The sequence below is a fragment of the Rutidosis leptorrhynchoides genome, chromosome 2, assembly GCF_046630445.1.
Source record: "Rutidosis leptorrhynchoides isolate AG116_Rl617_1_P2 chromosome 2, CSIRO_AGI_Rlap_v1, whole genome shotgun sequence".
NCBI lineage: Eukaryota > Viridiplantae > Streptophyta > Magnoliopsida > Asterales > Asteraceae > Rutidosis > Rutidosis leptorrhynchoides.
Window position 1 is genome coordinate 69,505,435 of NC_092334.1, and position 144,179 is coordinate 69,649,613.

General features: G+C 32.4%; 1 pseudogene; it reads right to left on the reverse strand.

The window, feature by feature from the left end:
* Positions 1–46,475: 46,475 nt before the first annotated feature.
* LOC139887960 (uncharacterized) lies at positions 46,476–97,675 on the reverse strand (annotated as a pseudogene).
* Positions 97,676–144,179: the final 46,504 nt, after the last annotated feature.

Consider the following 144,179-nt stretch of genomic DNA (forward strand, 5'->3'; position numbering starts at 1 on the left):
GGCTGATTGGTTGATCCATTCCGGTCACACTACTTTCGGAGCTGGAGTGGGATTCCATTTCGAAATCCGAGGGACTTGAACTAATGACGAATTCCATTTCGTATGATTGAATATGGGATTTTTCGATATGAAATGAGTTTCCGGCTATAAGATGGTATTCTAATTACATAGAATATATATATATATATATATATATATATATATATATATATATATATATATATATATATATATATATATATATATATATATATATATATATATATATATATATATATATATATATATATATTTATATAGCAAAAGATTTCGTGGATTATGGAGGAATTTACGAAATATGTCAGGCAAGGTTTACAGTAACAGATACGCTAAGATATGAATTATTAGATACGCTAAGATATGAATTTTTGTCTATACACTATTAATGCAATCAATGCAGTAAGACGTGTCTAGACTAAGAATGATAGGTAGATATTTTTCGACATAGAACTGTAAGCAAAACTTTTGACATGCAGACCAGGTTCAAGTTCAGACTTATTAATATAACCTAACAACTACTAGGTCGAAGTCCAGACTCATTAATGCATCCTAACAACTCCTAGTTAGACACACTAATGCAAGACTTGGTTCGCTACGACCACCGCTCTGATACCAACTGAAAGGACCCGTTCATATACATTATAAACGATTCACAATAGTTGATTACATCGCGAGGTATTTGACCTCTATATGATAAATTTTACAAACATTGCATTCGTTTTTAAAAGACAAACTTTCATTATAACAAAAATTGACAGTTATGCATACCAATTTATAATATCCAAACTATAGATGACCTAATATGTCATTTACTTAATAATAATCTTTATTGAACTCAACAACTTGAATGCAACGTCTTTTGAAATATGCCATGAATGACTCCAAGTAATATCTCTAAAATGAGAAAATGCACAGCGGAAGATTTCTTTAATACCTGAGAATAAACATGCTTTAAAGTGTCAACCAAAAGGTTGGTGAGTTCATTAGTTTATCATCAATATTCATTTCAATTATTTTATAGACCACAAGATTTTCATTTCCATTTCTCATAAATAAACATCCCATGCATAGAGATAAAAATCATTCATATGGATTAAACACCTGGTAACCGACATTCACAAGATGCATATAGAATATCCCCATTATTTCGGGACTCCCTTCGGACATGATATAAATTTTGAAGTACTAAAGCGTCTAGTACTTTGGATGGGGCTTGTTGGGCCCGATAGATCTATCTTTAGGATTCGCGTCAATTAGTAGATCGGTTTACTAATTATTAGGCTACCAAGCAAAAAGGGGCATATTCGATTTCGATCATTCAACCATATAATGTAGTTTCGATTACTTGTCTCTATTTCGTAAAACATTTATAAAAGCAGCGCATGTATTCTTAGTCCCAAAAATATATATTGCAAAAGCATTGAAAAAGGGAGCAAATGAAACTCACCATACTGTATTTCGTAGTAAAAATACATATAACGTTATTGAACAAGTGCAAGGTTGGCCTCAGATTCACGAACCTAAATTAATTATATATATTTATATGTTGGTCAATATCTGTCTATCAAATTAGGTCAAGTCATAGTGTACCACAATCCTAATGCTCGAGACTAATATGCAAAAGTCAATTTGACTAAAAATGATTTCCAAAATTTATACATGATTATTATATAGTTTAAATATCGTCGTTTTATATTTTTAAATATTTTTAAAAGATTTTATTAGAGTAAATAATATAATTCATTTATTATAATAAAAATATACTTTTATATATCTAAAGTAATAAAATTTATAAAGTTCATTTAATATCATAAAAAATAATAATATGATAGGTAGTATTAATGTAATTATATTACACTTAGAAAAATATCTTTGTATTACATATTTATTTGATAAAATAATATCGATAATAATAATAGTAAGGAAAAGTTGTATTATTTTGTAATAATAATAATTATTATTATTCTACTAATAACAATATTTATATTTACGACAAATGGTATTATGATAAAATGATAATTCTTATTAATAATAATAATAATAATGAATTTTTATATTAACAATGATATCCTTATTAAAAATAATAATTTTTATAAAAATGATAGTTTTAGTATTAATAATACTTTTAATAATAATAGTGATAAAAATAATGAAAAACGATAATTTTATCAAAATCAATATCTTACGATATTTTAATTTCATCATGATACCCATACTCATTATTTCCTAATCGATTCGTTTAATAGCTTTTAATCGTCTTTTATATCGCGTTCATTTTAATGATGATAATAGTAATCATAATAATTAAGTGTTACTAATATTAATTTTAATTATAATAATGCTAATAATAGTAAATATTATGATAATGATAATACTAATAACTATTTTTAATGATAATAATAATAATAATACTAATTATAACTTTAACGATAATAACGATAGTAATAATAATAAAAATAACAATTTTTAATGATAATACTTTTTATTCATAATGATGATAATAATAATAATAATAATAATAATAATAATAATAATAATAATAATAATAATAATAATAATAATAATAATAATAATAATAATAATAATAATTAGATAAAAATTAGAACGGCGATAATAACGACAATAATAATAATCATTTTTACAAAAATTCAATTGACTATAACTTCTAATCCATTCATCGAAACCATTCGATATCTAAATGAAAAGTTCTTAATTTTTTGCTAGCTTTCCAACGACATACATATCTTATACCTTATCTCAACCGCAGGTGTAACTAAATCAAGATTCAACATAACCTATCTAATGACAATATCAAAAGTACAAGCATGCATAATCCTATACACTCGAGCACTAGTCAAGGATACACTATTAATATGTAAAAATTAAATTATAAGTACTCACGTATCAATATTGAGATTCAATATTGCAGGAAAGGTACGTAAACGCAACGGAGATGATAAACACTAGATTGACCTCACGAGCATACCCATGAACCATACCCATCACTTCCATAGCTATAACCCATAAATTCCTTAGCCCTATTCTACTCGAAAACCAGTTTTGAAAATAACTCACTTATGACCTCGTCGTAGTATTTTATGTATAAATAATAATAATAACACTCCTAAATAATTTTAATTTGAATAATAATAATATTAATACTAATATTAATAATAATAATAATAATAATAATAATAATAATAATAATAATAATAATAATAATAAATATATAAATATAGAGAGAATACGAGATAGATAGATGATGAAAAATGAAAACTGAATCCAGATCGAGCGAAACTTAAGTACCTCTCCTCACCAAATCCCCCATGCGATCGCATGGGGGCTCTTTGATAATGTCATGCGACCGCATGACCAAACATTCCAGCTGGTATCCATTTTGTGATTCTGCCGAAACCTTTTTAATTAATAATAATAATATATATTAATAATTAATAATCTATATAATTATTTAAATATTATATTATATTTATGTGCCTAGTTAAATTGTAATTTTTGTTCGAATGACTCGTACGTTGTTACTCGACTCATGTACCACTTTTGGTTTTTCGAACGCACTTTCGTACGTTTAGAAAACTAGCATTTTACGTTATGCGACGTGTACCCTTATTAATAATTTGACTTATTCATAAATAAATTACCTTATAAAAAATGTAACTTATAAGATTGAGCATTGTGGTCATTTGCTTCTATAAATCAATGACTCGTTGTTTATCAAAATATATAATTTTAAATCCGGACGTTTTATGACTAAGTTAAAATATATATATATATATATATTTTTATTTAGAATTGTACATTTGTACATAATATATATGTTTGAAATATTTGTCTAATGATATAATATTTAGTCTTTCAAAACCAATTACATTTCAAAGTTCGTTTTATATAATTTAACTCGTTTTAAATAATAGTAGTTATTTTACCAAATAATGTTTTTAATATGAAAACTAAATAGTTGATTTACCAAGAAACGCGAGTTTATCAAAGTAAGGTACACTTTTGAAATTTAAACGGAAATGATTACTAACTTTTGACTAACTCTCGTTAATGAAACTTTTGTAAATTACTTTTACCAAATATTCAGGATACCGTTAAAAAGGAAAGGTTTTCTAAATCAAAGTGGGCCTCTTAACAGAGACTCGAAATCATAATTCAATGCAACTGTTAAATCAATCATTTGACAACATCTTCTAATTCCATCGATAATTATTTGAATATATATTTCGAAACAAATAAGTTTATGTAAAGTATTATACGTCTAATACTTTGTTAATGTTTTCAAGTTATAATATATACAAATACATTTATAATCATATCCATTTATATAACAGTTCGTGAATCATTGGAATTTGGTCAAGGTTAAATGAATGTATGAACATAGTTTAAAATTCTTGAGATTCAATTTAACAAACTTTGCTTATCGTGTCGAAATAATATAAAGATAAAGTTTAAATTTGGTCGGAAATTCCCGGGTCGTCACATAATCCAACGACGAAAAGGTAGACCTTCAAAATCTAAACAGAAAAAGGAATGGGAATTACTACTACTACACATGATACTTCAAGATTTGAGTATGTTGAATCCTTAAGGTCACCGGTGAAAATAATATAGGGGCAGGAGGTGTGAAACGACCCGTCCATATTACTATAAACGCAATACGTTATTCATTGGTCCCATAGCGAGGTATTTGACCTCTATATGATACGTTTTAGAAAAATATTGCATTCATTTCATAAAAAGCACACCATTATTATACATATTGCATATTTTAAACAAGTGGATGATTATTTAAGAAATAATCCCCATGATACATCGGTTTCCAAATACTACACACGTGACATAACAGTCGAATATAATACATGACAAAGGTTTTATTGAATGCAACACTTCATTTAAACAAAAGCATGAGACTCCATACACAGCTTGCTCAGATAATGCAACAGCGGAAGACTTTCTTAAGGACCTGAGAATAAACATGCTTAAACAATCAACACAAAGGTTGGTGAGATATATAGGTTTAAAGCTAGCATCGATAGAAATATAGACCACAAGATTTCATAGTTACAAACATTTCAATAAAGATATTCTATAAGTTGTTGAGTGCTCCGGTAACCATACTAAACCATTAATGTGACATATTCCCTTTATTATGAAATCTCCCTACACTGTACCAAGTGTAGTAAAAACGAAGTACTATGCAACCGTTTACGATACTAGAGCAACTAGCCCGGTTGGGGTTGTCAAACCCGATAGATCTATCAATAGGATTCGCGTATACATGTTCTTACAACATGTAAATATTAGTTACCAAGCTGTTAGGGAAGATATGCAATGTGGTACAACTCAACGTAGAATATATTTTAAGTACTTGTGTCCATGGCGTAAAACATAAAATGCATGTATTCTCATCCCAAAATATTTTTAGAGTTTAAAAATGGGACTATATACTCACGGTAGTAAAAGTATATTAATAATAAGTTTCCAACTTATTAAAAATATGGCCGTCGTCCTTGGATTCACGAACCTATAACAATAATAACGATTCAGATAATAATACGACATATGAAAAAAAACAAGTTCATAGAATACTTATATAATAATTTTTAACATTTTATGTTAGTAGTCCATTGTTAGTAGTCCAAAATAGTCCGAAAAGTCCAACAGTCCAATAATCGGTATATATATATATATATATATATATATATATATATATATATATATATATATATATATATATATATATATATATATATATATATATAATTTTAGAATTACCCCACGACATATTGTATACGTATTGTATTTGCATCAACCCAGAGATGTATTATATACATATTGTCTTAGAATTAACTAAGACGTATTGTGTACGTATTGTCTTAGGATTTATCAAAATGTATTGTATACTTATTGTGTTAGGACGTACCAAGAATATTATTATACATATATACAATCACAGAATTAATCAAGATTATAATATTTTGTTATACTACTGATAACATGTCCAAATATATATAGGATATAGGAAAAGTTAGCAAGGATATGGTTAATATAGTTTTTATAATATAAATTTTGTCCATACAACGTTAATTTTAGCAGATTTTATTTTGCTCGCCAAATATTCATTACAATTCCGTTTAAAGTGAATCGAATTTCTACGGATTCCTTAAGAAGTAAGTTTTACAAAACCAATTCGAAAAGTTCATCCCAATTAGTAATTTTTAGAGCTTTACCCTCTTTTGTATCGGTGGACAGATTTGGAAAAATCCCGGCATCCACCCAATATATGATTTTTGATAAAATACTTCCACTATATCTAAAATCATGAAAAAAATACTGAAAGTCTTATTTACATATATTAAAATATTTCCAAAGTCTTAGCCTCGAACTCAAAGACTAAGATAGGTTTTTAATTCCCAACCTAAAACAACCCGCTTTTTACTGAATGGAGATTAAAGGATATATGTTAAGTTTCAAGGTGTTCTTCATATGTACAAGTTATAAGTTCTTATATTAACTTAATATAACATCATAATACATATAAATAAGTGTTATTAGAGTTAAGTTAGAAAGATTAGATTAGTTTTTCAAACAAGTTTAGAATCAACTAAACTATGTTCTAGTTTATAAACTCTTATATAGATAGCTATAAACATATGAATTGAACAAGAGTTGAAGTAGAGTTTTTACCTCAAGTTTAGAATGTAAAGTTGCGAAAAAGAAGTAGTAGAACAAAACTTGAGAGAGTTCTTGCAAGTGTGTGTGAAAATTGGAAGTAGAATTTGGAAAATGAATGTGTAAAAATGAGTTAGAAATGGTGCTTATTTATAGGCTTGAAAATTTAGTTTTTAGTGAAAGTATCTAAGATAAGTTAAAATGTATTAAGTCATGGATGACATATTAAATTGATTAGGTCATGGATGACATATTACACAAATAATTGCAGATTTCTATTGGTATATACCAATAGTAAATACTTCTAGAAGCTATGTATAATACGGGTAAAAATACCGTATGAATGCGAGTAGAATTCTTGAGAAAATTGAACGAAAATACGAGTATAGCTATCCTTTATATGTATTGGTATATATGAAGTGTATTCAATACTTGTAAGGATGTATTTACACTCGTAATACATTATAGGTAAATACATTTTAACATAAGTTTATTACGTCGCTTAAATAGTAACATATATATTGTTCAAAAACTCTTTAAATTAGTAGTATGAAAATATATATATAATACTTTGTTAATATACTTATTGAGATATTTAATTATCATATTTTCAAGTTAAATCTATATATATATATATATATATATATATATATATATATATATATATATATATATATATATATATATATATATATATATATATAATTAATACAAGTTATGACGTTCGTGAGTCGTAAGAATAAAAGGGTGGTCAACTGCTTGTGTAAAATTCTTTCCGGAGGTTCAAGACTTATTAAAATTCATTGCTTATCAAGTCAAAATTATTAAATCATGTAGATAGTATAATCAAGTAGTCGGAAAAATTCGGGTCATCACAGTACCTACCCGTTAAAGAAATTTCATCTCGAAATTTGAAGTAGTACCTATTTAATGGGCGGTGTTTGTAAATAGATATGGATACTTCTATTTCATCTGGTCCTCTCTTTCCCAAGTGAACTCAGGACCTATTCGAGCATTCCAACGAACCCTAACTATAGGTATGCTGCTTTGCTTGAGCCGTTTGACTTCACGATCCATGATTTCGACAGGCTCTTCTATAAAATGCAGTTTCTCGTCGATTTGGATTTCTTCAAGAGGAACAGTGAGGTCTTCTTTTGCAAGGCATTTCCTTAAGTTCGAGACGTGAAAGGTATTGTGTACTCCAGCAAGTTGTTGTGATAGCTTAAGTCGATAAGCCACCGGTCCAATATGTTCGATGATCTTGAATGGTCCTACGTATCTTGGGTTCAATTTATCTTTCTTACCAAAGCGTATCACACCTTTCCATGGTGACACCTTTAACATAACCATGTCATCAACCTAAAATTCTAACGGCTTCCTTCGAACATCAGCATAGCTCTTTTGACAACTTTGGGCGGTCTTCAATCTTTCCTTGATTTGTACAATATTTTCAGTAGTCTCCTGTATGATTTCGGGACCAGTTAGTTGTCGGTCTCCTACTTCATTCCAATAGATAGGGGACCTACACTTCCTTCCGTAAAGTGCTTCAAACGGTGCAGCGTTAATACTCGTATGGTAACTATTGTTATACGAGAATTCTGCTAATGGTAGATATTTATCCCATCCATGTTTGAAATTGATCACACATGCTCTAAGCATGTCTTCAAGAGTCTGAATGGTCCTTTAACTTTGCCCGTCGGTCTGACGATGATATGCTGTGCTCATATCCAGACGAGTCCCTAGAGCTTCATATAGTGATTGCCAAAACCTTGACGTAAACCTACTGTCGCGATCGGATATAATGGAGATAGGTACTCCATGTCTTGAAACAACTTCCTTCATGTATAATCGTACCAATTTCTCCATCTTATCCATTTCTTTCATAGGTAGGAAATGTGCAGATTTGGTGAGACGATCGACAATTACCCAAATGGTGTCGTAACCCCATGCAGTCTTTGGTAGCTTCATAATGAAATCTATGGTAATACATTCCCATTTCCATTCTGGGATTTTTGGTTTTTGAAGCAGACCTGACGGGATGTTCCGCCTTGACTTTGGAGCAAGTCAAACATTCTTCGATGTACGTTGCAATATCAGCTTTCAAATTTGGCCACCAAAAGTGTGCCTTAAGATCTTGATACATCTTTCCAGCTCCGGGATGTATCGAGTATCTCGTCTTATGTGCCTCATCCAAAACCAATTTTCTTAACCCTTTAAACTTCGGTACCCAAATGCGTTCATTAAAATACCGGGTTCCATCTTCTCGTATCTCAAGTTGCTTGTCTAAACCCTTGAGCATCTCATTTCCAAAGTTTTCTTTAGTAAGAGCTCCTCGTTGAGCCTCCTTTATTTGTGTAGTGAGGTTTGTATGAATCTTCATATTCATTGCTCGTACTCGAATCGGCTCTCTTTCCTTCCTGCTTAAAGCATCTGCTACTACATTTGCTTTCCCGGGATGATAGCAAATTTCACAATCATAGTCGTTTATCAGCTCGACCCACCTACGTTGCCTCATGTTTAGTTGTTTTTGGTTGAAGATTTGTTGAAAGCTTTTATGGTCGATATACACAGTACATTTAACCCCGTACAAGTAGTGTCTCTAAATCTTTAATGCAAACACCACTGCTCCCAATTCTAGATCATGAGTCGTATAATTTTGTTTATGAATATTCAGTTGTCGGGATGCATATGCAATAACCTTCTTTCTTTGCATGAGGACACTACCAAAACCTTGTCGCGAAGCGTCACAATAAATTACAAAATCATCTTTTCCTTCAGGTAATGATAGAATATGCGATGTAGTCAACTTCTTCTTCAATAATTAAAATGCGGCTTCCTGCTCAAAAGTCCATTCGTACTTCTTCCCTTTGTGTGTTAATGCTATCAATGGTTTGGCTATCCGAGAAAAATCTTGAATAAACCTTCTGTAATAGCCAGCAAGACCAAAAAATTAGCGTATTTGCATTGGAGTCTTTGGGGTCTCCCACTTTTCAATGGCTTCAATCTTGGCTGGATCAACCTGAATTCATTCACTGCTGACAATGTGACCAAGGAACTGTATTTCCTTCAGCCAAAAGGCGCACTTGGATAACTTTGCATATAACTGTTCTTTCTTTAACAGTTCCAACACCAACCTTAAATGTTGTTCATGTTCAGCTTCATTCTTAGAATAAATAAGAATGTCATCAATAAAGACGATAACAAACTTATCTAAGTATGGACTGCATAACCTATTCATGAGGTCCATGAATACAGTTGGTGCATTTGTCAGCCCGAACGGCATGACTAAAACTTCATAATGACCGTAGCGTGTCCGAAATGCGATTTTCAGAATATCTTCTTCTTTGACACGCAACTGATGATAACCCGATCTCAGATCGATTTTGGAGTAAACACATGATCCTTGCAGCTGATCAAACAAGTCACCAATTCTCGGTAATGGGTATCGATTTTTGATAGTTAACTTGTTTAATTCACGGTAATCTATACACATTCGGAAGGATCCATCTTTCCTCCTGTCGAATAAAATTGGAGCTCCCCATGGTAAAGTACTCGGTCGAATAAATCCACGATCTAGCAATTCTTGCAACTGGCTTTGTAGTTCTTTCATTTTTGATGGTGCGAGTCTATACGAAGCACGAGCCACCGGTGCAGCTCCCGGTAGTAGATCTATTTGAAATTCTACAGATCTATGCGGAGGTAATCCCGGTAATTCTTCTGGAAACACTTCGGGGAATTCTCTTACCACAGGAACATCGTTGATGCTTTTCTCTTTCTCCTTCGTTTCGACTTTATTAACATGTGCTAAGATAGCATAGCATCCTTTCTTCGAGCACTTTTGGGTTTTCAAGCAGCTAATGAGTTTTAGCTTTGAGTTACCCTTCTCTCCGTAAATCATTACTGATGTTTTATCCTTACAAGGAATGCGAATTGCCTTCTTGGCACACACAACTTCAGCTCCTATTTTGGACATCCAGTCCATGCCGACTATTACATCAAAACTTCCTAATTCTACGGGTATCAAATCAATTTTAAACGTTTCTCCGGCTAAATTTATTTTACAATCACGGCAAATTTTATCGGATTTAATTAGTTTACCATTAGCTAACTCAATCATGTACTTAGCATCTAGAGGTAATGATGAACAATTCAATTTAGCGTAAAAGTCTCTACACATGTATGTAGTGACCCGAACTTTTTCATGTTTATATATATATTAAATGAAATTGTTATTTACATGATTAAGTGTTTCCAACATGTTAAGCAATCAAACTTGTTAAGACTTGATTAATTGAAATAGGTTTCATATAGACAATTGACCACCCAAGTTGACCGGTGATTCACGAACGTTAAAACTTGTAAAAACTATATGATGACATATATATGGTTATATATATAGTTAACATGATATTATGATAAGTAAACATATCATTAAGTATATTAACAATGAACTACATATGTAAAAACAAGACTACTAACTTAATGATTTTGAAACGAGACATATATGTAACGATTATCGTTGTAACGACATTTAATGTATATATATATATATATCATATTAAGAGATATTCGTACATCATAATATCATGATAATATAATAATTTAAATCTCTTTTGATATTATAAATATTGGGTTAACAACATTTAACAAGATCGTTAACCTAAAGGTTTCAAAACAACACTTATATGTAACGACTAACGATGACTTAACGACTCAGTTAAAATGTATATACATGTAGTGTTTTAATATGTATTCATACACTTTTGAAAGACTTCAAGACACTTATCAAAATACTTCTACTTAACAAAAATGCTTACAATTACATCCTCGTTCAGTTTCATCAACAATTCTACTCGTATGCACCCGTATTCGTACTCGTACATGACACAGCTTTTAGATGTATGTACTATTGGTATATACACTCCAATGATCAGCTCTTAGCAGCCCATGTAAGTCACCTAACACATGTGGGAACCATCATTTGGCAACTAGCATGAAATATCTCATAAAATTACAAAAATATGAGTAATCATTCATGACTTATTTACATGAAAACAAAATTACATATCCTTTATATCTAATCCATACACCAACGACCAAAAACACCTACAAACACTTTCATTCTTCAATTTTCTTCATCTAATTGATCTCTCTCAAGTTCTATCTTCAAGTTCTAAGTGTTCTTCATAAATTCCAAAAGTTCTAGTTACATAAAATCAAGAATACTTCCAAGATTGCAAGTTTACTTCCAAGTATTCTAAATCCATTACAAGTAATCATCCAAGATCAAGAAACCTTTGTTACTTGCAGTAGGTTATCTTTCTAATACAAGGTAATAATCATATTCAAACTTTAATTCAATTTCTATAACTATAACAATCTTATTTCGAGTGGAAATCTTACTTGAAATTGTTTTCATGTCATGATTCTGCTTCAAGAACTTTCAAGCCATCCAAGGATCCTTTGAAGCTAGATCTATTTTTCTCATTTCCAGTAGGTTTATCCAAGGAACTTGAGGTAGTAATGATGTTTATAACATCATTCGATTCATACATATAAAGCTATCTTATTCGAAGGTTTAAACTTGTAATCACTAGAACATAGTTTAGTTAATTCTAAACTTGTTCGCAAATAAAAGTTAATCCTTCTAACTTGACTTTTAAAATCAACTAAACACATGTTCTATATCTATATTATATGCTAAATTAATGATTTAAAACCTGGAAACACGAAAAACACCGTAAAATCGGATTTACGCCGTCGTAGTAACACCGAGGGCTGTTTTGGGTTAGTTAATTAAAAACTATGATAAACTTTGATTTAAAAGTTGTTATTCTGAGAAAATGATTTTTATTATGAACATGAAACTATATCCAAAAATTATGGTTAAACTCAAAGTGGAAGTATGTTTTCTAAAATGGTCATCTAGACGTCGTTCTTTCGACTGAAATGACTACCTTTACAAAAATGACTTGTAACTTATTTTTCCGACTATAAACCTATACTTTTTCTCTTTAGATTCATAAAATAGAGTTCAATATAAAACCATAGCAATTTGATTCATTCAAAACGGATTTAAAATGAAGAAGTTATGGGTAAAACAAGATTGGATAATTTTTCTCATTTTAGCTACGTGAAAATTGGTAACAAATCTATTCCAACCATAACTTAATCAACTTGTATTGTATATTATGTAATCTTGAGATACCATAGACACGTATACAATGTTTCGACCTATCATGTCGACACATCTATATATATTTCGGAACAACCATAGACACTCTATATGTGAATGTTGGAGTTAGCTATACAGGGTTGAGGTTGATTCCAAAATATATATAGTTTGAGTTGTGATCAATACTGAGATACGTATACACTGGATCGTGGATTGATTCAAGATAATATTTATCGATTTATTTTTGTACATCTAGCTGTGGACAACTAGTTGTAGGTTACTAACGAGGACAGCTGACTTAATAAACTTAAAACATCAAAATATATTAAAAGTGTTGTAAATATATTTTGAACATACTTTGATATATATGTATATATTGTTATAGGTTCGTGAATCAACCAGTGGCCAAGTCTTACTTCCCGACGAAGTAAAAATCTGTGAAAGTGAGTTATAGTCCCACTTTTAAAATCTAATATTTTTGGGATGAGAATACATGCAGGTTTTATAAATGATTTACCAAATAGACACAAGTACGTGAAACTACATTCTATGGTTGAATTATTGAAATCGAATATGCCCCTTTTTATTAAGTCTGGTAATCTAAGAATTAGGGAACAGACACCCTAATTGACATGAATCCTAAAGATAGATCTATTGGGCCTAACAAACCCCATCCAAAGTACAGGATGCTATAGTACTTCGACATTTATATCATATCCGAAGGGTGTCCCGGAATGATGGGGATATTATTACATATGCATCTTGTTAATGTCGGTTACCAGGTGTTTACCATATGAATGATTTTTATCTCTATGTATGGGATGTGTATTGAAATATGAAATCTTGTGGTCTATTGTTACGATTTGATATATATAGGTTAAACCTATAACTCACCAACATTTTTTGTTGACGTTTAAAGCATGTTTATTCTCAGGTGAATACTAAGAACTTCCGCTGTTGCATACTAAAATAAGGACAAGATTTGGAGTCCATGTTTGTATGATATTGTGTAAAAACTATATTCAAGAAACTGATTTCGATGTAACATATTTGTATTGTAAACCATTATGTAATGGTCATGTGTAAACAGGATATTTTAGATTATCATTATTTGATAATCTACGTAAAGCTTTTTAAACCTTTATTTATGAAATAAAGGTTATGGTTTGTTTTAAAAATGAATGCAGTCTTTGAAAAAAGTCTCATATAGAGGTCAAAACCTCGCAACGAAATCAATTAATATGGAACGTTTTTAATCAATAAGAACGGGACATTTCAATGTAACTTCTATCGGCACCAGTATCAAATATAATAGATGCTGATAAGTCATTAAGGGTAAACGTACCCGTAACAAGCTCCGAGTCTTCACACGCCTCTCCAGCATTAATAATAAATGCTCTTCCATGTGCAGGTCCGTTATTCTTCTCTGGATTTGGGCACTGGCTCTTAATGTGACCCTGTTTTCCACACCCATAACAAGTAACATTGGTCAGGGCAGTTCTATTTGCATTGGTGGCAGGAGTCTTGGTGCCATTTGTATTTGTAACGGGAACCCAATAATCTTCAGCAAGATGACCCCTTCGATTACATTTGTTGCACACCACATTTGCAAAAACTAGTGTGATGTTTGTGACATCTGTTACATAAGGGATTTCATCCTTTGTAACTCGAGCTTGAACCACTGCCCGCACCTTGCATGGTTTACTGTTTCTTAATAGATTGTTGTTGTTGACCTCGATCACGGTCTCCATCCCACTTTCTTTTGTTATCCGATACCTTAGCATCGGTATTTGATGCGTTCTTATCCAGGATGATCTGATCCATTAGCTCGTTTGTCATGGTGATAGCTTCTTGAATTGTCTTGGGTTTGGATGCTGTAACATTGGCCTTGATGTTCTTTGACAGACCATCTTTGTATAATTCAATCTTTCGCTCTTCCGTTGGTACCAATTCAGGACATAACAAGGCTAATTCCATGAATCGCCTATTGCAGTTAGTAAGTTCCGTGCCAACAACTTTCAGATTTTGTAGCTCGGTTTTCATCTTCCTGACCTCATTTCTTGGGCAGTATTCAGTGATTAGCATATGTTTCAACTCCTCCCAAGGAGTATCATATGCTTCATCACCCCTACAGCTTTTACATAGTTTTTCCACCATGTAAGTGCACCATCCTGTAATGTGCATGAAGCATACTTCGTCCTATCCGCTTCCGCACAACCACTAATTTTAAATACGGACTCCAGTTTTTCGAACCATCGGGTTAAACCGACTGGTCCCTCTGTTCCACTGAATGATGAAGGTTTGCAACCTTGAAATGCTTTATATGAGCATCCAACACGAGGGTTTGTGCTGTTTGTTGCTGCTCTTGCCGCTTCGACCCAAAGCATACGATCGTTTACGCGTTGGTTGATAAGCTCCTCAATTTCTTGTTCCGTCATTCAATTTAATCGAGCCATGTTTCTTCAATAAACATATAAGATAATTAATCACATAGAATATTATAGATGTAGTGAGTAATTAATGGTACGTCGTGGCATATTAATAATATGAACCAATTATTATAAAAGTCTTTTCTTCTTATTAGCATTTTATAATTGTAGCTCGGGTAGTACCTACCCGTTAAAGTTCATACTTAATAGCTAGTACACAAATTAACTACTACAATCATGATAATATTCTATTATGAAAAACTTAATGTATTAATACTTCATGCTTATTCTTTTGGTACAATATTTTACAATAATTCAATACCACTATTTTACATAAAATATATGTAAGATGAAATATAGCACACGATATATTATTATATAAGGCATGAAGTCGAATAGCTGCAAAAACAGATTAGAAACAACGGGGCTTTCTTGGGAATTCAAAGAAATCTGAGAAATCATAGAATTTTCGCTTCCCTACTGTCAGAGTGCGTATTTCAGCGGTAAGTCTAGGTTTTGGTTGGGGTTCAGTAGATGACATTTCTGTAGTATTGGTGAGACATGGTTGACTAGGTGTGGTAGTATCGGGAGCACTTGGTACAATAATTGTTTTATTAATTTCCAGATTTGGAAATTCTGGTTTGGTGACCATAGGTTCCTTTCCCTTTTTAAATTCTTTCTCAGTAATCTCTTTTACTTCCTCATCAGGATTGTTTTCAGGTTCTTTCACTTCCGGTTCTTCTGGAAATTGTGAATCTTCCCAAAATGCATCCGACTCCAGGTAATCATCGTCATCAGTTATATAGATGATTGATACACCTTCCGTCGGGCCTTCATCGTTATCAGATAAGTCGATGATTGGTACTTTTACTGGAGATTCAACTTCGGAGTCGCTGAATGTGATAATGAGATTGGTGCTAGAAGTAGACATCTATCACACATTAACTACCACATTAGTGATATATTACATAATATTTTCATGTTAAAATATTCAATTTTTGACCAAAAATGATAAGTAATGGTTTTCAAAAACAAGTTCGGTCAATGTCCAGACTCACTAATGCATCCTAACAAATACCGGTCAGACACACTAATGCAATTTATGGTTCGCTAAGACCTCTGCTCTGATGCCAATTGAAACACAGTGGGGACGCATCTCACTCAGTGCCTTCCCAGCTAACCGCCTGGTGACCACTGAGCGTACCTCAGAGACACTGATTTTACAGCCCGCCTCTCGACGAAAGCCAACCATAATCGTTCCGCGAGGAGTAAGAGCCAATGCTTCGTCACAGGTAACACTGTGAGAACCCCCTCTACGATTAAGCAGACGAAACAGCTTAAACCAGCTCTGATACCAATTGAAACGACCCGTCCATATAACTATAAACGTAGTACGTTATTCATTGGTCCCATAGCGAGGTATTTGACCTCTATATGATACGTTTTAGAAAAATATTGCATTCGTTTCATAAAAAGCACACCATTATTATACATAATGCATGTTTTAAACAAGTGGGTGATTATTTAAGAAATAATCCCCATGATACATCGGTTTCCAAATACTACACACGTGACATAACAGTCGAATATAATACATGACAAAGGTTTTATTGAATGCAACACTTCATTTAAACAAAAGCATGAGACTCCATGCACAACTTGCTCAGATAATGCAACAGCGGAAGACTTTCTTAAGGACCTGAGAATAAACATGCTTAAACAGTCAACACAAAGGTTGGTGAGATATATAGGTTTAAAGCTAGCATCGATAGAAATATAGACCACAAGATTTCATAGTTACAAACATTTCAATAAAGATATTCCATAAGTCATTGAGCGCTTCGGTAACCATACTTAACCATTAATGTGGCATATTCCCTTTATTATGAAATCTCCCTACACTGTACCAAGTGTAGTAAAAATGAAGTACTATGCAACCGTTTACGATACTAGAGCGACTAGTCCCGGTTGGGGTTGTCAAACCCGATAGATCTATCAATAGGATTCGCGTATACATGTTCTTACAACATGTAAATATTAGTTACCAAGCTGTTAGGGAAGATATGCAATGTGGTACAACTCAACGTAGAATATATTTTAAGTACTTGTGTCCATGGCGTAAAACATAAAATGCATGTATTCTCATCCCAAAATATTTTTAGAGTTTAAAAATGGGACTATATACTCACGGTAGTAAAAGTATATTAATAATTAGTTTTCAACTTATTAAAAATATGGTCGTCGTCCTTGGATTCACGAACCTATAACAACAATAACGATTCAGATAATAATACGACATATGAAAAAAATAAGTTCATAGATCTAATAACCCGTCCTAATCCATCCGGACGAAGTCCATATTGGTTATAAACGAATCACAATAGTTGGTTACATTACGAGGTGTTTGACCTCTATATGATACATTATACAAACGTTGCATTCATTTTTAAAAGACAACCCTTTATTACATCAGAAATTGACATGTATGCCTACAATTTCATAATATCTAAACTATAAATGACCTAATCTGTCATCTACTTAATAATAATCTCTAATGAACTTCAGTGACTCGAATGCAACGTCTTTTGAAATATGTCATGAATGACTCCAAGTAATATCCTTAATATGAGCTAATGCACAGCGGAAGTTTTCTTTCAAGTCCTGAGAATAACATGATTTAAAACGTCAACATAAAGTTGGTGAGATATAGGTTTAATGCTAGAAGTATTATAACTATAGACCACAAGATTTCATATATATATATATATATATATATATATATACATAATACACTCGCAAGTGTATGTAAAGCATTCTAAGTGGTTGAGCACTTGGTAACCATACTTAACTATTAATCAACGTCGCATATTCCCTTTGTTATGAAATCTCACTACACTGTACCAAGTGTAGCCTACAAAACGAAGTACTGTGCAACCGTTGAATACTGGTCGTCCAGTCCGGTTGGGGTTGTCAGGCCCGATAGTTCTATACCCATGTAAATAGTAGTTACCAAGCTACAGGGAAATATGCCAGTGGTACAACTCAACGTAGAATGTATTTTTAATCACTTGTGTCCATAAAGTAAATCATAAAATGCATGTATTCTCATCCCAAAATATTTAAAGTTAAAAAATGGGGCTATATACTCACTTTTGCCTTGAAGATATTTAACACGACTTGGTCTCCGATAGATATCACGAACCTAACCATATATAATATATATCAACATATTTTCTTTTCCAATAATCGTTACTTATATACTTATAATACTTTTATTATCTATTAGTCCGTAGTTAGCAGTCCGATGTTAGTGGTCCACAATTAGTTGCTTAATAAGATAAAGACCCCATCGTATTCGTATTGATCAGAATTAATCTTGACCCACGGTACCGTGTTGTCAAATGACGTATTGCGTACATAAAGTAACGTGTTGTCAAATGACGTATTGTGTACAATCATGAGGTCTTATAATTAATCTTCTCGTGTTGTTTACGGGTGGTCCTGAAATATGTAAAATCAAATCATGAGTAAATATATATAAAATATCATGTTAATTAGCCAAGATATGATTAGTTTGATTTTAGTCAAAATATTTTCGTCGCTAAACTGGCTTCGGATACCCGATTTTGTTTTAGCCGTAGTTTCTTTAATACAACTCCGTTTTTGTTGGTTCAACTTGCTACTTCCTTGGATCGAGTCATTATTTAAGAATATGAACTGTAAATACCTTGGTTTGTATTTGAAATCACAGGTTATAGGTCAAACTTGGGTGAATCTTACGAAAGTGATCATTTCCGTCATAAAAACAACATCTAGATGATCATTTTTATAAAAATAGTTACACTTTGAGTTAAACCATGAAATTTTTATGTGTTAACATATTCATAAAAAATATCATTTTTCCAATATATGAACTTCCAATTCAAAGTTTAAAATGGTTTTTAGTTATCCAACCCAAAACAGCCCCCGGTTGCACTCTGACGACGTAGATTCAGTTTTAAGGTGTTCTTTGTAAAAACAAGTTGTATCTTGTTAAGTTAGTATATCATTATGATATATTATAGGTCTTGAAGTGTTTTAAAAGTCAAGTTAGAAGGATCTATTTAGTTTGCGAACAAGTTTGAAATCATTCAAACTATGTTCTTGTTGTTATAATTTTATAACTCAAAATAAGATAGCTTTATGAATATGAATCGAATAAGATTATGAATAAGGTTACTACCTCAAATTACTTGGATATAGCTACTGGAAAGGAAATATAATTCTTGATCTTCAAAGAGTTTTTGAAATAGGTTCAAAAGATTAAAAGTATAAACTTGAAATGGATGTTCTTCATGAAGTGTTCTTGAATGATTATTATGAGATGATTAGGGCTTGATTCTTGAAGTAGTTTTTGAAGATGATGAAGATTAATTTTGCTGGAATTTAGAGTGTTCTTGAGTAGGTGTTTAAAGAGGATAGATTTTTAAGAGAATTTATGAAGTAATGATGGAAAAATAAAATGAAGATACATGTATATGTAATATCACAATTTTGGAATGGAATCAAAAATAGATTTTCAAGTTGTAATTTAGCTAAACTACTTGACACTAAAGGTTAAACTTTGTCTAAACATGTTCCTCCATAATTAAAAAAAAGTTGAAAATGATGTTTTACTATTTGTATATACGAATAGTAAATACATCTAGAAGCTGTGTATTATACGAGTATAATACGAGTATAAAATGTCCTTGTCTTGATGTCTAAAGATGTCTCATGAGTCATATGTAATAACAAAGATGTCTTTTTCCATGATAAAAGGTTGAAAATGATGTTTTCCTATTAGTATATTCCAATAGTAAATACATCTAGAAACTGTGTATTAATACATCTTAATACAATACATATATATTTATTTTAACTTAGAAGTTATAACGTCCTTAAGTTAGTAGTCTCATTTTATGTATATAATCCATTGTTAATATATTTAATGAGATACTTAATTATCATATATTCAAGTTATATATAATCCATATATATCCATATTAATACAAGTTATGACGTTCATGAATCGTCGGATAAATGGATGGTCAATGGGTAATTGATTACATGAATATAGTTTCAAACTTTTCGAGACTCAACATTACAAATTTTGCTTATCGTGTCGGGAACATATAGAGATTAAAGTTTAAATTTGATCGGAAATTTATGGGTCATCACAGTACCTACCCGTTAAAGAAATTTCATCCCGAAATTTGAGTGAGGTCGTCATGGATAACTATAAAAATGTTTTCATGACGAATATGAGTTGATAATAAATTTTTATCATCATTGGGTAATATAGATAAAACAATTTGATTACACGAGGAGTATAAGCGAAGCTATCGCATAAGAATGAATAAATGCAGATTTGACTTAACCGGTGGCATAGTCAAGATTGATTTCCGGAATTCAAGGAATTTAGAAGAAATCTTCATAATAAGATTTGATTCTTCGCTAACTAAGGAGATTTAGATCTTCTTTGGTTAAACGCGATAATCTGCTTCGATTGTTCTGTCGGATATTTCCCTATAAATCCACACTCTCCATTTCTATACAACCCACACCTTCTATTCTTTCTTACTCAATTCATACCTTAAAGCATTCGTTAATATGCTCCATCCCATTCTGATCCTTGATATACTCTTAACTTTCATATCTGTCATTCTTCTCTTTCATCTACCGCTGGAAGAATCTATTCACTTCTATTATTTCCTTGGGATTATAATGTTTTTAATTCTCCCGTGTCTTTACATTGCAATACGTATTGATATACACGGTTTGTAATTTATGTGCTATTGTCGAGCTTTATATTTTCTTTTATATTCAAGAGTTATATACTTTTGTCTCCTCTTTCCGACTTCAAGTCAAGCGAATAATGGTCTGGAATTTGTAGGTATAGATTTTGAATTGAACATAGTTAATGTTCTAAGGAGGGAATCGTAATGGCATGATCTTGATTTGTCAAATTACCAGTATATCCAGAAGGATAGGACTATCAAGATGATATGTTCTTAATATGTTTGGAGATTGGATAGAATGTAAGAGTCGTGTAATATGGCACATGATGATGGTACTGTGAATCATCACATTCTATTAGAAACTCAACATGACTTACTGTAATATAATGACGTTGATCAAGTGTCATTATATTATACTAATTCATGCTTCAGTTCCCAACACTACTTCAAAAACATTCATACTTCAATTTCGAAGGTTTCAGATTTTAGAAACTAACATAGTTTCTTTTATGATGTAGGACAGATATTATGGAGAGATAAATGATCTCAGATAAGAATAGTTGTGAAAATATCTCCAAAAATATGGAGAATATGTATAATGAAAGATGCGAAGATATCTTATAATATTTAAGATAAGATGATGATGAAGAATATCATCTGGAAAGGTTTAGAATAAGAAGTGACGTGTTTGCTAACGATTTCAGCAGACACTGAATCATTTGGATCCTTTGAAGGTAGGTTTAGTCTTTGTGATTTATCTACAGCCTCTTTCATACTTTGCTCAATCTGTTTTCCTGTTCTAAACCTTCTCTTTTTCTGAGCTTTACCAACACATTATACTTTTTCATCAAACTTTTGACTGTTAAAGTCGTTTACAGTTTTTGCTGCTTCATCAGCATTTCAAGAACTAGTTCGTAGTTCAGGGTGTTTTTCAGATACTTCACATTCGAAGTCTGTAAGTATTTGAGTTAAGCATTATATGTATACATATAACTGTTGGCGTAGAATCGCTGCAAATTTTCAAAATACTGATTGCTGATTCCCGGTAATTGGTACGTCAATTCTTGGTACAAGATGTGGGTGAATATACGGTCAAGTTTTAACGAACAATTATAATGGCTTTTCAGAAAGACTTAAACCATTGAGTAATGGAGTTGTTGGTAATTTTACTGCTGATGTGGTAGAATATGAAAGGTTCCCTAATAACGATGGTGAAAGGGCAATGTGTCTATCAAGGTTAGAATAAGGCTAGTTGAAGTTGACTTGCTAGAACTGTGACAAAAACTGGCTACTTTGAAACGGAATCGTAAAATTATTTTTGATAATATCAATGCCAATGAATCTGGCACAGATACGGGTTAAATATTTACTTAGTTTCTGAGAGCTTTTCAGGTGCATAAATATATGCAAAAATCTTTTCTTCCGTAGATGAGGTGCGGTTGGTTCATTCTCCCGATTGAGATGTTTTCAAGAATCATGAAAGGTTTGAACGCAGATTGTATTCATCAAGATACAAATGAGGTTGAAGATGAAATCAAGTGGCAAGCTTGAAGAAGTGTTTAGTTTCATATGTTATAATCAATATTTTAATTCGTTTTAATTGTCCAATGTTGATAGTCCACAGTTAGCAGTGCGTATATAGAATTAATCGACGTATCGTGACTCATTGTACAACGTATTGTCTCAGAATTAATCTGACGTATTGTGTACATGTGTCCCGATTTTTAAAGTGCGTAAAGTAAATAACAAAAATTAAATAACGATAAATAAAATTGAGAGAATATAAATTGCGATAAATAAAATATAATCAGTTAGCTAGGAACAGTTAGCTAGGAACAGTTAGCGTGGAATCTTAACAAAATTCTTCTCATAGTTAGACTGTTTGTTTCTAACAAATTTTATCCAATGTTTTCTTCATTATGCCACTTGTTGGATTCTGATAGGTCAAAACCCAAATATGAAATTGAATGAAAATGGTTATTCTGTGGTGTACAGATTCATATATCGGTGAATGTAAACAGGGTAATAGATGATCATTGAATCAGATTTGAAGAATGTACAGTGTAACTTATTAATGTGAAATCTAAATATTCCTCGGGTATTACCTACCCGTTAAAATATTCTCATCATTAACAGTTTGTGCAAAAGAATTTTTAGTTACAATCTTTATGAAAATATATATACATATATATTTTCTTCAGATTTAAAAATGGATTTAATGAGTCAATAAGATATTAAACTCATTTGATTTATCGTTAGTACTAGATTACATGATCTCTAAAACATTAGAGATTACATAATTGCCATGTCGAACGAAGATAAATGAGGTAGAACGATACGTAAAGCAAAGATAATCGATGTAGAACGATATGTAGAACGAAGATCATACTCGAAGTACAGATGGTGATATTGAGGCGTGTGTTGTTGATATCCAAGGTACAGATTGTGATGTTGAGGTTTACGACGCGGTTGTGGTTGGGGGTGATAAGGGTACTGTTGGCGTTGATGATGGTGGTGCTGATTATGCTGCTGGTGCTGCTGCTGGTGTTTGTAACCTTCGCACCATATTCTCTAAAGCCACTACCCGAGTGCGAAGTTCGTTAACTTCTGCTAGTACACCGGGATGATTGGTGGTTGAAGCGAGCGGATGAATAAGATTCATAATATGGGATAGTATATAATCATGACGAGATACTCTAAAAATGAGAGAGAAAATGGTTTCTCGAACAGGTTCACCGGTAAGTGCTTCGGGTTCATTGCCAAGAGAGCAATTTGGTGGATGGAAGGGATCGTCTTCTTCTTGTCTCCAGTGATTTAGTATATTACGAATCCATCCCCAATTCATCCAGAATAGATGATGGGAAATTGGTTGATCCATTCCGGTCACACTGTTGTTGGAGCTCGAGTGAGAATCCATATCAAAATAATTGTCGGGATAGGAGGAATTTGAACTAGATGCGGAATCCATCTTGTATAATCAGGGGAAGAAATATATTATAGGAGATAGATTTGGTATTCTTCAATACATAATTTACATATGTATATATAATACCAAATCCCATAAATTACGGAGAATCTTTGAAAAAAATATCAGTCAAAGTTCACAGTAACAGATATGCTAAGATAAGAATTCGTCTATACACTATTATGCAATAAATGCAGGAAAACGCGTCTAGACTTAAGATGATAAGCAGATAATTTCCTAAGGATGATAAGTAGATGAATTCCGACTAGAAATGATAAGCAAAACTTTTGACATGCAGACACGGTCGAAGTCCAGACTTACTAATGTAACCTAACGACTCTCTGTTAGACACACTAATGCAAGACCTAGTTCGCTAAGACCACCGCTCTTATACCAACTCTAATAACCCGTCCTAATCCATCCGGACGAAGTCCATATTGGTTATAAACGAATCACAATAGTTGGTTACATTGCGAGGTGTTTGACCTCTATATGATACATTATACAAACGTTGCATTCATTTTTAAAAGACAACCCTTTATTACATCAGAAATTGACATGTATGCCTACCATTTCATAATATCTAAACTATAAATGACCTAATCTGTCATCTACTTAATAATAATCTCTAATGAACTTCAGTGACTCGAATGCAACGTCTTTTGAAATATGTCATGAATGACTCCAAGTAATATCCTTAATATGAGCTAATGCACAGCGGAAGATTTCTTTCAAGTCCTGAGAATAACATGCTTTAAAACGTCAACATAAAGTTGGTGAGATATAGGTTTAATGCTAGCAGCGTTATAACTATGGACCACAAGATTTCATATATATATAAACATAATACACTCGCAAGTGTATGTAAAGCATTCTAAGTGGTTGAGCACTTGGTAACCATACTTAACTATTAATCAACGTCGCATATTCCCTTTATTATGAAATCTCACTACACTGTACCAAGTGTAACCTATAAAACGAAGTACTGTGCAACCGTTGAATACTGGTCATCCAGTCCGGTTGGGGTTGTCAGGCCCGATAGATCTATCAACAGGATTCGCGTTTACAATACCCATGTAAATAGTAGTTACCAAGCTACAGGGAAATATGCCAGTGGTACAACTCAATGTAGAATGCATATTTAATCACTTGTGTCCATAACGTAAATCATAAAATGCATGTATTCTCATCCCGAAATATTTAAAGTTTAAAAATGGGACTATATACTCACTTTTGCCTTGAAGATATTTAACACGACTTGGTCTCCGATAGATATCACGAACCTAACCATATATAATATATATCAACATATTTTCTTTTCCAATAATCGTTACCTATATACTTATAATACTTTTATTATCTATTAGTCCGTAGTTAGCAGTTCGATGTTAGTGGTCCACAATTAGTTGCTTAATAAGATAAAGACCCCATCGTATTCGTATTGATCAGAATTAATCTCAACCCACGGTACCGTGTTGTCAAATGACGTATTGCGTACATAAAGTACCGTGTTGTCAAATGACGTATTGTGTACAATCATGAGGTCTTATAATTAATCTTCTCGTGTTGTTTACGGGTGGTCCTGAAATATGTAAAATCAAATCATGAGTAAATATATATAAAATATCATGTTAATTAGCCAAGATATGATTAGTTTGATTTTAGTCAAAATATTTTCGTCGCTAAACTAGCTTCGGATACCCGATTTTGTTTTAGCCGTAGTTTCTTCAATACAACTCCGTTTTTGTTGGTTCAACTTGCTACTTCCTTGGATCGAGTCATTATTTAAGAATATGAACTGTAAATACCTTGGTTTGTATTTGAAATCACAGGTTATAGGTCAAACTTGGGTGAATCTTACGAAAGTGATCATTTCCGTCATAAAAACAACATCTAGATGATCATTTTTATAAAAATAGTTACACTTTGAGTTAAACCATGAAATTTTTATGTGTTAACATATTCATAAGAAATATCATTTTTCCAATATATGAACTTCCAATTCAAAGTTTAAAATGGTTTTTAATTATCCAACCCAAAACAGCCCCCGGTTGCACTCTGACGACGTAGATTCAGTTTTAAGGTGTTCTTTGTAAAAACAAGTTGTATCTTGTTAAGTTAGCATATCATTATGATATATTACAGGTCTTGAAGTGTTTTAAAAGTCAAGTTATAAGGATCTATTTAGTTTGCGAACAAGTTTGAAATCATTCAAACTATGTTCTTGTTGTTAAAATTTTATAACTCAAAATAAGATAGCTTTATGAATATGAATCGAATAAGATTATGAATAAGGTTACTACCTCAAGTTACTTAGATATAGCTACTGGAAAGGAAATATAATTCTTGATCTTCAAAGAGTTTTTGAAATAGGTTCAAAAGATTAAAAGTATAAACTTGAAATGGATGTTCTTCATGAAGTGTTCTTGAATGATTATTATGAGATGATTAGGGCTTGATTCTTGAAGTAGTTTTTGAAGATGATGAAGATTAATTTTGCTGGAATTTAGAGTGTTCTTGAGTAGGTGTTTAAAGAGGATAGATTTTTAAGAGAATTTATGAAGTAATGATGGAAAAATAAAATGAATATACATGTATATGTAATATCACAATTTTGGAATGGAATCAAAAATAGATTTTCAAGTTGTAATTTAGCTAAACTACTTGATACTAAAGGTTAAACTTTGTCTAAACATGTTCCTCCATAATTAAAAAAAAGTTGAAAATGATGTTTTACTATTTGTATATACGAATAGTAAATACATCTAGAAGCTGTGTATTATACGGGTATAATACGGGTATAAAATGTCCTTGTCTTGATGTCTAAAGATGTCTCATGAGTCATATGTAATAACAAAGATGTCTTTTTCCATGATAAAAGGTTGAAAATGATGTTTTCCTATTAGTATATTCCAATAGTAAATACATCTAGAAACTGTGTATTAATACATCTTAATACAATACATATATATTTATTTTAACTTAGAAGTTTATCAGAGCCACTCATGTGCCGTTGGGGGTGGTGGGGAAAAATCTCATCGAGGACGATGAGTCCCTGAGGGGGGTGAATGTAACACCTTAGTCAAATCCCACATCGCCCACAGACATGAGTGATCATGGGATTATAAGGTAATACTCACGCTTAAATGACACAACGCGTTTTGGGACCACAGGCAGAGCGGGTGTGCGAGTACGTTGTGGTTAAGCGTGCTCGGGCGAGAGCACTACCAGGATGGGTGACCTCCTGGGAAAGTGCTATATATATATATATATATATATATATATATATATATATATATATATATATATATATATCGTTTCGAAGTCCTTAAGTTAGTAGTCTCATTTTATTTATATAATCCATTGTTAATATATTTAATGAGATACTTAATTATCATATATTCAAGTTATATATAATCCATATATATCCATATTAATACAAGTTATGACGTTCATGAATTGTCGGACAAATGGATGGTCAATGGGTAATTGATTACATGAATATAGTTTCAAACTTTTCGAGACTCAACATTACAGATTTTTCTTATCGTGTCGGGAACATATAGAGATTAAAGTTTAAATTTGATCAGAAATTTCTGGGTCATCACAATAGAATACTTATATAATAATTTTTAACATTTTATGTTAGTAGCCCATTGTTAATAGTCCTTTATTAGTAGTCCAAAAAGTCCAACAGTCCAATAATCAGTATATATATATATATACATATATATATATATATACATATATATATATATATATATATATATATATATATATATATATATATATATATATATATATATATATATATATATATATATATATAAAATCTTAGAATTACCCCACGACATATTGTATACGTATTATCTTTGCATCAACCCAGAGACGTATTGTATACGTATTGCCTTAGAATTAACTAAGACGTATTGTGTACATATTGTCTTAGGATTTATCAAAACGTTTTGTATACTTATTGTGTTAGGACGTACCAAGAATATTATTATACATATATACAATCACAGAATTAATCAAGATTATAATATTTTGTTATACTACTAATAACATGTCCAAATATATATAGGATATACGAAAAGTTAGCAAGGATATGCTTAATATAGTTTTTATAATATAAACTTCGTCCATACAACGTTAATTTTAGCCGATTTTATTTTGCTCGCCAAATATTCATTACAATTCTGTTAAAAGTGAATCAAATTGCTACGGATTCCTTAAGAAGTAAATTTTATAAAACAAATTCAAAAAGTTCATCCCAATTAGTAATTTTTAGAGCTTTACCCTCTTTTTGTGTCAGTGGACAGATTTTGAAAAATCCCGGCATCCACCCAATATATGATTTTTGATAAAATACTTCCACTTTGTCTAAAATCATGAAAAAAATACTGGAAGTCTTATTTACATATATTAACATATTTCCAAAGTCTTAGCCTCGAACTCAAAGTCTAAGATAGGTTTTTAATTCCCAACCCAAAATAACCCGCTTTTAACTGAATGGAGATTAAAGGATATATGTTAAATTTCAAGGTGTTCTTCATATGTACAAGTTATAAGTTCTTATATTAACTTAATATAACATTATAATACATATAAATACGCGTTATTAGAGTTAAGTTAGAAAGATTAGATTAGTTTTTTAAACAAGTTTAGAATCAACTAAACTATGTTCTACTTTACAAACTCTTATATAGATAGCTATAAACATATGAATTGAACAAGAGTTGAAGTAAAGTTTTTACCTCAAGTTTAGAATGTAAAGTTGCTGAAAAGAAGTAGAAAAAAACTTGAGAGAGTTCTTGCAAGTGTGTGTGAAAATTGGAAGTAGAATTTGGAAAATGAATGTGTAAAAATGAGTTAGAAATGGTGCTTATTTATAGGCTTGAAAATTTGGTTTTTAGTGAAAATATCTAAGATAAGTTAAAACGTATTAAGTCATGGATGACATATTAAATTGATTAGGTCATGGATGACATATTACACAAATAATTGCAGATTTCTATTGGTATATACCAATAGTAAATACTTCTAGAAGCTGTGTATAATACGGGTAAAAATACCGTATGAATACGAGTAGAATTCTTGAGGAAATTGAACGGAAATGCGAGTATAGCTATCCTTTATATGTATTGGTATATTATAAAGTGTATTCAATACTTGTAAGGATGTATTTATACTCGTAATACATTATATGTAAATACATTTTAACATAAGTTAATTACGTCGTTTAAATAGTAACATATATATTGTTCAAAAACTCTTTAAATTAGTAGTATGAAAATATATACATAATACTTTGTTAATATACTTAATGAGATATTTAATTATCATATTTTCAAGTTAAATCTCTCTCTCTCTCTCTCTCTCTATATATATATATATATATATATATATATATATATATATATATATATATATATAATTAATACAAGTTATTACGTTCTTGAGTCGTAAGAATAAAAGGGTGGTCAACTGCTTATGTAAAATTATTTCTGGAGGTTCAAGACTTATTAAAATTCATTGCTTATCAAGTCGAAATTATTAAATCATGTAAATAGTATAATTAAGTAGTCAGAAAAATCCGGGTCATCACAGGGTGGCAGCCGCCCCAAGTGGATTTGCACTTTTTTGTGCAAAAATTTTAGATTTTTCTATTTTTCCCCTAGTGAATTTTTTACATTGCCCAAAAGCCTCCATATTTTGCTTCAAAACTTCCATATTTTGTCCCCAAACCTTAATATTCTGCTCAAAACTCTCCAAATCTTGTCCAAAAGCCTCTATATGTTGCCCCAAAACTTCCTTATTTTGCCCAAAAAATTTGTTACGCTCTTAAAAAAAATTCGCCACCGGTGAAGAAAATTTCCGCTTCCGCCACTGCTTACGGTCACAAACAGTGGCGGATCTAAGATTTATGGTCACCGGTAGCACATAATAATAATTACTCTGTAATGAAGTGACGGACGACATTAGCATTATCCATTGTGAAAATAATATCATCAATTTAAATATTTTTCATGATCTTTCAAGTGACATATTTTGCTTATTTTGCTAGTATTGTGATGAAAATTTCTTAGGTGTTAAGTTTTTGGTATTTTTTTTTCTTCTGTAAACAATGAGACAGTAGCTTCGTACTACTATTCCAATTTTAATTTTATGCAATCTCACTACTTTTTTCAGTTTTAATTTTATGCAATCTCCTGGCTATTATTTCTTATTTATGCAATCTCATGGATACTTTTAATGGGTGTTGATATGTAATGCATGGGTTTGATTTATAAGAGTTTTAAGGTGAGTCTTGGAAAAAAAGTGACAGCTTGAAAGATGAAAACTGTTTAAAACTTTAGTTAAATACTTCTTGCAAGGTTAACATGCAGTAGCGGAGCCAGGGAGGGGACAGGGGATGCTCAGCATCCCCCAATGGGCCTAATTGCAATGAAAAATTAATAGGTTTTGATTAATTATTTTTCTTAAGCCTCCCTCAAAAAGGTGATGCTTCTTTTGCTCTCACGCACTTAATGTCATTTGATTTTGTTATTGTTATGCACTTGATGAAGAAAATAATGAAGAAAACCGATAAGCTTTGTCAAGCTTTTCAACGTAAATCTCAAGATATCGTTGTAATGCTTTATCTTTGGTTTCCACTACAAAGACATTAATTCAAAATCTAATAGATCAAGGATGAGAATCACTTCTGATTAAAGTTGTTTCTTTTTGTGAGGGTGATAATATTCGAGTCCCTAAAATGTCTCGAAGTTACAAAGACGTAATTCGTTCTCATTCTAAAGAAGACAATGTGGCTGTTGAGCATCATTATCGAGTTGAGGTATTCTTTGCTGCCGTTGACCCTAAAAAGCCCTTCAATAAATTTGATATTTGCAACATTATGAGCTAGATGTGCCTAATCATCCACAATTAAAAAAGACTAGTACGATTGCAGAGTTGTGTAGAGGCCTATAAGAAACTGGGAAGAACGAAGTCTATCCGCTGTTTGACAAGTTGATCCATCTTATATTAACTCTTCCAATTTCAATTGCAACAAGTAAAAGAGCTTTCCCAACAATTAAAATTGTGAACACTAGACTTCGTTGTAGCATGGGTGATGACTTTTTGAAAAGTTGTTTGCTACTATATATTGAAAGAGTCATTGCTGATATCTTTACTACGGATGAGATAATTGATGCTTTTGCTTCTCAAAAACGTCGACGTGTCCAACTTATACCACACAAGGTACAATTCCTTTAATATACTATATTTTACCATATGTTTATTAATATTTAACAAATTTCGACTTTGTAACTATTACTATTGACAGGTTACTTCGTGAAAAATATGGCTTGGCGTGAGCAAAATTTGTTTAGTTTTTGCATATTGTTTTTGACATCACTTATGTATTTGTTTTAACTTGTATGTTTTTTTATATAAAATGGTCATCGTTGTTTACTTATCTCAAGATGACACTTTATTATTGTGGTTATCATCTAATTCTTGAGTGAGCCACCCTTATTGTGAAATCTTGGCTCCACCCCTGCTAACATGTGTTGATAAACTGGGTTAACTTTTGTTTCCAAATGTTTCACAAGCTTTAAATTAAATAATAATAATAATAATAAAGAAGCAACATCATCATCATGGTGATGATGATAATAATAATAATAACAATAACAATAATACAAAAGTATTAATAACAATAACAATAACAATAACAATAGTAAAGTAATAATAACAATGACAATACAATACTCCAGGTAGTAATAATAATAGAAAAAAAATTGGGAAGAGACAAAATAGAGAGTAAATGGTGGTGCTTGATGGTACAAATAGGTAAGCTAGGAGTACAAGTGTGTGAAGCTTGTGGGTGGGCTACTTTTTTTTATAGCAAAAAACATATTATTATAAATAAATAAAAACAAAGATCCGGTGATCTAGGCCGTTACATGAAGTATTACAAATACAGATACCGAATCTATTTGAAAGTAAATCTAATGTTCAACATGAACTTGATTCAAATAAACTATAACATCTATATAGTCATATAAAGCTTTAAATAATGATGTCATCATTAAGCTAATTACTCTTTATTTTTCATAATAATGATATCATAATTATATATTAATGTAATTAAAAAAATAATATGAAATCTTTTATAAAAGAAAATATTAATTTCTTCTAAATTGTAATTTTAATTTGCTAAAAAAATTAAAAGACATTTATTATTACTAATAATAATAATTATTATTATTAAAAATATAAATATAAATACTCAACTCTGAGCGAACTTTATTATTATTATTTACTTTTAATATAATAATTATAATTATAATAATTATATTATTAATATTCAAATATAGATTCTTTTTACGAAATTAATTACGTTACATATGTATGCGAAAATACATGTTTCTATATATTTGTAAAAACAACGACAAGCTTCTTAGTCAAACGGGTCATTAAAATAAATGAGTTTAGCATTTACATTCACTTAATACCTAAAACATGCCATTAAATTGTTTCGTTTAAACAAAGTCCTGATTTCACGGGTTATTTCACTAGTTGATTGATAAACACCAAGGGCGAAGAACCCCAAAACAACCTCTAGCCGATACCGAGAAGCTACTTCTTCCATGAGAAGTAACCGCCACCTATAACACTTAATCCTAAAAAAGTCCTCACCTGAACCGAAGTCTGCAGCAGTGTACCTCAATCCACAAGCCCCCGCAACCAACTGTATCTTCCCCAGGCCCGTTAATCTGTAACCCATCCATTCGTTGGGTAACCCAAGAACACCCGCATCGAGACCGCATCAATCAGAGAACCAGAACAAAACCCCCGTTAGCTAGCATATCCTAGAAAACCCCCAAACAGCAGTCAACCCAGAAACCCTAACCCGTCGAGCCCCTACCCATCGGAAGGTCGGGAGACAACCGAGAACAATATTCCAAAAAAACCAATCTTTTGGCGCTTAATAACCCTAGAGTCGCTAAGGCGGCAACAACACCGACCGTTCCGAACCGAATCTGGCAATGAGGAAGATGGAGCGAGAGGGCAGGAACAAACAAACATCGTAAAGAAACCACAGACCTAGAACCCACACACCAATAAGCCCCAAACAAGCTCACCAAGTGACCCGGCCAAAACATCCAAATAGGACCACCCAAATAACATCAGCAAGCCCTAAGAGGCTACGGGGACGATGAGAAAAAATTCACCGTTTTGAAAAATGATAAAGAAAAGCTCCGGCGAAGCCGCCGGAGAAAAGAACCCGCACCTCCAACAGATCGGAAAAAAACGCGATGAGCAAGTACAAAAACAAAAACAACCACTTACCAACAAGAACCCAGCACAGAGCCCTGAAAGGCTCGCCGCCTGCTCCTAGATCTCGCCGGATACAACTGTTCAACATTTTCTCCTATTAGTAAAGTGTGACAACCCAAAAATTTCCAACCAAATTTAAACTTTAATCTTTATATGTTTCCGACACAATAAGCAATATTTGTTAAGTTAAATTTCAAGAATTTTAAACTATGTTCATACATTCATTCAACCTCGACCAAGTTCCAACGATTCACGAACCATTAAACGAATATGATTATATATGTATATGTGTATATATATTATAACTTGAAACGTAAACAAAATATTAGATTAAATACTTTATATGATTGTATCTGTTTCAAAATGTTTATCAATAGAATTAGAAGATAAGATCAAATGATTGAATTATCAGATATATTAAATTATGATTACAAGTCTCTGTTGAAAGGCCCACGTTGATTTGAGAAATCTTTCCATTTTAACAATATTCAGAAAATGGTAAAGTAATTTATAAATAAGAACAAATTGTCAATCATTGAGAACTAGACAAAGGATAGTGGAAGATTAAATCTCATAAAGACTCGATTGATCTATTTAGTTTCAAACGCACAAAAACGTTTTCAGTTTAAAAAGAACTTTATTATTAAAACGTATATAACTTTTATAAATATCTAGAACCACTTTTGACAACTCATTACTTAACTAGTATGACAAAGATAACGATATTTATATTTTATTTTATTAAATATATATAACGATTTAAATTAATGTTATATATATTTATACGCGTATAATACGTACATAGTTTTATACTTTTACTATACTTAAACTTTACCTTTACTTTATTTTTACTTTACTTTAACTTTAATAATTCACTTTAATAATTCATACTTTAATAATTCACTTTAATAATTCATACTTTAATAATTCGTTTTAATAATTCATACTTTAATAATTCACTTTAATAATTCATACTTTAATAATTCACTTTAATAATTCAAAAATCTATTATAAATAGAATTCAATAGGTTTCATTATTTCATAGAAACTTGAAAATATTTTTCTCTAAACTCTCTCAATCGATTTACATATATATATTTACTCCGTATTATTTCAAGATATTATTAGTATACATAAAATATTACGACGGAGTGCTGTCCGAGTGATTTCGAAATTGTTTTTCGAGTAGGATAGGATTAAGGAAATTATGGGTTATAGCTATGGAGGTGATTGAGTATGGTTCATGGGTATGCTCGTGAGGTCAATATAGTGTTTATCATTTCCGTTGCGTCTACGTACCTTTCCTGCAATATTGAATCTCAATATTGATACGTGAGTACTCATAATTTAACTTTTACATACTAATAGTGTATCCCTGACTAGTGCTCGAGTATTTAGGATTATGCATGCTTGTACTTTTGATATTGCCCTTAGACAGGTTAGGTTGAATCTTGAATTAGTTACACTTGCGGTTGAGATAAGGTATAAGATATGCATGTCCTTGGAAAGCTAGCGAAAAATTAAGAACTTTTCCTTTAGATATCGAATGGTTTCGATGAACGGATTAGAAGTTATAATCAATTGAATTTTCGATATTTTTATTAAAAATGATTATTATTATCGTTGTTTTTATCGTCGTTCTAGTTTTATCTTATTATTATCATTATTATTATCTTTATCAATAAAAGGGATTTATCATTAAAAATTGTTTTTTTTATTACTATCGTTATTATCGTTATTATCGTTAAAGTTATAATTAGTATTATTATTATTATTATCCAATTATCATTATTATTATTATTATTATTATTAGTATTATTATTATTATTATCATTATTAATATATATATATATATATATATATATATATATATATATATATATATATATATATATCATTATTTAAAAATGGTTATTGTTATTGTTATTATTATTATTACTATATTATCATTAAGATAATTATTAGTATTATCATTAATAATATTATAATAACTATCATTATTAATATTAGTGTAATTAAAACAAATAATTGTAACACCTAAATATTTTGATTACTATTATTATCATTATTATGAACACGATATAAAAGACGATTAAAAGCTATTAAACGAAACGATTAGGAAATAATGAGTAAGAGTATCATGATGAAATTAAAATATTATAAGATATTAATTTAGATAAAATTATCGTTCTTATTATTTTTATCATTACTATTATTATTAAAAGTATCGTTAGTATTAAAACTATCATTTTAACAAAAATTATCATTTTAATAGAAATGTCATTGTTACTATAAAATATCATTATTATTATTATTTTAAATAGAATTATTATTTTAAAGATAATATTAAAAATTATCGTAAATATTAAAGTTATCATAATTAGAATTATCGTTTTATCATAATGTCATCTTAGTAATTATAAATATTGATATTTTTATAATAATAATTATTATTACAAAATAATACAACTTTTACTTACTATCATTATAGATATTATTTTATCAAATAAATATGTGATACAAACATATTTTACTACGTGTAATAACTTACTTTAATAATACCTATCATATTATCTTTATGATATTAAATGAACCCTATAAATTTTATTACTTAATATATATAAAAGTATATTTTATTATATAAATTTAATATAAAATTTTATTTATTAATAAATAAATTATATTATTTACTCTAATAAATCTTTTAAAAATATTTAAAAATATAAAACGACGATATTTAAACTATATATTAATCATGTATAGATTTTTGGAAATTATTTTGAGTCAAATTTACTTTTGTTGACTTTTGCATATTAGTCTCGAGCATTAGAATTGTGGTACACTATGACTTGACCTAATTTGTTAGACAAATATTGACCAACAAATAAATATATATAATTAATTTAGGTTCGTGAATCCGAGGCCAACCTTGCACTTGTTCAATGACGTTATATGTATTTTTACTACGAAATACAGTATGGTGAGTTTCATTTGCCTTTTTACCCTTTATATTTTTGGGCTGAGAATACATGCGCAACTTTTATAAATGTTTTACGAAATAGACACAAGTACGTGAAACTACATTCTATGGTTGAATTATCGAAATCGAATAAGCCCCTTTTTATTAAGTCTGGTAATCTAAGAATTAGGGAACAGACACCCTAATTGACGCGAATCCTAAAGATAGATCTATTGGGCCTAACAAACCCCATCCAAAGTACCGGATGCTTTAGTACTTCGAAATTTATATCATATCCGAAGGAGGATCCCGGAATGATAGGGGATATTCTTATATGTATCTAGTTAATGTCGGTTACCAGGTGTTCACCATATGAATGATTATTTTTGTCTCTATGCATGGGACGTATATTTATGAGAATTGAAAATGAAATTCTTGTGGTCTATTAAAATGATGGAAATAAATGATTATGATAAACTAATGAACTCACCAACCTTTTGGTTGACACTTTAAAGCATGTTTATTCTCAGGTGTTAAAGAAATCTTCCGCTGTGCATTTGCTCATTTTAAAGATATTACTTGGAGTCTTTCATAGCATATTTCGAAGAACGTTACATTCGAGTCATTGAGTTCATCAAAGATTATTATTAAATCAATTTATAGTTGGATAGTGGATATTATGAAATGGTATGCATGCCTGTCAATTTTCGATGTAAAGAAAGTTTGTCTTTTAAAAACGAATGCAATGTTTGTAAAATGTATCATATAGAGGTCAAATACCTCGCAATGTAATCAACTATTGTGAATCATTTATAATATATATGAACGGATCCTTTCAGTTGGTATCAGAGCGGTGGTCTTAGCGAACCAGGTCTGCATTAGTGTGTCTAATTGATAAGTCGATATGATGCATTAGTGAGTCTGGACTTCGACCGTGTCTGCATGTCAAAAGTTTTGCTTATCATTTTGTGTCGAAAATTAACTACTTATCATCCTCAGGAAATTACCTGCTTATCATTTTTAGTCTAAGACACGTCTTGCTGCATTGATTGCATGAATAGTGTATAGACAAAAATTCATATCTTAGCATATCTGCTAAATCATATCTTATCGTATCTGTTACTTTAAACTTTGCCTGACATATCCCGCAAAGTCCTTCGTAATCTACGAAATCTTTTGATTTAGATATATATATATATATATATATATATATATATATATATATATATATATATATATATATATATATATATATATATATATTCTATGTAATTAGAATACCATCCGTTAGCCAAAATCATTTCATATCGAAAAAAAAATCCTTTATCCAATCATACGAAATGGAATTCGTCATCAGTTCAAGTCACTCAAATTCCGAAATGGAATCCCATTCAAGCTCCGAAAGCAGTGTGACCGGAATAGATCAACCAATCAATCATCACCTATTCTGTATGAATTGGGGATGGGTTCGTAGCCTCCTCAATCATTGGAGACAAGAAAAAGGTGATCCCTTCAATCCACCACATTGCCCTCTTGATGAAGAACCTGAAGCACTTACCGGTGAACCTGTCCGAAACACCATTTTCTCGCTCATTTCCAGAGTATCTCGTCACGATTATATATTACATCAAATTTTAGATTTTATTTATCCGCTTGTCCGAACCGACAATCACCCCGGTGTAATAGAAGAAGTCAACGAGTTTCGCGCTCGGGTAGTGGCTTTGGAGAATATGGTGCAGAGATTACAAACACCAGCAGCAGCATTAGCAGCATAACCAGTACCACCATCATCAACGCCAACAGTACCATTACCACCTCCAACCACAACCGCGTCGTAAACCTCAACTTCACAATCTGTCCCACGAGCATCAACGTCATACGCACCATAGATATCAAGGAGTACCAACAACAATAACTGACGAAGTATTAATTCATAACTTCATTGGAAAAACATTCCGCGGCGATTATGTAATCTCTAAAGTCTTAGAGATTATCTAATCTAGCCCTAACCATAAATCAGTTAAGCGAACCAAAATGATGGAAGGAAGAGTAGAAACCCTGACAAAAATGGTGTGTGATTAACAAGCTAAACTTGCTTTACCAACAACATCAATAGTACCGTCAGCGTTACCAGCATCGTCAGTACAGTCAACATCCGAATCAACAACACCGATAACATCACAAACTCCGTCAGGTCAAGAATCACTATGGACATCATTACGAATCAATAACGTTTATATTGTATCAACGAGTTATGAAGAATTAACTCATTTCCTCTGAAGAAATTATATGTATATTATATATATATATATATATATATATATATATATATATATATATATATATATATATATATATATATATATATATATATATATATATATATATATGTATATATATATATATATATGTATATATATATATATATATGTATATATATATATATATATATTTTGAAATAAATCTTTCAGTGCTAAGCTATTGTGTGTGAATCTTAACTACTCGGTTAATTCATATTACAAATATGCAATAATGTACGTCCTTCGGCCGCAACTTAACTACAATCTCTGTCGCAATTCAACAAATTCCAATTCATAATAAATCAAGTATATATTTGATTTTATACTTTCATCATCAATGTACCCGAAACTTTTCAGATAACATCATTCGTACTTTGCGAAATTCACAAGAATTCCACGAACCGAACACCATACATCAACAAATAACGAAGTATTGATTCATAATTTCAATGCCATTATAGAAATACTGCGTAAAAGTTATGTACTTTTTAAAGCCTTTAGGGATTATTCAATTCTAGTTTCAACCGTAAATCAAATGAGTTTAATTTAACATTAACTCATTAAATCTATGTTACATCTGAAGAAAATATACATATATATATATATATATTTTTTCATAAAGACTGTAATAAAATTCTTTTGTACAAAATATTAATTGTGAAATTTTTTTTAACGGCTAGGTAATACCCGAGAGATATATAAATTCACAATTAATATGTTACATTCTTCGAATCTGATTCAGCAAATCATCCATTATACTCCCTACTTTCACAACAATATACATTCTTTTATAGAAATCAAAACAACCATACTCATTCAAAATTTAATTACATATTCTGATTTTGAAATCTCAAAATTTAACTTGAGATATGACCAAAATCATCACTCTTAGATCCTTACATCTTTCACAAGCTATATTTTGACTTCAAAACTATGTTAGAACATCAAATGTATGTTAACGATTACAATCTATGTTCAAACCCTTCGAAAATTTCTGAAGACACTTTGAATGATGAGCAATCGAGATGATGATCCAACCACATGTTACCCACAGTTATGTACCCGAAAAACTCTTGAAACCAAAGTAAAAGTTTAAACAACATATCCGCGTCAGATTCTTTGACATTTATTAGCAAAAATAACTTTGCGACTCCTATTCAAAGTAGCCAGTTTTGTCACAGCTCCAGCAAGTCAACTTCGACTTTTCAGTCAGACTAACCTTATTATAACCTTGAGATATACACCATCGTTACCAGGGAACCTTTTACATTCCACCATATTATTAGCAGATGTACCAACAACTTCATTACCCTTTGACTTTAGCCTCTCCAAAAAGTCATCATAATTATTCATTGAAACCCCATCATTTACTCATTCGCATCTTGTAATGAGAATTGCCATACGAATCATTGGGAATTAGCAATCAGTATTTTGAAATCTTGCAGCATGTCTGCGCCAACAGTTGTATGTGTATATATAACGTCTATCTTCTGGACTTAATTTGAATGTGAAGTTTCTGAAAAACACTCCGAACTACGAATTGGTTCTCTGAAAATGGAAAAAATGCTGATGAAGCAGCAAAAACTATAAACGACTTTAAATGGTAAAAGCTGGATGATAATGATGAAGTGTGCTGGCAAAGCGCAGAAAAAGAGAAGTTTTGGAACTGGAAAACGGATTGAGCAAAGTAGGAAGGAGGCTGTGGACAAATTATAAAGACTGAACCTGACTTCAAAGGATCCAAATGATTCAGTACCTGCTGAAGTCATTAACGAATACCTTGCTCCTGACTCTAAACCCCTGCGGACAATATTCTTCATCATCCTCTGATATTAGAAATTCTAAAATATCATCATATCTTTCATTATAAATATCCTCCATATTTCTGAAGATATTTTCTTAATTTTTCTTATTTGAAATTATTTACCTCTTCGCGCTATCTGTATTACATCATAAAAGAAACTATTTTAGTTTCTAAATTTTGAAAGATTCAAGTTTAAAATAGGAATATTTTGAAGTAGTGTTGAGAACTGAAGCATGAATTAGTATAATATAATGACACTTGATCAATGTGATTATATTACAGTAAGTCATGCTGAGTTTCTAAATGGAACGTGATGATTCACAGATCATAACATCATCATGTGCCATATTATACGACTCTTGTATTCTATTTAACCTCTAAAATATCAAGAAAATATTTCTTGATGATTCGGCCTTTTCCAAGGTATTCTAGTAATTTGACAAGTCAAGATCGTGCCATCACAATTTCCTTCCTAGAACATTAACAATGTTCATTCCGAAATTCATATCTGTGAATTCTGGACCATTACAAGCGGTGCTTAATCGCAAGAAGAAGAAACGAAAGGACAAAACTCCGAAATAGAAATTGGGGTATAAATTGCAGCAAATAAAAGAGAGCATTAACTATGAATGATAATGATTATAGAAGACAGAAGCAGAGACTTTGAAATATAAGGGAACATATAAAGCCCAACGACAAACCAGAAATTATAAACCATATATCGATATATATAGTAATATAAAGACACGGGAGAACTAGAAACACTATAAACCCAAGAGTATAGTAGAAGTAAATAGATTCTTTCGGCGGTAGATGAAAAAGAAGAATGACCGATATGAAAGTTAGAAGTATATCGAGAATCAGAGCTGGATGGAGCATATTGATGAATACTTTAAAATATGAGTTGAGGGAGAAAGAATAGAAGGTGATGAAACATGACTATGAACTTAGAAATCAACAGATTTAACTCACACAATGGCAGAATAAGTGAATCAAACCCTCTAGTGAATAGGTTAAGTTTTTTGTTTTTTTTGATTAATTTAGTCAAACCACAACTAAATCAAGTGTGATTAGATCAACACCTAGAGCTATTATTCACCACCTGGGTGATTTGGACTGAGAGAGAATCAGAGGAGCTCACTAGATCTGAGTGTGTGTAACAAATGAGAGGCTTAACCTAAAATGAAGAACATAAGACTTTATATACCCCTGCTGTTGACTCACCCATATGATTCATTCATCACACGTACGAGTTGGCTTCATCAGCCGTACGGGTGATCACTCACTCGTGTCTTCTCATTTAGGTTGTAATTATGACTTAGCTCAGCATCAACCGTGCATATGAGCCTGTCAGCCGTACTAGTGAGGCTTCACTCGTATGTCTGACTAAGTCTAACATATTTAAACATCTAAATCTCGTTCCTGCAGTTCCTGTAACCACATACAAACACGGATAGGATAATAATGAGCAATCATGGTGGCCTGTAAACTGTTGTACCTGCAATGGACGTGGGTAGATGTCTAGGGACTTGCATAAAATGCATCAACGGAAGGTGTGAGTTGTAAGGAAATGAAGGAGGTGAATTTATAAGAAAATCTCCGACAGAATAATTAAAATGGACGATCGCATTTAAAGTGGATCCTAATTCGCTTGATTACCGGAGAGTCAAATCTTATTAAGAAGATTTTCTTCAAATCCCTTGAAATCTGGGAATCAATCATATCTACGTCAAATGATAAGATGAATCTACACTTACTCATTTCACTCTTCTATGTTAGCTTCATTCGTACTCTTCATATAAATGGATTGTTTATCCAAATTATTCGCTGATGATAAAACTCTAATTTTTAGCCCGTATGTATCATGAAAACATACTTATTATCATTCACGACCTTTCCACTTAAATTTCGGGATGAAATTTCTTTAACGGGTAGGTACTGTAACAACCCGGAAATTTCCAACCAAATTTAAACTTTAATCTTTATATGTTTCCGACACAATAAGCAATATTTGTTAAGTTAAATTTCAAGAATTTTAAACTATGTTCATACATTCATTCAACCTCGACCAAGTTCCAACGATTCACGAACCATTAAACGAATATGATTATATATGTATATGTGTATATATATTATAACTTAAAACGTAAACAAAATATTAGATTAAATACTTTATATGATTGTATCTGTTTCAAAATATTTATCAATGGAATTAGAAGATAAGATCAAATGATTGAATTATCAGATATATTAAATTATGATTACAAGTCTCTGTTGAAAGGCCCACGTTGATTTGAGAAATCTTTCCATTTTAACAATATTCGGAAAATGGTAAAGTAATTTATAAATAAGAACAAATTGTCAATCATTGAGAACTAGACAAAGGATAGTGGAAGATTGAATCTCATAAAGACTCGATTGATCTATTTAGTTTTAAACGTACAAAAACGTTTTCAGTTTAAAAAGAACTTTATTATTAAAACGTATATAACTTTTATAAATATCTAGAACCACTTTTGACAACTCATTACTTAACTAGTATGATAAAGATAACGATATTTATATTTTATTTTATTAAATATATATAACGATTTAAATTAATATTATATATATTTATACGCGTATAATACGTACATAGTTTTATACTTTTACTATACTTAAACTTTACCTTTACTTTATTTTTACTTTACTTTAACTTTAATAATTCACTTTAATAATTCATACTTTAATAATTCATACTTTAATAATTCACTTTAATAATTCATACTTTAATAATTCATACTTTAATAATTCACTTTAATAATTCATACTTTAATAATTTACTTTAATAATTCAAAAATCTATTAAAAATAGAATTCAATAGGTTTCATTATTTCATAGAAACTTGAAAATATTTTTCTCTAAACTCTCTCAATCGATTTACATATATATATTTACTCCGTATTATTTCAAGATATTATTAGTATACATAAAATATTACGACGGAGTGCTGTCCGAGTGATTTCGAAATTGTTTTTCGAGTAGGATAGGATTAAAGAAATTATGGGTTATAGCTATGGAGGTGATTAAGTATGGTTCATGGGTATGCTCGTGAGGTCAATATAGTGTTTATCATTTCCGTTGCGTCTACGTACCTTTCCTGCAATATTGAATCTCAATATTGATACGTGAGTACTCATAATTTAACTTTTACATACTAATAGTGTATCCCTGACTAGTGCTCGAGTATTTAGGATTATGCATGCTTGTACTTTTGATATTGCCCTTAGACAGGTTAGGTTGAATCTTGAATTAGTTACACTTGCGGTTGAGATAAGGTATAAGATATGCATTTCCTTGGAAAGCTAGCGAAAAATTAAGAACTTTTCCTTTAGATATCGAATGGTTTCGATGAATGGATTAGAAGTTATAATCAATTGAATTTTCGATATTTTTATTAAAAATGATTATTATTATCGTTGTTTTTATCGTCGTTCTAGTTTTATCTTATTATTATCATTATTATTATCTTTATCAATAAAAGGGATTTATCATTAAAAATTGTTTTTTTATTACTATCGTTATTATCGTTAAAGTTATAATTAGTATTATTATTATTATTATCCAATTATCATTATTATTATTATTATTATTATTATTATTATTAGTATTATTATTATTATTATCATTATTAATATATATATATATATATATATATATATATATATATATATATATATATCATTATTTAAAAATGGTTATTGTTATTGTTATTATTATTATTACTATATTATCATTAAGATAATTATTAGTATTATCGTTAATAATATTATAGTAACTATCATTATTAATATTAGTGTAATTAAAACAAATAATTGTAACACCTAAATATTTTGATTACTATTATTATCATTATTATGAACACGATATAAAAGACGATTAAAAGCTATTAAACGAAACGATTAGGAAATAATGAGTAAAAGTATCTTGATGAAATTAAAATATTATAAGATATTAATTTAGATAAAATTATCGTTCTTATTATTTTTATCATTACTATTATTATTAAAAGTATCGTTAGTATTAAAACTATCATTTTAACAAAAATTATCATTTTAATAGAAATGTCATTGTTACTATAAAATATCATTATTATTATTATTTTAAATAGAATTATTATTTTAAAGATAATATTAAAAATTATCGTAAATATTAAAGTTATTATAATTAGAATTATCGTTTTATCATAATGTCATCTTAGTAATTATAAATATTAATATTTTTATAATAATAATTATTATTACAAAATAATACAACTTTTACTTATTATCATTATAGATATTATTTTATCAAATAAATATGTGATACAAACTTATTTTACTACGTGTAATAACTTACTTTAATAATACCTATCATATTATCTTTATGATATTAAATGAACCCTATAAATTTTATTACTTAATATATATAAAAGTATATTTTATTATATAAATTTAATATAAAATTTTATTTATTAATAAATAAATTATATTATTTACTCTAATAAATCTTTTAAAAATATTTAAAAATAAAAAACGACGATACTTAAACTATATATTAATCATGTATAGATTTTTGGAATTATTTTGAGTCAAATTTACTTTTGTTGACTTTTGCATATTAGTCTCGAGCATTAGGATTGTGGTACACTATGACTTGACCTAATTTGTTAGACAAATATTGACCAACATATAAATATATATAATTAATTTAGGTTCGTGAATCCGAGGCCAACCTTGCACTTGTTCAATGACGTTATATGTATTTTTACTACGAAATACAGTATGGTGAGTTTCATTTGCCTTTTTACCCTTTATATTTTTGGGCTGAGAATACATGCGCAACTTTTATAAATGTTTTACGAAATAGACACAAGTACGTGAAACTACATTCTATGGTTGAATTATCGAAATCGAATATACCCCTTTTTATTAAGTCTGGTAATCTAAGAATTAGGGAACAGACACCCTAATTGACGCGAATCCTAAAGATAGATCTATTGGGCCTAACAAACCCCATCCAAAGTACCGGATGCTTTAGTACTTCGAAATTTATATCATGTCTGAAGGAGGATCCCGGAATGATAGGGGATATTCTTATATGTATCTAGTTAATGTCGGTTACCAGGTGTTCACCATATGAATGATTATTTTTGTCTCTATGCATGGGACGTATATTTATGAGAACTGAAAATGAAATTCTTGTGGTCTATTAAAATGATGGAAATAAATGATTATGATAAACTAATGAACTCACCAACCTTTTGGTTGACACTTTAAAGCATGTTTATTCTCAGGTGTTAAAGAAATCTTTCGCTGTGCATTTGCTCATTTTAAAGATATTACTTGGAGTCTTTCATAGCATATTTCGAAGAACGTTGCATTCGAGTCATTGAGTTCATCAAAGATTATTATTAAATCAATTTATAGTTGGATAGTGGATATTATGAAATGGTATGCATGCCTGTCAATTTTCGATGTAAAGAAAGTTTGTCTTTTAAAAACGAATGCAATGTTTGTAAAATGTATCATATAGAGGTCAAATACCTCACAATGTAATCAACTATTGTGAATTGTTTATAATGTATATGAACGGGTCCTTTTTCATAAAGGATACTACTGTTCACCGTTTTTACCTTTTAGTAAAGCATAAAATATACAATGACCAACAAAACAAATTAAATAGAAAACATAGATATTGCATCTTCAATAAAGGTTAGGTTGGATACATAGTGATGCGTGAGCTTTATTTGTTTGGATCAAAACCGTGATACGACACATAAAAACCCAAAAAAATATGTCACCTACTCGTAAGGTACCTCGACAAAAAAAAATTGGACCGTGTTGACTAACTAGAGCTCGGCTCATTACAAATAGTCATTTGCAAAATCCGAATATAATACAAGTATAGTCTTGATTCGGAAGGACGGGCAGTTTTATATGTTACATTTTATGTCCTATCACCAGGCAGATTTGAATACACAAAAGCTGCAAACAGCATATTAGTGTTAATAATTTGTATCAAACGCTACTTGCTATATTAAAGAATACAACTTAGTATATTATACTGTAAAACTTCAAAGGGTAAGATGATCTCTTACATTCAACGATGAAGCTTTTGTAAGCATATATGAATTCTATTTATTGCCTACTTGTAACATGAGATGTCGATAACTGCGTCCCCTTACAACTCGGTGCCACTCGAAAAGTAAGGAATTTTTTAGGTTCATTTGAATTCTCTCCTGGACAAGCCTGCAGTAAAAAAAAGGATTGCCAGCTTATGGTAACTTTTTGCTGCATTGAAAGTTAACTCAAGATAAATATGCATTTTTTTACCATCTCACAATACATCTCTGAATAGCCCGAGATATTGGGCGAAAAAAGGATGGATCTCGTTGGACATAAAGTAAACCAACCTGTATATTCAAAAAAATAAGAAGAGGTAGAAAAATGGACATTATGTTTGTTTAATATTAACATATACTTTAAGATAATATAGTGAACCAATTGTGACATTTGACATGAATCCATGTAGACAACACAAGTGAGTAGCACACACCAACATAAATGATAGGACCAACTTTGCAAAGAATAAAAGGTTACCTCGATCATTGCATTTACAGAAGGATCGTCAAATATTTCAAGACTACAATCAGCGAAATAGTTAAGGAAAAGAAGATAAATTACCCTGAACTCTGCATTGACTAAACAGAATAAAATCCATAAGTTGAAGCTTAGCCCATTCTGAACGCTGTAACGGGTCATCCTTCTTTGGCGGATGCCTCCATGGAGCCCCAAATCTTAGTTTATCTTTTGGAATTTTTCCCTTTTGAGCGTCATATGCAAACTTTTGCAATAGTAAAATTGCTCTATCCATGGCAGGATTCACAACAGTTACTTATAAACAGAGATTTCAACAAATGGGTCAAACACAACTTTAAATTCTTAACTTGATGGATGATCATTAACAATTTGCACATGGTTTCTAATAGATCAAATATGGTCTGAATCTTACTTGCAAATATGCCAGATAGGCATCTATGATGTCCTCGAATGTACTTTCTTTATCATTCATGAGCCTACATAGAGAAATACATATTACATATACATATGTATATAAAAAGAGTGTTCAAATGTTTATGCAGAATTTGCATATAGTTATACAATACTTATGCTTGGTAACAATTGCTCTGTTTAAGTGCATATATCTCAAAAAGATGTCGTGCATTGGGACCAAGGACCTCAATAATCAAATCCCACTACAAAGAAACGAAAAAACAACTATTAATTGTTCAGATCTAAATACTTAAGCAACAGAAGCTTTCTATAACAGCACAAGGAAATAGTCAAAGAGATAATATATGAATTCACCTCTGACTGGCTAAAATAATCTGGAACCATATGTACTTTTGCTTGTGGCGGGGTCCATCCAAATGTCTGCAATATATAACAAATCATACAATATATTTAAAGATTGCTGGGAGCAAGCTCCTATAATCAAAATATGTGCTAGCACTTGATTATTCATGCCAATCAAACCAATAATCTCTGCAAAATGTACCCATTTGAAGAAATACTATTCTAAATGAGGGAAAAACATATAGATAAGTAACTAACCATCAATGATACTTTTCATATGCTTCCATTTTACATTTACAATATAAAAAATGAGAAATCAAAAACCCAAAGGCATAGATGGAAACACTTAAGGTTACCTCGCGGGAAATGAAAATATCGGGAAATCCATATAACCTGCATATGAATAATAGCTGCAAAATAATTAGAGAAAAAATATGAAGCATGGTGTGTAACATATGCATACTTCAACAAGTCGAAGAGCCTATAGAGAATGCAACTATCTTGTAACATATTACATGAAATTTAATGATTCGATCCATCAGCCCGATGATACTCTACTATACAAAGGCGTGAATTACTGTTATGAACTTAGATTGTAAGTAATCTTCGTGCCTGAAATGGAACCAACTCTGGATTGATATTTGAATCGTGTGAACACTTTCCTAATCGAATATTTCGACCCAATTAGCCAAGGGTTACACGAAGTTTCGATTGGGATAAGACAAAGACTAGATTGTTGTCTTGGCTAAAAGAAAACAATCAAACAATTGCAGAGATTTATCTTCTAATTGTTTAAGTTGAAAGTGTGTGTAAAAGGTTAAATTTCTGAAACCTTTCTCAAATACACAAAGGGTGTATTTATAATGAGTCAAAAGGTTTCTTGAAAAGTCACAACCTTTGATTCATACCCATTAGTGTCTTGGAAGTTTACATTCATGTATTTAGACTTAAAATGGTCTAAAAACATGAAAAAACGCAGGTAAAATGCCCTGGAACAACCTCAAAACGTTTGGAGTTCGAATGTGCCTTTTGGGTTGAAAAGACACCTTTTCAGCGTGCCAGTGTTAAGCCGCGCCGCGGGCTAACAAAGGAAAACACTCCCAAAATTGCAAAAGTCTCAACATGAAAATCATTCCTTAAGCCGCGCCGCGGGCCCAGGAGCCGCACCGCGACTAAAGCTACTACACACTAAAAATTTTGTTTAAGCTCTTTTTCAAGTGTGTTTAGCCTTTCAAGTCCCGTTTCGCATTCTTTCAAGTCCAATTCGCATTCTTTAAGTTCCAAACATTATTTCCAAGTCTAAAGGAAACCTCAAACCATCTCACGTTTTACGAACGTGTACTCCACACTCTCCGAATTCGTGTAACGTATCAATGGTTCGAAAACACTTTCAACATAGTAATCCAATCCTAAAATGAATGTTGGATCATGCTAAAATCACCAACAAATCCCCCCCCCCCCCAATTTAGTATGATCCTTGATTATTGAAATACCAACAATTAGAAACTAATGCATAAGTGTAAATGTCACATGGATTGAATTTACACATAGTATATTACACGTGCAAGAATTCAAAAATCAGGGTGCTCTAATAGTTTGAACCCATCAATTCATTTGAAAACCTGTCGATAATATACACACTAGTTCCATAATCTCTAACAATACAAACTTGACACTATTAGGAGCCATGTGTCCCAATCCAATCATGAACATATAGAAAACTAAGTCCAAAGCTTTCTTGAAGAGGCTCAACTTCATGTTCACTTAGGTAGCCCTCTTCAATCTTGCTCCTACAATGCAATTTTTCAAGAGAACTATTAAGAAGTCATAAACTTCAATCTCACTTTATCTTGTAGGTCCGAACACATACCTTTGGGATTATATGAAAAACATGTGTTCCAATCTTCTCAAAATAGGCTTTCCTCATTGAATTCAGCTCCTAGCGTTGTACTAGAAGGGAATTAGGTATCCCACTTTAAAAGATTTAGATGGACTTCAATCCCACACCAATAGCCGACTTGTGCACCGAGTCCCTGGCTAGTCCCTTGGTCAAGTGATCTGCTAGATTTTGTTCCGATCTAACAAAATCAATGGAGATCACTCCATTCGTGATTAATTCACGAACCATGGAATGTTTAACACCCAAGTGTCTAGACTTACCATTATACATGTGACTATAAGCTTTAGCCACCTTTGAAGCACTATCACAATGCATACCAATAGGAGGAATGGGCTTTGTCCACAAAGGAATTTCATATACCAAATTCCTTAACCACTCAACTTCATTACCAGCCGCAGCCAATGCAACAAATTCCGACTCCGTTGTCGAATTTGTAATACATGTTTGCTTCTTGGAAGCCCATGAAATTGCCCCTCCACCAAGTAGGAATATCCAACCAGTAGTAGAAGAATGATCTTCCATATTGGTTATCCAACTTGCATCCGAATAACCTTCTAGAATAGAAGGGAAACCGGTATATGTGATACCAAAGTTCTCGGTTTGCTTCAAGTACTTAAATACTCTATTCACAGCTTGCCAATGGTGAGAACCCGGGTTACTAGTAAATCTACTCAATTTACCCACCGCATAGGCAATATCCGATCTAGTGCAAGTCATTAAATACATTAGACACCCTATAGCACTCGAGTATTTAAGTTGATACACAGCCGAACCCATATTGGGTAAGAGCTTAAGAGTAGGATCAATGGGAGTGCTCACCGGGGAGGTATCCTCAAGATTGAACTTCTTGAAAATCTTCTCAATATAATGAGATTGAGTTATCGTGATACCATTGTCACCACGAATGATCCTTATCCCAAGAATCACATCCGCAACCCCCATATCCTTCATCGAAAACTTAGATGACAAAAATTGTTTGGTCTTATCAACTTGATCTTGGTTAGTGCCAAAGATCAACATGTCATCCACATACAAGCAAATGATCACACCATTTCCCTTGTGATCAAATTTGCTATACACACACTTATTCGATTGGTTGATCATAAAGCCATGAGAAAAAATGACATCATAAAACTTTTGATGCCATTTCTTTGGTGCTTGCTTAAGTCCATACAAGGACTTAATCAACTTGCACACCTTCGTCTCTTGTCCCGGCATGACAAATCCTTCCGGTTGTCTCATGTACACCTCCTCCTCCAAATCACTGTTAAGAAAAGCGGTTTTTACATCCATTTGGTGAATAACAAGATTATGAATCGACGCAAGCGAAATCAACAATCTAATGGTGGTGATACGCGCAACCGGATCATAGGTATCAAAATAGTCAATACCCTCCTTTTGCCTAAAACCTTGTATGACCAAACGTGCTTTAAACTTGTCAACCGAACCATCAACTTTCATCTTCCTTTTGAAGATCCACTTGTTGCCCAAAGGTTTACAACCGGGAGGCAAATCAACTAGAACCCATTTATTATTTTCCATGATAGAGTCTATCTCGTCACGAATTGCCTCTTTCCAAAAGGCAACATCACGAGACCTCATGGCCTCATCATATGTCCTCGGATCCTCCTCAATATTATAACAATAATGAAGTTAAGATACATCACTATCTCTAGTTCCTTCAACCAAGAATAGTTGAAAATCCTCACCATATGATTTAGGAGTTCTTTTCCTACTCCCTCTACATGGCTCATGAGTCGCATTTGGAATTTCTTCCAATTGAGCACCATAGGAGGTACTTGCAATAGGTGTCATATCCTTTGGTTTAGGTACAGATGAGAACCTAGATTCATCAAATATTGCATCTCTAGATTCAATCACGGTGATAGTGCTCCAAATGAACATATATTTAGCAGCAATATCCTTCCAATATGTAAAGCTTTTAGTTGCAATTGTTCTATTTTTATGTAATATTCGTTTAAATAAATAAGTGTGAAGACAAGAGGCAAAAATGAAGATTCAAAGACAAAAACGTCCAAAAAGCTCAAATGTACAAGATACAATCCAAGTGGTTCAATTTATTGATGAGAAACGTCTCAAAATGACAAGAGTACAAGTTACAAAACGCAAAGTACACGATATAAAATAATACGCAAGGGCGTTCAAAAATCCGAAACCGGGACATGAGTCTACTCTCAACGCGCGACGCAATGGTGCAAAAATTACAAGTCAACTATGCACATAAATAAAATATAATATTTAAATAATTCTTAAAATTATTTATATATTATATTATTATTTAATAACGTCGACAAGCAAAGATCCAAAATCATGTGAGCTGGAAATTCAAACTCCGCGACTCGTGAAGTTTGAAGGGTAAAAGTGCCGCAACTCGCGGAGTTTGAAATTTCAGAAATGTCCTATAAATATCAACGTTTTCTGCCGAGTTTTAAACACATAAAAAATAATAATAATACTCTGTAATAAATAATAAATAAATATATATATGATATATATATATATATATATATATATATATATATATATATATATATATATATATATATATATATATATATATAGTATAGGGTAGTTTTATATTAGTTAGTTTGGGTTATGTAACGGTTATTTACGGGTTTTTAAGCCGGAACTCTGTCCGTGTAACACTACGCGTTAAATAATCAATGTAAGTTATGTTCTCCCTTTTTAAATTAATGTCTCGTAACTAAGTTGTTATTATGCTTATTTGAACCAAAGTAATCATGATGTTGGGCTAAAAATATCTAAAATTGGGTAATTGGGCTTTGTACCATAATTGGGGTTTGGACAAAAGAACGACACTTGTGGAAATTAGACTATGGGCTATTAATGGGCTTTATATTTGTTTAACTAAATGATAGTTTGTTAATTTTAATATAAAGATTTACAATTGAACGTCCCTATAAATAACCATATACACTCGATCGGACACGATGGGCGGGATATTTATATGTACGAATAATCGTTCATTTAACCGGACACGGGAATGGATTAATAGTCTATGGAATTATTAAAACAGGGGTGAAATTATGTACAAGGACACTTGGCGTAATTGTTAACAAAGTATTAAACCTTGGATTACACGCAGTCGATATCCTGGTGTAATTATTAAACAAAGTATTAAAACCTTGTTACAGTTTAAGTCCCCAATTAGTTGGAATATTTGACTTCGGATATAAGGATAATTTGACGAGGACACTCGCACATTATATTTATGACTGATGGACTGTTATGGACAAAAACCAGACGGGCATATTAAATAATCCAGGACAAAGAACAATTAACCCATGGGAATAAAATAAAAATCAACACGTCAAACATCATGATTACGGAAGTTTAAATAAGCATAATATATTTTATTTCATATTTCCTCGTACTTTTATTTATTGTCATTTTAATTATTGTTATTTATTTTATATTGTTAGTTAAATATAGTCATTTACTTTACGCTTCGCTTAAAATATAAAATCGACAAACCGGTCATTAAACGGTAAAACCCCCTTTTATATATTATTAATATAATATATTTTGTACGAATATAATTGTTTAAAATATAGTGTGAAATAAGCCAGCTCCCTGTGGAACGAACTGAACTTACTAAAAACTACACTACTCTACGATTAGGTACACTGCCTATAGTGTTGTAGCAAGGTTTAGGTATATCCCATTTGTAAATAAATAATTAAAACTTGTGTAAAATTGTAGCATATTTAATAGTATTTTCTTGTAAAATTTAATAGTATTTTATACCCCTTAGCTTTAACATCACACGGTATTAACCGAAATAGCATCATTTGGCTCAATGACAAAGAATCTATACGCCTTGGAATCCTCGGCATATCCATTAAAAATGCAATCAATACCCTTTTTACCCAATGTTTTACTTTTGGGTTTCGGAAGTCTCACGACTGCCCTACATCCCCAAACTCGTAAGTAATGCAAGTTTGGACGTTTGTTAAACCAATGTTCATATGGAGTCTTCTTCCCATTCTTATTGGGAACCCTATTCAAAATGTAACAAGCCGTTAACATGGCTTTCCCCCAAAATCCCTCACTCAAACCGGAATAAGACAACATGGAGTTAACCATCTCTGTAAGTGTCCTATTCTTCCTTTCGGCTATGCCATTTTGTTGTGGCGTATAAGGAGCCGTGGTTTGGTGAATCACTCCTATCGATTGGAAATATTCCGGGTCATAATACTCGCCACCTCGGTCGGTACGCAATGTTTTAATTGAACAATCAAGTTGCAATTCTACTTCAGTTTTATAGATTTTAAATTTGTCTAAAGCTTCATCTTTAGAATGCAAAAGATACACATAGCAATACCTAGTGATCTTTGTTAGCATACAAGTTTTACATTTATCTAAATGTTTATCAAAACTTGGTATTAAGTCATCCTTAGACATTTCATACATTCTTTTGTAATGTACATGACATAAACGAGCATGCCATAAACCGGAATCACAAGTACTAGAACTAATCATGCAAGTAGAATTAATGGCCCTATGAACATTTTTGAGATTAAGCATGAACATTTCATTATTATAATACCCAAAACCAACAAACACACCACACTTAGACAATATATATTTGTCACTTTCAAACACTTGTTTATACCCACATTTATTCAACATGGGACTAGATATAAGATTCTTATGTAAGTTAGGTACATACAATACATTATAAAGAGTAATAGTTTTTCCGGAGCTAAACTCCAATACAACATTTCCATAACCAACAACACTAGCAATAGATTCATTGCGCATGTGCAAAACATCCTTTTCCGGTACAAAAGTCTTGAACCATTCACGGTCCTTGCAAGCATGGCAAGTTGTACCCGAATCTACCCACCATCCAATTGTATCATCCTGTACATAGAATGCATCAGAAATATGTGAAACATAGTTCTTAATTAGAATAGTCACAAAGTCAGAAATTTGACCTTGATTAGGAGTAGGATCCTTTGATCCTTGGCCCGCACCCGATGTGCTTCCTCCTTCTTGCATCTTTACTTTGCAATCCCGCTTATAATGACCGGGTTTGCCACATCTCCAACAAGACTTCTTGTCCTTCTTATTGGACGCATTCTTGTTGCCATCAAACTTTCGTTTCTTGTTGTTTGATTTCTTGTTGTATTTGTTTCCATGGGATTTATCTTCAATCATGTTAATTGAAGAAGATCCCACTCCTTTACCCTTCCCCTTGCCACTATCTTGTGCCCGAATTGATTCCTCAATTCTCAAGTGACTACCCAACTCATTCAAATTCATATCTTCCTTTTTGTGTTTGAGTGTGTGTTTGAAATCTTGCCATGAAGATGGCAATTTATCAATGATGGATGAAACCGAGAAAGTTTCATCCATACTTATGTTATGTTGGGTAAATTGCCCTAAGATCCTAAGGATCTCATGGAATTGTTCCATGATGGGCCTAGTATCAACAATCTTGTAATTGTTGAAATTGCTAACAAGAAACTTCTTGCAAGACGCATCCTCAGCCATATACTTTCTGACAACCCGGAAATTTCCGACCAAATTTAAACTTTAATCTTTATATATTTCCGACACGATAAGAAAAGTTTGTAAGTTGAATCTCAAAAATTTTAAACTATGTTCATACATTCATTTAACCACGACCAAATTCCAAAGATTCACGAACCATTATAGGAATGGATATGATTATATATGTATATATTATAACTTGAAAACATTAACAAAGTATTAAACATATAATACTTTACATAAACGTATTTGTTTCAATGTGTTTATTGACGAAATTAAAAGATAATATCAAATGATTAAATTATTAGATACATTGAATTATGGCTACGAGTCCCTATTAGGAGGTCCACTTTGATTTAGGAAACTTTCCTTTTTAACGGTATTCGAAAAATGGTAAAGTGATTTACAAGTAAGAACAAAAGTGTCAAGTATCGAGAAGCTAGTCAGATTGGTGGAAATTCCTATTAAGTTCCAATACATGCCTTACAATAATTACCTCGTGACTTTTGATAAGATAAATTAATTAACCTTCATATTATGTATTGTGAAAGTGAAATTAGGGAATATAGGTAAATTAGGAAATAGATATTGACAAGTTAAATAGATCGACATTTTACATTAAGATGATTCCATACGTTTGATTTTTCCTTTAAACTTAATCCTACGAGTCATGATTAAAAATGGAAATTTAAAACCCTGAAACCTGATATGATTCATATATGATTGTACTTTCTTAAACGAAAACGCCTTTTCGATATAATAGACTTTTATTATTAAAAACGTCTTATGACATAAACAACTTCTACTATTATAACCTTAGTAATAAAATGATTTTTGAATATAAAATAATTTGGTTATTAAAACGTTTTATGAATGTTTTTAGATAAATGAACTATATCATTTTAAAACTTTAAAAATACAAATGTTACGAAATAGTAATTTTTAATATTTAAACGATTTTTAAAAATATAAGTTTTGAATGACATTAGTTTTGAAAGACTATATCAAGTAAATAGTTCAAATTTATATTTCGAAATGAAAATATAAATATATAACTAAGTCATAAAACGTCCTGATTTAAAATAATATATTTTGATAAACAACGAGTCACTGATTTATAGAAGCAAATGACCACAACGCTCAAATTTTATAAGTTACATTTTCTATAAGGTAAATTATTGATGAATAAGTCAAATTATTATTAAGGGTACACGTCGCGTAACGTAAAAGGCTAGTTTTCTAAACGTACGAAAGTGCGCTCGAAAAACCGAAAGTGGTACATGAGTCTAGTGACAACGTACGAGTCATTTGAACAAAAATTACATTTTTACCATGAACGTAAATATAATATAATATATAATTAATTGTATAGATTAAATAATAATTTATAATTAATATATTAAATCAAAATATGATGTCGGCATGGATAAGAATTCAAATCTACACGTTTTCTTTTTGTTTTATTTATTTATTATATTAATATATTATATTATTATATTATTATTATAATATTATAATTCTTATATATATATGAGATCAAGTGAAGTTTTTTTTTTTTGACACACATACAATTAGGAGTGCATACACACTCCATAATATTTATTATTAATTAATATTATTATTATTATAATATATATTATTATTATTATTAAGATTAACATTATTATTAATATTATTATTAGTGGTATTATTATTATACATAAAATATTACGACGAGGTCATGAGCGGGTCATTTCAAGACAAATTTTGCGAGTAGGATAGGGCTAAGGAAATTATGGGTTATAGCTATGGAGGTGATGGGTATGGTTCATGGGTATGCTCGTGAGGTCAATCTAGTGTTTATCGTCTCCGTTGTGCCTACGTACCTTTCCTGCAATATTGAATCTCAATATTGATACGTGAGTACTCATAATTTAATTTTTATATACTAATAGTGTAACCCTGACTAGTGCTCGAGTATATAGGATTATGCATGCTTGTACTTTTGATATTGCCATTAGATAGGTGATGTTGATTCCTGAATTAGTTACATATACGATTGAGATAAGGTATAATATATGCATGTCGTTGGAAAGCTAGCGAAAAATAGTTGAATTTTGGTTTAAGAATCACTTGAATCCAAGTAACGGTTAGAAAGTTATGAAATAAACAAATTGCATAATTAATTTCGTAATTAAAATTGCTGATGATAATTAGTGAACTAATTTTCTGGGTTATAAAAAGTAGTTATTTGGATTCTACTCGTCGAGTAGATGAATTTTCATATAAAGCACGTCTCGTTTCGTTGAACGGTTGTCAAGTTATGGACAAAAGAAGTTTTGCAAATTTTGATGAAATGTCGAAACGGGAACTGAAATTCTCGCTGATCTGCGTTGTTTCATATATAAAAAAAATACCACTGAATTCTTTACTGTAAGGTCTAACAAACGACTCTGGCCGTTTGTCAATTCGAGTCTCGATGATTTTTCTAAAAATCGTCAAAGTTGACGGTTTGGTCACATTTTAAAATTCTAAAAAGAGCTGAAACTTTTTTTTTTATTTAAAAATGTCAGTTTTGTATCAGTTGTCATGGTCGGCCTGATATGTGTTTACTTTTGCCAAAAATCATGTTATATCTTTGTGGTAACGAGAATTTGCAGGCTTTAACCGTTTGTCAATCCGAGTTTCGAGGAATTTTCTAAAAATCTCCAAAGTAGGCTACTCGGTCACTTTTGTAAATTTATTAAAGCTGAAAAAATTAACTTTGAAACGCCGAAAAGGCGTTGGCAACTACGTGTTGTCTAGGTTTAGTTTACTTCTGTAATATTTATGCTTAATCTTTTTGTTAATGTGTAACTTTTATCTTTGGCCGTTTATCAATCGGAGCTCCGATAATTTTTCTAAAAATCGCTGAAGTGGCCCGTTTAGTCATGTTTGACCGAAAATCATTTTTGTATAAGTTATTGTATATTTACATGCGACCTCATTTTTACTTTGACCTTTGACTTTTGACTTTAACCTTTGACTTTTGACTTTGAACTTTGACTTTTCCCGTTAACTTTTCAGTTAACTTTTTGTGTTGATTTTCTCTATAAAAAAAAACCTAAAATACTATTTTATGATTATGAAACCATTTGTGTTACGTTGTTTCACACGTCACTTTTTACTAGAATCTTAATTGAGCATGAGTAATATAACATGTTACTATACTGTAGAGTCAGACTCGAGCTATAGGATAGGATTACACTATGACCTGACCTAAATTGCTATACAAATATTGACCAATATATAAATATATATAATTAATATAGGTTTGTGAATCCAAGGCTAACATTGCACTTGTTCAATGACGTCATATGTATTTTTACTACGAAATACAGTATGGTGAGTTTCATTTGCCTTTTTACCCTTTATATTTTTGGGACAGAGAATACATGTGTGATGACCCGGGAATTTCCGACCAAATTTAAACTTAATCTTTAAATGAAATTCGACACGATAAGCAAAGTCTGTAACGTTGAAGTCTCAAAAACTGTGAACTGTGTTTATGTATTCATTTGACCGTTGACTGTGCTTGACGATTCATGTACTGTTGTTTGTAAATAAATATGTAAATACATATGTAAGTACAAAATAAATTATATATATATATATATATATAATATTTTGAATTAGTAAAATACCTTTAATCAATTTGAAATTTAAAATTATAAATTAATAATTAAGTTATTATTAATATGGATATATATATATATATATATATATATATATATATATATATATATATATATATATATATATATATATATATGTATGTATAATATTATTATGAATATATAAAGTTAAAAATATATATAAATGATTCTATTAAATATTATTATGTTGAAACATATATAAAATTTGTAAATGTTAAACATTTAATAGATGTATTTATATAATATAAGATATAGTTATTAGATATTACAAAATTAATATATTGTAATATTAAATGTATGTACAAGTTTAATTATAGATATTATTATATTGTTACATTCAATATTAATATTAATATCAGTGTTATTAATATTAGTATAATATTGAAAATTGATACATTAAAATTATAATATCTATTAATATTATGGTTGTCATTGTTAATGTCGTTATTATTATCTATATTATTATGATTATTATTAATATATTATTATCATTAGTATTATTATAAATATTAATATAACTAGTATTAATATTTATTAAAATCATTATTTTAAGTATTGTTATGAAGATACAATTTACTATTATTATCATAAATGTTATTATTATAAATATTGTTATTTACAATATTTTGATTATCATTATTAGTATCATTATTAATAGTAAAATTATAATTACTATTATAATTATTAAAAGTATTATTATCAACTTGATTACTAAAAATATCATCTTTATTTTTACTAGTATTATTATGAAATTAATATCATTATTATTTCTATTGTTATTATTATTAGTTTCATCATTTTATAAATATTATTTAATATTAAATTTTAATGTTTATATTGATATGTTCCCTTATATATATAATGTACAGATGCTGTTATACTATACATGTATTTATACAGAATACATTTACACATATACGGTTATATAATTATATATAATTACTTTTTATGCAAAAATTAAATAGAGAAAAATTGTGCATTATGTTTTCAATCAGTTTCACTCTTTATCTAAAGTGATTCTGTATCTAAACAATTGTACAATTCACGACTTATGTGCCACTAGTATCCAAAGTCAGTTGAGAGTCCCAATCGTGTTTTTATTTTTTATTTTTATTTATTAATTATTTATTTTGTTATTTATTCCCTTAATCGAATCATAGAGCTATAAGACAAAGGAATTACACTGAAATATTACGACCTTCAATCATCATTACATCCTCAATATCATCTATCATTTCTTACTGCGTTTATTTGATCAAATTAAATCAAAAACATCGAAGAACACAGGCACTGCCCTGTTCTTGATGTTTTTTCAAACAGATCGAATTTCTAACGAATTTCAAAAATTGGTAATGCAGTGTTGTTAATAATATTGTACTCCAACTATACTGAAAGTTTCAGACTTCAATTTGTCGAATTGAGATCAAATTTTAAGAGTCAAAGTTGTTTTCAAAAAGTCAATCAGTTTGTTTTTGAAGGAAATTCGTGTTCGTGTTCAAGATTTTGATGAAATTGATTATCCAAAAAGGTTTTATGATAAATTTGGAACCATTTTCATTTAGAAAACGTGGTCTAAAACAAATTGGAAATCGAGTTTGATGATTGAGTTATAGAGTTCATCAGCGAACTCTTTTACTTCTTTTATTTTTTTTTATATTATTTGTTTTAATTAGATTAATTATCCATTAATTGTTTTCTGTAACAATTACAAATCATAAAATTTAATACTTGATTCGTTGTTTGATGGTTGAGCTCTGGTCGACTTATCTCAGTGAAGGAGGAGAGAAACAGAATTACATACGGTTTATATTTATATAAAGGTGGAATATTGCAGATAAAACGTGTATGGAGGAATGGTTAAGGGAGTGTCGGGTGTTCGAGAGGTTGTGGGTTCGAGTCTCGGCCTGGGAAGTTTTATTAACTTTTTAGCCTTAAAGGTAGTTTTTCATTTTTATTATTATTATTTTTATTTTTATTATTATTATTATTATTTTTATATTTGTTGATGTTATCCTTATTAGAATTATAATTATTATTATTATTATTATCATTTTCATTATTGTTATTTTGATTATTATTTTTAATTATTATTGTTAAATACCATTATTATGTTAGTTATTAGCATTAATTATATGATTATTATTATTATTATTAATGTAACTTATGATATTATCATAGTTATTATTAGTATTATCACTTAAGAATTATTAGTATTATCATTACAAAAATTATTAATATTATTGCTATTATCATTGTATTATTATTGATAGTATTATTATTATTATAAAGATTGTCATTTATATTTAACATGAGCTTTCAATATTAGTATTGTTATTACTAAAAGTATTAACATTAATATTAATTTTTACTAAAGTTATCTCTTTGAAATTCTTAAAAGATATCAATATGATTATTATAATTATCTATATTATTATTATTAAAATAATCTATGAACATAAAAATGAAAGTTTTATTTATATCGTTGAAACTATATGTATAAACCTAAAAATTCTTATATATATAAAAATATCTTTAAATTACATAAGTTAACTATATTAAATCTCTATTTATATAAAAAGAAAATATATAAATAAATAATGAAACTTATAACTTATTAAATATATAATTTACATCACTAATAATAATATACATATTTATTCGATTACGATTATATATATATTAATGAATATACAAATGATATAGGTTCGTGAATCCGAGGCCAACCCTGCTTTTGTTCAGTTGTTTAATGTCGTTATATGTATTTTTACTACAAAATACATTAGGTGAGTTTCATTATTCCCTTTTTAAATGCTTTTGCAATATATATTTTTGGGACTGAGAATGCATGCGCTTTTATAAATGTTTTACGAAATAGACACAAGTAATCGAAACTACATTATATGGTTGAATGATCGAAATCGAATATGCCCCTTTTTATTAAGTCTGGTAATCTAAGAATTAGGGAACAGACACCCTAATTGACGTGAACTCTAAAGATAGATCTATCGGGCCCAACAAGCCCCATCCAAAGTACCGGATGCTTTAGTACTTCAAAATTTATATCATGTCCGAAGGAGGATCCCGGAATGATGGGGATATTCTTATATGCATATAGTTAATGTCGGTTACCAGGTGTTCAATCCATATGAATGATATTTTTGTCTCTATGTATGGGACGTATGTTTATGAGAATTGGAAATATGAAATCTTGTGGTCTATTAAAATTATGAAATGATTATTTATGCTAAACTAATGAACTCACCAACCTTTTAGTTGACACTTGAAAGCATGTTTATTCTCAGGTATGAAAGAAATCTTCCGCTGTGCATTTGCTCATTTTAGAGATATTACTTGGAGTCATTCATGACATATTTCAAAAGACGTTGCATTCGAGTCGTTGTGTTCATCAAGATTATTATTAAGCCAATTATAGTTGAATATATTATGAAATGGTATGCATGTCTGTCAACTTCAGATGTAATGAAAGATTGTCTTTTCAAAATGAATGCAATGTTTGTAAAATGTATCATATAGAGGTCAAGTACCTCGCGATGTAATCAACTGTTGGGAATTGTTTATAATCGATATGGACTTGGTCCGGATGGATTAGGACGGGTCCTTTCAGTTGGTATCAGAGCCACTCATGTGCCGTTGGGGGTGGTGGGGCAAACCTCATCGAGGACGATGAGTCCCTGAGGGGGGTGAATGTAACACCCTAGGCAAATCCCACATCGCCCACATACATGAGTGATCATGGGATTATAAGGTAATACTCACGCTTAAATGACACAACGCGTTTTGGGACCACAAGCAGAGCAGATGTGTGAGTACGCTGTAGTTAAGCGTGCTCGGGCGAGAGCACTACCAGGATGGGTGACCTCCTGGGAAAGTGATTCTCGTGTGTGGTCGCCAAGAAAAAGCCGTGCGCCTGCGGGCAAAACGGACAATATTGTGGTCATGTTAAGCTGGGGTGTTACAGAATGGTATCAGAGCGGTGGTCTTAGTGAACCGGGTCTGCATTAGTGTGTCTAACTGATAAGTCGTTAGGATGCATTGGTGAGTCTGGACTTCGACCGTGCCTGCATGTCAAAAGTTTTGCTTATCATTTTGTGTCAAAAATTATCTGCTTATCATTCTTAGAGAATCACTTGCTTATCATTCTTAGTCTAGACACGTTTTACTGTATTGACTGCATGAATAGTGTATAGACAAAATTCATATCTTAGCGTATCTGCTACTTCATATCTTAGCGTATCTGTTACTGTAACTTTGCCTGACAACTTCCGTAGATTCCTCCGTAACTTATGGGATTTTAGTATTATATATGCATATGTAAATTATGTATTGCAGGGCACTAATCTACATCCCATAATCTATTTCTTATCGAAAATCCTTCATCTGATCGTACGAGAAGAATCCCGCAACCAGTTCGAGTCCCTCATATTCCGATAGCTATTCCGATAGTTATTCTGACAGCTATTCCGACATAGATGTTCACCTAAGCTCCGAAAACAGTGTCATCGGCATGAATCAACCAATCAGCCATTATCAATTCATTTGATGGGTTCGTAGTTGACTTAATTAATGGAAATGCGCAGAAGGCAATCCCTTCCACCAACCGAATTCACCTCACAATGAACCTGAAGCGTTTACCGGCGAACCTGTTCGAGACACCATTTTCAGTCTCATTTCCAGGGTAACTCGACAAGATTATATTCTATCCACAATTCTGAACCTTATTCATCCGCTCGTTCCGATCGACAATCATCCTGGAGTAATAAGTCAACGAACTTCGCGCTCGAATAATCAATTCGGAGAATATGGTGCAAAATGTACCAGCTTCAGCAACATCACCGGCACCAACAGTACCATCAATAACAGCACCAGTACCATCAACAATCCATGCTTCAATATCATCATCTGTACTTTGAGTATGATCTTCATTCTACGTATCATTCTACCTCATTTATCTTCGTTTGACATGGTGAATATGTAATCTCTAAAGTTTTAGAGATTATTTATTCTAGTTCCAACCGAAAAGCAAATGAGTTTAATATCATATTAACTCATTAAATCCATGAATACATCTGAAGAAAATATATATGTATATATTTTTTCATAAAGATTGTAATTAAAAATTCTCTTGTATAAACTGTTAATGGTGAAAATATTTTAACGGATAGGTAATACCCGAGGAATATTTAGACTTCACATTAATAAGTTACACGGTACATTCTTCGAACCTGATTCAACGGTCAAGTACCATCCTACTTATATCTACAGATATACGAATCTGGTTCACCACAGAATAACCATATTCATCCAATTTCATATTTGGATTTTGATTTATCAGAATCCAACAAGTGGCATAATGAAGAAAACATTTGACAAAAATAAAATTTGTTAGAAACAAACAAATTAACTATGAGAAATTTTGTTAAGAATCCACGCTAACTGTTCCTAGCTAATTGTTCCTAGCTAACTGATTACATTTTATTTATCGGAATATAATTATCGCAATTTACATTCTCGAAATTTTATTTATCGTCATTTAATTTCTGTTATTTACTTTACGCACTTTATTTATCATCATTTATTTTCTGTTATTCATTTTACGCACTTTAAATATCGGGACACGTATACAAGGTTTTGACATATCATATCGACGCATCTATATATATTATTTGGAATCACCATAGACACTCTATATGCAGTAATGATCGAGTTCTCTATACAGGGTTGAGGTTGATTCTACAATAATATATATAGTTTGAGTTGTGATCGAGTCTGAGACAAATATGGGTCACGATACGTATTAATTAATTCGAATATTATATATTAAAATGTATATGAATTATTGAATTGCTAACTGTGGACTATCAACTGTGGACTACCAACATTGGATAATTAAAATGAATTAAAATATTGATTATAACATATGAAACTAAATAATTCTTCAAGTTTGCCACTTGATCTCATCTTAAACCTTAATTGTATCTTGACGATTCCAATCTGCATTCAAACTTTCATAATTCTTGAAAACACCTCAATCGATAGGATGAATCAACCGCACTTCATCTACGGAAGGAAAGATTTGTGCATATAGTTATGCACCTGAGAAACTCTCGGCAACTGAGTAAAAGTTTAACACGTAGCCACGTCAGATCCTTTGGCATTTATTAACAAAAATAACTTTGCGATCCCTTTTCAAAGTAGCAAATTTTGTCACAGCTTCAACAAATCAACTTCAACTTTTCGTTCGAAACAACCTTATTATCACCTTGACTTACATGTATGTTATTTTATTGTTACCGGGGAACCTTTTATATTCCACCATATTACCGTCAGCGTTTAATCCTCTAAAAACACAATTCTCTTAAAATCACCTCGGATCGATAATTAATGATTCAGATATGGTAGCAGTAAATGTAGAGGAATCGGCAATCAGTACTTTGAAAACTCACAGCATATCTACATCAACAGTTATATGTATAACATTTATCTTTTAGAATAATGATCTTCCATTCTGAAATTTTGAAAAGCACCCAGTCTACGAATTAATACATTGAACTTTGAAAAAGCTAAATGAAGCAGCAGAAACTGTAGATAATCGTAAACAACCTTAACCGTCGAAAGTTTAATGATAAAGAATGGAGGATTGGAAGCACTCAATAGAAAATTTAGTACCAAAAAGCGGATTATGCGAAACTATGAAGGAAGCCGTGGACAAATCACAAAGAATAAGTTTGACTTCAAAGAATCCAAATGATTCTGTTTCTGATGAAATCTTTAGCGAATACCTTACTTCCGAATCTAAACCCTTACGGATAAATCTTCTGCATCATCCATCGATATTAGAAATTCCAAGATATCATCGTATCTTTCATTATAAATATCCTCCATATTTCTGAAGATATTTTTTATAACTATTCTTATCTGAAATCATTAATCTCTTCGTGCTATCAGTATTACATCATATAGAAACGGTTAGTTTCTATATTCTGTAAACTTTCGAACTTAAAATATGAATGTTATTGAAGTAATGTTGGGAACAGATGCATGAGTTAGTATAATATAATGACACTTGATCAACGTGATTATATTAAAGTAAGTCATGCTGAGTTTCTAATGGGACGTGATGATTCACAGAATCATAACATCATCACGTGCCATGTTACATAACTCTTTTATTCTATTTAACTTCTGAACATATCAAGAATGTATATTCTTGATAGTTCTATTCTCAGCGAATCTAGTAATTTGACAAATCAAATCGTGCTATTACGTTCCTCCCTATTTAGAACATTAACAGTGTTCATTCTGAAACTTATATCTGCGAATTCTAGACCATTACAAGAGATGCTAAATCGCCAGAAGAAGAAACGAAGAGACAAAGCTCTGAAATAGAAATTGGAGTATAAATCGCAGCAAATAGGAGAGGGTATTAACTGGGGATGACACTGATTGTAGGAAACAGAAATAAGGACATTGAAATATAAGGGGAGAAATAAAGCCCAATAACAACACGAAAATTACAGACCGTGTATATCAATGTTTATCCAAAAATAAAGACACGGGAGAATTAAAAACACTATAACACTAAGGGCGAAGTAAAAGAAAACAGATTCCTCTGGTGGAAGTTGGAAAAGGAGAATGATTGTTGCGATAGTAAGGATGAGAACAAGTATCAGAACTGGATTAAGCATTTTCAGAATCTTTTGGATGTATGAAACAAGTAGGAAAGTATATGAATGGTGAGAATAATGGAACGGAAGAATTTAATTTATAATGGAAATATCAGACAGTGTAATCGAAGCAGATCACCGTATTTAATTAGAGAGATCTTAATTTTTTTCATTCGCCGAAAAATCAAATCTTTAGATTTTGAAGATTTTCTCTAAATCCCTTGAATTCCGGAATTCAAGCAAGACAACGTCAAAAGCTAAGACACATCTTATTTTCTAAATTCAACCCTGACTATGTTAAAAGTTAAATCTCTATCTCAACCTGTTGTGACAGCTTCATTCGTACGCTTCACTTAATCGAATTGTTTTATCTATATTACTCAATGATGATAAAACTCTATTTATTAACTCATATTTGTCATGAAAACATTTTTATTGTTAACCATTACCACATCACTCAAATTTCGGGACGAAATTTCTTTAACGGGTAGGTACTGTGATGACCCGGGAATTTCTGACCAAATTTAAACTTAATCTTTAAATGAAATTCGACACGATAAGCAAAGTCTGTAACGTTGAAGTCTCAAAAACTGTGAACTGTGTTTATGTATTCATTTGACCGTTGACTGTGCCTGACGATTCACGTACTGTTGTTTGTAAATAAATATGTAAATACATATGTAAGTACAAAATAAATTAAGTATATATATATATATATATATATATATATATATATATATATATATATATATATATATATATATATATATATATATATATATATATATATATATATATAATATTTTGAATTAATAAAATACCTTTAATCAATTTTAAATTTAAAATTATAAATTAATAATTAAGTTATTATTAATATGGATATATATATATATATATATATATATATATATATATATATATATATATATATATATATATATATATATATATATATATATATATATATATATATATATATATATATATATGTATAATATTATTATGAATATATAAGTTAAAAATATATATAAATGATTCTATTAAATATTATTATGTTGAAACATATATAAAATTTGTAAATGTTAAACATTTAATAGATGTATTCATATAATATAAGATATAGTTATTAGATATTACAAAATTAATATATTATAATATTAAATGTATGTACAAGTTTAATTATAGATATTATTATATTGTTACATTCAATATTAATATTAATATCAGTGTTATTAATATTAGTATAATATTGAAAATTGATACATTAAAATTATAATATCTATTAATATTATGATTGTCATTGTTAATGTCGTTATTATTATCTATATTATTATGATTATTATTAATATATTATTATCATTAGTATTATTATAAATATTAATATAACTAGTATTAATATTTATTAAAATCATTATTTTAAGTATTGTTATGAAGATACAATTTACTATTATTATCATAAATGTTATTATTATAAATATTGTTATTTACAATATTTTGATTATCATTATTAGTATCATTGTTAATAGTAAAATTATAATTACTATTATAATTATTAAAAGTATTATTATCAACTTGATTACTAAAAATATCATCTTTATTTTTACTAGTATTATTATGAAATTAATATCATTATTATTTCTATTGTTATTATTATTAGTTTCATCATTTTATAAATATTATTTAATATTAAATTTTAATGTTTATATTGATATGTTCCCTTATATATATAATGTACAGATGCTGTTATACTATACATGTATTTATACAGAATACATTTACACATATACGGTTATATAATTATATATAATTACTTTTTATGCAAAAATTAAATAGAGAAAAATTGTGCATTATGTTTTCAATCAGTTTCACTCTTTATCTAAAGTGATTCTGTATCTAAACAATTGTACAATTCACGACTTATGTGCCACTAGTATCCAAAGTCAGTTGAGAGTCCCAATCGTGTTTTTATTTTTTATTTTTATTTATTAATTATTTATTTTGTTATTTATTCCCTTAATCGAATCATAGAGCTATAAGACAAAGGAATTACACTGAAATATTACGACCTTCAATCATCATTACATCCTCAATATCATCTATCATTTCTTACTGCGTTTATTTGATCAAATTAAATCAAAAACACCGAAGAACACAGGCACTGCCCTGTTCTTGATGTTTTTTTCAAACAGATCGAATTTCTAACGAATTTCAAAAATTGGTAATGCAGTGTTGTTAATAATATTGTACTCCAACTATACTGAAAGTTTCAGACTTCAATTTGTCGAATTGAAATCAAATTTTAAGAGTCAAAGTTGTTTTCAAAAAGTCAATCAGTTTGTTTTTGAAGGAAATTCGTGTTCGTGTTCAAGATTTTGATGAAATTGATTATCCAAAAAGGTTTTATGATAAATTTGGAACCATTTTCATTTAGAAAACGTGGTCTAAAACAAATTGGAAATCGAGTTTGATGATTGAGTTATAGAGTTCATCAGCGAACTCTTTTACTTCTTTTATTTTTTTTATATTATTTGTTTTAATTAGATTAATTATCCATTAATTGTTTTCTGTAACAATTACAAATCATAAAATTTAATACTTGATTCGTTGTTTGATGGTTGAGCTCTGGTCGACTTATCTCAGTGAAGGAGGAGAGAAACAGAATTACATATGGTTTATATTTATATAAAGGTGGAATATTGCAGATAAAACATGTATGGAGGAATGGTTAAGGGAGTGTCGGGTGTTCGAGAGGTTGTGGGTTCGAGTCTCGGCCTGGGCAGTTTTATTAACTTTTTAGCCTTAAAGGTAGTTTTTCATTTTTATTATTATTATTATTATTTTTATTATTATTATTATTATTATATTTGTTGATGTTATCCTTATTAGAATTATAATTATTATTATTATTATCATTTTCATTATTGTTATTTTGATTATTATTTTTAATTATTATTGTTAAATACCATTATTATGTTAGTTATTAGCATTAATTATATGATTATTATTATTATTAATGTAACTTATGATATTATCATAGTTATTATTAGTATTATCACTTAAGAATTATTAGTATTATCATTACAAAAATTATTAATATTATTGCTATTATCATTGTATTATTATTGATAGTATTATTATTATCATAAAGATTGTCATTTATATTTAACATGAGCTTTCAATATTAGTATTGTTATTACTAAAAGTATTAACATTAATATTAATTTTTACTAATGTTATCTCTTTAAAATTCTTAAAAGATATCAATATGATTATTATAATTATCTATATTATTATTATTAAAATAATCTATGAACATAAAAATGAAAGTTTTATTTATATCGTTGAAATTATAAGTATAAACCTAAAAATTCTTATATATATAAAAATATCTTTAAATTACATAAGTTAACTATATTAAATCTCTATTTATATAAAAAGAAAATATATAAATAAATAATGAAACTTATAACTTATTAAATATATAATTTACATCACTAATAATAATATACATATTTATTCGATTACGATTATATATATATTAATGAATATACAAATGATATAGGTTCGTGAATCCGAGGCCAACCCTGCTTTTGTTCAGTTGTTTAATGTCGTTATATGTATTTTTACTACAAAATACATTAGGTGAGTTTCATTATTCCCTTTTTAAATGCTTTTGCAATATATATTTTTGGGACTGAGAATGCATGCGCTTTTATAAATGTTTTACGAAATAGACACAAGTAATCGAAACTACATTATATGGTTGAATGATCGAAATCGAATATGCCCCTTTTTATTAAGTCTGGTAATCTAAGAATTAGGGAACAGACACCCTAATTGACGCGAACTCTAAAGATAGATCTATCGGGCCCAACAAGCCCCATCCAAAGTACCGGATGCTTTAGTACTTCAAAATTTATATCATGTCCGAAGGAGGATCCCGGAATGATGGGGATAATCTTATATGCGTATTGTTAATGTCGGTTACCAGGTGTTCAATCCATATGAATGATATTTTTGTCTCTATGTATGGGACGTATGTTTATGAGAATTGGAAATATGAAATCTTGTGGTCTATTAAAATTATGAAATGATTATTTATGCTAAACTAATGAACTCACCAACCTTTTGGTTGACACTTGAAAGCATGTTTATTCTCAGGTATGAAAGAAATCTTCCGCTGTGCATTTGCTCATTTTAGAGATATTACTTGGAGTCATTCATGACATATTTCAAAAGACGTTGCATTCGAGTCGTTGTGTTCATCAAGATTATTATTAAGCCAATTATAGTTGAATATATTATGAAATGGTATGCATGTCTGTCAACTTCAGATGTAATGAAAGAATGTCTTTTCAAAATGAATGCAATGTTTGTAAAATGTATCATATAGAGGTCAAGTACCTCGCGATGTAATCAACTGTTGGGAATCGTTTATAATCGATATGGACTTCGTCCGGATGGATTAGGACGGGTCCTTTCAACATGCGCTTTTATAAATGTTTGACGAAATAGACACAAGTAATTGAAACTACATTCTATGGTTGAATTATCGAAATCAAATATGCCCTTTTTTATTAAAGTCTGGTAATCTAAGAATTAGGGAACAGACACCCTAATTGACGCGAATCCTAAAGATAGATCTATTGGGCCTAACAAACCCCATCCAAAGTACCGGATGCTTTAGTACTTCGAAATTTATATCATGTCCGAGGGAGGATCCCGGAATGATAGGGGATATTCTTATATGCATATTGTTAATGTCGGTTACCAGGTGTTCACCATATGAATGATTATTTTTGTCTCTATGCATGGGACGTATATTTATGAGAACTGGAAATGAAATTCTTGTGGTCTATTAAAATGATGGAAATAAATGATTATGATAAACTAATGAACTCACCAACCTTTTGGTTGACACTTTAAAGCATGTTTATTCTCAGGTATGAAAGAAATCTTTCGCTGTGCATTAGCTCATTTTAAGGATATTACTTGGAGTCATTCATGGCATATTTCGAAAGATGTTGCATTCGATTCATTGAGTTCATCAAGATTATTATTAAGTCAATTATAGCTGGATGTATTATGAAATGGTATGCATGCCGTCAACTTTAGATGTAAAGAAAAATTGTCTTTTAAAAACGAATGCAATGTTTGTAAAATGTATCATATAGAGGTCAAATACCTCGCGATGTAATCAACTATTGTGAATCGTTTATAGTGTATATGAATGGGTTCTTTCAGTTGGTATCAGAGCGATGGTCTTAGAGAACCAGGTCTGCATTAGTGTGTCTAAACTGATAAGTCGTTAGGATGCATTAGTAAGTCTGGACTTCGACCGTGTCTGCATGTCAAAAGTTTTGCTTATCATTTCTAGTCGGAAATCATCTGTCTATCATCCTTAGGAAATTACCTGCTTATCATTATTAGTCTAGACACGTCTTGCTACATTAATTGCATGAGTAGTGTATAGACAAAATTCATATCTTAGCGTATATGCTAATTCATATCTTATCGTATCTGTTACTTTAAACTTTGCCTGATATATCCCGTAAATTCCTCCGTAATTTACGAAATCTTTTATTCTATATATATGGATATTCCATGTAATTAGAATACCATTCGTTAGCCAAAATCATTTCATATTGAAAAATCCTTTATCCAATCGTACGAAATGGAATTCGTCATCAGTTCAAGTCACTCGGATTCCGAAATGGAATCCCATTCAAGCTTCGAAAGCAGTGTGACCGGAATGGATCAACCAATCAGCCATCATCTATTCTGGATGAATTGGGGATGGGTTCGTAGCCTCCTCAATCATTGGAGACAAGAAGAAGGCGATCCTTTCCATCCACCACATTGCCCTCTTGATGAAGAACCTGAAGCACTTACCGGCGAACCTTTCCGAAACACCATTTTCTCTCTCATTTCCAGAGTATCTCGTCACGATTATATATTACATCAAATTTTAGATTTTATTTATCCGCTCATCCGAACCGACAATCACCCCGGTGTAATAGAAGAAGTCAACGAGCTTCGCGCTCGGGTAGTGGCTTTGGAGAATGTGGTGCAGAGATTACAAACACCAGCAGCAGCACCAGCAGCATAACCAGTACCACCATCATCAACGCCAACAGTACCATTACCACCCTAACCACAATCGCGTCGTAAACCTCAACTTTACACTCTGTCCCATGAGCACCAATGTCATACGCCCTGTAGATACCAAGGAATACCAACAACAATAACTGACGAAGTATTAATTCATAACTTCATTGGAGAAACATTCCGCGCAGATTATGTAATCTCTAAAGTCTTAGAGATTATCTAATCTAGCCCTAACCATAAGTTAGTTAAGCAAACCAAAATGATAGAAGGAAGAGTAGAAACCCTGACAAAAAATGGTGTGTGATTAACAAGCTAAACTTGTTTTACCAAAAGCATCAACAGTACCGTCAGCGTCACCAGCATCGCCAGTACAGTCAACATCAGAATCAACAACACCTATAACATCACAAACTCCGTCAGCTCAAGAATCACTATGGACATCATTACGAATCAACGAGTTATGAAGAATTAACTCATTCCCTTTGAAGAAATTATATGTACATTTTATATATTTTGAAATAAAAATAAATCTTTCCGTGCTAAGCTATTGTGTGTGAATCTTAACTACTCGGTTAATTCATATTACAAATATACAATAATGTACGTCCTTCGGCCGCAACTTAACCAGCGTTAACTACAATCTCTGCCGCAATTCAACAAATTCCAATTCATAATAAATCAAGTATATATTTGATTTTACACTTTCATCATCGATGTACCCGAAACTTTTTAGATAACAACATTCGTACTTTGCAAAGATTCACAGGAATTTAACGAAAACCAACATCACGCCTCAGCAAATAACGAAGTATTGATTCATAATTTCAATATTATTGAAGAAATACTTATGTAATCTCTAAAGCCTTCAAAGGATTATTCAATTCTAGTTCCAACTGTAAATCGAATGAGTTTAATTTATTATTAACTCATTAAAATCTATGTTACATCTGAAGAGAATATATACATATATATTTTCATAAAGACTGTAATAAAATTCTTTTGTACAAAATATTAATTGTGAATTTTTTTTTAACGGGTAGGTAATACCCAAGATATATATATATATATATATATATATATATATATATATATATATATATATATATATATATATATATATATATATATATATATATATATATATATATATATATTCACAATAAATATGTTACATTCTTCGAATCTGATTAAGTAAATTATCAACTATACTTCCTACTTTCACAATAATATACATTCTTTTATAGAAATTAAAACAACCATACTCATTCAAACCCAATTACATATTCTGATTTTGAAATCTCAGAATTCAATTCGAGATATAATCAGTATCATCACTTTTAAATTCCTACATCTTTCAAAGTTATACTTTGACTTCAAAACTGTGTTAGAACATCAAATGTATATTAACGATTACAATCTGTGTTCAAACCCTTCGAAAATTTCTGAAGACACTTCAAATAATGAACAATCGAGATGATGATCCAATCACATGTTACCAACAGTTGTATACCTAATAGAATCTCGAAACCAAAGTCATAATTTGAAACATATCCATGTCAGATCCTTTGGCAATTACTAGCAAAAATGACTTTTCAATTCTGTTTCAAAATAGACAGTTTTGTCACAGCTCCAGCAAACCAACTTCGACTTTTCAGTCAAAACAACCTTATTATAATCTTGATATATACGTTGCCCTTTCATCATCGTTACTGGGGAACCTTTCATGTTCCACCACATTAGCAATAAACTTACAACAACTTCAATTATCTTTGACTTTTCGAAGAATCGTTATATTTATCGAACTCCCATCATTTACTCATTCGCATCTTATAACGAGAATTGCCATACGAATCATCAGAAATTAGCAACCAGTAGTTTGAAATCTCGCAGCATGTCTACGCCAACAGTTATATGTGTATGTATAACGTCTATCTCCTGGACTTACATATTTCGAATGTGAAGTTTCTGAAAAACGCCCTGAACTGCGAACTAGTTCTTGAAATGCTGACGAAGCAGCAAAAACTGTAAACGACCTTAACATTAAAAAGTTTGATGATAAAGAATAGTATGGTGGTAAAGCTGAGAAAAAGAGAAGGTTTGGAAATGGAAAACGGATTGAACAGACCATGAAGGAGGTTGTGGACAAATCACAAAGACTAAATCTGCCTTTAAAGAATTCAAATGATTCAGTGCCTGCTAAAGTCATTAACGAATACCTTACTCCTCATTCTAAACCTTTACAGACAAATCTTCATCATCATCTATCAATATTAGAAATTCTAAGATATTATCATATCTTTCATTATAAATATCCTCAATATTTCTGAAGATATTTTCATAACTAATCTTATCTGAAGTCATTTATCTCTTTGCGCTAACAGTGTTACATCATATAAGAAACTATTAGTTTCTATATTCTGTAAACCTTCGAGTTTAAACTATGAATGTTTTTGAAGTAGTGTTGGGAACTGATGCACGAGTTAGTATAATATAATGACACTTGATCAATGTGATTATATTACAGTAATTCATGCTGAGTTTCTAAATGGAACGTGATGATTCACAGACCATACCATCATCATGTGCCATGTTACACGACTCTTGTCTTCTACTTAATCTCTAAAATATCAAGAAAATATTTCTTAATGATTCGACTTTTTCCGAGGTATCCTGGTAATTTGACAAGTCAAGATCGTGCCATTACAATTTTCTTCCTAGAACATTAACAATGTTCATTCCGAAATTCATATCTGCGAATTCTGTACCATTACAAGCGGTGCTTAATCGCAAGAAGAAGAAACGAAAGGACAAGGCTTCGAAACAGAAATTGAGGTATAAATCACAGCAAATAAAAGAGAGCATTAATTGGAGATGACAATGATTATAGAAGACAGAAGCAGGGACATAGAAACATAAGGGAAGATATAAAACCCAACAACCAACCAGAAATTATAAACCGTATATGTCGATGCATATAGCAATATAAAGACACGGAAGAACTAGAAACACTATAAACCCAAGAGTATAGTAGAATTAAATAGATTCTTCCGGCGGTAGATGAAAAAGAAGAATGACCGATATGATGGTTAGGAGTATATCAAGAATCAGAACTGAATGAAGCATATTAACGAATGTTTTAAAGTATGAGTTGAGGGAGAAGGAATAGAAGGTGTGAGTTGTAAGGAAACAAAGGAAGTGGATTTATAGTGAAATATCCGATAGAGAAATCAAAACAGATGATCGCATTTAAAGCGGATCCTAATTCCCTTGGTTACCGGAGAATCAAATCTTATTACGAAGATTTTCTCCAAATCTCTTGAACTTGGAAATCAATCCTATCTACGTCAAAAGATATGACAAATTTATACCTACTCATTTCACTCTTTTGGTGATAGCTTCACTCGTACTCTTCACAAATTCAAATGGTTTTATCCTTATTACTCAATGATGATAAAACCCTAATCTTTAGCATATATGCATCATGAAAACATATTTATTGTCAGCCATGACCATCCTAATCAAATTTCGGGACGAAATTTCTTTAACGGGTAGGTACTGTGACAACCCGGAAATTTCCGACCAAATTTAAACTTTAATCTTTATATATTTCCGACACGATAAGCAAAGTTTGTAAGTTGAATCTCAAAAATTTTAAACTGTGTTCATACATTCATTTAACCACGACCAAATTCCAAAGATTCACGAACCATTATAGGAACGGATATGATTATATATGTATATATTATAACTTGAAAAAATTAACAAAGTATTAAACATATAATACTTTACATAAACGTATTTGTTTCAATGTGTTTATTGACGGAATTAAAAGATAATATCAAATGATTGAATTATTAGATACATTGAATTATGGCTACGAGTCCCTATTAGGAGGTCCACTTTGATTTAGGAAACTTTCCTTTTTAACGGTATTCGAAAAATGGTAAAGTGATTTACAAGTAAGAACAAAAGTGTCAAGTATCGAGAAGCTAGTCAGATTGGTGGAAATTCCTGTTAAGTTCCAATACATGCCTTACAATAATTACCTCGTGACTTTTGATAAGATAAATTAATTAACCTTCATATTATGTATTGTGAAAGTGAAATTAAGGAATATAGGTAAATTAGGAAATAGATATTGACAAGTTAAATAGATCGACATTTTACATTAAGATGATTCCATACGTTTGATTTTTCCTTTAAACTTAATCCTACGAGTCATGATTAAAAATGGAAATTTAAAACCCTGAAACCTGATATGATTCATATATGATTGTACTTTCTTAAACGAAAACGCCTTTTCGATATAATAGACTTTTATTATTAAAAACGTCTTATGACATAAACTACTTCTACTATTATAACCTTTGTAATAAAATAATTTTTGAATATAAAATAATTTGGTTATTAAAACGTTTTATGAATGTTTTTAGATAAATGAACTATATCATTTTAAAACTTTAAAAATACAAATGTTACGAAATAGTAATTTTTAATATTTAAACGATTTTTAAAAATATAAGTTTTGAATGACATTAGTTTTGAAAGACTATATTAAGTAAATAGTTCAAATTTATATTTCGAAATGAAAATATAAATATATAACTAAGTCATAAAACGTCCTGATTTAAAATAATATATTTTGATAAACAACGAGCCACTGATTTATAGAAGCAAATGACCACAACGCTCAAATTTTATAAGTTACATTTTCTATAAGGTAAATTATTGATGAATAAGTCAAATTATTATTAAGGGTACACGTCGCGTAATGTAAAAGGCTAGTTTTCTAAACGTACGAAAGTGCGCTCGAAAAACCGAAAGTGGTACATGAGTCTAGTGACAACGTACGAGTCATTTGAACAAAAATTACATTTTTACCAAGAACGTAAATATAATATAATATATAATTAATTGTATAGATTAAATAATAATTTATAATTAATATATTAAATCAAAATATGATGTCGGCATGGATAAGAATTCAAATCTACACGTTTTCTTTTTGTTTTATTTATTTATTATATTAATATATTATATTATTATATTATAATATTATAATATTATAATTCTTATATATATATATGAGATCAAGTGAAGTTTTTTTTTGACACACATACAATTAGGAGTGCATACACACTCCATAATATTTATTATTAATTAATATTATTATTATTATAATATATATTATTATTATTATTAAGATTAATATTATTATTAATATTATTATTAGTGGTATTATTATTATACATAAAATATTACGACGAGGTCATGAGCGGGTCATTTCAAGACAAATTTTGCGAGTAGGATAGGGCTAAGGAAATTATGGGTTATAGCTATGGAGGTGATGGGTATGGTTCATGGGTATGCTCGTGAGGTCAATCTAGTGTTTATCGTCTCCGTTGTGCCTACGTACCTTTCCTGCAATATTGAATCTCAATATTGATACGTGAGTACTCATAATTTAATTTTTACATACTAATAGTGTAACCCTGACTAGTGCTCGAGTATATAGGATTATGCATGCTTGTACTTTTGATATTGCCATTAGATAGGTGATGTTGATTCCTGAATTAGTTACATATACGATTGAGATAAGGTATAAGATATGCATGTCGTTGGAAAGCTAGCGAAAAATAGTTGAATTTTGGTTTAAGAATCACTTGAATCCAAGTAATGGTTAGAAAGTTATGAAATAAACAAATTGCATAATTAATTTCGTAATTAAAATTGCTGATGATAATTAGTGAACTAATTTTATGGGTTATAAAAAGTAGTTATTTGGATTCTACTCATCGAGTAGATGAATTTTCATATAAAGCACGTCTCGTTTCGTTGAACGGTTGTCAAGTTATGGACAAAAGAAGTTTTGCAAATTTTGATGAAATGTCAAAACGGGAACTGAAATTCTCGCTGATCTGCGTTGTTTCATATATAAAAAAAATACCACTGAATTCTTTGCTGTAAGGTCTAACAAACGACTCTAGCCGTTTGTCAATTCGAGTCTCGACGATTTTTCTAAAAATCGTCAAAGTTGACGGTTTGGTCACATTTTAAAATTCTAAAAAGAGCTGAAACTTTTTTTTTATTTAAAAATGTCAGTTTTGTATCAGTTGTCATGGTCGGCCTGATATGTGTTTACTTTTGCCAAAAATCATGTTATATCTTTGTTTTAACGAGAATTTGCAGGCTTTGACCGTTTATCAATCCGAGTTTCGAGGAATTTTCTAAAAATCTCCAAAGTAGGCTACTCGATCACTTTTGTAAATTTATTAAAGCTGAAAAAATTAACTTTGAAACGCCGAAAACGCGTTGGCAACTACGTGTTGTCTAGGTTTAGTTTACTTCTGTAATATTTATGCTTAATCTTTTTGGTAATGTGTAACTTTTATCTTTGGCCGTTTATCAATCGGAGCTCCGATAATTTTTCTAAAAATCGCTGAAGTGGCCCGTTTAGTCATGTTTGACCGAAAATCATTTTTGTATAAGTTATTGTATATTTGCATGCGACCTCATTTTTACTTTGACCTTTGACTTTTAACTTTAACCTTTGACTTTTGACTTTGAACTTTGACATTTCCCGTTAACTTTTCAGTTAACTTTTTGTGTTGATTTTCTCTATAAAAAAAAACCTAAAATACTATTTTATGATTATGAAACCATTTGTGTTACGTTGTTTCACACGTCACCTTTTATTAGAATCTTAATTGAGCATGAGTAATATAACATGTTACTATACTGTAGAGTCAGACTCGAGCTATAGGATAGGATTACACTATGACCTGACCTAAATTGCTATACAAATATTGACCAATATATAAATATATATAATTAATATAGGTTCGTGAATCCAAGGCCAACATTGCACTTGTTCAATGACGTCATATGTATTTTTACTACGAAATACAGTATGGTGAGTTTCATTTGCCTTTTTACCCTTTATATTTTTGGGACTGAGAATACATGCGCTTTTATAAATGTTTGACGAAATAGACACAAGTAATTGAAACTACATTCTATGGTTGAATTATCGAAATCGAATATGCTCTTTTTTATTAAAGTCTGGTAATCTAAGAATTAGGGAACAGACACCCTAATTGACGCGAATCCTAAAGATAGATCTATTGGGCCTAACAAACTCATCCAAAGTACCGGATGCTTTAGTACTTCGAAATTTATATCATGTCCGAGGGAGGATCCCGGAATGATAGGGGATATTCTTATATGCATATTGTTAATGTCGGTTACCAGGTGTTCACCATATGAATGATTATTTTTGTCTCTATGCATGGGACGTATATTTATGAGAACTGGAAATGAAATTCTTGTGGTCTATTAAAATGATAGAAATAAATGATTATGATAAACTAATGAACTCACCAACCTTTTGGTTGACACTTTAAAGCATGTTTATTCTCAGGTATGAAAGAAATCTTTCGCTGTACATTAGCTCATTTTAAGGATATTACTTGGAGTCATTCATGGCATATTTCGAAATATGTTGCATTCGATTCATTGAGTTCATCAAGATTATTATTAAGTCAATTATAGCTGGATGTATTATGAAATGGTATGCATGCCGTCAACTTTAGATGTAAAGAAAAATTGTCTTTTAAAAACGAATGCAATATTTGTAAAATGTATCATATAGAGGTCAAATACCTCGCGATGTAATCAACTATTGTGAATCGTTTATAGTGTATATGAACGGGTTCTTTCATACTTGACCTCCAATTTATCCCAAAGTTCCTTTGCCGATTCAACCGTATTGTAAACATCAAATAAAACATCGGACATACCATTTAGAATGTGGCAACGACACATCAAGTCATCGTTGTCCCATTTGCTCCTTAACCGGGCATGTTCCATTGTCTCGTCATCCAATTCAGCGGGCCTTGGAGTTGACAACACATAAACCAATTTCAGTGTGGTCAAAAGAAATTGCATCTTCTTTTGCCATCTCCTAAAATCTGCCCCTTCAAATTTCTCCAATTTGCAAACCTTGAAGTCATTTCTTTCACCGTTTCACCGGACATGGTGATCCAAATATTCGATTACAATGTTATGAACTTGGATTGTAAGTAATCTTCGTGCCTGAAATGGAACCGACTCCGGATTGATCTTTGAATCGTGTGAACACTTTCCTAATCGAATATTTCGACCCAATTAGCCACGGGTTACACGAAGTTTTCGATTGGGATAAGACAAAGACTATATTGTTGTCTTGGCTAAAAGAAAACAATCAAACAATTGCAGGGATTTATCTTCTAATTGTTTAAGTTGAAAGTGTGTGTAAAAGGTTAAATTTCTGGAACCTTTCTCAAATACACAAAGGGTGTATTTATAATGAGTCAAAAGGTTTCTTGAAAAGTCACAACCTTTAATTCATACCCATTAGTGACTTGGAAGTTTACATTCATGTATTTAGACTTAAAATGGTCTAAAAACATGAAAAAACGCAGTTAAAATACCCTGGAACAACCCCAAAACGTTTGGAGTTCGAATGTGCCTTTTGGGTTGAAAAGGCACATTTTCAGCGTGCCCAGTGTTAAGCCGCGCCGCGGGCCCAAGAGCCGCGCCACGGGTTAACAAAGGAAAACACTCCCAAAATTGCAAAAGTCTCGACATGAAAATCATGCCTTAAGCCGCGCCGCGGGCCCAGGAGCTGCGCTGCGGCTTAAAGCTACTGCGCACTAAATTTTTTGTTTAAGCTCTTTTTCAAGTGTGTTTAGCCTTTCAAGTCCCGTTTCGCATTCTTTCAAGTCCAATTCGCATTCTTTAAGTTCCAAACATTATTTCCAAGTGTAACAACCCGTCCTAATCCACCTGGACGAAGTCATCAACATCTGGTCTCATTGCGAGGTACTGACCTAAATATGCCATGAATGACTTCAAGTAATATCTTTAAAATGAGCAAATGCACAGCGAAAGATTTCTTTCATACCTGAGAAATAAACATGCTTAAAAGTGTCAACCAAAAGGTTGGTGAGTTCATAGGTTTATCATAACAATCATTTCAATATGTAAATAAACCACAAGATTTCCGTTTATAAATATGTGTACACTCGCAAGTGTATAAAAGTATTCTATAAGTTGTTGAGCGCTTCGGTAACCATACTTAACAATTAATGTGGCATATTCCCTTTATTATGAAATCTGCCTACACTGTACCAAGTGTAGTAAAACGAAGTACTATGCAACCGTTTACGATACTAGAGCGACTAGCCCGGTTGGGGTGGTCAAACCCGGTAGATCTATCAATAGGATTCGCGCTTACATGTTCTTCCAATATGTAAATATTAGTTACCAAGGTATTAGGGAAGATATGCAATGTGGTACAACTCAACGTAGAATATATTTTAAGTACTTATGTCTATTTCGTCAAACAGTTATAAAAGTAGCGCGTGTATTCTCAGCTCAAAAATATATATTGCAAAAGCAATTAAAAAGGGAGCAAATGAAACTCACTCTACAATATTTTGTAGTAAAAATATTCATACGACGAATCTGAACGCAGGGTTGACCTCGAATTCACGAACCTATATCATTTATATATATATATTAACACATATAATTGTAATCGAACAAATTTACATATTAATAGTGATATATATGTTATCTTAATTATGTGTTTCATTAAAAATCTACTTAATTATATTTATTAATATTTATTATAAAAATATTAATGTATTTATGTTATATGTAGTAAATATAGTTTTAAATAATTAGTAATTATTTGATAAAATAATATTGATAATAATAAATAAAAAGCTGTTTTATTTTATAATAATAATAACAAAAATGATAATTTATAAAAATGATACTTTTAAAAATTATTATATAAACGATAACTTTTAATAATAATGATAGTTTTAATGATAATAATAATAATAATAATAATAATAATAATAATAATAATAGAACTACCTCAAAGAATAAGTTCCAAAAAAAATAAGTGCCCTTGCCCGGACTCGAACCCACAACCTCACATTCACAGACACCACTCCTAACCATTTAACCACTCAAAATTTTCTTGCAGTTACATGTAGGTTTAATTATTTCATATGTACGTATTTATTTTTCATATATTCGCCTTCGATCTCGATCATTATTCCTAGTTTATCATCTCCTTCGCTTACCCATATCATCATCTATAATTTCACCACCTTATGTAATCATAGTCCTCCTTCGCATCCTCATTAGAACTCGACAGACTAGTAACCGTTGTAATAACTTACACGTGATTAATTTGGCCTAACACCAACTGGATCTTTAGCCCACAATAAAATAAACTCACGGCTCGTTATAAGGTTGAATATGTGGCAGCCCAATATAAAATAAAAAGCCCGGCAGCAAAATGATCCATGAATAAAGTAAAACATTTCGGTTGGAACAATTTGGGAGTTGGAAAAGTGGGGTTTACTTGTTAACATGGTTGTCGGCCACCATGGGAAAAAGACACACAAAAACACTTTTGAACTAGCACATTATCATATCCATTTTCATTGTGTCCGTAATAAAAAAAAAAAAAACATGGGTTCGGTTTAAATTAGAAAACGAGAGCATGCAAGTGGTCTTCAATGGTGATGATTTATTATTTTATTTTTTTACAGTAACATATACAAGCGAGTGAGTGATGTTTTGCAGCTGCGATGGAAACTGAATAGTGACAGTAACAGTTTTTGAGGAGGGTTATGTTGTTGGGTATTATCGAATAGAGACAAAATCAAGTAGTAGCGAAGAAGTAATAGAAGGTGGAGGTTATATGGTGGGGGTTTAGGGTGGAGGTGGCGGTTGATATGGTGATGGAAGGTGGCGGCGTGAGGGTGGTTCAAACAATATTGAGTGATCGAACCGTGGGTCGTATCTTCCTTCATTACCCATAATATAGTCATCATCATCATGATACAAGTATAATTAACATTCAAAGAGTTGTTTGTATGAACCCGAATCAAATTCGCTTATTTAGCAACATGTTTAAGATAGAAATATATCACATAAATGTCATTGGAGCTCCCACATAGCTTGATGCTCGACAAAGACAGTAACGAAAATAGTAACATGATTTAAAAGCTTCAAGTGAGAATGAAAGGTGGTTTAAGCAAGATAGTGGTGACTTTCATTGAAATAGAAGCAGAGAAGATATTTGATGATAATGGTAGAATTAAATAACAGAAAGGAAATAAGTGGGTATGTGTTTAAGAGATACAAGTAGTATATATATATATATATATATATATATATATATATATATATATATATATATATATATATATATATATATTCATGCTAGTGGAAATGATTAAAATAGGAAGCATCAATTAAATAGGGACACAAAGTGTATATGCGTTTGTATATATAAAGATAGAGAGACAAATTGATCGAGCTGTAATACCTCTGTCACCAACTTCCTTCTCAATTGTGGACCCAGCTAAAGTGATATATATATATATATATATATATATATATATATATATATATATATATATATATATATATATATATATATATATATATATATATATATATATATAAAAGGTTGCAAAATTCGCTATTCGGAGATTAATCGGTCGAGACTTTGGAAGGATTAATCGACAATTCGGGGATTAATCGGGGATTAATCGGATCGTACTGTATACATTTAAATATCAAATTTCATAATTTATATGTGTAAATATAGAATAAAAATCATAAATATAAAAATAAACTTTAAAATAATTGTCTAAAATTGTTCATTTTGCTTCAAAACTATAAAGTTCTAGTTTAAATTCATGCTAAAATGTTAACCATTTTTTACTTTGACCGACTTTCATTACCAAATTCGATTTTGACCCATTAATTGACGTTGACCGTTTAATTAAACGAAATTTTGGAAATCGGAACGGATTGCTCTTAATAATGATTAATCGGAGATTAATCGGCGAGTAATCGGGTTTTTTACAACACTGTATATATATATATATATATATATATATATATATATATATATATATATATATATATATATATATATATATATATAATGTAGTGGTGCAGAGGAATTAAGAAATCAACTCACACAGTAACCAATTTATCTTATTGCTAGCAAAGTCGTATAAACATAAAATGGGTATATATTAAAACAAACACAGTATAATTACCTAATAAACTATAAAGTAAAAAGTTGAGAAAGAATCATATAAACGTGGATTAAAGTTTAGCAGTCTTTCCTTTGTCCTAATTTACCGACAGTTTTAATATGAATATTATATCGTACCCCGTTGATAATTAGTGGCGAATAAAAGTTCTCGGAAAAATCCCTAATTTTTAGATTAACTATATTTATTTATTTTGGTCATTATAGTATAAGATTCGATCCTTAATTTGTTAAATATAAATTACATCAACTGTCTCTCTCATTTATGTGTAAAATATAAAAAGTGTTAAAACTTAACAAATAGTTCCTAAATACATTTTTAATAACCCTAAAATTTATAGAACTCATTTTCGTATCACCGTTTATTTTAAAATTACATAAGTTTGAATTTAACTCGCTTAATATCAATCGGAACATCAAACGAGTATTACAATCATTTAATATTTATTTTTTTAATATACTTTATTTATATATATATATATATATATATATATATATATATATATATATATATATATATATATATATATATATATATATATATATATATATATATATATATATATTTTAAATAATAATTATTATAATATCCTATTTTTATTTTAATTATAACAACAACATATAATACTTCAAATTGTAATTCGAATTATTATTTATATATACATACACACATACCTATTTACAATTAATTGTTCGTGAATCGTCGAGAGCAGTCGAAGGTCAATTGAATATATGAAACAGTTCAAACTTTTTGAGACTCAACCTTACAGACTTTGCTTATTGTGTCAAAGATAGTAAATCGTATCGAGAGTTTGGTTTAAAATTAGTCGAAATTTTCCGGGTCGTCACAGTACCTACCCGTTAAAGAAATTTCGTCCCGAAATTTGATCGTGGTTGTCATGGCAAACAATAAAAAATGTTTTCATGACGAATATGAGTTGATAAATAGAGTTTTATCATTATTGATTAATATAGATAAAACGATTCGATTATTCGAAGCGTACGAGTGAAGCTATCACAAAAGTGTGAAATGAGTAAATAGTGTTTCGTCAAATCTTTTGACGTAGATATGGTTGATTTCCAGAATTTACGGGATTTAGAGAAAATCGTTGAGATCTGAAAGATTTGATTCTTTGGTGAATAAAATCTCTTTAACTAAATGCGATTATCTGCCTTAAATTCTTTATCAGATATTTCACTATAAATTAACTTCTTCCGTTCCATTACCTTTATCACTCCTATACTCAATTTTCAAATTCAAAAGATTGTGAAAATGCTTAATCCAGTTCTGATTCTTGTCCTTATCCTTACTATCGCAACAATCATTCTCCTATTCCAACTTCCACCGGAGGAATCTGCTATATTCTACTTTGCCCTTGGGGTTATAGTATTTTTAATTCTCCCGTGTCTTTATGTTGCGATAAACATTGATATACACGGTTTGTAATTTATGTGTTGTTATCGGGCTTTATATTCTCCCTTATATTTCGGAGTTCTTTGCCTTTTTTTTATTCTCTTCTCGACCTCTAGTAAAGCGAGTAATGGTTCAGAATTCGTAAGTATAGAGTTTCGAATGATTATAGTATTCTAAGCAGAAAGGAATGTATTAGCACGATTTGATTTGTCAAATTACCAGAATCCCTGAGGATGGAACTATCAAGAATATATTTTCTTGATATGTTCAGAGGTTAAGTAGAATGAAAGAGTTATGTAACATGGTTCCTGATAAAGGTATGATCTGTGATCCTTTATCACGTTCCATTAGAAACTCAGCATGACTTACTGTAATATAATCACGTTGGCCGAACGTCATTATATTATACTAACACATGCTTCAATTCCCAACACTTCTCCACAATTCATTCATAATTTATACTTAGATTTTACAGAAGTTTCCAATATAATGGAATACAGAAAACACGAAGAGGTAAATAATTTCGGACAAGAATATTTATGAAAATATCCTCGGAAATATCGAAGATATTTATGATGATATTTTGGAATTTCTAAGTTCGAAAGTTGATGAAGAAAGATTTTTCGCAAGACTTTAACATGACTTCGGAGAATGATATACTCTAAAGATTTCATCGGATTCAGAATTACTTGAATTCTTTGAATATAGGGTTTGGTCCTTGTATTTGTCCTTGGTCTCATTAATGGTTAGCTCAATTCATCTTTCAGTACCAAATTTTCTATCGGGTGTTCCCAACACTCCATTTTTTTTATCATCACTTTTGGCCATTAAGACCATTTACTACATGCTGCTTCGTCAGCATTTTCAAATTTAATGGATCTGGATCATTGGTTATCAAACCGAGGGGTTTCAAGAGAATTGTGTTTTTAGATGATTAAACGCTGATGATAATATGGTGGAATATAAAAGGTTCTCTGGTAACAATAAATGAGCACGCATATATATCAAGGTTATAATAAGGTTGTTTTGAGTGAAAAGTCGAAGTTGACTTGCTGGAGCTGTGACAAAATTTGCTACTTTGAAAAAGAACTGCAAAGTTATTTTGGGTAATAATAACACTAAAGGAATTAGCACAACTATTTGTTAAACGTTTACTCAGTTTTCGAGAGATTTTCAGGTGCATAACTATATGCATAAATCTTTCCTTCAGTAGATGAAGTGCGGTTGGTTCATTCTCTTGATTGAGGTATTTTTAAGAATCATGAAAGGTTTGAATGCAGATTAAAATTGTCAAGGTACAAATGAGGTTTAAGATAAAATCAAGTGGCAAACTTGAAGAATTGTTTAGTTTCATATGTTATAATCAATATTTTAATTCATTTTTAATTGTCCAATGTTGATAGTCCAATAATCGGTTTATATATATATAATCTTAGAATTACCCCCACGACGTATTGTATACGTATTGTCTTTGCATCAACCCAGAGACGTATTGTATACGTATTGTCTTAGAATTAACTAAGACGTATTGTGTACGTATTGTCTTAGGATTTATCAAAATGTATTGTATACTTATTGTGTTAGGACGTACCAAGAATATTATTATACATATATACACTTTGTATACGTGTCCCGATATTTAAAGCGCGTAAAATAAATAACAGAAATTAAATAACGATAAATAAAATTACGATAAATAAATTGTGAATAATAAAATGTAATCAGTTAGCTAGGAACAGTTAACGTGGATTCTTAACAAAATTTCAATTAGTTAATTCGTTTGTTTCTAACAAATTTTATTTTGTCCAATGTTTTCTTCATTATGGCACTTGTTGGATTCTGATATGTCAAAATCCAAATATGAAATTGAATGAAAATGGTTATTCTGTGGTGAACAGATATGTATATCGGTGATTGCAGGTAGGATAGTAAATGACTGTTGAATCAGATTCGAAGAATGTACAATGTAACTTATTAATGTGAAATCTAAATATTCCTCGGGTATTACCTACCCGTTAAAATATTTTCACCATTAACAGTTTGTACAAAAGAATTTTTAATTACAATCTTTATGAAAACATATATACATATATATTTTCTTCAGATGTAATCATAGATTTAATGAGTTAATATGATATTAATCTCATTTGCTTTTCGAGTTGAGCTAGAATAAGTAATCTTTAAAACTATTAGGAACCACATATTCTTCGCAGAATATTAATGAAGTTATGGATCAATAATTCATCGGTTATTATTGTTGGTACTCCTTGGTATCTATGGTGCGTATGATAAAGATTGTGATGTTGAGGTGTGGGATGCGGATGTTGATGTTGGTACTGGTGCTGCTGGTACTGATGTTGATGGTACTGTTAGTGCCGGTGATGCTGCTGGTGCTTGTAAGTTTTGAACCAAATTCTCCAAGGTTAGCACTCGAGCTCGAAGTTCTTTACCTTCTTCTACTAACCCTAGTTGGTTATCAGTGTGAGGTAGAGATCGTATATCTTCTCTAGTTCCGTTAATGGTAGTCTCAAGACGAAAAATTCTCGCAAAAAGGGTATAAACGGTGTTGCGAAAAGGTTCGCCGGTGAGCGGGTCGAGTACTCTAAGGTTAGGCGGTAGATTCGGTTCATGATATGGAGTACCTTCTTCCCTTCTCCATAAGGTAAGTATGTTGCGTACTCACCCCCATTTTCTCCGGTAATCACGGTAGTTGATTGGTTGGTGTGCTCCCGTCACACTGTCTTCGGAGTCCGGGGAACTTGGACGATTCGTAGAGGCCATCTTTCGCGATCACAGAAAAATATTTTTGGTATGAAACGTTTAGTGACAGCAATTGATAGTTGGATGATATTCTCAATGCATAATATGCATAGATATATATATAGTACCAGGATTCCTTAAATTACGGAGAAATTTACGGGAGATATCAGGCAAGGTTTACCGAAATAGATACGCTAAGATATGAATTTATCTGTACACCATCTATGCAATAATTGCAATAAGAAGTGTTGAGACTGACAATGATAGGTGGATATTTTTCGACAAGAATGATAAGCAAAACTTTTGACATGCGGACCAGGTTCAAGTCTAGACTCATTAATATAACCTAATAACTACTAGGTCGAAGTCCAGACTTACTAATGCATCCTAACAACTCATAGTTAGTCACACTAATGCAAGACCTGGTTCGCTACGACCACCGCTATGATACCAACTGTAACAACCCGTCCTAATCCACCTGGACAAAGTCATCAACATCTGGTCCCATTGCGAGGTACTGACCTAAATATGCCATGAATGACTTCAAGTAATATCTTTAAAATGAGCAAATACACAGCGGAAGATTTCTTTCATACCTGAGAATAAACATGCTTAAAAGTGTCAACCAAAAGGTTGGTGAGTTCATAGGTTTATCATAACAATCATTTCAATATGTAAATAGACCACAAGATTTCCGTTTATAAATATATGTTCACTCGCAAGTGTATAAAAGTATTCTATAAGTTGTTGAGCGCTTCGGTAACCATACTTAACAATTAATGTGGCATATTCCCTTTATTATGAAATCTACCTACACTGTACCAAGTGTAGTAAAACGAAGTACTATGCAACCGTTTACGATACTAGAGCGACGCCCGGTTGGGGTGGTCAAACCCGATAGATCTATCAATAGGATTCGCGCTTACATGTTCTTCCAACATGTAAATATTAGTTACCAAGCTATTAGGGAAGATATGCAATGTGGTACAACTCAACGTAGAATATATTTTAAGTACTTATGTCTATTTCGTCAAACAGTTATAAAAGCAGCGCGTGTATTCTCAGCCCAAAAATATATATTGCAAAAGCAATTAAAAATGGAGCAAATGAAACTCACTCTACAATATTTTGTGGTAAAAATATTCATACAACGAATCTGAACGTAGGGTTGGCCTCAGATTCACGAACCTATATCATTTATATATATATTAACACATATAATTGTAATCGAACAAATTTACATATTAATAGTGATATAATTGATATCTTAATTATGTGTTTCATTAAAAATCTACTTAATTATATTTATTACTATTATAAAAATATTAATGTATTTATGTTATATGTAGTAAATATAGTTTTAAATAATTAGTAATTATTTGATAAAATAATATTGATAATAATAAATAAAAAGTTGTTTTATTTTATAATAATAATAACAAAAATGATAATTTATAAAAATGATACTTTTAAAAATTATTATATAAACGATAACTTTTAATAATAATGATAGTTTTAATGATAATAATAATAATAATAATAATAATAATAATAATAATAATAATAATAATAATAATAATAATAATAATAATAATAATAATAATAATAATAATAATAATAATAATAATAGAACTACCTCAAAGAATAAGTTCCAAAAAAAATAAGTGCCCTTGCCCGAACCCGCAACCTCACATTCACAGACACCACTCCTAACCATTTAACCACTCAACATTTTCTTGCAATTACACGTAGGTTTAATTATTTCATATGTACGTATTTATTTTTCATATATTCGCCTTCGATCTCGATCATTATTCCTAGTTTATCATCTCCTTCGCTTACCCATATCATCATCTATAATTTCACCACCTTATGTAATCATAGTCCTCCTTCGCATCCTCATTAGAACTCGACAGACTAGTAACCGTTGTAATAACTTACACGTGATTAATTCGGCCTAACACCAACTGATCTTTAGCCCACAATAAAATAAACTCACGGCTCGTTATAAGGTTGAATATGTGGCAGCCCAATATAAAATAAAAAGCCCGGCAGCAAAATGATCCATGAATAAAGTAAAACAAAATTTGGGAGTTGGAAAAGTGGGGTTTACTTGTTAACATGGTTGTCGGCCACCATGGGAAAGAGACACACAAAAACACTTTTGAACTACCACATTATCATATCCATTTTCATTGTGTCCGTGATAAAAAAAAACATGGGTTCAGTTTAAATTAGAAAACGAGAGCATGCAAGTGGTCTTCAATGGTGATGATTTATTTTTTTTTTTTTTTTACAGTAACATATACAAGCGAGTGAGTGATGTTTTGCAGCTGCGATGGAAACTGAATCGTGACAGTAACAGTTTTTGAGGAGGGTTATGTTGTGTTGGGAAATTACGGTCTCACTAATTTCCACCACCCAGCCCAACAATAATAGTAAAGAAATAAAAATAATACACAACACAAGATTTAACGTGGAAACTCCAAAACAGGAGAATAACCACCGGCCCCCAAAGAGAGAAAATACACTATATCACAAATTGTTACAATGATATAGACGACTCTCTTAAGCCAACTACACTCTTCAAAATATTTAACTAATACAACTCTCAAACAAGGGTAAGAAAGAAAGAAATAATCAAATACTTAAAGTGTATTGATTGGTGCAATTTGGAATGAAGACTTAGCCCCTCTTATATAACCAAGTCACTCACCCCTCACACTCCTCCCACCAATGTGGGATAAACATATCTTCTACTAGCCAAAATAAACCAACAAATCTCCACCTTTTGGATAGAAGAAGATAACCATGCTTCCACATTGCAAGGATAACCGATGTAGACGCTTCCTCGACGACAACTTCAAGATCCTCATCTTCATGCCGTTGACATTATCTCCCAAGAGACAAAACTTGCATCTTCATCGAACATTGTCTAAACCGACAATCATTGTCATCACAGACAATCATAACTCTTAACAAGAATTATCATACTCCACCATTAAGAGTATAGCACTTAGAATATCACATTCCAAGCATTTCACCTCGGCACATGTTGTTGAACAACCAGCTGAAACTTTATGGTGCAACTTTCCTGTTTGGCTTTCCCGAAAGTCCCATCAGCTACAACATCAGTTTCCACCACACAACCTGCATCAACGCCAAACCAATGCCCATGTGTAATTGTGGAACCGCTAACGAACATCCCTTTCCACGGTGGCGCGGACACACCATGAGGATGACGTGACTTCAGAGGAATTCGTCACTCTCCGTAACAACGGAGACAATGTTAGCGTCTTTGGAGCCATTTGCCGGATTAGCTCCACCGGGACAATTAACCCTTACATGTCCAGTCTTCCCGCACTTCCAGCATGTCAGATTCTTTCTAGAGTTTCTCTTCTGCCTATCCGAACACAACACTATCGTATCTCCTGATGAAGAGACCCCGTTACCTTCCAGTCTTTTCTCCTCGGATAGGAGCTTGCTAGTAACGTCTTCAAACTTCAGAGTTTTCTTCCCATACATCAAAATAGGTTTCATGTGTTCATAAGACGATGATAAAGATAATATCAACCTCAAAGCTTTATCTTCATCATCCGTTTTAACTCCAATAGCCTCCAGTTCTGAAACAATACCGTTAAGAATACTTAGATGATCTGAAATCTTTGAACCCCCATCCATACGCAGAGTATGAAATTGTTCTTTAAGACACAACCGATTTGAGATGCCCTTACCCTGGTACAACTTCTCTAGTTTAACCCAAAGCTCCTTTGTCGTTGATAACCCGTGCACATTTGCAAGCACGTTCTTCGCAAGACACAAACGAATCGCACTTGCTGCCCTCAAATCCATATCATCCCATTCTTCTTCATCGAACTTACTGCTAGAATCACTGCCAGGAACAAGGGTGGGTTTACCCTTCAAAGCCTTGTGTAAACCGGACTGAATCAACACATCCTTGACTTGAACCTGCCATAAGCCAAAATTGATCATCCCATCAAATTTCTCTACATCAAACCTCATTGGACTGAACTTCGACATCGTATCCGTATCCTATAAACAACACTTTCTCTAATTTTGCTCACGTTTCGAATAGCCAAAAGATGTAGCAGGTAGCCAGGACCCTTTAAATCGGAAATCCACAACTCGCCACTAACAAATCCAACTATTACTACGAATCAGAAAAAATATTGTCTAACCAGATACTCTATACGATCAATAGAACTCGTTTCTGATGTGGACGATCCACTCCCGTGGCAACCACAGAGCATACTCCGACTCCTATAACCAAGACCCCCGTCAAACCTAACGCTCTGATACCAGTTTTTGGGAAATTACGGTGTCACTAATTCCCACCACCCAGCCCAACAATAATAGTAAAGAAATAAAAACAATACACAACACAAGATTTAACGTGGAAACTCCAAAACAGGAGAAAAACCACCGGCCCCCAAAGAGAGAAAATACACTATATCACAAATTGTTACAATGATATAGACGACTCTCTTAAGCTAACTACACTCTCCAAAATATTTAACTAATACAACTCTCAAACAAGGGTAAGAAAGAAAGAAATAATCAAATACCTAAAGTGTATTGATTGGTGCAATTTGGAATGAAGACTTAGCCCCTCTTATATAACCAAGTCACTCACCCCTCACATCTTCCTCCCACCAATGTGGGATAAACATATCTTCTACTAGCCAAAATAAACCAACATGTTGTTGGGTATTATCGAATAGAGACAAAATCAAGTAGTAGCGAAGAAGTAGTAGAAGGTGGAGGTTATATGGTGGGGGTTTAGGGTGGAGGTGGCAGTTGATATGGTGATGGAAGGTGGCGGCGTGAGGTTGGTTCAAACAATAGTGAGTGATCGAACCGTGGGTCGTATCTTCCTTCATTACCCATAATATAGTCATCATCATCATGATACAAGTATAATTAACATTCCTTCTAAATGCTATCTCAAAGAGTTGTTTGTATGCACCAGAATCAAATTCGCTTATTTAGCAACATGTTTAAGATAGAAATATATCACATAAATGTCATTGGAGCTCCCACATAGCTTGATGCTCGACAAAGACAGTAACGAAAATAGTAACATGATTTAAAAGCTTCAAGTGAGAATGAAAGTTGGTTTAAGCAAGATAGTGGTGACTTTCATTGAAATAGAAGCAGAGAAGATATTTGATGATAATGGTAGAATTAAATAACAGAAAGGAAATAAGTGGGTATGTGTTTAAGAGATACAAGTTATATATATATATATATATATTCATGCTAGTGGAAATGATTAAAATAGGAAGCATCAATTAAATAGGGACACAAGACTAGTAGCAGTGTATATGCGTTTGTATATATAAAGATAGAGAGACAAATTGATCGAGCTGTAATAACTCTGTCACCAACTTCCTTCTCAATCGTGGACCCAGCTAAAGTGATATATATATATATATATATATATATATATATATATATATATATATATATATATATATATATATATATATATATATATATATATAATGTAGTAGTGCAGAGGAATTAAGAAATCAACTCACACATTAACCAATTTATTTTATTGCTAATAAAGTCGTATGAACATAAAATAGGTATATATTAAAACAAACACAGTATAATTACCTAATAAACTATAAAGTATAAAGTTGAGAAAGAATCATATAAACGTGGATTAAAGTTTAGCGGTCTTTCCTTTGTCCTAATTTACCGACAGTTTTAATATGAATATTATATCGTACCTCGTTGATAATTAGTGGCGAATAAAAGTTCTCGGAAAAATTCCTAATTTTTAGATTAACTATATTTATTTATTTTGGTCATTATGGTATAAGATTCGATCCTTAATTTGTTAAATATAAATTACATCAACTGTCCCTCTCATTTATGGGTAAAATATAAAAAGTGTTAAAACTTAACAAATTGTTTCTAAATACATTTTTAATAACCCTAAAATTTATAGAACTCATTTTCGTATCACCGTTTATTTTAAAATTACATAAGTTTGAATTTAACTCGCTTAATATCAATCGGAACATCAAACAAGTATTACAATCATTTAATATTTATTTTTTTAATATATTTTATTTATATATATATAGATATATAGATATATTTTAAATAATAATTATTATAATATCCTATTTTTATTTTAATTATAACAACAACATATAATACTTCAAATTGTAATTCGAATTATTATTTATATATACATACACACATACCTATTTACAATTAATTGTTCGTTAATCGTCGAGAGCAGTCGAAGGTCAATTGAATATATGAAACAGTTCAAACTTTTTGAGACTCAACCTTACAGACTTTGCTTATTGTGTCAAAGATAGTAAATCATATCGAGAGTTTGGTTTAAAATTAGTCGAAATTTTCCGGGTCGTCACACCAAGTCTAAAGGAAACCTCAAACCATCTCACGTTTTACGAACGTGTACTCCACACTCTCCGAATTCGTGTAACGTATCAATGATTCGAAAACACTTTCAACATAGTAATCCAATCCCTAAAATGAATGTTGGATCATGCTAAAATCACCAACAATTACTTATTTATCAAAATATAAAGGCTATGCACAACATGTAGCTGATTATGTGTTTAGATATTGAATCTAACCAGTCAGAAGTTACGAGAATAACAGGCAAACACATCTCATTTGCGCCTAAAGCTATCAATCTCCATATCAAACTGTCATGATACATAGATGCAGAAACTGATGAATTATCCAGCAACACAGCTTTTTTCAGGGCATCAATATTGTTTATTACCAACTTTGGCTGTTCCATAAGCAATAAACAAATAGATAGAAAACAAATAATCATCAGCATATGCATTAAAAAACTACAAGTTGTTTAGTAGTAGCAATTGGGGGCGTTTTTTGAATGAACAAATCACTGAAAACCTAAAAAACACAAAATTTGTTCAAATGTAGCTTTTCCCGAAAAAGTTCATTGGAATATAAAACCCAATTTTGTACAGGAGTAGTAGGTTAATAAAACAAACTTTGAATCATGATATCATATATAATTCAAAAGTTAGAGACTATTGTTAACTCAAATCAGAACTTGGGACTTGACAAAATAAGAACTTTAGATCAGTCTAACACAGAGTAGAAGCTCTTTATTCACATAATTGGCTTTGAATTTGGAGATGAATTCATATTGTCATCCACCTAGAATTGTAATATAGTCCGGTGGTTTTGCCCTAAAATATATCAAACACATCAAATGCATTGCCGTTTGCAATATCTATCAATTCATGGCACAGAGCATCATTCAAATAGTCGCATCAATTAAAGTTTAGATATTTAATTAGTAACTAAGCTTATCATAATTCAATTAGACCTGAAATTATTCAGCTTGAGAAGCTCCAGACAATAACTCCAACGACAAAAGAGGTCAGTCAGTATTCAGACAAACTTCTCGAAAACCCTCCAGTCTTGTTGAACCATGATCACCTCTTTAGCCAATTTCAAAGCAACTAATCCTTCCTTATGATCCAATCCCACTTCAACACTCTCTTGAGAATTTAATCGAACACTTAACGTGCATACTGCCTTATCCCACAAATCCACCAGATACTCCTTTTTCGACAAAGCCCGTTTCGCCAACCTCACATTCACCTTATCATTTTCACCAACTATCTGTTTCAAATTAGTATCCAAATTATGCCATTTACCCAGTGTTCTTACAATCTGGTGACAACTAATAGTTCCTAATTCCAAACCTTTTTCAACCATGGATTCTAAACACTCCTCGAGCTGCATTCGAAGTGTTGGTAAAGCAGGTTCCAATCGGTAGTCGTGTTAGTGGTGATGGTCAGGGGCGGAGCCAAGATTTCACAATAAGGGTGGCTCACTCGAGAATTAGATGATAACCACAATAATAAAGTGTCATATTGAGATAAGTACACAACGATGACCATTTTATATAAAAAAATACAAGTTAAACCAAATACATAAGTGATGTCAAAAACAATATGCAAAAACTAAACAAATTTTGCTCACGCCAAGCCATATTTTTCACGAAATAACCTGTCAATAGTAATAGTTACAAAGTTGAAATTAGTTAAATATTAATAAACATATGGTAAAATATAGTATATTAAAGGAATTGTACCTTGTGTGGTATAAGTTGGACACGTCGACGTTTTTGAGAAGAAATTGCATCAACTATCTCATCCGTAGTAAAGATATCAGCAATGACTCTTTCAATATATAGTAGCAAACAACTTTTCAAAAAGTCATCACCCATGCTACAACGAAGTCTAGTGTTCACAATTTTAATTGCTGGGAAAGCTCTTTTACTTGTTGCAGTTGAAATTGGAAGAGTTAATATAAGATGGATCAACTTGTCAAACAGCGGATAGACTTCGTTCTTCCCAGTTTCTTGTAGGCCTCTACACAACTCTGCAATCGTACTAGTCTTTTTTAATTGTGGATGATTAGGCACATCTAGCTCATAATGTTGCAAATATCAAATTTATTGAAGGGCTTTTTAGGGTCAACAGCAGCAAAGAATACCTCAACTCGATAATGATGCTCAACAGCCACATTGTCTTCTTTAGAATGAGAACGAATTACGTCTTTGTAACTTCGAGACATTTTAGGGACTCGAATATTATCACCCTCACAAAAAGAAACAACTTTAATCAGAAGTGATTCTCATCCTTGATCTATTAGATTTTGAATTAATGTCTTTGTAGTGGAAACCAAAGATAAAGCATTAACGATATCTTGAGATTTACGTTGAAAAGCTTGACAAAGCTTATCGGTTTTCTTCATTATTTTCTTCATCAAGTGCATAACAATAACAAAATCAAATGACATTAAGTGCGTGAGAGCAAAAGAAGCATCACCTTTTTGAGGGAGGCTTAAGAAAAATAATTAATCAAAACCTATTAATTTTTCATTGCAATTAGGCCCATTGGGGGATGCTGAGCATCCCCCTGTCCGCTCCCTGGCTCCGCTACTGGTGATGGTTGCATATTGGGCGATTCAATGAAGTCAGTTTATTTATGTTGGATTAGATCATGAAGCCCATTGGGCTTTAAACTAAGACTATTGCTAACTGGGCCGACTTTATCACACAAAATCATGTGTTATCCTTATTTTTTGAAAATTGTAAATTTATTCCACTCCACACAAGACGCAAAGGGATTCTTGTGTCTTTTGTGTCACCCTACAAGCAAGTTAGATCTCACTAACTTCTAACCACGACTCGAAAATGACCTTCACGCAAACCCTAAGCGCAAGAAGAAGGTATCGACTTCCATTTTGCAGCATGTTGCACTATAAGCATGCTCAGTGGCGATTCTAGGATGCAAATTCAATGGGGTCTTATACAATTTGAGTGATACATTGTAATTTTTTTTCTAAAGAGTGACTATTGACTTTCATAAAAATCACTAATTTTAAAAATATATGGGGTCTTATCTATAAATTTAGTGGTGTCCTATAATATGTTATTAGTATTTTATACATATATAAAAAAATTTAATGGGGTCCTTTGACCCCACTTGCTGCCATATAGAGTCGCCATTGAGCATGCTCGATCCCTCTAACTTTTAAATGTGAAACGTAAAATATAACACAAACATAAATGTGAAACCAATAATTGTAAAAGATAAAAGGTAAAACATATCGTAAACGTTTATGCAAGACATAAAAGAAAAATCTAAATGTTAATGTAAGCATAAACGTAAAATGTAGATATTCACATTTTAGAGACGCTTTACATTTTATATGCACGTAAAACGTAAATGTATACAAGTAACAATAAACAACAAAAAACAATATGCAAAACATGCAACTCATGATCCTTGCGTCTTGTGTATTACGTCTTACCACTTTTTTCTCTTTATTCAAATTATTAGATCTCGCAAAAGGGTGATTTGTTTGAATCTTAATTCTGCAACCCTTCTTTGATATTTATATATCGTTCAGATATAAAATATTGCTTATATTGTTTTACTCTATAATATACTCCGTAATTCTTCAAAACCTACTTTGTAGAATCACCTCTCATATTTACACGAGCATGAGCATTTGACTTTAGTGCGATAGAGTGGGTTTAAGAATCAGTGACTACAAACTTACTTTGTAGAATCACCTCTCATATTCAAATTTACAATTCCGATGAAATTCTGAACAAATTTCGATTGCCTCAATTGAAATTGGTCACTTAAATACTATATTACTTACTCATCGAGTAGATTAATCATCTGATTGTTTAAATTTCTTGCGGATCCAAATTCCAATCGAGTTTGCACGACTATCGGAGATTAAACAAGTGGATCCAACGTTTTCTCTCCCACATATTTGCACTCAAATTATTATTTCGGGTAAAATAATAGGTTTGATCACCAATAGATGATAAGGTAATAATTACTAATTGTACGAGCTCTAGCAACTTTTTAGGACATCAAAACTTAAACAATTCAAACTTCACTTGCAAAACTCATTTTCATTAAGTTGGAACTTCTAACAATATTAAGACATAATTACGCCGGTCATCCCTCAATTTGTAATCACATTTTACAAGTTGTCCTTAATCTTTCTTTTTTTGCCTGACTCGTCTCTGAAGTAGTACAATTTAATGCTGGTTGTCCCTCCTTCTAACAGACGTCTAAATTTTTCGTTAAACTAAAGCATGTGTCAGACAGGTGAGGGTATCCTTATCATTTTAGTTTTGTTCTTCCCTTTTCATTTCTTCTCCACCTTTATTTCTTCATCCTTCCCATAATAATAAACCTAATTCAGAAACCCTAAACTTTGATCTACCCATAGGCAGCCTACACATAATATTGTTAACTAGAGTATTAAAGATCATATTCAATTGTCATCATCAGATTATAATAAGATTACTAAATAATGTCATCGATCATGTTCAACAGCTACAGCCACGATTCAATCGTATTAAAGCATAAAAAAACAAAAAAAAAACAATAACATTACTACAAATCGAAGACACCCCGATCTAATTTATAATGAAAAACACAAAATTGTTCAACTTCAAGAATGTAGAACGAGAAAAATGTAGAACATAAAATTATTCGAACACAATGAAAAATTTGTGTTTGAACTCAGAATGCAGAAAAACAAAATTGTTCGAATTCGAATTTGTAGAACATAAACTTGTTCGAACATACACAAAATTGTTTGAATTGAGCTTTTTTGTTCGACTTCAGGATTTGTAGAACGAAAACAATGTGATTTCATATGCATCGCCTAATTGTTCAACCAACTTCAAAATTATTCGCACGTGTCATTTATTGTTCGACTTCATAGTTCTTTGAATTCTCTCCAATCAAGTAGTTCTCAATGGTTCATTTCAATATATATATATATATATATATATATATATATATATATATATATATATATATATATATATATATACCACAACCCGCATGCGCATTGTATACGTATGCGGTAATCGTTAGCATGCGTATGCATGTACTTCGTATGCGGTATGCGGCATGCGGTGGCGCGTTGAAAGCCTTTGTTCTCGGTACGGCGGTTACTTGATCATCAAGTCGAGATCTTTTCCATAATTACATCTGTGATTCGGGGGAGTTTGTTATGGAAGAGATTACCATTATCTCGGACGGTTCTAGAACTAGGGCTTGCCTATATATACTAACCCTAATTATCATTCGAGGGACAATCACGTTACGTAGCCATCGTTTACTCAACTTACGTAACCAGCATCATCATCTTTCATCTTCTCAAGGTTAACAGGTTAGTTCCTTATTAACTAGCACCTACAACCTTACATGGGGCCTTCAGATCAATGAACGTTATCGAAGGTGGACTTAATCACTTAGCCACCCCGCCGACATCATCATGTCGGCCAGGGTTATTCACTGTAGCCGGACCGGAGAGCTAAGTTCTAAGATCCTTAACCCCCCCTTTAACGTATTGAATGTGTATATAAACCTCTCGGAAAATATACGTATGATCAAGTGGTGCTTTCATTGAGAGTCGAACTAATTCAAGACGAGTTTAGTTGTTTTTTCTATTAAAGTTTTGAATTATAAGGCTCATTATTTACAAAATTTCTGAATTTTTTGTTTCCTTAACAGTGTTATGGCTTCCGAAGGATCATCGGAACGTACTCAAACCGACAATCAGAATACGTCGTCTGGTAATCAGCAGACGCAAGCTATGACTTCGGGGGCGGGAATCACGCTTTACCCTCCTCCTATATCCGGCGAACATTTTCAGAGGTATAAGCCGATATACCCGGATGGAATCACACCGCCAAGGGCAAACTCGCCAGTCACAACTACAAGGCTGGATTTTTCCGCAGTGGATCCAAGGGTTATCTCTGTAGGCACGGGCGGAGAGACTATGGGGTCGCATGTGGTATTTTGCAGCCAGATGCCTATCTACAGCACTACGGTTTCAATCCCCCTGCAGACACAGAGTGGTCAGTAAAATTCATCGTTTACACCGTTGCAGCCTTGGCAGCCGCCGCGTCCAGTTTCACAGTTTCTAACCCCTGCGGATGCACAAGCTTTGCTTAATAGTTGGGGATTCGGTGTTATTCCAGACGCAAACTCTCATTGGACGCCAGTAACTGCGGAACAGCAAAGCACTGCGCGTACGATAGGGCTATTAACACCATATCCTCAGGTCTCGCAGATATCTGCGCCACAGGTTTCGGTTCCTTTGCAACTACCTGTATACTCTACGCCAGCAAGTCTTCCTTCTTTTCCAATGCAACAGCCTTAGTTATACCCGCAGACGCCGGTGCAACCTTGGCAAAATATTCAGGGACAGGCAAATCTTGCAGGTCAATTTATGCAGGCCGCACCTCCTGACATGGTTCACTTATTTTCACAACTTGACTTTGTTCAGGATATGATGAAGCGTTTCTTTGCGGGGTTAAAAGGGGACCATGTTAAACCACCTTTTGAGCTCTCAACCACTTTTGATAAATTTCCTCCGCATATAACTGCATATCCATTTCCATCAGCGCCAAAGATACCTCACACGTTGGGAACTTACAATGGCTTAACTGATCCAGATGACTTCCTCCAGCATTTCGAAGGCGCAATGCGCACCCAAGGTTGGGTGGATCCGGTTGCGTGTCAGATATTTTCCATGACGCTGCAGGGCATTGCCCGCGAATGGTTTAATAAACTCCCAGCAAGAAGCGTATCCGGGTTCATGGATCTGCGGACGAAGTTCTTGCTGCAGTATCAGAATCAGAGGCCACGCAAACGCACTCATATCGAATGTCACGATATTGTGCAGAAACCCAAGGAATCTTTGGGTGAATTTCTCACAAGGTATACTAATGAGTGCCTGCGCATACCAGATCTTAAGCCAGAGCAGCAGATTTCTGGGCTCATACATGGTATAAGTTCGGAACGCCATCCAACGTTGGTAAAGCGTTTGCGCCACACGGTGCCAACAACATATGCTGAAGCGCTTAATGAATGCCATGATTATATGCGGAGTGGTGAAGATAATGACGTTCCGACAGCTAACTCACGCAATGAAAGGAAAGATGATGATGATCGTTCGCGTGATCAAAATTGCGGCAACAGCTCTCGCGGAAGATACCCTAGTGGTGGTCCTATAAGAAATGACAAAGGACGAACAAGTAGTGGTAATTATCTAAACAATAATCAGCGCGGCATTAATAATCAGAACTATGCGCTGCTCAAAAGCCTGTCTAAGACACCAAAAGAAATTTTGGCAACCTAGCCAGTCTGCGCAACCTTTGCGGTTCCAACCGCTAACAGAATTTGGTAAGCGGGATAAAACAAAGTATTGCGAGTTCCACGATGATCACGGTCATGACACCAATCGGTGTAAAAACTTAATGGAACGAGTGCTGGAAGCGCTGCGCGCAGGAAAGTTGGATCACCTGAAACCACCAAAGAAGGATAAGGGAAAAGCTGCGGAAGAGGGGTCAAAGGCTAAAACTTTATAATGGCAAAAGGTAGATAAACCCAAAAACGCCGATATGACCATCAACATGGTTGACGCAGAGAAAGTTATCCAGCGAAGGAAATACAACGACTCTCGGGATTGGGAACTACTCCCAATCACTTTCCCTCCTGTAATGTCAATCGGCACGGTTAACGAGCCTATTATCATCAAGGGTCGCATTCCTAATTGTGGAATACATATTAAGCGCATGCACGTTGACACCGGAAGTGGAGTTGATATTATGTATGAGCATTGCTATCGTTTCCTTCCCGCAGTAGTTAAAGCACAGTTACGCCAACCCGATATTACGCTATCAGGCTTCTTTGGAGAAAGCTCATGGCCGTTGGGACGGATAGAGCTAATAGTAGAGCTTGCGGATGATAAGAATCTGCAGTTAGTCAGACACGAGTTAGTTGACTTTTATGTGGTTCGTTCGACTTCGCGTTTTAATGCGCTACTAGGGAAAACTTCATACAGCGTTTTAACATTATACCATCGGTGGTGCATGGCTTGATTAAGTTTCCTACAATGGGAGGAATTGCCACGATTGCGTCACATCAAAAAACCGAGTTATGTGGCTCAGTTATGCCTGCAAGCATTCCTAGCGTGGGAGAACAACTTGCAAGCAGTACGGTCATAGCTAACCGTTTGCATCCGGATAAGCGAATCAAAATCGGCGCAGGCTTGTCAGCCGAAACTAAGGCCAAATTGCATGGAATATTATCCGCTAACGCGGATGTTTTCGCATGGCATGAATCAGACATGACTCGGGTTCCGCGTGATATCGCGGAACATAGGTTGAATGTTAATCCATCACTCACGCCCGTTAGACAAAAGAAGCGTATATGGCTCTTGAGCGCAGTGATTGGTTGTGCGCAGAGGTAGATAACCTTTTCAAAGCGAACATTTTGCGGGAAGTGAGGTACTAGACATGGGTTGCTAATCCTGTGTTGGTGAAGAAGGCTGACGGTAATTGGCGGATGTGTGTCAATTTTAAGGACATTAATAAAGTGTGTCCCAAGGACAACTACCCTCTCCCAGAGATAGACTGGAAGGTAAAATCATTATCAGGTTTTCGGTACAAGTGCTTTCTGGATGCATACAAGGGTTACCACCAAATTTTAATGGCTGCGAAAGATGAGGACAAAACTGCTTTTCATACGCCGCAGGGTATTTATTGTTATATGAAGATGCCTTTCGAATTAAAGAACGCAGGTGCAACCTATCAGCGCGTAATCGACGCAGCCTTCAAGCACCAAATTGGTAGAAATCTTGAAGCGTATGTCGATGACTTGGTAATTAAAAGTAACACCGAAGAAGAAATGCTCGTGGACATCCTAGAAACGTTTGCGTCTTTACGCAGGATCAACATGAAGCTCAACCCGCTTAAGTGTAGTTTTGGGGAAGAGGAAGGTAAGTTTCTAGGCCACGTGGTGACGGCGCGAGGAATCAAGGCGAATCCCAAAAATATTGAGGCCATTGATAGTTTACCATCTCCAAGAACAAAGTAGGATGTGCAGAGCCTAACAGGGAAGCCCGCGGCGATTACGCAGTTTCTGTCAAAAGCCGCAGAGAGGCAGCTGCCATTCTTCAATACTTTGAAGAATTGTTTAAAGAAAAAAGACTTCGTATGGACTCAGGAAGCAGAATCAGCTTTTCAGGAGATGAAGAAGGTGCTTGCTGAATTACCAACACTTACTGCGCCAATAGCAGGCGAAACGCTCACGATGTACCTTGCGGCGTCCAAAGAGGCTGTCAGCTCGGTCCTTATTGCAGATCGCGGAAAGGTAATGCATTCTATTTTATTTATACGTGAATTATTTATTTCGTGGTCAAATAACACTGAGGTTTTCTCAGACGCAAATGCTAGTCTACTTCGTAAGCAAGACGCTGATAGCAAGCGAAGTAAACTATTCACCAATTGAGAAGCTAGTGTATGCGCTAGTTCACACAGCGTGACGTTTACGTCGGTACTTTCAAGCGCACCCAGTTGTAGTTCTAACCGATCAGCCGATCAAACAGGTTGGTAACTACCTAACTTGCGACAATGTCCGGGAATACCGCATTGACTAACGCAGTAATTTTTCTTTCAGGTGCTATATAAGCCTGAGATTTCTGGCCGAATGGCTAAGTGGGCAGTCGAGTTAGGAGAACACGAAATAAATTTTTCCTCGCGAAGCACGGTTAAGGGTCAAATATTTGCGGATTAACTAGCAGAATTGCCTGCGGATGTTGAGGCATCGGCTGGGTGTAAGGATGCGCCTGCACCACCTTTGTCACCATGGGAGTTATACACCGATGGTGCCTGCAACGCAGCTGGCGCGGGTGCAGGTGTAATTTTAACTGGCCCAGATGGCGAAGAGCACACATATGTGTTGCGGTTCAATTTCGCTGTTACGAACAACGGAGCAGAGTATGAGGCTTTGTTAGCAGGTATGCGTATTGCGTATAAATTAAATGTTAAAATTCTGCACGCTTATGTGGATTCAAAGCTGGTATGCAGTCAAGTCAGCGGAGAATTTGAAGCGCATGACATAGCCATGCAGCAATATTTATCACTTGTTCTTAACCTCGCTGACCAATTTGAGGCTTTTCAAATCTCTCACGTAATGCGGGGGCAAAATAAGAAGGCGGATGCGCTTAGCAAATTGGCTGCTTTGGCCTTTGATCATCTGGGGAAGAAAGTTCTTATAGAAGAACTACATGCAAAATCCTTTGTTATGATACCTTTAGTGGCACCCGTTGAGGAATCCAGCTTAACGTAGATGACACCCATCATTGCTTTTCTGCGGGACGGCACCTCACCTACGGATTCCGTTGATGCAAAGAAAGTCCGCATTAAGGCACCGCTGTATGCCCTTGAGGGTGACGTCCTATATCGAAAAAATTATTTAGGGCCGCATTTAAGGTGCGTTGGTCCGAAAGAGGCGGAGGAAGTTATACGCGAGGTGCATGAGGGTGCATGCGCTCCTCATTCGTGGCACAGGACTATTGTGTCAAAAATTATGCGGCTAGGTTATTATTGGCCCACTATGTACGCAAATACAGCGCGCATAGTTAAACAATGAGAATCTTGCCAAATACATGCACCTATCAGCAGAGCACATGCGCATCCAATGATCTCAGTCTCATCACCATGGCCATTCTGCAAATGGGCGATTGACTTAGTCGGACCATTTTAAAAGGGCCGAGGTAATATTGTCATTTATTTTATACCATATGCTACTTATATCAATATCTTACGCATACTCTGCACACTCAGGAAATATCAAATTCTTGATTGTTGCAATTTACTACTTCACGAAGTGGGTTGAAGCACGACCGAAGGCAACAATTTCAGGAAAACGGGGGCAAAATTTTGTATGGGAAAACATTATCTGTCGGTTCGGCATACCAATCGAAATCGTTAGTAATAGGTACGCAGTTTGCAGGGGACCCTTTTCACAGTTGGTGCGCGAAGCTTAATATTAAGCAAACTTTTACATCCGTTGCGCATCCGTAGGCGAATGGCCAGTGCGAAGTCACCAACAGGGATATAGTGGAATTAAAGCTAGATTGGGCCATGGTCGCATCGTTTGGGTAGACGAACTACCAAAGGTTTTATGGGCGCATAGAACAACACCCAAAGCGAGCACTGGAGAGACTCCGTTCAGTTTGGTTTATGGGTCAGAAGTTGTTGTACCCGTAGAGATTGGGGTACCAACATTCCGCATACAGGATTTCGACGAGCAGAAAAACTCAGAAGCTTTGGGGGGAAATCTTAATTTGCTGGAAGAACACAGACTCTCTGCGGCGATAAACGAAGCCAATAATAAGCCAAAAATTTCAAAGTACTATAATCAGCGTGTGCGTTCGCGCTCTTATAAGTGCGGGGACTTAGTTTGGCGTTAGAATGACGCAAGTCATGCGGAAGATACGGGGAAATTGGGCCCCCGTTGGAAGGTCCATACAAGGTAGTGGGAGCAACCAACACCGGGGCATACCATCTCGCAACATTAGATGGGAAACCTGTGAAACGCACTTGGCACGCGACGTTGTTGAAAAAATATTATATGTAGCTAGACGGACCTGATCACTCCAATATATTTTAGCGCATTATTTTTTCTATGTAATTTCCGTCCGTTTGGATGTGTCGCGGTTGTAATCATGATTAATGCCAATTAAAATATTTACTTGCGCATACTTTAGTTGTATATATCTCTTTTTGTATGCGGTTCCTGCCTACTTAAGGGGAGTCCTCTAGCCCCCGTGCGGCAAAAGCCTGTTTGGTTACAAGGCTAGACACTAACGGCAGGTGAAGGGAATTGGTTTTCCCCTAACCAAGCGCCACGCAGACTAGATGGCTGCCAAGTCGACTTAAAAATACAAGCATTGGTTTGCTTGTGCGTAATTACTCTCGCATTGGTTTGCTTGAGGAACTCTTAAGTATAAAAGCATTGGTTTGTTTTTAGTTGCGTTGCTTACCATACAGCTAAAGTGCACCTCTAGCACATGACAAAGCAATAACGCAGTAGCTTTTGAGTCTAAACTGTTAAAGGTAAAATTGCTAAAGTATTGGTTTATTTTAACCAGTACCTGCGTATGCGCACGAGTTTTGGTTAACTGTGCGCATGGGCATGCAGTTCATCCTTTGTTTTGATTCGCGATATATTAATAATTTATACATAGCGCATGCATAACACAAAAATATATAATACAATTAAAGTTATTACAGATAATAATTGTTTCAAATTCCTGCCTAACACGGGACTTAGGGCTCAAAAATTAAACTTACAATTGCCAACCTAAGCATAGGACTTACGGCGCAAACAGTTAAGTGTTACAACTAAAAATCTTCCTTAAGAAAGCCATCAAGCGACATATTCGGATCCGCAGCAAAAGTGTTTTTTAAGGGGATTGGGATGGACGTGATGACCTCTTCGGCTTCAAGGAGCACCGCGGCTGTACCCTCCTTCAAATTTTTCAGCACAATGTGGGGGTACGGTGGCGTCAGACCGCAACCTTTGATAACCTCCAGCATCACCTTGTTGATTTCATGGTCCTTCACCGCATCAACATAGGCATTGAACTTTTCGGATACAGGCCCCGAGTCCATCACCTTTTGCGCAATGGCAGGAAGGGCGGTGCGAAGCTTTAACAAATCTGCCTCTGCTAGCTCACGACCAGTCGCCGCGTCATCCATTTCCCTACGCACCTTCTCTAGCTCCACCCGCAGGCGCTCAGTCTCCCCCTTCGCTTGATCAACCGCCCCAACCAACTCGCGGTTTTTCTTCCTTTCACCAATCAATGCGGTTTTTGTTTCCGCCGCAGTCACCTCCACCGCCTTGCGCGCTTTTTCAGCGGCATCCCTGTCTTTTTTGACCTGATCAACACCCGCTTGCAGTAACCCTAGCTCGGTTTCTTTCCGCAAGGCTACTTGGTATAAGTTAGTGGCACGGCGGGCCTGATCCGCAAACATACCAAAGAAAACAAGGCCGTTCTGGATAAAGGCGTTGTGCGCTTGGTTGAAGGGCAGTGCGGCTAGCTGCTCGCGGAATTCGGCAGGAAAAATTTGTTGCAGGAAAGCGGACTGCTCTGCGGCATTTTCAGCTGAGGACTGGGTGAGTTGCGCCAAATTCGCCAATCTAAAGCTACCGTGTGGTGGAGTTGGTGCAGAATCCGAATCAAGATGTATCGCCTTGTCTCTTGACGTGGCGGTGGCTTCGAGGTCCGCATTGACTCGCGGTGGAGTGTGGTGCGTCTCCTCAATATGCTCTGCAAATTAGTGATTCATTAGCACATGAAGTCAATTGTGCGGTATTTACATAAGAAAAGAGATGCTTACCAGTATTGGGAGGAGGCAGATCTACGGACGCTGGTTCCACGGGGACAAAGTTGTCATTTTACATGTCCTCCATTTGCTTGGGAGTGAGTTTCTTCTTCTTCTGCTTAGTTTGGGGGGCTTCGGTAGCCTTGCGCTTATTGGCCGAGGTAGCGGGTGCGGACACCTCGTTCTCACCGGTCTTCTCTTGCTCAAGTGGTTCGTTAACATTCTGCTTACGGAAGGATATACTCGCAATCTCCTCCGCAGTGAGCACTTTCTTCATCTTCATCTCTGCAAACATACGCGCACCGTTAGCACATATATGTATGCAGTAGCAGTTATATATTCACATTCATTTATACTATTCCTACCCTTGCCATTCGGCGCGATTATGGCTGGACGCATGTTCTCCCATGGCCAGTGCACATATATCTGTCCTAACCGCAGCATAACATTCCCGTATGACCGATGCACAAGCTGTGCGTTAGCGCACTCCGCTAACAATTTCGTTTCTTCATCATCAAGGACGGGGGTCTTGTTAACGTCCTTTGCAACGCTTTCGCACCAAATCAGCGTTTGCAGGAAGATGGCTCCAACCACTGATTGGTCAATGTAAAAGAAAATTTCTTTCCAATTACCCGCATTCGATTTGGGGGTTTTGATAAAGTTTTGCCGGGCGAAGAAAGTAAACCAGGATTTATGGTGGGTGGCTAGGCGGTATAGATGGCAGAACACCTTAACTAGTGGTACCTTGTTTAGTGCAACGCACCACATCTCAAACAGCACTATATTTCCTATGGCGTATGGGTGTAATCGCCCTAACCCTACGTGAAAGTGATCTACTACGCCTAGAAAGAAGTATGAGGGTGGAACCCTAAAATTCCCATATTTAAACGCATGCTCGTATATCGCTACCTTCTTCTCTGGTGGTTTATGAGCACGTTGGTTACAAAGGGGTGGCACCGGATTATACTGTGCTAACGGCGGGTACTGCCTCACTAAAGAATCTATATGATTTTGCTCTATTATAGATACTACGCTATCTACATATGTCTCATTTGCCTTAGTCATTTTCTAAGAGTGATCGGAGAACGACTAACCTTTTGTAGATTGGCCGGAATATGGGATTTGATCGGAATTGAAGTAGCAGCGTATCGGAGAAGCTTGAAGCAGAAAAGTTGTAATGACCCGGAAATTTCTGACGAAATTCAAACCTTATTCTTTATAGGATTCCGACACGATAAGCAAAATCTATAATGTTGAGTCTAGAAAGTTTGAAATCTATATTCGAATAATCAGTTACCCTTTAACCAAGCCTGACGATTCACGAATATTTATGTGTATTAGATATATAATACTCTATATGAACGCATTTTGTTTCGATATAAAATTATTATAGTTATCGATGAGATTAAAAGATAATATTATATGGTTGAAGTGTTATTACAAGTCTCTATTATGAGATCCACTTTGAATTAGGAAACCCTTTTCTTTTATCGATATTCGGAAATTTAGTCTAATGACTCACATGTAAGAACAAACGTGTCTGTTATTGAGGATTAGACAAAAGATAGTGGCGATTCTCGTTTAATTTTCAATAAATTCAAGGTTCATGATTATTAAGGTAAATACTTAAAATACAAAACTTCAATAAGAACGATTTAACATTATTATTTAGTTGTAATATTATTAAGTTATTATGATTAACAGAAATATTATAATTATCATTATTTATATCAACATATAAAGAATATATATATATATATATATATATATATATATATATATATATATATATATATATATATATATATATATATATATATATATATATATATATATATATATATATATATATATATATATATATATATATATATATATATATATAATAATTAAATTTATCATTTATAACATTAATTATATCAAAATTTTAATATTGATTTTAATAAAATCGTAATTAATAATATTATTATTAATTATTATTATTAATAATTTTTTTAAACAAATTATATTTAAAATAATACAGAATATAGATAATTATAAATTAGGAATTAGATAAATTAGTGAAAACAGTTTCATGTTATTGTCTTACAGTAATCGAATTTGTTTGTATCTCTTCAATAGTTAGATAAGAGAATCGATCGTACAAGATTTAATTACCTTTACAGTTGTCATATATTTATTTTATTTAATTCATTCCTTGATGGATTTAATCCTCTCGACATCGAACTGTATTTGATCACGTTAAACTCCAGTGTTCCAATTTATTTTGTATTTTTCTTTTTGTCTCTGTTCTTGACATGTCGACTCATTCCTCAATTATATATGGATCGATTACTCATTGTTATTAAGGAATATATTCGATTTCTTCACCTTCTGTACCAAATATAATTGCAATTACCTGCTTTTATCTGTTAAATCAAACACATTTTTTTAAAATAGCTCGAGTAACTCTGTTCACGTTTTCTTTTCCAAAATCTCGAATTTAAAAACAAATTTTAAAATCCATAAATGCTATTTTGTTTGTAATCCTTTACTAAAACTATCTGCAAAGTCTCAGTTATTAATTTACAAAATCAAGTAAGAATTTGGAGGTCAAAGTTTGGGTTTTCAAAAGTTAAACTGGTGTTCTTCGTAAAATTCGTAGTCGTATCAAGGTTTTAAGTTAAATTGGTTATCTAGATAGTTTCTATGAGGGATTAAGAACATATTTCATGTTGCAATCGAATACTAAAACATTCTTAAATTCAGAATCAAGTTTGAAGTTCAAAGACGTAATTTATTATTGTCACAGCTTTTATTTTAAATTTTAAACTATTTTAATTAAGTTAATCAATCTTTAAACGTTTCCTTGTCGATTATAAATCTTAAAATTTATATATTGATTGGTTATTAACGTGATTTGATTTTGGGTCGTCTGGTTTGTTTGAAGAAGAACATTTATACAACTAAACAGGTTTTATATAAAATTAAAACGAATTTAAATCAGAAAGGCAGTAATGGTTGAATAGTTAGGAAGGTGTTCGGGTATTCGGGAGGTCACAGGTTCGAGCCCTGCTCGGTGTATTTCTTTTTATGAAAGGATTTCGTGAGGTAGTTTAATTTCTATTGTTATTATTATTATTATTAATATTATTATTATTGTTATTATTATTATTATTATTATTATTATTATTATTATTATTATTACTAAGACTAATAAAATATATATATATATATATATATATATATATATATATATATATATATATAATTATTATTATCACTAATACAAATAATATTATTATCATCAAAATTAGTATTATTAGCATTATTAACATAGGTATAATTATCATTATTAGTATTTTTATTATTATCATTTTTACAAAAATTATAAATTATGGTATTAATATTATTATTATGATTATCATTCTTATTAGTATTATTGGTATTATTAATAAAAAAAACTAATGTTATTATCAAAATCATTATTTTTGATATCATTATTAATATTATTATTATTTTAGTAATATCATAATTATCATTTTAACAAATAAAAGATATTTATATAAAAACATAATTATTACATATATCATAAAACTATCTAATTTATTATTTTGATATAAAAGTAACCTATATGGATATATGAAAATAACAAATACATTATAATAAATAATATATTTTATAAATAATATATATAAACTGGTTTGATTATTATTATATGTTAATTATATGTGTTAATAAATATATATACATGATCTAGGTTCGTGGATTCAAGGCCAACCTTACAATTGTTCTATGATGTTATATGTATTTTTACTACAAAATACAGTATGGTGAGTATATAGTCCCACTTTTAAACTCTAAATATTTCGGGATGAGAATACATGCATTTTATGATTTACGTTATGGACACAAGTGATTAAAAATATATATTCTACGTTGAGTTGTACCACTGGCATACTTCCCTGTAACTTGGTAACTACTATTTACATGAGGTATTGTAAACGCGAATCCTGTTGATAGATCTATCGGGCTTGACAACCCCAACTGGACAGGACGACCAGTATTCAACGGTTGCACAGTACTTCGTTTCGGTGACTACACTTGGTACGGTGTAGTAAGATTTCATAATAAAGGAAATATGCGACGTTGATTAAATGTTAAGTATGGTTATCAAGTGCTCAACAACTTAGAATATTTTTATTAAAACGTTTATATATATGAAATCTTGTGGTCTATTAACATATTGAAGTGATTGTTATGATAAACCTATGAACTCACCAACCTTTTGGTTGACACTTTAAAGCATGTTTATTCTCAGGTACGAATTAAGTCTTCCGCTGTGCATTTGCTCAATATAAGGACATTACTTGGAGCCGATCATTTCAATGGAACCAGATGTTGATAATTCTGTCCAGGGGGACTTAGACGGGGTTTGACAGAATGGTATCAGAGCGGTGGTCTTAGCGAACCAGGTCTTGCATTAGTGTGTCTGACTAGTAGTTGTTAGGATACATTAATGAGTCTGGACTTTGACCGTGTTTACATGTCAAAAGTTTTGCTTATCACATCAAGTCGGAAATCATCTACTTATCATCTTTAGGAAGTTGCCTGCTTATCATTCATAAGTCTAGACACGTCTTACTGCATTTAGTGCATCGATAGTGTATAGACAAAATTTCATATCTTAGCGTATCTGATAAATCATATCTTAGCGCATCTGTAGACTTGCCTGACATATGCCGTAGGTTCCCTTGTAGTCTACGAAATCTTTAGTATTATATATATAGATATTCTATATAGCTAGAATATCATCCGATATCCGAAAATCATTTCACATCGAAGATCCTTTCTATCCACCAAATTGCTCACTTGGCGATGAACCTGAAGCACTTACCGGTGAACCTGTTCGAGAAACCATTTTCTCTTTCATCTCTAGAGTATCTCGTCACGATTATATACTATCCCATATCTCAAATCTTATTCATCCGCTGGCTCCAACTGCCAATCATTCCGGTATACTAGCAGAAGTTAACGAACTACGCGCTCGCGTGACGGCTTTGGAAAACATGGTGCGAAGATTGCAAACACCAGCAGCAGCACCAGCAGCATAATCAGCACCACCATTATCAACGTCAACAGTACCCTTATCACCCCAACCACAACCGCGTCGTAAACCTCAACATCACAATCTGTACATCGGATATCAACATCACACGCCTCAATATCACTATCTGTACTTCGAGTATGATATTCGTTCTACATATCGTTCTACCTCATTTATCTCCGTTCGACATGACAATTATGTAATCTCTAATGTTTTAGAGATCATGTAATCTAGTAATAACGGTAAATCAAATGAGTTTAATATCCTATTGACTCATTAAATTCATAATTACATTCGAAGAAAATATATATGCAAGTGTATTTTCATAAAGATTGTAATTAAAAATTCTTTCGTACAAACTGTTAATGATGAAAATATTTTAACGGGCAGGTAGTACCCGAGGAATATGTAGATTTCACATTAATAAGTTACGCTGTATATTCTTCGAATCTGATTTAACGGACGTTTACTATCCTATTTACAACTACCGATATACGTATCCGTTCACCACAGAACAACCATCTCCATACAAATTTCATATTTGGATTTTGACCTATCAGAATCCAACAAGTGGCATAATGAAGGAAACATTGGATAAAATAAAAAGTGTTAGAAACAAACAAATTAACTATGATGAATTTTATTAAGATTCCACGCTAACTGTTCCTAGCTAACTGTTCCCAGCTAACTGTTAATTCCGTATTACATTTATCGCAATTTTATTTCTGTTATTTACTTTTACGCATTTTAAATAACGGGACACGTATACAAGGTTTCGACTTATCATATCGACCCATCTATATATATATTTCGGAACAACCATAGACACTCTATATGTGAATGTGGGAGTTGGCTATACAGGGTTGAAGTTGATTCCAAAATATATATATGGTTTGAGTTGTGATCAATACTGAGACCGGTACACGGGTCACGATACGTATTAATTAATTCGAATATTATATATTAAACTGTATATGAATTATTGGACTATTGGACCATTGGACAATTGAACTATTGGACTGCTAACTTTGGACAACTAAAATGAATTAAAATATTGATTATAACATATGAAACTAAACGATTCTTCAAGTTTGCCACTTGATTTCATCTTAAACCTCATTTGTACCTCGACAGTTACAATTCGCGTTCAAATCTTTTCATGATTCTTGAAAACACCTCAACCGAGGAGTTGTATCAACCGCACTTCATCTACGGAAGAAAAGATTTATGCACCTGAAAAACTCTCGAACCCAAATTCATAGTTTAACACGTACCCGTGTTGAATCCTTTGCCAATTATTAGCAAAAACAACCTTACGATTCCTTTTCAACGTAACCAATTTTTGTCATAACTTCAGCAAATCATCTTCATTGGTTCATATGAATAAGCCTTATTATAACCTCGATATATACACGTTGTCTTTTCGCCGTCGTTACCGGAGAACCTTTTATATTCCACAACATCATCAGCCGAGGTACCAGCAACTCGTCATCTCTTTGGCAGAAACCGCAATCAGTATTTTGAAAATCTCGCAGAACTTCTCCAGTTATATCGATAACGTCTACCCCTAAGAATTTCATACTCCAAATGTGAAGTTTCTGAAAAACACCCTGAACTGCGAACTAGTTCTTGAAATACTGATGAAGCAGCAAAAACTATAAACGACTTTAACAGTCAAAAGTTTGACGATAAAGAATAGTATGGTGGTAAAGCCTGAGAAAAAGAAAAGGTTTGGAACTGGAAGACGGATTGAGCAAAGTATGAAAGAGGCTGTGGATAAATCTCGAAGACTGAACCTGCCTTCAAAGGATCCAAATGATTCAGTACCTGCTGAAATCGTTAGTAAGAACTCTACTCCTCATTCTAAATCTTCACAGCCAAATATTCTACATCATCCATCGATGATAGAAAATCTAGGATATCATCGTACCTTTCATTATAAATATTCTCGAAATTTCTGAAGATATTTTCATAAGCATTCTTATTTGAGATCATTTATCTCTCCTTAATATCTGCGTTACAACATAAAAGAAACTGTGTTAGTTTCTAAATTCTGCATTCCTCCGAGCTTAAAATATGAATGTTTTGAATTAGTGTTGGGAACTGATGCATGAATTAGTATAATATAATGACACTTGATCAACGTCATTATATTACAGTAAGTCATGTTGAGTTTCTAATGGAATGTGATGATTCACAGTACCATCATCATGTGCCATGTTACACGACTCTTACATTCTATCTAATCTCTAAACATATCATGAAAGTATTCTCTTGATGATTCGGTCTTTTCCAGGATATTCTGGTAATTTGACAAATCAAAATTCGTGCCATTACCATTTCTTTCTAAGAGCATTAGCTATGTTCATTCCAAATTTCATACCTACGAATTCCAGACCATTACTCGCTTGACTCGAAGTCGGGAAGAGAAAACGAAAGCATGAGGCTCTGAAAAATAATGAAGAATACAAAGGCTGATAACAACCCCGAAATTACAAACTGTGTACATCAATATAAAGACACGGGAGAACTAGAAACACTATGAACACAAGAGTATAGTAGAAGTAAATAGATTCTTCTGGCGACAGATGAAAGAGAAGAATGAAAGATATGGAAGTTAGAAGTATAACAAGAATCAGAACGGGATGGAGCATTTTAGAGAATACTTTGAGGTATGAATTGAAGGAGAAAGGATAGGAGATGTGAGGTATGGAAGTAAGGAAGAGAAGGAGGTGGATTTATAGTGAATATCCAACAAAGAAATCAAACAGATTGCTGCATTAAATCAAAGAAGATCCTGATTGCCGAAGAACCAAATCTTATTACGTAAGATTTTCTTTAAGTCCCTTAAATCCCGGAAGTCAATAGTAATTACGTCATCGGTTGAAACGAATATATACTTATTTAATTCACTCTTTTGTGATAGCTTCACTCGTGCGCTTCACATTATCGAATCGTTTTATCTATATCTCTCAATAATGATAAAACTCCATTATTGCCTCATATACGTCATGAAAACATTCTTATTGTTATCCATGACGACCTCTATCAAATTTCGGGGACGAAATTTCTTTAACGGGTAGGTACTGTTATGACCCGGAAATTTCCGACCAAATTCAAACCTTAATCTTTATAGGATTCCGACACGATAAGCAAAATCTATAATGTTGAGTCTAGAAAGTTTGAAATCTATATTCGAATAATCAGTTACCCTTTGACCAAGCCTGACGATTCGCGAATATTTATGTGTATTAGATATATAATACTCTATATGAACGCATTTTGTTTCGATATAAAATTATTATAGTTATCGATGAGATTAAAAGATAATATTATATGGTTGAAGTGTTATTACAAGTCTCTATTATGAGATCCACTTTGAATTAGGAAACCCTTTTCTTTTATCGATATTCGGAAATTTAGTCTAATGACTCACATGTAAGAACAAACGTGTCTGTTATTGAGGATTAGACAAAAGATAGTGGCGATTCTCGTTTAATTTTCAATAAATTCAAGGTTCATGATTATTAAGGTAAATAATTAAAATACAAAACTTCTATAAGAACGATTTAACATTATTATTTAGTTGTAATATTATTAAGTTATTATGATTAACAGAAATATTATAATTATCATTATTTATATCAACATATAAAGAAAAAATATATATATATATATATATATAATAATTAAATTTATCATTTATAACATTAATTATATCAAAATTTTAATATTGATTTTTATAAAATCGTAATTAATAATATTATTATTCATTATTATTATTAATAATTTTTTTTAAACAAATTATATTTAAAATAATACAGAATATAGATAATTACAAATTAGGAATTAGATAAATTAGTGAAAACAGTTTCATGTTATTGTCTTACAGTAATCGAATTTGTTTGTATCTCTTCAATAGTTAGATAAGAGAATGACGCAAGTCATGCGAAAGATACGGGGAAATTGGGCCCCGTTGAGAAGGTCCATACAAGGTAGTGGGAGCAACCAACACCGGGGCATACCATCTCGCAACATTAGATGGGAAACCTGTGAAACGCACTTGGCATGCGACGTTGTTGAAAAAATATTATATGTAGCTAGACGGACCTGATCACTCCAATATATTTTAGCGCATTATTTTTTCTATGTAATTTCCGTCCGTTTGGATGTGTCGCGGTTGTAATCATGATTAATGCCAATTAAAATATTTACTTGCGCATACTTTAGTTGTATATATCTCTTTTTGTATGCTGTTCCTGCCTACTTAAGGGGAGTCCTCTAGCCCCCGTGCGGCAGAAGCCTGTTTGGTTACAAGGCTAGACACTAACGGCAGGTGAAGGGAATTGGTTTTCCCCTAACCAAGCGCCACGCAGACTAGATGGCTGCCAAGTCGACTTAAAAATACAAGCATTGGTTTGCTTGTGCGTAATTACTCTCGCATTGGTTTGCTTGAGGAACTCTTAAGTATAAAAGCATTGGTTTGTTTTTAGTTGCGTTGCTTACCATACAGCAATAACGCAGTAGCTTTTGAGTCTAAACTGTTAAAGGTAAAATTGCTAAAGTATTGGTTTATTTTACCCAGTACCTGCGTATGCGCACGAGTTTTGGTTAACTGTGAGCATGGGCATGCAGTTCATCCTTTGTTTTGATTCGCGATATATAAACAATTTATACATAGCGCATGCATAACACAAAAATATATAATACAATTAAAGTTATTACAGATAATAATTGTTTCAAATTCCTGCCCAACACGGGACTTAGGGCTCAAAAATTAAACTTACAATTGCCAGCCTAAGCATAGGACTTACGGCCCAAACAGTTAAGTGTTATAACTAAAAATCTTCCTTAAGAAAGCCATCGAGCGACATATTCGGATCCGCAGCAAAAGTGTTTTTTAAGGGGATTGGGATGGACGTGATGACCTCTTCGGCTTCAAGGAGCACCGCGGCTGTACCCTCCTTCAAATTTTTCAGCACAATGTGGGGGTACGGTGGCGTCAGACCACAACCTTTGATAACCTCCAACATCACCTTGTTGATTTCATGGTCCTTCACCGCATCAACATTGGCATTGAACTTTTCGGATACAGGCCCCGAGTCCATCACCTTTTGCGCAATGGCAGGAAGGGCGGTGCGAAGCTTTAACAAATCTGCCTCTGCTAGCTCACGACCAGTCGCCGCGTCATCCATTTCCCTACGCACCTTCTCTAGCTCCACCCGCAGGTGCTCAGTCTCCCCCTTCGCTTGATCAACCGCCCCAACCAACTCGCGGTTTTTCTTCCTTTCACCAATCAATGCGGTTTTTGTTTCCGCCGCAGTCACCTCCACCGCCTTGCGCGCTTTTTCAGCGGCATCCCTGTCTTTTTTGACCTGATCAACACCCGCTTGCAGTAACCCTAGCTCGGTTTCTTTCCGTAAGGCCACTTGGTATAAGTTAGTGGCACGGTGGGCCTGATCCGTAAACATACCAAAGAAAACAAGGCCGTTCTGGATAAAGGCGTTGTGCGCTTGGTTGAAGGGCAGTGCGGCTAGCTGCTCGCGGAATTCAGCAGGAAAAATTTGTTGCAGGAAAGCGGACTGCTCTGCGGCATTTTCAGCTGAGGACTGGGTGAGTTGCGCCAAATTCGCCAATCGAAAGCTACCGTGTGGTGGAGTTGGTGCAGAATCCGAATCAAGATGTATCGCCTTGTCTCTTGACATGGCGGTGGCTTCGAGGTCCGCATTGACTCGCGGTGGCGTGTGGTGCGTCTCCTCAATATGCTCTGCAAATTAGTGATTCATTAGCACATGAAGTCAATTGTGCGGTATTTACATAAGAAAAGAGATGCTTACCAGTATTGGGAGGAGGCAGATCTACAGACGCTGGTTCCACGGGGACAAAGTTGTCATTTTGCATGTCCTCCATTTGCTTGGGAGTGAGTTTCTTCTTCTTCTGCTTAGTTTGGGGGGCTTCGGTAGCCTTGCGCTTATTGGCCGAGGTAGCGGGTGCGGACACCTCGTTCTCACCGGTCTTCTCTTACTCAAGCGGTTCGTTAACATTCTGCTTACGGAAGGATATACTCGCAATCTCCTCCACAGTGAGCACTTTCTTCATCTTCATCTCTGCAAACATACGCGCACCGTTAGCACATATATGTATGCAGTAGCAGTTATATATTCACATTCATTTATACTATTCCTACCCTTGCCATTCGGCGCGATTATGGCTGGACGCATGTTCTCCCATGGCCAGTGCGCGGATATCTGCCCTAACCGCAGCATAACATTCCCGTATGACCGATGCACAAGCTGTGCGTTAGCGCACTCCGCTAACAATTTTGTTTCTTCATCATCAAGGACGGGGGTCTTGTTAACGTACTTTGCAACGCTTTCGCACCAAATCAGCGTTTGCAGGAAGATGGCTCCAACCACTGATTGGTCAATGTAAAAGAAAATTTCTTTCCATTTACCCGCATTCGATTTGGGGGTTTTGATAAAGTTTTGCCGGGCGAAGAAAGTAAACCAGGATTTATGGTGGGTGGCTAGGCGGTATAGATGGCAGAACAACTTAACTAGTGGTACCTTGTTTAGTGCAACGCACCACATCTCAAACAGCACTATATTTCCTATGGCGTATGGGTGTAATCGCCCTAACCCTACGTGGAAGTGATCTAGTACGCCTAGAAAGAAGTATGAGGGTGGAACCCTAAAATTCCCATATTTAAACGCATGCTCGTATATCGTTACCTTCTTCTCTGGTGGTTTATGAGCACGTTGGTTGCAAAGGGGTGGCACCGGATTATACTGTGCTAACGGCGGGTACTGCCTCACTAAAGAATCTATATGATTTTGCTCTATTATAGATACTACGCTATCTACATATGTCTCATTTGCCTTAGTCATTTTCTAAGAGTGATCGGAGAACGACTAACCTTTTGTAGATTGGCCGGAATATGGGATTTGATCGGAATTGAAGTAGCAGCGTATCGGAGAAGCTTGAAGCAGAAAAGTTGTAATGACCCGGAAATTTCTGACGAAATTCAAACCTTATTCTTTATAGGATTCCGACACGATAAGCAAAATCTATAATGTTGAGTCTAGAAAGTTTGAAATCTATATTCGAATAATCAGTTACCCTTTAACCAAGCCTGACGATTCACGAATATTTATGTGTATTAGATATATAATACTCTATATGAACGCATTTTGTTTCGATATAAAATTATTATAGTTATCGATGAGATTAAAAGATAATATTATATGGTTGAAGTGTTATTACAAGTCTCTATTATGAGATCCACTTTGAATTAGGAAACCCTTTTCTTTTATCGATATTCGGAAATTTAGTCTAATGACTCACATGTAAGAACAAACGTGTCTGTTATTGAGGATTAGACAAAAGATAGTGGCGATTCTCGTTTAATTTTCAATAAATTCAAGGTTCATGATTATTAAGGTAAATACTTAAAATACAAAACTTCTATAAGAACGATTTAACATTATTATTTAGTTGTAATATTATTAAGTTATTATGATTAACAGAAATATTATAATTATCATTATTTATATCAACATATAAAGAAAAAAAAAATTATATATATATATATATATATATATATATATATATATATATATATATATAATAATTAAATTTATCATTTATAACATTAATTATATCAAAATTTTAATATTGATTTTTATAAAATCGTAATTAATAATATTATTATTAATTATTATTATTAATAATTTTTTTTAAACAAATTATATTTAAAATAATACAGAATATAGATAATTACAAATTAGGAATTAGATAAATTAGTGAAAACAGTTTCATGTTATTGTCTTACAGTAATCGAATTTGTTTGTATCTCTTCAATAGTTAGATAAGAGAATCGATCGTACAAGATTTAATCACCTTTACAGTTGTCATATATTTATTTTATTTAATTCATTCCTTGATGGATTTAATCCTCTCGACATCGAACTGTATTTGATCACGTTAAACTCCAGTGTTCCAATTTATTTTGTATTTTTCTTTTTGTCTCTGTTCTTGACATGTCGACTCATTCCTCAATTATATATGGATCGATTACTCATTGTTATTAAGGAATATATATGATTTCTTCACCTTCTGTACCAAATATAATTGCAATTACCTGCTTTTATCTGTTAAATCAAACACATTTTTTTTAAAATAGCTCGAGTAACTCTGTTCACGTTTTCTTTTCCAAAATCTCGAATTCAAAAACAAATTTTAAAATCCATAAATGCTATTTTGTTTGTAATCCTTTACTAAAACTATCTGCAAAGTTTCAGTTATTAATTTACAAAATCAAGTAAGAATTTGGAGGTCAAAGTTTGGGTTTTCAAAAGTCAAACTGGTGTTCTTCTTAAAATTCATAGTCGTATCAAGGTTTTAAGTTAAATTGGTTATCTAGATAGTTTCTATGAGGGATTAAGAACATATTTCATGTTGCAATCGAATACTAAAACATTCTTAAATTCAGAATCAAGTTTGAAGTTCAAAGACGTAATTTATTATTGTCACAGCTTTTATTTTAAATTTTAAACTGTTTTAATTAAGTTAATCAATCTTTAAACGTTTCCTTGTCGATTATAAATCTTAAAATTTATATATTGATTGGTTATTAACGTGATTTGATTTTGGGTCGTCTGGTTTGTTTGAAGAAGAACATGTATACAACTAAACAGGTTTTATATAAAATTAAAACGAATTTAAATCAGAAAGGCAGTAATGGCTGAATCGTTAGGAAGGTGTTCGGGTATTCGGGAGGTCACAGGTTCGAGCCATGCTCGGTGTATTTCTTTTTATGAAAGGATTTCGTGTGGTAGTTTAATTTCTATTGTTATTATTATTATTATTAATATTATTATTATTGTTATAATTATTATTATTAATATTATTATTATTACTAAGACTAATAAAAAATATAATTATTATTATTATCACTAATACAAATAATAATATTATCATCAAAATTAGTATTATTAGCATTATTAACATAGGTATAATTATCATTATTAGTATTTTTATTATTATCATTTTTACAAAAATTATAAATTATGGTATTAATATTATTATTATGATTATCATTCTTATTAGTATTATTGGTATTATTAATAAAAAAAAACTAATGTTATTATCAAAATCATTATTTTTGATATCATTATTAATATTATTATTATTTTAGTAATATCATAATTATCATTTTAACAAATAAAAGATATTTATATAAAAACATAATTATTACATATATCATAAAACTATCTAATTTATTATTTTGATATAAAAGTAACCTATATGGATATATGAAAATAACAAATACATTATAATAAATAATATATTTTATAAATAATATATATAAACTGGTTTGATTATTATTATATGTTAATTATATGTGTTAATAAATATATATACATGATCTAGGTTCGTGGATTCAAGGCCAACCTTACAATTGTTCTATGATGTTATATGTATTTTTACTACAAAATACAGTATGGTGAGTATATAGTCCCACTTTTAAACTCTAAATATTTCGGGATGAGAATACATGCATTTTATGATTTACGTTATGGACACAAGTGATTAAAAATATATATTCTACGTTGAGTTGTACCACTGGCATACTTTCCTGTAACTTGGTAACTACTATTTACATGAGGTATTGTAAACGCGAATCCTGTTGATAGATCTATCGGGCCTGACAACCCCAACCGGACTGGACGACCAGTATTCAACGGTTGCACAGTACTTCGTTTCGGTGACTACACTTGGTACGGTGTAGTAAGATTTCATAATAAAGAGAATATGCGACGTTGATTAAATGTTAAGTATGGTTATCAAGTGCTCAACAACTTAGAATATTTTTATTAAAACGTTTATATATATGAAATCTTGTGGTCTATTAACATATTGAAGTGATTGTTATGATAAACCTATGAACTCACCAACCTTTTGGTTGACACTTTAAAGCATGTTTATTTTCAGGTACGAATTAAGTCTTCCGCTGTGCATTTGCTCAATATAAGGACATTACTTGGAGCCGATCATCGCAATGGAACCAGATGTTGATAATTCCGTCCAGGGGGACTTAGACGGGGTTTGTCAAAAGTAGAAATGAGGATGAATTGGGTCTATTTATAGTGAGGAATGGGTGTAGTAGGATGAAACGGTTTCATCGTGGCCGTACACGTGAAACACAACCGACGGTCGACGTTTTTTATACGCGCGTGGGTTTCTGTTTGTTGTACCCAATGTTGAGCACGTGTCCCACACGCGCCTGCCAACTGCCACTTTATGTCTTGTCAGCCGAATGGGCTTCTGCGACAGTGGCAGGCATTTAATGACCTCGAGGCGCACGCGGAAAATTTAATGCTGGCCATTTTCTTGTTTTTTTTTTCGCTTAATAGTTTAATATCATATGTCTTGCGTCATATAACATCAAACGGGGGGGACATAATGATACCACAACCCGCATGCGCATTGTATACGTATGCGGTAATCGTTAGCACGCGTATGCGTGTACTTCGTATGTGGTATGTGTAGTGACCCGAACTTTTCCATGTTTATATATATATATTAATTGAAATTGATATTTACATGATTAAGTGTTTCCAACATGTTAAACAATCAAACTTGTTAAGACCTGATTAATTGAAATAGGTTTCATATAGACAATTGACCACCCAAGTTGACCGGTGATTCACGAACGTTAAAACTTGCAAAAACTATATGATGACATATATATGGATATATATATATATATATATATATATATATATATATATATATATATATATATATATATATATATATATATAGTTAACATGGTATTATGATAAGTAAACATATCATTAAGTATATTAACAATGAACTACATATGTAAAAACAAGACTACTAACTTAATGATTTTGAAACGAGACATATATGTAACGATTATCGTTGTAACGACATTTAATGTATATATATCATATTAAGATATATTAATACATCATGATATCATGATAATGTAATAATTTAACATCTCATTTGATTTAATAAACAATGGGTTAACAACATTTAACAAGATCGTTAACCTAAAGGTTTCAAAACAACACTTACATGTAACGGCTAACGATGACTTAACGACTCAGTTAAAATGTATATACATGTAGTGTTTTAATATATATTCATACACTTTTGAAAGACTTCAAGACACTTATCAAAATACTTCTACTTAACAAAAATGCTTACAATTAAATCCTCGTTCAGTTTCATCAACAATTCTACTCGTATGCAACCGTATTCGTACTCGTACAATACACAGCTTTTAGATGTATGTACTATTGGTATATACACTCCAATGATCAGCTCTTAGCAGCCCATTGGAGTCACCTAACACATGTGGGAACCATCATTTGGCAACTAGCATGAAATATCTCATAATATTACAAAAATATTATTAATCATTCATGACTTATTTACATGTAAACAAAATTACACATCCTTTATATCTAATCCATATACCAACGACCAAAAACACCTACAAACACTTTCATTCTTCAATTTTCTTCATCTAATTGATCTCTCTCAAGTTCTATCTTCAAGTTCTAAGTGTTCTTCATAAATTCTATAAGTTCTAGTTTCATAAAATCAAGAATACTTCCAAGTTTGCTAGCTTACTTCCAATCTTGTAAAGTGATCATCCAACCTCAAGAAATCATTCTTATTTACAGTAAGATATCTTTCTAATACAAGGTAATACTCATATTCAAACTTTGATTCAATTTCTATAATTATAACAATCTTATTTCGAGTGAAAATCTTACTTGAACTTGTTTTCGTGTCATGATTCTGCTTCAAGAACTTTCAAGCCATACAAGGATCCTTTGAAGCTAGATCCATTTTTCTCATTTCCAGTAGTTTTATCCAGAAAACTTGAGGTAGTAATTATGTTCATAACATCATTCGATTCATACATATAAAGCTATCTTATTCGAAGGTTTAAACTTGTAATCACTAGAACATAGTTTAGTTAATTCTAAACTTGTTCGCAAACAAAAGTTAATCCTTCTAACTTGACTTTTAAAATCAACTAAACACATGTTCTATATCTATATGATATGCTAACTTAATGATTTAAAACCTGAAAACACGATGAACACCATAAAATCGGATATACGCCGTCGTAGTGAAACCGGGGGCTGTTTTGGTTTGGATAATTAAAAACTATGATAAACTTTGATTTAAAAGTTGTTCTTCTGGGAAAATGATTTTTCATATAAACATGAAACTATATCCAAAAATCTTGGTTAAACTCAAAGTGAAAGTATGTTTTTCAAAATGGTCATCAAGATGTCGTTCTTTCGACGGAAATGACTACCTCTTTAGTAATTGACATTTAACTTAAATTTCTAACTATAAACCTATACTTTTTCTATTTGGATTCTTAAATTAGAGTTCAATATGAAACCATAGCAATTTGATTCACTCAAAACGGATTTAAAATGAAGAAGTTATGGGCAAAACAAGATTGGATATTTTTGATCTTTTTAGCTACGGGAAATGTTTAACAAATCTATACAAATCATATCCTAACTAACTTATATTGTATTATACATGTATTCTAATATATTATGTAATCTTGGGATACCATAGACACGTATGCAAATGTTTTGACATATCATATCGACCCATGTATATATATTATTTGGAACAACCATAGACACTCTATATGCAGTAATGTTGGAGTTAGGTATACAGGGTTGAGGTTGATTCCAAAAATATATATACTTTGAGTTGTGATCTAGCCTGAGACATGTATACACTGGGTCGTGGATTGATTCAAGATAATATATATCGATTTATTTCTGAACATCTAACTGTGGACAACTAGTTGTAGGTTACTAACGAGGACAGCTGACTTAATACACTCAAATCTTTAAAACATAAAAAAAATGGTTGTAATTATATTTTGATCATACTTTGATATATATGTACATATTTGTAAAGGTTCGTGAATCGATCCGTGGCCAAGTCTTATTTCCGAGGAAGGAAATATCTGTGAAAGTGAGTTATAGTCCCACTTTTAAAATCTAATATTTTTGGGATGAGAATACATGCATGTTTTATAAATGATTTACAAAATAGACACAAGTATGTGAAACTACATTCTATGGTTGAATTATCGAAATCGAATATGCCCCTTTTTATTAAGTCTGGTAATCTAAGAATTAGAGAACAGACACCCTAATTGACGCGAATCCTAAAGATAGATCTATTGGGCCTAACAAACTCCATCCAAAGTACCGGATGCTTTAGTACTTCGAAATTTACATCATATCCGAAGGGTGTCCCGGAATGATGGGGATATTCTTATATATGCATCTTGTTAATGTCGGTTACCAGGTGTTCACCATATGAATGATTTTTATCTCTATGTATGGGATGTGTATTGAAATATGAAATCTTGTGGTCTATTATTACGATTTGATATATATAGGTTAAACCTATAACTCACCAACATTTTTGTTGACGTTTAAAGCATGTTTATTCTCAGGTGAATACTAAGAGCTTCCGCTGTTGCATACCAAAATAAGGACAAGATTTGAAGTCCATGTTTGTATGATATTGTGTAAAAACTGCATTCATGAAACATATGTCGATGTAATATATTTCTATTGTAAACCATTATGTAATGGTCGTGTGTAAACAGTATATTTTAGATTATCATTATTTGATAATCTACGTAATGTTTTTAAAACCTTTATTGATAAAATAAAGGTTATGGTTGTTTTAAAAATGAATGCAGTCTTTGAAAAACGTCTCATATAGAGGTCAAAACCTCGCAATGAAATCAATTAATATGGAATGTTTATAATCAATATGAACGGGACATTTCAGTTGGTATCAGAGTGTTAGTCTTAGAGAACCAGAAAATTGCATTAGTGTGTATTATCGAGTTTGTTAGGATGCATTAGTGAGTCTGAACTTCGACCGTGTTTTCTTTAAAAATGATTGCTTAACATTTTTGTTGGAAACTATATATTATTAACATGTAAATATTATGTGATATATTAATCTGTAAACATGTTTGATATTGTGTGATAGATGTCTACCTCTAGCACAAATCCCATTGACTCACCTAATAATAACGAAGAGTCGAATATATATTGGCAAGATTTACAAGTTCCCGAAGAACCGGAAGAAGAGGAAACGGAACCGGAAGAAGAGGAACCGGAAGAAGAGGAACCAGAAGAAGAGGAACCGGAAGAAGAAGAAGAAGAGGTTCCGGAGGGGGGAATAGTAGGAACCACAGAAAACCGGTCAAATAAAAGAAAATCCTCAACCAATGGACCAAAGTTAATAATGGTCAATGGTGTTTCCACCAAGGAAGCAAAATATTGGAAAAATTACCAATTTTTCGATGAATCGGATCCTGATGAGGATTCCGATGATGTTATAGAAATTACCCCGACCCAATTTAATGAGGCAAAAGAAAATAATAAGGAAAAAGGCATCAAAATAGAGAAATCTGATTCCGACCCCGATGAACTTTATATGTGCCGTCAACACCCGTATTTTCAATATCGTGACTATAACCCGGGAACCTCTAAACCACCAGGTTTTTCTAAACCAATGTGAAAAACGATGGCTCGTATTAGAGGAACATCATATATCCCTAGAAAATTAGGAAAAAGAACCAAGTCCGAAGAAGAAGAAACCAGTGATTCAGATTAGAGGGGTGTGAGCATGTTGTAGTGACCCGAACTTTTCCATGTTTATATATATATTAAATAAAATTGTTATTTACATGATTAAGTGTTTCCAACATGTTAAGCAATCAAACTTGTTAAGACTTGATTAATTGAAATAGGTTTCATATAGACAATTGACCACCCAAGTTGACCGGTGATTCACGAACGTTAAAACTTGTAAAAACTATACGATGACATATATATGGTTATATATATAGTTAACATGATTTTGTTATAAGTATGTATCTCATTAGGTATTTTAACAATGAGTTATATACATAAAAATGAGACTATTAATTTAAGAAACTCGAAAACGATATATATAACGATTATCGTTATAACAACGTCTTACTAGGTACATATGAATCATATTAAGATATTGATACACTTGGTTAATTATGTTAAATGATAAGTAAATATATTATTAAGTGTATTAACAATGAAATACATATGTAAAAATAAGACTACTAACTTAATGATTTCGAAACGAGACATATATGTAACGATTATCGTTGTAACGACATTTAACTGTATATATATCATACTAAGATATATTATATATCATAATATCATGATAATATAACAATTTAACATCTCATTTGTTATAATAAACAATGGGTTAACAACATTCAACAAGATCGTTAACCTAAAGGTTTCAAAACAACATTTACATGTAACGACTAACGATGAATTAACGACTCAGTTAAAATGTATATACATGTAGTGTTTTAATATGTATTCATACACTTTTGAAAGACTTCAAGACACTTATCAAAATACTTCTACTTAACAAAAATACTTACAATTACATCCTCGTTCAGTTTCATCAACAATTCTACTCGTATGCACCCGTATTCGTACTCGTACAATACACAGCTTTTAGATGTATGTACTATTGGTATATACACTCCAATGATCAGCTCTTAGCAGCCTATGTGAGTCACGTAACACATGTGGGAACCATCATTTGGCAACTAGCATGAAATATCTCATAAAATTACAAAAATATGAGTAATCATTCATGACTTATTTACATGAAAACAAAATTACATATCCTTTATATCTAATCCATACACCAACGACCAAAAACACATACAAACACTTTCATTCTTCAATTTTCTTCATCTAATTGATCTCTCTCAAGTTCTAACTTCAGGTTCTAAGTGTTCTTCATAAATTCTACAAGTTCTAGTTACATAAAATCAAGAATACTTTCAAGTTTGCTAGCTCACTTCCAATCTTGTAAGGTGATCATCCAACCTCAAGAAATCTTTGTTTCTTACAGTAGGTTATCATTCTAATACAAGGTAATAATCATATTCAAACTTTGGTTCAATTTCTATAACTATAACAATTTTATTTCAAGTGATGATCTTACTTGAACTTGTTTTCGTGTCATGATTCTGCTTCAAGAACTTCGAGCCATCCAAGGATCCGTTGAAGCTAGATCCATTTTTCTCTTTTCCAGTAGGTTTATCCAAGGAACTTAAGGTAGTAATGATGTTCAAAACATCATTCGATTCATACATAAAAAGCTATCATATTCGAAGTGGTAAACTAGTAATCACTAGAACATAGTTTAGTTAATTCTAAACTTGTTCGCAAATAAAGTTAATCCTTCTAACATGACTTTTAAAATCAACTAAACATATGTTCTATATCTATATGATATGCTAACTTAATGATTTAAAACCTGGAAACACGAAAAATTCCGTAAAACCGGATTTACGCCGTCGTAGTAATACCGCGGGCTGTTTTGGGTTAGTTAATTAAAAACTATGATAAACTTTGATTTAAAAGTTGTTATTCTGGAAAAATGGTTTTTATTATGAACATGAAACTATATCCAAAAATTATGGTTAAACTCAAAGTGGAAGTATGTTTTCTAAAATGGTCATCTAGACGTCGTTCTTTCGACTAAAATGACTACCTTTACAAAAACGACTTGTAACTTATTTTTCCGACTATAAACCTATACTTTTTCTGTTTAGATTCATAAAATAGAGTTCAATATGAAACCATAGCAATTTGATTCACTCAAAACGGATTTAAAATGAAGAAGTTATGGGTAAAACAAGATTGGATAATTTTTCTCATTTTAGCTACGTGAAAATTGGTAACAAATCTATTCCAACCATAACTTAATCAACTTGTATTGTATATTATGTAATCTTGAGATACCATAGACACGTATACAATGTTTCGACCTATCATGTCGACACATTTATATATATTTCGGAACAACCATAGACACTCTATATGTGAATGTTGGAGTTAGCTATACAGGGTTGAGGTTGATTCCAAAATATATATAGTTTGAGTTGTGATCAATACTGAGATACGTATACACTGGGTCGTGAATTGATTCAAGATAATATTTATCGATTTATTTATGTACATCTAACTGTGGACAACTAGTTGTAGGTTACTAACGAGGACAGCTGACTTAATAAACTTAAAACATCAAAATATATTAAAAGTGTTGTAAATATATTTTGAACATACTTTGATATATATGTATATATTGTTATAGGTTCGTGAATCAACCAGTGGCCAAGTCTTACTTCCCGACGAAGTAAAAATCTGTGAAAGTGAGTTATAGTCCCACTTTTAAAATCTAATATTTTTGGGATGAGAATACATGCAGGTTTTATAAATGATTTATAAAATAGACACAAGTACGTGAAACTACATTCTATGGTTGAATTATCGAAATCGAATATGCCCCTTTTTATTAAGTCTGGTAATCTAAGAATTAGGGAACAGACACCCTAATTGACGCGAATCCTAAAGATAGATCTATTGGGCCTAACAAACCCCATCCAAAGTACCGGATGCTTTAGTACTTCGAAATTTATATCATATCCGAAGGGTGTCCCGGAATGATGGGGATATTCTTATATATGCATCTTGTTAATGTCGGTTACCAGGTGTTCACCATATGAATGATTTTTATCTCTATGTATGGGATGTATATTGAAATATGAAATCTTGTGGTCTATTGTTACGATTTGATATATATAGGTTAAACCTATAACTCACCAACATTTTTGTTGACGTTTAAAGCATGTTTATTCTCAGGTGAAAATTAAGAGCTTCCGCTGTTGCATACTAAAATAAGGACAAAATTTGGAGTCCATATTTATATGATATTATGTAAAAACTGCATTCAAGAAACATATGTCGATGTAATATATTTCTATTGTAAACCATTATGTAATGGTCGTGTGTAAACAGTATATTTTAGATTATCATTATTTGATAATCTACGTAATGCTTTTGAAACCTTTATTGATAAAATAAAGGTTATGGTTGTTTTAAAAATGAATGCAGTCTTTGAAAAACGTCTCATATAGAGGTCAAAACCTCGCAACGAAATCAATTAATATGGAACGTTTATAATCAATATGAACGGGACATTTCAGTTGGTATCAGAGCGTTGGTCTTAGAGAACCAGAAAATTTGCATTAGTGTGTCTTATCGAGTTTGTTAGGATGCATTAGTGAGTCTGGACTTCGACCGTGATTTCTTTAAAAATGATTGCTTAACAAATTTTGTTGGAAACTATATATTTTTAACATGTGAATATTATGTGATATATTAATCTCTTAAAGCGTTTGATATTATGTGATAGATGTCTACCTCTAGAACAAGTCCCATTGACTCACCTAATAATAATGAAGAGTCAAATGTAAATTGGAATGATTCGTGGACTGATTCACAAGTTCCCGAAGAGGAACCGGAAGAAGAGTCGGAACCGGAAGAAGAGTCGGAACCGGAAGAAGAATCGGAACCGGAAGAAGAAATATAACCAGTGGGGAAAATAATAAAATGGTTAAGTAGAAGAAAATCCTCAACCAACCGACCAAAGTTAATTATGGTCAATGGTGTTTCCGCCAAGGAAGCAAAGTATTGGGAGGATTACCAATTCTCCGATGAATCGGATTCCGACAAGGATTCCGATGATGTTATAGAAATTACCCCAACACAATTTAATAAGGCAAAAGAGAACAATAAGGGAAAGGGCATAAAAATAGAGAAATTTGATTCCAAACCCGATGAACTTTATAGGTATCATCAACACCCGTATTTCTTAGGTTGTGACAATAACCCGGGAACATCTAAACCACCAGGTTTTTCTAAACCGTTGTGGAAAACGACATCTCGTATTAGGGGAACATCATATATCCCTAGAAACTTGGCAAAACGAACCAAAACCGAAGAAGAAGAAACGAGCGAGTCGGAATAAGATAGTTGTATTCGTGTGGTGTAATATATGTAATATAGTGTGCTTATGCTTTATGATATATGTAAAAATTGCTTGTATTAATAAGTATTTTTTTTATGAATCTAACTCTTGTCTATTTTATAGTATAAAAACACAAAATGGATAGACAACCCAATATTTTAAGAGACCTACCCGGAGACATGATTGATGAAATCTTGTCTAGAGTCGGTCAGAATTCTTCGGCACAACTATTTACGGCGAAATCAGTTTGTAAGACATTCGAAGAACGTTCCAAGAATGTCTTGGTTTATAAGAGACTTTTGTTTGAAAGATGGGGGATATCACATTGGGAAACCCATAAGTTACGATGTGTTTACTTTGACGCATATATTGCGGGGAACCCAAATGCTATTTTACGCAACGGGTTAAGAAATTATTTTGACTCAATGTATCCGAATATAGGACTTCATGATTTAGAAAAAGCGGCTAACATGCAACATAAAGAAGCATGCTATGCTTACGGGTTAGTAATGTTCGCTTCTCACAAAAGTGAGAAAAAGAACATCGGGCTACAACTATTAAACAAAACGTTCCCACAAGTGACGGAGTCGGTAATTGGGGTAAGAAATGAGGTATTTAGGTTATTACGAGACTGTTGGTCATTACGTAAACCTCGTCCCTTTGACGACGTTACAACACGCTGTCTTATCAACGGCCATAACGGTTATGTTCCACAAGACCAAGGATGGGAAGTAGTCCTAGTAAAACCAGAATGCATGACTTGTTTCTGGACGTATGAATTACGTGTCTTTATTGCCTTTGCTGAACGACTTGTGTACTGGCTAGAATTATCTTCACAACTATCTTGTATCAAAGTTATTGTGTGCTATATTTCATGCTATATGTAAAAAAAAGTGGTATTGTAAGTTTGCAAGTTATTGTATAAAGGTTTGAATATGATATTTTTTTTTTTGTGATTAGTTTTTCATATAGAATTGTAGTAGTTGAAATGGTATGTTAGCTACTAAGTATGAACTTAACGGGTAGGTACTACCCGAATTAAAGAGTATAAAACGCTAATATGAAGAAAGAGCTTTTATAAATAAGTTCATATTACGCTACGAAATACTATTGACTACTCTTGATATTCTATATGATTAACTCGTTTCATTTGACTATTTTGAAGGAAATGGCACCGACTACTCGACACACCTTGAATATGAGCGAAGAGGAATTTCGTGCCTTTCTTGCTTCAAACATAGCCGCAGTACAGGCTGCGCTACATACCAACAATAACCTTGGATCTAGCAGTACAGGAAATCGTGTAGGACGCACCTACAAAGAATTCACTGCCTGCAAACCTTTGGAATTTGATGGAACCGAAGGACCGATCGGATTGAAACGGTGGACCGAGAAGGTTGAATCGGTGTTTGCCATAAGTAAGTGTACTGAAGAGGACAAAGTGAAGTACGCTACGCATACCTTCACAGGTTCTGCGTTAACATGGTGGAATACCTATCTAGAGCAAGTGGGACAAGATGATGCGTACGCACTACCGTGGTCAGCATTCAAGCACTTGATGAACGAGAAGTACCGTCCCAGAACTGAGGTCAATAAGCTCAAGACAGAACTTAGAGGGTTACGAACCCAAGGATTTGATATTACCACGTACGAAAGACGATTCACAGAATTGTGCCTATTGTGTCCGGGAGCGTTCGAAGATGAGGAAGAGAAGATCGACGGGTTTGTGAAAGGATTACCGGAAAGAATCCAAGAAGATATAAGTTCACACGAGCCCGCCTCCATACAACAGGCATGTAGAATGGCTCACAAACTAGTGAACCAGATTGAAGAAAGAATTAAAGAACAGACTGTTGAAGAGACCAATGTGAAGCAAGTCAAAAGAAAGTGGGAGGAAAACGGTGATAAGAATCACCAATACAACAACAACAGCAATTACAACAATAATCGCAACAATTATCCCAACAATCGCAACATCAATCGCAACTACAACAAACGGCCCAACAACAACAACAACAACAACAACAATAAAAACAGCAACTACAACAATCATCCCAACAACAATAACAACCGCAACAACAACAACAACAATCAGAAGCAGCTATGCCAAAGGTGTGAAAAGTATCACTCGGGGTTCTGCACCAAATTTTGCAACAAGTGTAAAAGAAATGGTCATAGCGCGGCGAAGTGTGAGGTCTACGGACCAGGGGTTAACAGAACGAAAGGAACAAATGGTGTCAGAACGAGTAATGGCGGAGCAAGTAGTGTCGGAGCAAGTTATGCCAATGTAGTTTGTTATAAATGTGAAAAACCGGGCCACATTATTAGAAATTGCCCGAACCCGGAGAACACGAATGGACAAGGCCACGGAAGAGTTTTCAATATTAATGCGGCAGAGGCACAGAAAGACCCGGAGCTTGTTACGGGTACGTTTCTTATTGACAATAAATCTGCTTACGTTTTATTTGATTCGGGTGCGGATAGAAGCTATATGAGTAGAGATTTTTGTGCTAAATTAAGTTGTCCATTGACGTCGTTGGATAGTAAATTTTTACTCGAATTAGCAAACGGTAAATTAATTTCAGCAGATAATATATGCCGGAATCGAGAAATTAAACTGGGTAGCGAAATATTTAAGATTGACTTGATACCAGTAGAGTTAGGGAGTTTTGATGTGATAATCGGTATGGACTGGTTGAAAGAAGTGAAAGCAGAGATCGTTTGTTACAAAAATACAATTCGCATTATACGAGAAAAAGGAAAACCCTTAATGGTGTACGGAGAAAAGGGCAACACGAAGCTACATCTTATTAGTAATTTGAAGGCACAAAAACTAATAAGAAAAGGTTGCTATGCTGTTCTAGCACACGTTGAGAAAGTACAAACTGAAGAAAAGAGCATCAATGATGTTCCCGTCGCAAAAGAATTTTCCGATGTATTTCCGAAAGAATTACCGGGATTACCCCCACATCGATCCGTTGAATTTCAAATAGATCTTGTACCAGGAGCTGCACCAATAGCTCGTGCTCCTTACAGACTCGCACCCAGCGAGATGAAAGAACTGCAAAGCCAATTACAAGAACTTTTAGAGCGTGGTTTCATTCGACCAAGCACATCACCGTGGGGAGCTCCTGTTTTGTTTCTAAAGAAGAAAGATGGTACATTCAGGTTGTGTATCGACTACCGAGAGTTGAACAAACTTACCATCAAGAACCGCTACCCACTACCGAGAATCGATGACTTATTTGATCAACTACAAGGCTCGTCTGTTTATTCAAAGATTGACTTACGTTCCGGGTATCATCAAATGCGGGTGAAAGAAGATGATATTCCAAAGACTGCTTTCAGAACACGTTACGGTCATTACGAGTTTATGGTCATGCCGTTTGGTTTAACTAATGCACCAGCTGTGTTCATGGACCTTATGAACCGAGTGTGTGGACCATACCTTGATAAGTTTGTCATTGTTTTCATTGATGACATACTTATTTACTCAAAGAATGACCAAGAACACGGTGAACATTTGAGAAAGGTGTTAGAAGTATTGAAGAAGGAAGAATTGTATGCTAAGTTTTCAAAGTGTGCATTTTGGTTGGAAGAAGTTCAATTCCTCGGTCACATAGTGAACAAAGAAAGTATTAAGATGGATCCGGCAAAGATAGAAACTGTTGAAAAGTGGAAAACCTCAAAAACTCCGAAGCATATACGTCAATTTTTAGGATTGGCTGGTTACTACAGAAGATTCATCCAAGATTTCTCCAAAATAGCAAAACCCTTGACTGCATTAACGCATAAAGGGAAGAAATTTGAATTGAATGATGAACAACAGAAGGCGTTTCAATTATTGAAGAAAAAGCTAACTATGGCACCTATATTGTCATTGCCTGAAGGGAATGATGATTTTGTGATTTATTGTGACGCATCAAAGCAAGGTCTCGGTTGTGTATTAATGCAACGGACGAAGGTGATTGCTTATGCGTCTAGACAATTGAAGATTCACGAGCAAAATTATACGACGCATGATTTGGAATTAGGCGCGGTTGTTTTTGCATTAAAGACTTGGAGGCACTACTTATATGGGGTCAAAAGTATTATATATACCGACCACAAAAGTCTTCAACACATATTTAATCAGAAACAGCTGAATATGAGGCAGCGTAGGTGGATTGAATTGTTGAATGATTACGACTTTGAGATTCGTTACCACCCGGGGAAGGCAAATGTGGTAGCCGACGCCTTGAGCAGAAAGGACAGAGAACCCATTCGAGTAAAATCTATGAATATAATGATTCACACTAACCTTACTACTCAAATAAAGGAGGCGCAACAAGGAGTTTTAAAAGAGAGAAATTTAAAGGATGAAATACCCAAAGGATCGGAGAAGCATCTTAATATTCGGGAAGACGGAACCCGGTATAGGGCTGAAAGAATTTGGGTACCAACATTTGGAGATATGAGAGAAATGGTACTTAGAGAAGCTCATAAAACCAGATACTCAATACATCGTTTGAAGCACTTTATGGTAGAAAGTGCAGGTCTCCAATTTGTTGGAGTGAAGTGGGGGATAGACAGATTACGGGTCCGGAGATAATACAAGAAACTACCGAGAAAATCATCCAAATTCAACAAAGATTGAAAACCGCCCAGAGTCGACAGTAAAAGAAAAGATATAGAGTTTGAAATTGGAGAAATGGTCATGCTTAAGGTTTCACCTTGGAAAGGCGTTGTTCGATTTGGTAAACGGGGGAAACTAAATCCAAGGTACATTGGACCATTCAAGATTATAGATCGTGTCGGACCAGTAGCTTACCAACTGGAGCTACCTCAACAACTCGCGGCTGTACATAACACTTTCCACGTCTCGAATTTGAAGAAATGTTTTGCTAAAGAAGATCTCACTATTCCGTTGGACGAAATCCAAATCAATGAAAAACTTCAATTCATTGAAGAACCCGTCGAAATAATGGATCGTGAGGTTAAGAGACTTAAGCAAAACATGATACCGATTGTTAAGGTTCGATGGAATGCTCGTAGAGGACCCAAGTTCACCTGGGAGCGTGAAGATCAGATGAAGAAGAAATACCCGCATCTATTTCCAGAAGATTCGTCAACACTTTCAACAGCTTAAAATTTTGGGACGAAATTTATTTAACGGGTAGGTACTGTAGTGACCCGAACTTTTCCATGTTTATATATATTAATTGAAATTGATATTTACATGATTAAGTGTTTCCAACATGTTAAGCAATCAAACTTGTTAAGACTTGATTAATTGAAATAGGTTTCATATAGACAATTGACCACCCAAGTTGACCGGTGATTCACGAACGTTAAAACTTGTAAAAACTATATGATGACATATATATGGATATATATATATATAGTTAACATGGTATTATGATAAGTAAACATATCATTAAGTATATTAACAATGAACTACATATGTAAAAACAAGACTACTAACTTAATGATTTTGAAACGAGACATATATGTAACGATTATCGTTGTAACGATTATCGTTGTAACGACATTTAATGTATATATATCATATTAAGACATATTAATACATCATGATATCATGATAATGTAATAATTTAACATCTCATTTGATTTAATAAACAATGGGTTAACAACATTTAACAAGATCGTTAACCTAAAGGTTTCAAAACAACACTTACATGTAACGACTAATGATGACTTAACGACTCAGTTAAAATGTATATACATGTAGTGTTTTAATATGTATTCATACACTTTTGAAAGACTTCAAGACACTTATCAAAATACTTCTACTTAACAAAAATGCTTACAATTAAATCCTCGTTCAGTTTCATCAACAATTCTACTCGTATGCAACCGTATTCGTACTCGTACAATACACAGCTTTTAGATGTATGTACTATTGGTATATACACTCCAATGATCAGCTCTTAGCAGCCCATTGGAGTCACCTAACACATGTGGGAACCATCATTTGGCAACTAGCATGAAATATCTCATAAAATTATAAAAATATTAGTAATCATTCATGACTTATTTACATGTAAACAAAATTACACATCTTTTATATCTAATCCATATACCAACGACCAAAAACACCTACAAACACTTTCATTCTTCAATTTTCTTCATCTAATTGATCTCTCTCAAGTTCTATCTTCAAGTTCTAAGTGTTCTTCATAAATTCTATAAGTTCTAGTTTCATAAAATCAAGAATACTTCCAAGTTTGCTAGCTTACTTCCAATCTTGTAAAGTGATCATCCAACCTCAAGAAATCTTTCTTATTTACAGTAAGATATCTTTCTAATACAAGGTAATACTCATATTCAAACTTTGATTCAATTTCTATAACTATAACAATCTTATTTCGAGTGGAAATCTTACTTGAACTTGTTTTCGTGTCATGATTCTGCTTCAAGAACTTTCAAGCCATCCAAGGATCCTTTGAAGCTAGATCCATTTTTCTCATTTTCAGTTGTTTTATCCAGAAAACTTGAGGTAGTAATGATGTTCATAACATCATTCGATTCATACATATAAAGCTATTTTATTCGAAGGTTTAAACTTGTAATCACTAGAACATAGTTTAGTTAATTCTAAACTTGTTCGCAAACAAAAGTTAATCCTTCTAACTTGACTTTTAAAATCAACTAAACACATGTTCTATATCTATATGATATGCTAACTTAATGATTTAAAACCTGAAAACACGATGAACACCATAAAATCGGATATACGCCGTCGTAGTGAAACCGGGGGCTGTTTTGGTTTGGATAATTAAAAACTATGATAAACTTTGATTTAAAAGTTGTTCTTCTGGAAAAATGATTTTTCATATAAACATGAAACTATATCCAAAAATCTTGGTTAAACTCAAAGTGAAAGTATGTTTTTCAAAATGGTCATCAAAATGTCATTTTTTCGACAGAAATGACTACCTCTTTAGTAATTGACATGTAACTTAAATTTCTGACAATAAACCCTTACTTTTTCTGTTTGGATTCTTAAATTAGAGTTCAATATGAAACCATAGCAATTTGATTCACTCAAAACGGATTTAAAATGAAGAAATTATGGGTAAAACAAGATTGGATATTTTTTATCTTTTTAGCTACGGGAAATGTTTAACAAATCTATACAAATCATATCCTAACTAACTTATATTGTATTATACATGTATTCTAATATATTAGGTAATCTTGGGATACCATAGACACGTATACAAATGATTTGACATATCATATCGACCCATGTATATATATTATTTGGAACAACCATAGACACTCTATATGCAGTAATGTTGGAGTTAGATATACAGGGTTGAGGTTGATTCTAAAAATATATATACTTTGAGTTGTGATCTAGCCTGAGACGTGTATACACTGGGTCGTGGATTGATTCAAGATAATATATATCGATTTATTTCTGTACATCTAACTGTGGACAACTAGTTGTAGGTTACTAACGAGGACAGCTGACTTAATACACTCAAATCTTTAAAACATAAAAAAAAAAATGGTTGTAATTATATTTTGATCATACTTTGATATATATGTACATATTTGTATAGGTTCGTGAATCGATCCGTGGCCAAGTCTTATTTCCGAGGAAGGAAATATCTGTGAAAGTGAGTTATAGTCCCACTTTTAAAATCTAATATTTTTGGGATGAGAATACATGCAGGTTTTATAAATGATTTACAAAATAGACACAAGCACGTGAAACTACATTCTATGGTTGAATTATCGAAATCGAATATGCCCCTTTTTATTAAGTCTGGTAATCTAAGAATTAGGGAACAGACACCCTAATTGACGCGAATCCTAAAGATAGATCTATTGGGCCTAACAAACCCCATCCAAAGTACCGGATGCTTTAGTACTTCGAAATTTATATCATATCCGAAGGGTGTCCCGGAATGATGGGGATATTCTTATATATGCATCTTGTTAATGTCGGTTACCAGGTGTTCACCATATGAATGATTTTTATCTCTATGTATGGGATGTGTATTGAAATATGAAATCTTGTGGTCTATTGTTACGATTTGATATATATAGGTTAAACCTATAACTCACCAACATTTTTGTTGACGTTTAAAGCATGTTTATTTTCAGGTGAATACTAAGAGCTTCCGCTGTTGCATACTAAAATAAGGACAAGATTTGGAGTCCATGTTTGTATGATATTGTGTAAAAACTGCATTCAAGAAACATATGTCAATGTAATATATTTCTATTGTAACCTTTAGATTATTATTATTTGATAATCTACGTAATGTTTTTAAAACCTTTATTGATAAAATAAAGGTTATGGTTGTTTTAAAAATGAATGCAGTCTTTGAAAAACGTCTCATATAGAGATCAAAACTTCGCAACGAAATCAATTAATATGGAACATTTATAATCAATATGAACGGGACATTTCAGTATGCGGCATGCGGTGGCGCGTTGAAAGCCTTTATTCCCGGTACGGCGGTTACTTGATCATCAAGTCGAGATCTTTTCCATAATTACATCCGTGATCCGGGGAAATTTTTCTATGGAAGGGATTACCATTATCTCGGACAGTGCTAGAACTAGGGCTTGCCTATATATACTAACCCTAATTATCATTCGAGGGACAATCAAATTACGTAGCCATCGTTTACTCAACTTACGTAACCAGCATCATCATCTTTCATCTTCTCAAGGTTAACAGGTTAATTCCTTATTAACTAGCACCTACAACCTTACATGGGGCCTTCAGATCAACGAACATTATCGAAGGTGGACTTAATCACTTGGCCACCCAGCCGACATCATCATGTCGGCCAGGGTTATTCACGGTAGCCGGACCGGAGAGCTAAGTTCTAAGATCCTTAACCCACCCCCCCCCCCCCCCCCTAACGTATTGAATGTGTATATAAACCTCTTGGAAAATATACGCATGATCAAGATGGAAGCACTTTTTTGGGAGGAAGTGGAGGGAAGTAAATTTTTTTTTTTTAAAATTTTGGTTTTTTCAAATTTTTTTTTTCCCAGACATCAAAATTAGGTTTAAATATGAATATTTAAAAAATATATTTTGTGACGAATATTATTATTTTGGCGGTAAATCGCTCGAAAAAATAAATGATAACATTCATCATGAGTAATGTTTTAATTAGAGTGAAGTTGTGATGTGGTCTAACGGTTGGTGGCCTGCCTCCTTTAGGAGAGGTCAGGAGTTCGACCCCCGTTGGCTACATATTAAAAACACAATTTCATCTCTGTCATGAAGTATCCACCCATGGCACATTTTTCATATCGTTTTTTTTTTTTTTGGAGAGAGGGGGGGGGGGGGTAAAGGGGAGGGGGGTTTTACAAGGTTTTCTCTCGGGCAGCGATGGGGGCGGGGTTATTATCGCTGCATTGGCATAGTCGAAACAGGAGATGATCGCAACGGGTAGTTTAGTCCCCCTCGGGTGATCCCAACCGCTGTTCAAAAAAAATGTTTTAATTAGAGTTTATTTGCATCGTTTTGTTTTCATCTTGTGTGAAGTATTTTTTTTTTTTTTTTTTTTTGCGAAATTTAGCTCGATTTAAGTTTAGGGTTTAGTCCCTAAACTCTAAACCGTTCGTGTTAAAATATTCAATCTAAACCCTAATTTTTAAACCTTAAACCTTAATTTCTAAACCCAAAACCCTTATCTCTACACCTTAATAGCTAAACCCTAATTTTTAACCCCCTAATTTCTAAACCCTATTTTCTAAACCTTTAAAAAAACTCAGAATCAAAACATTCAATGCATTGAATGTTATCATTATTTCTTCGAGGATTTTACCGCCAAAATAATAACGTTTATCACAAAGTGTCTTTTTTAAATATTCATATTTTCATGTGATCTTAATATTTGAAAAAAGAAATTAAAAAAAACGAAAAAAAATTACTTCCCCCCAAAAAAGTGCTTCCCTCTTGATTAAAACTATATATATATATATATATATATATATATATATATATATATATATATATATATATATATATATATATATATATATATTGTTTTAATCAAGAGGAAAACACTTTTTTGGGGGAAGTAATATTTTTTCGTTTTTTTGAAATATTTTTTTCAAGCATCAAGATCACATGAAAATATGAATATTTAAAAGACACTTTCTGATAAATGTTATTGTGTTGGCGAAAAAACGCTCGAAGAAATAAATGATAACATTCATTGCAATGAATGTTTTGCTTCTGAGTTTTTTTATAAAGGGTTAGAAATTAAGGTTTAGAAATTAAGGGGTTAAAAATTAGGTTTTAGTTATTATGATTTAAAAATTAGGGTTTTGGGTTTAGAAAGTGGGTTTAGGGTTTAGAAATTAGGGTTTAGATTGAATTCTTAACACGAACGGTTTAGAGTTTAGGGTTTAACGTTTAGGGTTTTGGGTTTTGGGTTTAGGGACTAAACCCAAAACACTGCACCCTAAACCTTAAACCTTAAACTCTAAATCGGGCTAAATTTCAAAAAAAAAAAAAAACATTTCACACAAGACCATACCGTTAAACTCGAAATATTTTTATGAACAAAACAAAACTAACTACATTCGAAACACACTTTTTAAAAAAACGTTAAACACAACGACCGCCGGTATCTTCCTGCTCGCCGCGAGTTAAATTTTTTCGAAAGCAGCGACAGACTCGAAATAATTTTATGAACAAAACGAAAATAAGTACGTTCGAAACGGACACTTTTTAAAAAACACTAAACACAACGACAGCCCGTATCTTCCTGCTCGTCGGGAGTTAAATTTTTTCGACAGCACCATTAGACTCGAAATAATTTTATAAACAAAACGAAACTAACTACGTTCGAACCGGACAATTTTTAAAAAACACTAAAGACGACGACACCTACAACGGCGCTTAACACATGGGTCGTTTTCCCTTCTGTAAATACATAAAGCTATGTTAAATATGAATATGCAGACCGAAAGCCCCCGCCGCATCGCGCGGGCCGGATCCGGACTAGTTATATTGATTATTGATTATAGTATAGAAATTTGTACAATCATAGACCACACCACTTTCTAGAATATCGTTGCTTAAAAATTACAGTACTGTAATAAATTTTGGTGGTGTATATTAAATATTCTTTAAGAGAAAAGGGTTGCGTGTAAACAGTGGTGGAAATAAGATTTTTTTTTCCTTTCCCGGGGAGAAAAGGTAATTGAATGAGGAGAAGATTGCAGTTGATACATGGTTAAACATGTGATCCTTTTGATATAATTGAAAAATGGTCTTTAGTAGAATT